The sequence below is a fragment of the Oenanthe melanoleuca genome, chromosome 2 (assembly GCF_029582105.1).
Source record: "Oenanthe melanoleuca isolate GR-GAL-2019-014 chromosome 2, OMel1.0, whole genome shotgun sequence".
In the NCBI taxonomy this organism is placed as follows: Eukaryota; Metazoa; Chordata; class Aves; order Passeriformes; family Muscicapidae; genus Oenanthe; species Oenanthe melanoleuca.
In genome coordinates, this window is record NC_079335.1 from 94,879,927 (window position 1) to 95,024,105 (window position 144,179).

Sequence of the window (144,179 nt, forward strand, 5' to 3'; positions counted from 1 at the left end):
TTTATGCATACTTGTCTATCACTTCAGAGGACCACAACTTACATGCCAAAATGACCACACAAGGATTATTTAAAAGAACAAAACTACATAATTTTCCATCATGGTGGACTTCTATGATGGAATGACTGCAAAGACCAACCAATGTCATCTATCTAGACATCCATAAAGCCTTTGACATGGTCTCATGTGACATCCTTATCTCCAAATTGGAAAGATATGGGTTTGAAGGGTGGACTATTCAATGGATAAGGAAATGGCTGGATGGACACAGCTCAAAAGTTGTGGTCAATGGCTCAGTCCAGACCAAGGTCAGTGATGACAGTTGTCCATTAGGGCCTTTGTCTTGGGACTGGTGCCCTTTAACATCTTTATCATAGTGACACAGACAATGGGATTGAGTGCACCCTCAGCAAGTTTGAAAAACAAAGTGAGTGACAAAACTGAGTGGTGAAGTTTTGCAAAAGGAAGGGATGCCATGCAGGGGCACCTGGACAAACTTGGGAAGTGGGCCCGTAAGAACCTCATGAGATTTAACAAGTCCAAGTGCAAAGTCCTACAACCTTGGTGGGGAGCAGCCTCAGTGAATCCAGACTGGGAGAACATCGGAGAACAACTCATTGAGAACAGTCCTCTGGAGAACAGCTTGGGGGTGCTGGTGAATGAAAAGCTGGTCATGACCTGGCCATGTGCACTCACAGCCCAGAAGGAGTAAGAACAAAACTGGTGTGTCCTTTAAAAGAAAAATAATACAAAGATGTTCTAAAATTATACAGTAAATAAACTTTATTTCATCTCTGCTCTATTCATATTAGTGCTGTCAACAGTCACAGATCAGCTTATGATACAGGTATGTAGTAATTATTTACAATTTACAGGAACACACCTTTTCTCCAGAAAATGTAAGTACAAAAGCTAGGAGTAAACAAACGAGGTACTGCAATTTGGATTTATTGTAGGCAAAAGCATATAAGTGACCTTCTAGCAAACAATCAAGATCAAATCAGGAGAGAATAGTCAACAAGAGTGTCTAGTTCATCAGAAAAATCACCTCAATCGCTATCCATCGAAAATGTATTGCACAATTCAATCAAAAATAAAAATAAAAATAATAAATAGAAGAAACAAATCATTTATTTCAACTTTTAAAAAACACCCAGTAAAACCTGTATAGAGATACAGTAGCAGACAATTCTTTCCTAGGATAAAGTCTTTTCTCTCCTTTAAAAAAATAACCTTTAACACAAAATAGAAGACAGTATTCAGTAGAAGAGAAATAACCAAATAACCCCTGATTAGCATTTCTGCCAAGGCAGTTTTGATTATATTCACAGTCCAAAAGTGGTGCTGAGTTTTGGTTCTTGCTGTTCTGTTTGTGACCTTGAATAATAGCTTTTCTTCTTGTCCCTTCTCAAGGGGGACCAGAGATATAAGCATACTTCTAAGCAGCATTGTCATGAGACATTCTCATCACAAAATCTTCAAGATGGTCGTAGCCACAACTAGAAGAATGGAAAGTTAAAAGAAATTATCAAATGTTACATATTGAGAATCTCTTAATATTAAAATAATTGCATTGTTTATTAATACAATTAGGAGACAGAGGAATTTCAAATAAGTCAAACTGCCAAATTATTTGAGCAAGCAATTCCATTCCGGTACCTGCAAAACAGTTGAGAAACTGATGAAAACAAAATAAGGTGTAGCAAAACAGTCAGCAATCTCACTGGAAATGGTCTACCACATCACTGCATATTAATCCAAAGAAAAATTAAGTTGGACTCTCTTGCATAAGACTTATCATCAAAATTGAAATGATGGTGCAAAATTTTGGACCTAGCAAATCGCTTCCTCTAGAGGAAAATATCAACTGCCTTCACAATAAAGTCGACATCCTCTTAATTTCTCAGTTATATACATGCAAGAATACGTGACAAAAATACTTGGGATGAAGTAGGCAACTACAATCAAATAACGAAGTCTGAACGGTTGACATATACATTAGCTCATGTTACGGAAGTGTAACCAACATTAAGGTCAGTATCAACAAGCCTTTCTGTGGCATGCTTCAAAGGCAGCTCAGAACACCTGAATTTTTTTACACCAGCATTACAGACAGCATGACAAGAATTGTAAATAGCTTTGTTACATCAGTATCAACAATTAATTTTTTTTTTCAACAAAGGGCTAGAGGAAACAGTTGCTGATTTTGTCAGAACTGATGAAGGCTGTTGGCAAGCAGTCCAAACTCTACTGCGTTTTAAGTGCAATAAAGTGCATTCACTAGAGTATTCAAAGATGGAAAAGAACACAAAGTAGTTAGAGGAACTAATTTTTTCTTTGAAAGAAGTATTATTTTGTGTTGAAGGCTGAGTTTGCATGACTGCAAACAGGAGAGGAAGATAACCTGTCAACTGCACTGTGGTAACTGGCAATAGCAATAGCCTAAGTTAATTAATTTTGCTCTGGCAGTGATGCAGGCCAACAACTGCATTTTAGCCAAGAGATAGCAACTGCTTCATATGCATTGAATCAACTCCTGGCAACCGTGCAATGCTTTCCAGTTGCAAAAGAGGAAAAAAATTTGAAATTTGAACCGACCATATCCTATAGAATTCATCTGCAGAGTTTATTAAATATCATGCACCACTAGTGACTCAAATTATAATCTTTATCAGCCAGTGCAGAAAGTTTTTTCTTTTGTACTTCCATATCCCAGTCCTCTCTCAAGCAGTTATTGTGTGTTGCTTGTTTAGCTAGGCTAGTCTGATTTAACCTGCATCTTTAGCCCTAAGTCAGCTGTTCTGTTCTTGTAATGGTACAACTAGCACTGCAGATTCGTATTAAAGTAGTTTAATAAAACTTGAAGAAAGACACAAACTGAGAGCATAAAGCTCCCCTAATTGTTCTCTGTCATCTCTCTGCTTTAGCTTCTCTTATATCAAACCAAAACTGATTCAGAAAGGTACTGACTTTTAAACACAATCATATCCTAATCCTTCTGCAGAGAATGAGTTATCTTAAAAAAGACTGGTACATTTTCATTTTTACAGTATGCAATACTTCATTTCAAACAGTACAGTATGTCTCTCACAAATCTGATTTATTTGCCTGTTCAAAAAAGGAACTCAGAAAATGAATAAATGCAAAACAAAGCCAAGTACAATAAAAATCAATATGACATATTAATTGATTTTAAATCTGATTTTATTTCTACAGCTGAGATTTTTGTGGCTCAATCAACATTTGAAGTTATACTTAGGATTAGGGTCAATCAAAAAGATTGGTTTTGAATCAATAGTTACCATTTTCAAACTCAGCTTTGTAAAGCAAAACATGATTAAGACAAGAATAAAAATTATTATACACATATACAACTAAAATCTGTTTTTTAACAAAGGAAAGCAGGCAGGAAAAAACAGTAGAAGAATCATCAATAGCATAATACATATTTCATTTTACATAAAACAAGAATGTATTAGACTTCACTCACCCACATGCTAGCTAAGCACAGACTGGTGGCATATTCAAAAGATACCACTGCGAGGTGAGGCAAACTACAAAGCCAGGAAGAAAAGAGCTTATTGGACTATTTTGTTAATAGCGTTATGTAGTGTTAACAAATAAGAACTCTGTGGACACCTATGGATGAGATTGCTGCAGTTAGATCACAACAACTACATAGTAAAAGACAGATTACTGAATATTACATTGATCTAGCATATGTTTATTGACCAGGAACTGCTACAAGTTTTTAGAAACTTCTTAAATATATGCCCACTAAGAGGGTATAAAATTACTCACAGACAGTACCACACACTTACTCTAGTAGAACAGTAAGTTAATAATTTACACATTAAAATTATTTAGATATGTTTTAGCACTAAAGTAAAAGCTTTATTTTAAAATGCACATCTATGTTGTAATTCAGAACTTTATTGCTCCTGAGAGCTAAATATTGGATATTTTCATATACCAGCATCAGTCCAATATTAAGCATGGAGAAACACTAGTGCCATGTCAGCCAATAAATAAAAACAAAAAAACCCCAAGCACATTTCTTGACAGAATAATTTATAAAGGCATGTCTAGCTTTTTAGTTCTAAACATAATTATGGAAGACTCATCCCCTGAATAATTTGTGCTTCAGCAAACAAACATATTAACATTGAAAGTGAAAGAAAAAATACTTCTTCCTTCATAATTTGCTCTAATATTTGAGTTTCCATTAGATGTATAACTCAATCTCTTTGTGGATTTGGAAAGGAGAAAATTCATAGGCTAGATATTAGCCAAGAAGGGACTGCTATGTGAAACCCAAGAGCTCTTTGAACAATATCCTTAACAAATCAAAGCCTGCAAAAAAAACCCCACTGTGTGTTTTAGCCAAAATTTAATACCAAGGATAAAAATTTGTTGGATGAATTCAAGTTAAATTTTTATTTTGTATCAGAAGTTGTGAATATCTGTTGTAGGAAGAACAGGTTTAAGTATCAAAAAGCTGAAGACAAGGCCCATCTCTCTGTTCTCAAAATCTTTCCTAAATATTAATCTGGCTTACCAGAACAAAACAAAACAAAACAAAACAAAACAAAACAAAACAAAACAAAACAAAACAAAACAGTCTCAGCTTTCTATTTTAACGTCAGAGAGAGAAAAAATCATGCTTGGGATACATGATACTGGAGGTGCAGTATAATCAATATTTTTATTGTCTAAAAGTATTCAAAATATTTAAGATTTCAAGACTCTCAAACATGCTAAGTATACAGGAAAATGTTGACGTATTTTACACTTTCCTCAGATGTGATACTGCAAGATGAAAGTACAGCCTTTTTAAATTTTTGTTCAGAGAATCAACAGACTTTGATGTATCTACTTCAAGTGAAATGTAAAATCATTCATATTTTAATTCTATTCTGTATTTGCAAGTACTAAATAAGAATATATGCAAGGTCAGTGAGAGAAACAGAATGCAATACTTCCTCTCACTTTAATTCCTAAATATTTCACTACGGTGACCCACAAAGAGTGTGATCACAGTGTTGATTCCAGATACAATATAGAGGAGACAATTACTGCAGTTTTTACTTTAATTAAAAGTAGCTCAAATACATAAAACAGTAACAGTAATACCAAAGAAATGCTTATGCTTAAATAATGTTTTCTCCTTTTGCATCTGCTTCTCAAAACCAATTTCACCTTTCTAGTAAATAGGTCAACTGGTAAATACTAAGCAAATGTCAAAAAAAACTGGGAAAAAAGAAAACACTTTCAAAGTATTGATGACTCTTATATTTGACCTGTCCTGACCCAAAGTGAACTAACATATTTTCGTGTTTTTTCAGTAAAAAATAAAGCAGGCTCACACAAAAAACCCCAAAACCTAATCAAAACCCCAAACTTGTCAGGATACCCACTGAAGATAAAACCATACATATCTCACTTCAAAAACACTTATCTCAGGTGATTCAGATGATTAACTTCCCATTCTATAAGCAAAATGCCTGTTGTTTTTGCCAGAAATTTTATCCCAGGGCTGAAAAAATGTTTTTTAATATATTTTTCGTAAAACTCATATGACTCCAAAAAAACTTCTGAATTTAAGAAGCATGAATTTTATATATTATTTGTATTTTTATATATATTTAATATGTCAGATTACTTTTTTAATTTAGAAAATTCATCCACAGAATAGTAGTGATGCTTGAACTTGCTTTGGTTCTATTATACCCAGAAATATGCGATCAGAAATATGTCTTAACTGAAGAAAAACACTAGTAAAGAAAACATGCTTGCTTTTTTCCTCACTCTTGCTATAAACTCAAACCTAGAGCTGGAATTTGATATTCCACTGAAGAAAAGGGAAGAAGGGAGAAAAGAAGTCCACTTGAATATGGACACAGGGAAAAGAAGACATTAAAAATGTTTCTATTTCCTTATTCTTGAAAGCTAATCCTCTTGCATAAACTTGATTTACTTACATAACTTACCATTGGTCGAGCATCTTCTCGTTCTAGTATCTTCTGAGTCTGATCTGCCGGGAACTTCAGCACTGTTGTTATAACCTTGGCCATTGTCTAAAGAAACATATGTTATCCATACATCCACAAAAATGCTTTATAATATTTTAAAATTAATTTAATAATACTAGATACTATTTTATTAATGTCAATGGAAAACAGCGAAATCAGTAAGACGTAATTATTTGTTTCCCATTGTATATATGAATGATATGAATTATGTGAAAACCATGTTTGCACATAAGTTTTCTGGTACCTACGCTCAAATGATAGAGTCCATTAATAAGACAGAATACTAAATTAAGTACATGCCTAGAAAAAGCAATCTGTCAATCTTGTTGCAGATATCCTGCCAAGCAAGAGGCAAATAATAAAGTTGGACTGGAGGGCAAGATGGTAAAGACACATACACACCTTAGTCAAGCAGTTTGCAAAGAATGTGCTAAGTTACACATTACAAGTCATTACACTAACTCCTGACTCTTAGATCCATATCAACCTCCACATTTCTCTTATGTCTCCAATACCGTAGAACAACTGGTGCATTCATTAATGCCTTGACTGCATTCCAGTATCATTTACTAGGATGCATAATTGGCAATACATCCAAGATAATTTGCACAGAATCTTTTGAACTCTGTTCAAAAAAAAAAGGAAGCATGTGGAGAGATATCAACAATTCCACTGCTGAATCACCTTTGAGACAAGGCATACATATTTGCACTACAAAGGGGCATCATGCACAGGGAAGGGCCACCAGAATGACACAAAACAAAAGAATGACACAAGACAATTACATTTTTTAAAAATTACATTTTTAAAAATGCCACTTCTTGTCCAGGAATATAAAAGTTGAGAGAAAGGAATATCTGTACTGAGAAGATAAATTACAATGTAGGTCTTTTAACTCAAGAAGTGTTGGGGATGCTGGTGGAAAGCACAGTAATACTTTACAAGCATACATAAAACTGTTTTAGAAAGTTTTATCATTTGCATCGTCACTGCTCATGGTTTTCCTGTCCATGTAGCAAGATGAAATCCATAAATATATGGTTATATGATATAATCCTGATGAGAGCAGACACTAAGCTCAGTGTCCTCCAGCAACACATCTAATGACTGAAAGAAAACCAGCAGATGAAATCAAGAAGCTACTGTTCAGCTTTTCACTACTTTGGAGAGTGAATTAATAACATCTAAGGTATACAGACTTGGTAATAATATGAAACAACTTTAAGCAACTATTGAAGAGGCATTTCACCACCTTCAGCTGGTAACATAGCTACTAGCAAACTCTTATTTAATCCAACTGTTACTTACCATGTTTTGCCAAGATTACTTTAAAAGTAATCTTTTTTAAAGTGCTTTTGCTAATATTGTGCATAAGAGTTTTCATTTTACATTAAGTTTGACTGACAACAGGACTTCTTCTGATAAAATCGTATCTACCTATAAAGGTTTTTGTCTTGATGGTGAAAATCCCCTCCACCTACCACTCATCTTGGCAGACTGAAAAAGTTTTGAAGTTATGGATCATGTCTCTTTGGAAAATAATGCAAAAGCCTACTGAATCCTATGTCAGAAATAAACAGCATATAAAAAATCACAAACACAATGTACTTCACATCTATAGAGCAAGGGTGTTAAACTTTACTCTAACCTGAATCACCTGTAAGCATATACAAATTTCCATACCTTTGTCTCACGACCCATCATATATTCAAAGAGCACTTTCCTCAAGTATTCAAACTCAGTGGGTTCCTCAAACAGTGAAACGTCAGTATGGTGAAGGCTTCCATCTGTGTAAACAAAAAGAAGAGAATATTTATACTGAGAGTCACTCATCCGAATCCAAGTTTCACTAATGGCACAAAACCAAAGAAGAACAAATGCTGTATTCTGCACCTGGGATGGAGTAACTGCAGCCCTTCAGAAAGGCATTTGGGGGTGCTGGTTGGCAGGAGGTGCAACAGGAGTCATCAGTGTATGTGCCCTTGGCAGCCACGAGGGCAAACCTCATCCTGGAGTGCATCAAACACAGCATCATCAGTCGGTCAAAAGAGATGATTATCCCACCCTATTCAGCAGTGGTGCACCCTCACCTTGAGTACTGTGTGTGGTTCAGGGCTCCACCACTTAAAAAGGATGTGAAGATACTTGGACACATGCAGAGGGTACCTCTGCTACTCGATAAGGTGCTGGCAGGCATGTCCTCTGAGAAGCAGCTGGGGAGTCTGGGTTTGTCTAATTTGGAGAGATGGAGGCTAAGGGGTGACCACAGTGCTTCTATGGCTTCCTGAGGAGATATTGATAGGCAGGTGCTCCTCTCTTCTCCCTGGTACCCAGTGCCAGGACACATGGAAAATGGCTGAAACCTTTATCTATCATGAGGAGTTCAGACTCAACATGAGGAAACATTTCTTTACCAAGAAGGTGTAAAACTCTGGAACAGACCTCTTGGAGAGGCAGGTGATGCCTCATGTTTGTCACTGTTAAACAGGCATTTGGAGAGTGCCCTTATAGACATACTTTACCTTTTCATCAGCCCTGAAGTGGTCACACAGCTGTGTGGTCACACAAAACTGATGCTGGTCCCTTCCAGCTGAAGTATGCTATGCTATGCTTCCTGCTTCTCTCCCTACCTACCTACCTATGCTGAGGAAATCCTTGATTACATTTCTTCGCAGCCCTGCACTAGCATAAGGCACTGAATACCCACAACCATCTCTCATCCTTGGCTCAGTCACCTTGAGGGAAGGAGACATGGACCTCCTGAGGGGATGAGAGATATAGATCATCCCGAGATAATTTGAGCATTTGCACAAATTTGCAAAAAGCCAGTGTGACATGGTTTTTGAAAGTCTTCTGAGTTCATCCAGTTAAGAATGGGCCTACACAGGACGGCAAAACCCCATATCTCTAACATTAGCAAGGCTCAGTGCTTGAACCCTCAGTCTCATGCAGTCTCCTCAGCTAAACAGCTCAAATCTTTTGGAGGTGAGCAATACCTGTTCATTTCCCTGTGCATTTTTCTATCTTATGGTAAAAGAGTCTGAGCGGAGCAGTATACCACCAGAGAGAAGGTCTATCTGGCCCAATACTCTATCTCCAACCCCCAGTGTCTCAAAGGACAGCACATGAGCAGTGCAAGTCTACTACAGTCTGGGTCCTGGGGCTGCTCACAGGCCTTGGGTGGCTGGGACCAGCCTTCCCTGGGACCCCACCATCTCCTGCCAAGGGCCCAAGGGACGTGTCCCAGCTCAGCCTGCGACCTCCTGTCCTCGCCTGTGCCCATCTCTGCCCCTGCCTACTGGATGCTCTTGGCTCCTGCACTGCAGAGAGCCTGAGAACCCTGATACAGAGCTCTTTTAACTGGATGACATAAAAAAAGAAAACATCAAACAAAATGCTGTGTGATATGGTCATCTGAAATTACACATCAATTCTATTATAATAGACAAGAGAAAACAAGGATGTCATAAGTGTATTACACAAGTGTTTTAAAAAGACTAACATTTTATTTTCTACACCAAACTGTATCTTTTTAACAAATGAAAAACTTATTTGTGATGAAAACTGTATACTTACCTCTATATGGTGTTCCAACTGATGTGACATACATATTTTTCTCATAATGTTTCAGCTGGTCTTCCAGGACGTGAATCTAAATAGAGAACAGTTGATATGATAAACAGTGTTAACTAGCAGCTAAAATAAGCATAACTGAAACAGTTTCCAGCTACGTATCATCTCTTATAAAAGCAAAATACATTTGCTTTTTAAGGAAGGAAAACATTAAAAACTGTGTCATTAAAACAACACAATGTTGTACATGTGCATATACACATAAAAATATCTATAGCAGATGTTATGCATATATAAGATATTCATGTTTCTATTTTATATATAAGCACCGATAAAAAAGCATACAACAAAATTCTACTTAAACACCAAAAAAGTTTTAGTTTTGAAAAAAAATTCCAGAATTTCGTAAAGTGCACTGTTCCCTTTTTCTCTGTGCAATTGGTTTGCTAACCAGTATCACAAGCATGTGGTATTTTTATTCTCAGGGGATAGAGGAATACTTTGAAAAGTACACAGCTCTTCTGAGAGCAAGTATGAGTGAAAACTATTTTTTGTCTATTATATTCATAGCACCTTATATGGAGATGTACCACTTCATCACTTGAAAAGAATAAACCTTTTAATACTGCAAACACAGAGTATAAAAAAAGAATACTTCTTACTCATTCAACGTCACCCTTACCTGCTCTTTCAATTCCTGCTCCTTCAGTTTTGAATCATTGACTAGTGTTGTCTTCTGTGCAAGTTGTGCCTGAAAAGACAGTCACATATGGAAATTGCTGAAAATACATCATAGGTACCTTTGCAATCAACCTATTTATTCTTTTTATAAGCAGTATTTCAGTATTTAAAACTGCTCCACAACAAAAGTATTAGAGAGGAAAATCAGTAACATGTAAGACTTACCTTTAGTTCTGTTATTGTGACCTATAACAACAATAAAAATTTAGATTAAAATGTATGAAAAATACTGATTATATCAAGCACTGGAGAAAGAAATATCAATCATCTACTTCTGATACAATGTGTTAATTGAGGATGACAAAAATTGAAATTATTGAACAGTAACAACAAGTCTCATAAATAGTTAATGTTATTTGTATTGACAGTATGTAAAGCTGATATTTAAACTATCTCATTTGATCCTGTAAGACAATCCTCATAAATATAATTTCAAGAACCCAATGTTTCCAAATCTTTATGAAATGCATGTTGGAGATGAATAATAACTGAATGAGTACGAAATACATCACAGGATACCCTAACTACAATTAATACTATTCAGAATATTTTATGCTTTCCCTTAATCGTTCAAGTAACATTTGGAAATGTGAACATTTACCTGGAAATAGCTTCAGTTAAGAGCTTCATGAGCTCTACATCTTGCAAAGATCTTTATGAAGTACAGAAAAAAAGTCTAAGCTGAAATTTCTATCTTTCAGTGTTTCAACTCTAAGGAAAATAATGCTTCAGTAGAGATGGGTATAACTCAAGATTGCATAAGTATTTCAAGGGGATGCAGAGATCCATCCACAGCCCATGGGGATCCATGGGGGATGCAGAGATCCATCCACAGCCCATGGGGATCCATGGGGGATGCAGAGATCCATCCACAGCCCATGGGGATCCACGGGGGATGCAGAGATCCACCCACAGCCCATGGGGATCCATGGGGGATGCAGAGATCCACCCACAGCCCATGGGATCCATGGGGGATGCAGAGATCCACCCACAGCCCATGGGATCCATGGGGGATGCAGAGATCCACCCACAGCCCATGGGATCCATGGGGGGATGCAGAGATCCACCCACAGTCCATGGGGAGGTGCCCACACTGTATGGATGGATGCCTGGAGGAGGCTGTGATCCAGTGGGAGATCCAGTGGAGAGAGGTGGCCCCTGCTGCCAGGCTGGAGCAGCCTGTCCTGCACCTCATGGAAAAGTAATCCACACCACAGCAGTCTGGGGAGGACTGTGTGCCTGGGGAAGGGACTCACATTGCAGTGGTTTTGGCAGGACTGCTGCTCATGAGATTGGAGCCATGCTGGAGAAGTTCACGGAGAACTGTCTCCCATGGGAAGAGATCCTACGGCATAACAGGGGAAGGACCCCTCTCCCTGGGCATTGGAAGAAAACCCCAGCTGATGAACTGACCAAAACTCTCACACCCCCTGTCTCCCTGCACTGTCACTGGGAAGGAGGGAGAGGCTGGGGGAAAAAAAAAGGTGTTTTTAAGGGCTTATTTTACTTCTCATTATTCTCATCTGATTTTGTTAGTAGTAAGTTCACTTGGTAACTCTAAGTTGAGCCTGTTTTACCCTTGGAGTGTTTTCTCCTGGTCCATAACTCATGAAGCCTTCATTAAATTTTTCTCTCCTCTGCCCAGCTGTGACAGGGGAGGGTGAGAGAGCAGCTTTAATGGCTGCCGTGCCTTTGGCCAGGGTCAAACCATGACAAGTGGCCTCAGGGTCTTCACCCTCGCAGTCCCTGCATCTGCCTTTCTTGACTTGGGTGGCATGGCTAGAGCACTTGCCATTAAAGACAGAGGCACAGCAATCGTTGAGAACCCCAGCCTCCTCTTTGTCCAGGGCAGCCAGGTTTCCCATTTCCTTCCAGAGAGGGCCCCCATTAGCCCTAGCCTTTCTTTAGTTTGCAACATATGTATAGAAGCGCTTCCTGTTTGCCTTAATTTCCCTACTAGAACAATTCTAACTGAGCTTTGGCTTCCCTAACTTTGTCCCTAGCTTCCCGTACAATTTCCCTCTACTACTCTCAGGCCACCTGTCCTTGTCCTTGTTTACACTTCTTAAGAGCTACTTTGTTTTTTACTTTTTTTTTTTTTCAGCTCTGAGTTTGCCCAGCAGGTCCTTATTCATCCATGATGGAGACCTCCTGGAATTTTTGCTTGATTTACTCCTTGTTGGGATGCACTGCTTCTGAGCTGAATACATGAAACACCATTGCCAGTATATAAATTTGATATAACTTTCATGTCATATCAGTAAGCTGGACAATTCATGTATAATACAAAACTAAATTACTGCCTCTATTTATAGCAGACTGCTATAACAAACCAGGAGTGGAACAGTTAAAAAAGAAGTCCTGAGAAACAGTACCCTTCAAACTTTTAATAATCATGTTTTAGAAGTTAAGAGTCTCTTTAAGAATCTTCCTCTAGATAATAAGATTATATAAGACTATCGTAAGTGAACAAGGGTTAATTAAGAATACAAGGAAGTCTTAGACAAATATTTCTGTGCTTTCTGTTATGAAAACACATATCATGGAATAGTTATGAAAAGTAATAAAAAGGGTTTTGTACACAAGTGCAAGGCAGAAGTAAAAAATACTAGGACAGTGAGTTAATCTGTACACTAGGTTTCTAATGCCAAATACATAAATTTACTCTCCTCAGGTCTACCTGTTGTAAAAATGAAAAATTTAAAAGTAAGGTCAATATGAATTCTCATCAATGACTCAACAACTCGTACACTTTTTGTCTCCTCAGTATAATAATGGCAAGTAGTATGTTCACCAAAGAATTCCTCAAATTAAAATGCAATCTCAGAAAGACAAAAGAATGAAGGCAGTTTTCTTTCAATGAAGGCCTCTCTGTCCATAATTGATATATTAAATGTACTACTTCAGACACCTCTGAAATGAGAATTTTTGAAAAATCACTCTAAAAATGACTTAATGGGATTTTCTTTCCTTCTAAAGGGAATAAAATCAGCATAAACACATGTAGAGGACAAAAACGCCCCACCCTAATAATAACAGAAATGGACTTTTCAACATAGCAATTAAAAGTTAGTATCAAATATTGCAGATTCTAAAGAGATTAATTTTGTTTTTGAAAGGCCAGATACATAAATAAAGTCCAATTAGAAATAAACTACAGAATTTCATGTGGACCAAGAATTTCACACTTAGAGATATAAAAACAAATGTCAGTGTCAGCTCACTTTTTCACTGTTGCAATGCTCCTCTTCTGCAATCCTTTGTTTGTATTCCTTCTGCAAGTCTTCCAGCTGTACCTGCAACTCCTGAACTTTTGCTGTCATCTCTTCTTCACGAGACTTCAAAATAAAGGCAAAAAATTACTTTAAAAATTAATCATCTAACTACACAAAATTGTAACTATGGTGGACATAAAGCAATCAACAAATGTTATACTATACACAGAAAGGATATGCTTGATATTTGTGTAAAAGCTACTTACACCAAACTCCTAAAGAACAGATCAAGAAAAAGAATTCGTGCTTAACAAGACTTTGTAGGTCTCCAACAACAAAGATTACATAGCTAGAATTACAATTACATTTTTTTAAATTCGAAAGAAGATCTATTTCTCTTGGGCACTAAAATAGCATTTGAGTATAATCCAGTAAGTGCATGAAGGTCATAACCTTCATGGAAGGGGTAGATGACGACACAGAATTAATTCCTATATTATGGAAGTGACAAGGACCTAAATCCTTTTCTCAGCCACTCTCACAAAGATGTTACTAAAGCAGCTTTAAGGACATTTTCCAAAACAATGACCAACAATTTCCCATTCTTAAGGGTTTGGAAGGCAGTATTCAATGTGGAGGAAAGAAGCAATAACAAGAATGGCAGGGAGGAAATTAACTTTTCCTGTATAGGAAAAAAATACAATGACCTAAATCCTAGGAAGTTAATCCATCTATATGGCATTTTGGAAAAACAAGTATTTTTAAAAATTGTGTCCCCTCTGGCCTTTTTGTGAGAGAAGGGACCTTATAAAACAGCGCTCCAATTCCTAGTGCATGTCTCCATTGCTGAGCAAAACGAAAACTCTAGTTTTACTCATGCTAACCATACAGGGCAGTCAGTCAGCTGATGGCTCTACTAACACAGAAGAGCCAAGTACTTCAAGTCAAATTAGAAGAATTAATTAGACTGATAACAAGTCCAGAACTGCTGATGGAAATTTTATTCTATTCAAAAAAATCCCAGAAGTAAAAATTGCAATTATCTTAATAGACTTAACAGACTTAGAGTATGCCATTTCTAATAAAAGAATTAGTTCCCTCTAAGACCAATTTTTAAGGTGCTCCTTGCACATGACTTAAGAATAAAACACGTTCCCCATTCAGCTCCTCAGTCCAAAATGCATCACCAAAAAGAAACTAAGCAAATCTACCCACAAAAAAATGAGAAGATGCAGTATCTGAGCAATTTTTACACCCTCAACGTTTAAAAAAACCTCATGCTCAAGGGTAACCTTGCTCAAACATCATGACCTCCAAACAATGTCAGCTTCTATTAATTCCCATTATTTTCCTATGCCCTCAGACTGCACCAACAATCATTCATTTCTAAGAATTTTTTGTTTGTTTTTTATAGATGGCTATACTACCCTGGTTACAAATTCTCAATACCCGGCATATTCAGGGATAGCGATAGTTCTTGTTCTGGCTTTCGCAGATTTTTAAATTTTTTTTATCCATCAAGAATCTAAAATTTTACAATTTGTACACAACTGTTCAATTAAATAAATCACAATTGAATGGACTTTATTCTTAGTTATAAAAGGTAGTTTAAAGGCTGAAAAGAAATTAAACTCAAAATGATGAATGACACTTTTGTAAAAGGGCCATACCTGTGAGCAATTATTTGGATAAACCCCTGAAGAGAGATTATTATTTTAAATTTGAAATTATTAGCAATGTAGGGTTCCAACATGCTACTGATCTGTATTTACAATAAGAACTTATTGTTCTATATAGTACCTGGCATACTCTGAAAATAAACTACATGCTATCCCAATAGCATTTAGTCACAGTTATAGATTAAGACTTCAAAAAAGTTACAATTTCTCAAATCTTTATCAGAAAGCCTATCCTGTACTCTCATGGAAGGCATTAAAACAAATGAAAGGATACATAACTGAAGTTATGTATTTTAATTTTAGCTCATAGTTTGGCTTAAAATAAACTAGCTGGAAAACAGCAAGCAATTTTTGCCTAATGATATACTTTAGCTGAAAAAAAAATACTTTGCTCCCAAATTAGAGGCTATGCAGATCTAAAAATCCTTTATTCAGGGAGACTTTCATGAAATCATATGTGATCAAAGTTTTCATGAAAGAAAACAACACATGAAGCGGAAGTGGAGCATCTCACAGTAAATCATATTAAATTTAACAGACGGAATGATTCTTGCTTGTCTAAGAGGATAAAGACTCAATTTTTAGCCTCAACCATGTTTAAAATGCAACAGAGACCAACAAAGTTATATGAGCAAGATTCATTCTTGCAATTGGCTTTATTTTTGCTTCATCTTCTTACCATTAGAGACAAACTTCTCTGCAGGTTTTAAATTTCTCAAACGCACCATAAGCCAAGTCAAGTATAAGTGGAATAATAACTGGTAACTTTAGGCTAAATCTGGTGATGTTCCTACTTCTATCAGAGATGTCAATGAACATGATACACATTCAATTAAATATTTCTCAGCTTTTGAGATGCTTGCAATACTTCTTTCAGGGAAAAAAAAAACCTCTAATTTTTTTTTTTTTAATTCCCTAAAATAACAGGAATATACCTATGAAAGATAGATATACAGAATACCTATGTATTCTGTTACTTAAAATATCAAACTACCATTTATTTCAGCTCCAGGTAACTGTCATTGCCATCATCAATAAGATGCAAAAAATGACAGTTTTCATGTCTTCCAGTTGCATATAAGTCAAATTAGCCTAAACCCTCAAGATCATACTACAAGACTGACTACATGATGCTTGTTTCTGACATTAAGGATGAAAGGAGCAGAAAACACAGAGGATTTGCACCTGCATTACTTGAAATCACGTATCTATCTGCATCTATAAAGTAAGGACCTGAATGGCAACACACTGCACACTAAGGTAAGAAAAATTTAAATCCTCCAGAAATGCAGAATTTAGACCTACATTATTTTTAAAAACGCCTACAAACAAAACAAAATTCATAAACAAAGAAATAAAACACACACACACAAAAAACCCCAAAAACCAAAACAAAAAACCCGATCAAAACCAAAAATAAACCAAAAACCCTCCACAACTCCCCCCAAAAAAACAACCTTTTTTAAAACATCAATCAATTTTTCTAATTAGGAAATAAAAGAACTCCAAATTTAAAACCCTGCTAATGCTATTCATCCTGCTAGAAGTTCAAGAATCAGACTGAAACACATCAGCCTGCTTACATGTTTGAAATTTTTAGTATGAAGCACTCAGTAATGTTAAGTACATAGATCTTTGGACTGGTAACTAATCACAAACAAACAGTCCACTTACGTCTATTACTGCTGACTCTATTAATGGGACAGTCCTTTTTATTACACTATTTGTGCAAAAAGGACTAAGATGAACAAAGTTAAAGCCTGCATTCCAATATGCTGTATTGTATATGTATATGTATATGTATATGTATCAGTCTAGCGCTGAAAACCATTTAATCTTTTCAACACATACAAGCAGGTCTGGGACAATCTACTTAGATAAAAACAGGAGGCATCCTTGGTGAAGTATCTTTAAACTGAAATTGGCTGGTAACTTCTGGTTGAAATGCTACTAGAGACAAATCATGTCTATCTGCAAATATCATGCAGAAAGACTATTCATTACAAGCAAAAAAAATGAAATCTTTATTAGTATAAAAACTATGCAAACATACTGCACCCTGCATGGAACAGAACCTTACTTTAAGGGCTATGGTACCAATCTCAGCAGGGCATCAGAGGAAGGAGATTGAGAGTGAGACTGCCCCATAAACACTGTATTTAAATTCTTACTTAAAAAAATACATCACCACCACAACTCTAGTAAAAGCTTAAATGTTACTTAAATTCCAGTCTGGCACACAAACTGCTCAAGGATGTAAGGACTTAGTCATCCAATTTTTATTGAATGATCAGTTTGGGCTTAATTTCTATGTTCTTTCATGCCCACCACAGGAACAAAAATTTTTTAATTGCAAGCTGGGTCACCAGACATATGAAGTGTAATTCAAGTAGTAAGACCTTTACTAAGATGAACTCCAGTTTTTCTGTCTAGCTATGCAATCAAAAAAGAGTTATTTTGAAATTTATGTAGTCATATTACTTTCCACAAAAGTACCTCAAGGATTTCTTCATATCTTTTCACAGTTCTTTTTAGATCATCATCTTTTTCAGCAATTTTTTTATGCAACTGTGTTGTCTCTATGTGATGATTTTCTATCAATTCATTCTCTACCTCCTGGGCTTTACCTATAAAAAAAAACATTAAGTGGTATTAAAAAAGCATGGTTTTGGTTGTTTTTTTTTTTTTGTTTTTTTTAAATTATGTCATAACAGTATTTTAAAAATGCTTTCAAGTAACTATAAGGAAAACTTGCCAAGAAGATTAATTTTTCCACACCATCAGACAAAGTAGCATTGCAATGGAAACTTACCAATGTAGTTTCACCTTCAAAATTTTACCCTCATTTTCTTTTCTTTTATATGTATAACAGAAAGATAGGTATCTATGGCTATAATGGGTAACTCTTGCCATGGCAGATATAGAGTGCTAGATCAAAGATCCATCCTGAAGAACAGCTACATGTGCATTTTCCTAACTGTACTACAATTAATATTTAAGTTATTTCCTGAGCAAGAGAAGTTCTTTACCCGAGTTCTCTAGACATTGATAAAACACATGTTGTATTTATCACAGTCACAGGTAAAATCCCTCCCCCAAAACAACAACTGAAGATTCAGTTCTCTGACTATTTTATTGATTATGGCTATATTAATATTTCACTTACTGATTGTCTCTTTTACTGCTGTTTCCAATTCTCTCTCTTTTTGAGCCAGCTGAGTATTGAACTCTCTCATTAACTGCTTTAAAGTGGAGTTGTGCTTTAACTCAATGTCTTCTTGTTCACATCTATACAAAAATGTCAAAAGATACAGCAATGAAATATAACACTTAAAAAATGTGCGAAAACTCAGGCAAGGCAAAGCAAGAGATGTGGAAATTCCTTCAAAACTATTTTAGAATGGGATGGTTTTGAATTATATGAATTCTGTGAGATTCAGGGAGGCTTCTTCTTCCTTTCCTATCTAATTCATCTGGTAGGCACAGGTATTTCATTTAAAAACAACCCAGACTTGAATTCTTTCAAAGATATGGAGTTTTTGCTGAGGAAGTCAAAGAACGTCATAAAAAGAATTGTATGTATATAAGAAAAGTATGTATGAACAATTATTGATATCATCTGAACATGAAGCTCTCAGTACTATGTTTTAATAAACTTTGTTTCCTTTTTGAGAAAAGTAGAATTATATGTTTCAGCAGTGCTGAAAATTACCATCACTGAAATAGATCAGAAATGGTATTACTCTGCGAAATGTCAAACCTCTTTTCGTTTCTCTAAGTCTATTTAGAACAATTAAAGAAAAATATCAGTCACTATTTCCTTGTTACAAACTGAGCTTTAGAAAAGTATTCTTGAGGTTTGAGAGACTAGAGATAAAATACAGAAAAGGTAACACAAAGAGGAACAAAGAATTTACCTGATTTTCTGTTCCATTTCCTCTAAGGACTCCTTCTTGACTATGTCAAGCTCTTGCTGATGTTCCTTTCGCAGAGCACGTATATCTTTTTGAAGATTATTCACCTGTTTGCATAGTTTCTGTTTCTCCCCTTCAGTCTCTTCCAGTTTAGTCTGCAAGTCTTTCTGTTGCTTCTGCATATCATCTAGTGACTTCTGCAGCTCCAAAACGGATCTGGCCTTTTGTTCAGCATTTTCCTCAAAAACTTTAAGACTGTCATTTCTTTCACCCAACTGTTCCTGTAGACATTTTAGCTTTTCTTCATATCTTAAACTCATATCTTCCATCTCAACCTTATGCACTTCATTTTTCTTCACTATATTATTTTCTAACTCTTTTACCTTCTGTTCTAAAGACTGACTGACTGCCTCCTTTTCCTGCATTTTTTTCTGTAAATCTCCAATTACATTCTCCATATCAAGATATTTTTGTTCTTTAACCTTCAATTCTTCCTTACTGCTTGCTAAAACACCACCACAACAAGCATGCTCATCCACTAACAATGAATATTTTTTGGTTTGCTCCTCAAGTTCTTCCCTGAGACTTCTGGTCCTAACCTGCTCTTCCTGATGGCTCTTCTCAACACATTCTAGTTTTTTAAGGAGTTCTTTCTGTTTGTTTTGCAGTTCTAGATGGCAGTCATTACTCTCTTGTTGTTCCCTCTCATACTTCTGTAATAATGCATCTTTTTCAGTTAAGCCCTTCTGCAACACTTGCATTTTCTCTTCATATGTCTGTTGGACACTCTCAAGTAAGTTTTTTTTCTCTTGCTCTACAGCAGCTTTTACACTCTCTAGTTTTTCCAGCATCTCCTTCTCTAATTCTGTGGAATCTTTTGTTGACTTAATTTTTTCTTCTAAGGACTCAATTTTGGCTTCTCTCTCCTGCACTTTCTGCTCCAACTTTCTTAACTGATCCTCCCTATCTTGCTTTAATTGCTGTTCCTTTTCTTCCATCTGAGACAATAATTGCTTTCTAATAGAACCTATTTTTTGCTCTGCCTTCTTTTTCAGATCAGCCAGCTTAGTGCTGTTCTCTGCATTCAGTCTATCTTCTAATTCTTTCAGTTCTTCATCTTTCCTTTTAAGTATCACCGACTTCATTTGATCAAATTCCTTCTCCTTTGCTTCAAAATCAGCTTTCAATGAACTTATTTGTTTCTCAAGATTAAGCACTTTTTCTTCAGCCTTCTTAAATCTGTTTTCCTTTTCAAAAGCCACCTTCTCTGCCTGATGGAGTTGACAAGCTATTTCCTCTTTCTCTGTGTTTTTTTGTTCATTACACTTCTTAAGTTCCTCCACCAAGGAATCATTTTCTGAAGTTTTCTGAGCAATGTCTTTTTCTAGTTCAGCAATTTTTGCTGCTTGTTTTTTTAACTTTGAGGTTAACTCACTTTCTTCCTTTTCCTTCCTGTTTTGCTTTTGTTCCAATTCACTTTTTAAACTATCAAGATTCCTGCTTTGTTTAGCCAGCTGTTCCTTCAGTTTATTTAGCTCTTCATCTTTCATATTGGCTTCAGTATTTCTTAATTCAAGTTTGCTCTGCAAATCTTTGATAGTATCATGATTTTGTGTAAACCTGGTTTGTGCTTTCATCTTCCACTCTGACAGCTGGGCCTGGCAATGATCTATCTGATCAAGAGCTGATGCTTTCTCTTGACTCAGCATCTCAACTCGGGATGATAACTCTTCTACTTGATTTAACAACTGCAATCGATCCTCTTGATGTTGTTTGCTTAACAGAGATATGGCTGCTTCTTTCTCTGTTAAACTCACTGTGCTTTCAAGCCTAACATTAAGGTCAGTAACTGTTTTGTTGAGAGCAGACACTTCAGATTGCTTTTCCTGGAGTTCTTCCCTCATTGATGTGACAGCATTGATATTTTCAGATAACTCTTTCCTCAGTTGTGTTATGCAAATTTCTTTCTCTGATGCTGCTTGCTGCTGATGTCCTCCCTCTTTTTGCAATTGTTCCTTTTCTGTTACAAGTCCTGCAATATCAGCTCTCATGGACATAATTAAATTGTCCTTCTCCTGCAATTCTTGCATTGACTTTTGCAAAGAAGTAGTAGCAGCAGAATGATGCTCTGTTATTTCTCTAAGTTGAGCTTCTAGCTCAGTTATCCTACTTGTTTTGATTAATATTGCTTCTTTAACTTGAGCAGATCGGCTCTCACAGTCTGCAATTTTGCATGTTACTATGCCAATTTTTTCTATACATTTTTCAATTAATTCATTGCCTTTAGTTTGCAATGAAGCTTCAGCATTCTTCAAAGCATTTAACTGGGCTGTAAGTTCTCCTGACAACCTTTTGATCTCAGTTTCTTTTAGCCTAATTGCCTCTATTTTTTTCTCATAATTTTCATGATCTTTATACTGAGAAGATTGCACAGTTTGGAGTTTCTCTTCAAGGGTTCTCAGTGTATCAGCCAGCTCAGTAATTGTAGCTTTGTCCTTCTCTTCAATTGCTTTCTGCTTATTGAGTTGTTCCTGAAGCTCTGTCTGCTGATTCAGGGACTGTTTAAAATCACTTTCCAATTTTTTCAATTGTGTTTTCAGATCACTTTCCTTATCTGACAAAGCATTCACCTTAGCCTCTGACTGTGTTAGCTGTTCTTGCAACTCCTTCAGGCACTCCTCCTTTTTCACCTGTTCTTCCTTCAGCTGGTTTATTTCTGTTCTGGAGTCCTCCTTTTCAGCACTGAAGATGAAAAGTTTCTGTTTCAGGTCTCCAATTTCCTTCTCTTTCTCTTGCAGCTCCATATCATGTTCTTCCTTGAGCTCTTCAATCCGCTGATTAAGTTTTTTTTCCCAACTTTGGATTACTTCTTCCAGTTTCCTCCTGTGGTCCTCAGCAAGACTGTCTAGTTGCTCTTTCTGATTAGATTCCAGTTTTGATACTGCATCATTGATTCCAGATGAGCTGGCATGTGCCATTTCCAAAATTTTAGTATTGAATTCACTCTCTTTCTGACTGAATTCCAACTGCTTGTTTTCAAGCTCTTTCTTTAGTTTAGCTTCCTGCTCAGCAAGTTTATTTTTGAAAGTTTCCTGCATATCTTTTGATTTCTGTTTCATTTTCTCCACTTTCTTTTCCTGACATTTTAGTTTACTTTCATACTCTCCTTGTAAAGCACTAATTCTCTCTTCTGTAGCTATCAGTTTCTGTTGAAGCTCTTCCACTTGCTTGTTCTGTAACTTCTTCATGTGCTCCATTTCATTTTCTTTCTCAGTCAGACTTCTCTTCACCTCATCAGCCTTTCTTTGCAGGTCCTCCAGTTGACGTTCATATTGCTGTGTTAGAGTGGTTACTTTCCGTGTATTTTCACTGCTTTGCTCCTCTAGCTTTGCAGACACTTGGGCAAGTTCAGCCTCAGATCTTTCTGCAGATTCCTTCATTTTCTGTTCACATACTTTTAACTCCTTCAAATGTCTGTCCTTTTCCTCCAGTGACTGTTTGAGCTTGTTGAGTTCCTCTTTGAGTACCTTCTCAACACCTTGAATAGATATTTCATGCTCTTTTAGCATTGTTTCAATCACTTCATTGTGCTGTTTTCTCTCTTCTTCCAATTTTCCTTTCAAGTCTTGCTTTGCTTCACACATTTTATTATTTAATTCTGAGAGCTCTTGTTCTAAATCATGACGTATTTTTAGTGCTTCTGATAGCTCAGAAGACAGTGCTTCTAATTCTGTTTGTTTCACATCAAGTTTTTCTAATGTTTTTTCATTCATCTCTTCTATGTGTGCACGGAAAATTGTTTCTTTCTCTTTTAAAACAGTTTGCATCTCTTGTTGTTGTTTCTCTCTTATTTTTTCTATTTCAGTTACATGTTGTTGCTTTAAAATTTCAAGTTTTTCTGTCCAAAGCTTTTCTTGCTGCTGTTTCATGTTCTCCAGTTCCTTATTGTGTTTTTCAACCATATCACTGATTTCCTTACTGTGCTGGTTTTTTTCAGAATCTATGAGAGTATTTAATTCCTCTGACTGCTTTCTGTCATCTTGCGAATACTTTGCAAGAGAGCTTTCGAGTTCAAGAATCCTCTGTTAGAAAACAGTTTTAAAAGAATATGAATATTCAAAAGGTAATAATTTGATTAAATTTTTTAAAATCTTACCAGGTTCACATAACTACAGGTCTCTCCATTATTTCTACTGAATGTCAACCTCTTCTATAAGCCTTTCATTAACCTGGTTTGTTCTTACTTTTGCTTCCATTATGGAGAGTTAGTTAATTAACAAAAAAATTTCTATTTCACTGCAGTAAAAATAAACACAAAAACCTGAACAAAATGTAAGTAATTCAAATAAAGTAAGTCAAGTGATATTTATGAGAGGTACATTCGCATTTTCTTCCTAAACTAAATTATCAACATATAGGATGAAAAATATAGGGAATTTACAATGGTATTATGGAGTTTTGTACCTGCCTACTGATTTATCCTAATACTAGCTCCCATGGCAATGCTACTGGTAAAGCTTTAATGCTTCTATAGGCAAAACTTCCAAACTAATATCTGGGACCAGTGGAATAATGCACAAACTTGCATTAGCAGACAATACAGTCTTACTCATTAAATAAAGCAAATGACACTTCAAAATTTTAAGCAAATAATTTTGCTTACTGTGGTGGTGCATTCCCCCTTCTTTTCAGGCTGCACTGATATCTGAGAAATGCTCGTTAGACCTCAGCCTTGAAAAAACAGCACCCGGACTCAGCACTTCCCAAGCTTATCAGAAACCTTGTGAATTCCCAGGAACTGCTGCAGTCTGACAAGCTTGCATTTTCCTTACAAACAGCACTGGAAACTATTTTTCTTGCCTGAATGGCGTAACATCCCTGTTCTCACACTTTCAGAGAAATTGCCAACATCCTGCCTGTGGCCAGGATGAAACATTGTGAGTAAAGCCCACTCTCTAGCAATCCTGTAAACAGCAGTCCAAAATGGGGCCCTCTGAGCTCTCCTGGACCACAGTGGGCTGCAATCAGCAATCTCCCTCTGAGTGGACCACCTGTCAGAAGTAGCAGACTCTCAAGATCTTTTATTCAGAGGATCGACAAAAAAAAAAAAATGACCAATACTGGGCCAACATCCTCATTCCTCAAGGCTCAACCCTTCACTTGCTGGGGAGATGCAAAGGCATCCAACGTGAGTATTTCACTTTGCTTAGAGGGGAATTTTTCACAGGCACCTTGCTTGAACTGACTCTTTGTGTGCATGCATATGCTATATCAAAGCTGGGAGAAATACTGCTTTCTTAGATTTTTAAGCACCTTAGGTATCTACATAAGTTAGACCTGTAGTAAGGTTAAGTCATTAGGTTACAATCTAAGTGGAATGCTGCTAAGTGTTTTCTTTGCTAAGTTGCTAATTTTAACTTATAGGTTAGGCTAAATGCTATTAAATATTACTGCTCTGTTAAATTGTTAAAGTAAGGTTGTAAGTTGAGTTAGGTATAAGTTAAGTGTTACCCCTTTGTTAAATTGTTAGGCTTAAGGTATTATTTAAGTTAAAGTACTCTTAAGTTTGACTGCTATTAAACTTTTACATTGTATTCCTTTTCATCTGTGCTCTCACTGTCCTTTTGTCACACACACATAACACACACACCCACACACAACCCCTAGACAGTTCTCAGTTTATTTCTATTTGGTTACCTGGATTTTGTTGGCTTTGTTGTTGCTTGTTTTTCCTTAGTGTGCTTTAACTGTCCCATAAGTGGTACAGTGAGTCTTGCAAACAAATTTTGTTGCGCTGTTGCTTAATATTAAATCTGGTTTTTACTGATACCCTTGCTGCTGATTTTTTAAAGCGATCTCAAACACTGATTTGTAGCACTCACTAAAGTATCCTTATGAGCATTTTGTAAGGCAGTAGTACCCAGAAATTAAACAGCCTGAAATTTAACTCATCTTTATAACACATCTAAAAATTAAGTAGATGGATACAAATTCATATCCCACACCATGCTATAAAGTGAATGTATTTCCATATTTTGCCACCTAATCTTATAAAAAACTAGGGGCTGCAGAATTGCATGGCAATATATTAAACTTTTGTCACTTTAATCCCACAAAACCTAATCACAACAAATCACTATCTGTAAACATTTGTCACAGTCAAACACATACTTGTAAATGCTTAGTCTTTTGGAATCTTTACTCACAGTTCTACAAGTCTCTATTTCTTGATGCATCTTCTGAACTTTCTTGTCACACTCAGACTGTATGGCTTTCTTCTGCAGCTCTAATTCTTCTAGAGCTAGGGATTCTTGCTGCTCTCGCTCTTGAAGGGCTTTTAAGCACTCACTCTGATTTTTTTCCTGCATGAAGTAAACAATAAACTATAAATATAGTCATCACACCTTCAAGAATATTATGATACTATATTTTCAAGTCAGCTAATAGGTGTCATACACTAATCACCTTTATTTTCAACACAAAAACACATTTGATCTGTGAAAACATAATTGCAATAAATCACTTTTTTTTTTCTTGGAAACCATTTGTCTTTGCATGAAAAATATACAATAAATACTTCAATTTTGGTTTGTTTATCAATATTAATTGAGAATAACATCTGAGAGGAATAAAGTCTGTTCTCACTTGATTCCACTGCTAATACATTTTTAAGCTTCTGTTTCTTACAATTAAGAAAGTAACTAGTCAAACAGGTAGAAAAATATACTCAGGACAGGACTGTTAAAGTCTCTCAATCCTAGTCACTATCCATCATGGAGGTGCACAAAAACTATTTGTAACAGATACATATAGATGATACATATATACATATATGTTACATATAACATAATTATTTAGGCAAAATTATGTGATTATCTATAGTGGATTACAGCTCATGAAAAAGTGCAAAGAATTCCAACAATTCTTCCCAGTCTGATCTCGAAGAAAATTCTTTTTCTGATGTCAAACATTATGAACAGTTAACAGTTAATAGTTCACATAACACAATACAATCAGACGTAACTATGCAAATATTTTTCAAACAGCCTCATTTTTTGTATTTTTTTTTACTCTAGTTGCTGGGGCTGATTGCCAATGACCCATAGGAAGATATCCAAAAAGGCAAGTCTAAAAAAATTTCAAAAAAATAAATAGTTTCCACAAGATACAGCCATTACCGAGCCATGATAGTGATTCAGTCTGGATCACTGCAGCTGCTTTCTTTTCAGGTTGCTGAAGTCTCTGAGCTATCTGACTTTGGGAGAGCACTCTTATCTTTGAGCACAAAAGGACTGTCACTGTGGAATAGTGCCAACTCAAGACTTCTACTCTCAACTCCCACTTAGAGAAGTGTCTTTCTATGCATTTTAGGTTTACTTACAAGAGCTGCCTTCATCTTCTCCTGGAATACCTTTTCTTGAGCCTGTAATTTCTCATTTAGCTCCTGATCTTTGGTAGCCAGTTCTTTTTTATGGATTTTTTCTAGTTCAGCAACTCGTTCCTCTGAAGACTTCTGTGAATCAAAGTCAGAAAAAAATTATTTCCAAGCTGTAACTAACAAAACACTTTCTACCTTTTCTTCATAAGAAGGTAGTGCAACAAACAAAAGAATCCAGAACCATCTCTTTGCTCCCTCTGAATGTTATGATCACTCAGAGTGCTTAATAGTAAGCCCTGACAGTTCTTATTTTCAAGCTTGAAATTATCCATCTTCCTTCTCAAGTCTTTCATAGTTGTACTAAAGGAACCACCAAAGTTTCTAAAGACTCCTTTTCCAAGGCAAACTTAAGTGTTTTCAGTTCAAACGTGATAATGCATTGGAAAAAGAACTTTTTTGTAGCTTTCCCAGTGTTCTTATTTCATGAGCCTGAAAGGCAAGTGGTGATACTCTGTGTAGACAGTTATCTACAACCTACCTACATGTTTTATTTAAGAATAATGTAAAGCATGTCAATTGTCCCCTTAAAGCATTAGTGCATTATCTTAGAAAAATTAATACCATTATGAATATCAATGCAAGAATGTAACTTAAGGGTGTTCAAATTTACAGCTTCAAAAGGCATGTGAAGTACTACAGCAATTCCTACCTAAATATACCAGATGAAGCAAATTATAGGAACTTTTAACCAGCAAACAACATGGCAACAAGTTTCTTAACATTTACACATACTCAGCTAGGATAATGATTAAAAGCTAAAAGTGATTAAAACTCAAGAACCTGGTGAAGATCTGTTAGCTTCCTGCCATTAATCTCTTCTTCTTGCCTCTGTTTAAAGTCTTAAGTGTAGTTTTAATAAATAATTTTATTAAATACTGTGAAGCAAAGTTTATTTTACAAAGTTTTATTTTTACATGCCATTAATGAACTGATTTAAATTGATGGAGCAAAAAAAATCCATGAGGAGTTTTCTATTTTTCATTAAGTAAGTCTTTGATCACAGAAAATAATTTCTATAGGTTTTATTAACTAGCAAAAGCTTTATAACAGAGTTCTGCCATACTGATGTATTTTACAACAATGGCATAACTGTAATAAAGTTTTTACCTTCATAATCTCAACCACCTCTTGTTTCACTCTGGTTAATTCCCGCTGAAGATTTACTCTCTCTTCTTCACTTGCCTTTTCTACTGCTTTAATTTTTTCATCCATTTCTGTCTGCAGTTTTTTCCGGGCTTCCTCTGTCTTTTGGGCCATACTTAAAGCCTTCTCAAGCTCTTCAAAAGCTGCCAAGAAAAAAGAAGTATATGATAATTGAGAAATATCTATATATTTTAATAGAAGAATTTCACAAAAAGAGAAGAATGAACTTAAGAATTTATCAAGAATTCACATGTTTATTTTCTAGAAAGGGAAGAGAACTGACAAATAGATGTGACTTACTTCCAATACATCCTGTAGCTTCTATTTCTTTGCCTAAAATTACTATAAAATGTATAAACCATATTAATGAACGAACTATAACACTCCTCTTCTGCCTATTTCTGCTGAGTAAACTTGGAAGAAGTGGAAAATAGCTTCACAAAGAGAGGTAGTTCACACTAAAACCAGCAGACAGAAACAAACCGGGAATGACTACTATGCAAGTCAGTTACTAGTGGGTCATGAAGAGTTTCTCCTGAATAGAACATTGATGTATGGAATTTTATATACCTAACCAGGTACTTTATACACCTAAGAGTAATTTCAAACTGTAAAACCTAGAGAATCGTTTCTTTAAACCATGTTTCAGAGAGTCCACAGAGATGGCTTTGCTAATTTAATTATCTCACTATTTACATTTAATGTACACTTCTACTAGTGTAGTAGCTGAGTGTTAAGAGGACTGTCTGGTGCTTCTAACTTCACAAATAAAATGTAAAATTAAGAAAAAATTAAAAGTTAAGATTTATTTCCAAAAAACTTGAATAGCTGTAAGTTGTTTCAAAAGAATACTCATGCTGCAGTGTTGAAATTTATTTACTCTTGCACAGGATGCACAAATCCACTGAAACACATTTTAATTTACAAAATAGAAGCAATAATTCCACAGCTTCATCCTTGCTAAGGAGAAGTATTCTAACATGCTTTATTCACTTCACAGATTATAATTTGCACATAAAAAGAAAGCAAATAAATTCCAGTATTGTGAGCTTATTTATTTATTCAGTATCCCTAAAACTCACTACAACTGATGTCAGAATTTATACAGAATTACACAATACTAGAGTTCAATCATTATTAGGGAAATCTCTTTCCCTGAATGGATCATGAATGTGGAAAACCCCTGCAGCATATTAGAAAAATTCAGTCTCACAACACTCTATTCTATATTCTACTATGTGGTTAGTATTCCACTCTACACTCTACTCTATGGTTAGTACTTTGCATGACAGAATTTTGGCAAATAAAATTCAAAATCACAGTGCCAATATTAAGACTGTAATTTTTAAAACACAACCCCCTAAAATTATATTATTCTATTATACCCTGGACTCTATTTTGCAAGGAAACAGAAACAAAATACTTTTTGAAGTCTCATTTAGTATGCTAAGCTTTCTTCCAATAAATTCTGCCCCCAAAAGAAAATTGTAATAGACTCCCACATCTCCAGTTTTCTGATTCATCATTAGTTTGTAAGCATTCACAGCATTTATTGCAATTTTTGCTTTTTTGAAATTATCTTTAATAACATTCAGACATGTTTGAGAAGTGAGCAATGATTTCCATTCCACATCTTTTGATAACATTAAAAACTGAAGATTTTAACCACATTCTATACTTTTAAGGCAATGCCGCAATTACGTTTTAAAGTAACTTAATCTCATAAAACTGGATTCACCCAAATTCTGACCTTTTACAGAATTTTCTTCTGTTTTTTGAGAAAGCCTTTTCCTGAATATTCACACCAACAATCATGTTTTAAGGCAAAATGGGGCTGTTATTGACTCTGGCTATACCAAAGCAGACCACTTTATCCACTTTTCCACTCCATGTTCTCCTTAAATGCTTAATCTATTACAAAAAATTAAGATCACTAGAGATTATTTCAAGCAGGAAAACAATCTAAAATGTAATACAAGCATGCACGAGGCTTATAGCTCCTTATTTCCTCACAGCTCTTCATAGCCCTATCAAGGCATTTGCCACCTGCAGTCTGCAGGACTCAAGTTCTTCCCCCTTGTCACAAGGCACAAGTTGATTACGGATACAGCCTGCAGAACTGTGTTTGGAGAATGGTAATGACTTCCCTGATGCTCCTCTCAGTCCTAATAAAACCAGACCAAGCAAAACTGGCAAAGTCCTTCAGTATTACAGCATCATCTTTTTCAAAACCAAACAAAAAAACAACCGAACAAGCAAACAAAAATATCAAACCAAAATAACCCCACCCTATGGATCTTTGCAAAGTATAGCTTGACACTATAGCCTGCAAGTAGAACATCAAGTTATTTCACTTCTCCATACACATTTTCTGATTCTTGTTCTCAGCATTATGTACGTTACTTTCATTTGAGACACCTGTTACTTCCCAAAAGGAAAGAGAACACATTTGCCATAGCCCACAGATCAGCCAAAGAGAAAATCCACGTCCACAACAGGATATGGAATTGCTGAGCAACATGCAGTACAAAAGCTGCAGCACATAATCACAAGCAGGATGCCAATACAAAAACTGGACAAAAGCTGATGGTTAAAAAGCCAAGAGGGTATGAAAGCACAAAGAAGCAATACTTCACAGAAACACACTTAGCTCTCTAAAAGTTAAATTATATGCATCTCAGGCACATTTAGCCCTTAAGCAAAACAGAATATTTTCATTCAAAGTAGTTAATTCTAGTGTAGCTGGACACAACCAAGTTCAGCAGAGGGTTAAACTATCATCAAGCAGACAGAATGTGGTCTCTATAATCACTGTTACCTTTAATCTGTGAGAATTTTAATTCTAACATATATCAAAACATGAAATAAAGTCCATGTTTTTATTTAAATATACCTACTCTGAATGCAGAGAGTAAAGGCACTGCCTCTGCATTCTTCTCCAGCCTGCAGAACTTTGCTCAGGGAAGATCTTTCAACTAAGTATTGGTTGAATGAAGTCTCACAAAGACACATGAGCAAGTCAGAAATAGAAACAAGCACACCAGCAGAATCTCAGGTGAGTCTTGCAAAATCCCATTCACGTGACAAAGCCAGACAAACTGAAAACTTTTCTGTGCAGTATGGAAATTACAAAAAATAAGTCTGCGCACAGTTTAAGGAGTGCAAGGTTTGCAAACCTGATTTTTATAAAACATGTGCTGGAGAGCTGACTACTTTACTTATGCCACTCCAAAGTATCAATCTTGGTTTCCTTTGCCTTGCCCCTCCCACCCAGAGTAACATCCAGGTGCACTGCAAAGCCCTCTCGTTTCCTCTGCTGCCACTGCACACCTTTTCTCTTTGCCTACAGTGCCTCCTGGTGCTAAAAACTGTGCAGGAAGCAAACCAGCTTTGTAAACCAGCTCTGTAAATCAGCTGGCAAAGGAAGGATTGCACATTCAGTTTCTGAGGACTGAGAGCAGGCATCATGTCCAAATTTCGAAAAAAAATGTTGAAATCATTCCTACAGCTGATTTGTGCATCTAGGCAGGATTTTAAATGCACAGTCCAAGTCTTTTTTTTCCACTAAAGAAAGGTGCAAAGCATATGTTAATTAAGCTCACAAATGAAATGCTGCCTACAAATAGGATTTGCTTTCTAAAGACTTTGTTTGCCCACAGAATACAAATAGGTCAGTAATCTGCATCCTGAGAAGACATAAAGTACTTATGCTAGGTAATCTCAGGAGAAACAAACTTAAGTTTACCCGGAAATTTACAAATATTAAAAAGATCTTTTTTGAAGAAAGAAAGTAAAAAGGGTCGCAGTTACCTCAAGTAGAAGTGCCTGAGAAGCACAGAATTTACTTTTTAGAACCCAGTTCAAGCACCCAATGTGTGATGTAAAAAAACCAGAGCCCTTACCCCAGTCCTGTTCATACAAGGCTTGGGAAAGGCACCATGATTCACTTATTGGCATGTGTGGATGCACAAAAACAAGATGCTCTGTGAGATTTCAACATAATGTACCTCTAACTACAAAATAAAAAAGAACTTCAACTGGGGAGACCAAGTCACAGTTTACACAACACAACAAAAAATAGGTATACATATCTTTTCACTATTTCATTACAAAAAAATGCATTCACATTAAATCAAACACTGGAGCAATTCACTGAAGTCCTGATTTACAAAGAAAAATGACACAGATGCAACAGTAGGCAAGATGACATAGAAAACTATACCACTTTTTAGTCTCCAGGCAGCACTACAAAAGTAAATTTCAAGTGTATTATGCTTATTCTTATTTTGCTATAACATAAATGAAATTAGCATTTCTGCTCCATTCCATGAATTCACTAAACCATGATGCAGAAAAAGATGTCTAGAATTTAATAGTCTAGATGCAGTTCGTGTGGTCTGTGACAACCATAGCAGAGCAGGGAGGTTAGACCAGATGACACAGTGTGATCCATTCCAATTATCCACTCTGTGGTTCTGTGAAAGTCACCTCATATTAACTATCCAAAACCAGAACTTCAATCGTTGAGCTCAAATACATGAAATTGCTCAACGCACAAAACCATTACAACTCAAAGATTGCAGCCTAAAAACCAATTTCAGGTTCTCTCAGTATACAAGGTGGTTTTCTCAAATAATTTAGTTCAACTGTACTGAACCACACTAACACTGTAGACTACAATATTTTTTTAATGTATTAAGCCAAGGATGTAATAGAAAAACCTAATAAAGGTTGCATTACAATTCTGCCTTAAAAGCAGTGTTAACTAATTTTCCAAAGGATCCAACACACATATATGCATGCTTAAAAGACTATAATAAATAAATGCACTTAAAGGTAAAGTTGATACTTATGCGCTGTAAAATGAACCAAAGTACTTAAAATTTTAGTTTAAAAAAGAGAATATTTAACACACAAATCTCCCCCTAGAAAAGTCTAGTGTATACTCAATATTCATTCAAATTAAATTACTTCTCATTACAACAGAAAGTTTTCTAGTTATCTACAGAATCACCTCTAATCTGACTTCGGCTTCTGGCCCAGCAAACTTGAAGAAATTACTGTATTAATTAGTGTGTGTAGATAACACATTAATCATTCATAATTGTTTCTCCTGCCTTAAAAAACACTATTTCAAACAACTATGACAATAACTTCATATCTACAGAAATAATAACAGATTCTTCATCTTCTTTTTTTAATCATTAAGAGCTTCCTACTCTCCCAGTACCAAAAAAAAACTTTAGGACTGGCTGACTTCTGAAGTATGAATTTCCAGAACTAAAATGACACATGCAGCCTTGAAAAGGTAGGAGAGGAAGGCACATAACCAAAACGTTTGTTACTTTCACAAGATGGATGTTCCAGCTGCTTTTCTGCATTACAGCAGAATGATCTATCCAAATTAATCTTTAAAACAGCAAGTTCTAATCTAAATCTATATAGATTTAAAATAAACCACTATGAACTGTATTGTTTGAACTCCTTGTTTTTCAGAGAAAGAAAATACGTATATTTTATTCAAAGTAAGACCTGAGCTTCTGCTAAAAAAGTGAGCTTCTTTACATGCCCATGAGAACAAATAAAATTACTCTGAAAGAATTCTGATGTAGTACAAAACAATTTCACTGTTTAAATAACAATGGTTTAACTTCATGCAAAAGAACTCCAAGCACACTTAATGTTACCTAATTTCCACAAAAAGCAAACTACATCCTATAACAGTTACAAAATGTTCTTCTGTTACAAGCCTGAAGCAAAAGGAATCATCACTGCTGTTTCACTTAAATCAGAAATGCTTTCATTAAAATAATTGAAAGAAAATGCTTACTATGGTTATAACATTTTTACTTTCATACACTCACTGCTATGTTTTCTATGTGAATTCCTGGTGGTATTATAATGACAATTTATAGGTAGTTGCAAGTTTCTCCTCTTTAGACCAGAAGAAGACTCCATCAATCTTTTCTCCTACAAACATGGAAGTACAGTTGCCTTTCAGAAGTTTCTTTCCTAAATTCCTAAATTTTATTGGTAACAGATAAATCAGTCAAAAGCATCCCTAAACTTTGCTATCCAGAAGTGAAGTTAGTAATGATGGTAGTATGGGTGTTGTGTAGAACAGCAGAAAAATAGCACCTCTTAATATCCATTCCAAACAACAACTCCTTAAAAAAAACCCACACTGAAGCTTTCTGATGTACAAATGTGAAAGCCAGTAATCTACATATATCCTTACCAGCTCTTTCAGATTTTTCTTTCTGTTCTTTTAATTCTTCGCCTTTTGTAGTTATTTGTTTGATTCGAGCACGCAGTTGGGCTACCTCCTCCTCCTTCATTTCCAATGTTTCATGCATTTGCCGCTTTGTCTCCGCAATTACCATGCCCTATGGAAAAGGTCCTTGTGATAAAAAGCTAGCAAATGAATAAGACACATATCTGAAACAATTTCAAGCCAGGGCACAATCCTTGCCAGGAATAAACTATAGTCTGTTATTATGAGACTAGAAATCAGGAGATTTCTCTCTGTCAGAAAACAGAAAATGCTAACAAAAAGAAGATATGAATGAGAATTATTTTTATGAGCATCCAAAATTTATCTAGTGGTGAAAAGAACTCCAGCAAACATTGACCATCCAAAACCTTCCTCCTTCAAGTACAGACATTTTCCTTTGAAACACATATCCTGTAAACAAACCCAAACTAAAAGCATTGTAGAGTCTGTACTTCTCCTTTGAGAATGCACCATACAACATTAGTCATGTCAGTTATGACACCACCAGAAGTTACTCCAATAACTTCTGTAATCTTCCAGTAATCAAGACTGTGATTAAATAACCTTTAAGGAACTAAAACCTGAGAAACTCCTTATAGACAATTGAAACTATAGTTACTTTACTGGTTATTTTTAAATTAATTTAATTGTATCCCATCTTCATGTATGTTTGGGGTTTTTTTGTTTGTTTTAGAGTTGGCATCAAGAAGTGTATTCAGTATATCTGCTTCATCCTAAATAATATCATGCTGCTGTATTACGTACTACCTAACAGACTTATATCTTATGATATATATATATACAATAAAATTATTAAGTAGCTTAAATTACTTGTTTATTAAAACACAGACTAAACCATCAGACCTCTAAAACGAGCTTCTAATACCAAGAGCCAGACATTTTGTGTTTTAAACAATCTTCCTCAAAACCTACAGCTTTGTTTACCTTGTCTTGTTCTAGCTGTTCAATCAAATTCTTTGCATCACGTAGCTGCGTAATCAGTTTAGTCTTCTCAGCCATGTGAAGGTCCTAAAAAAAGATCCCAACCACAAGTTGGTTGACAAACAGCTTAGCTTTAGCTCTTATCCTGCACTATCCCTTGGAGGAAGAACAAAGAACACAATTGAGGAAAACTGAAGTGGGCAGTTTTAAATTACTTTTATATCGCCCAGAGGTAGGCTGCCTTATGGCTTGAAGGCTTTGTTAGAGCCTCCCCACGTGGAGGTCTGAGTTGCTAAAGTAAAGACAAGAAATATGTCTAAGATTTCTGCTCTATTATCTACATCTTGGTTTACAAGAGGATCTCAGCAATGCAACATAAATGATTGTTACTAGCCTTGTTCTAGAAAATGTCATTAAAATACTTGAGTCCTTCAAAGCTTTTTCAAATCAGGCTAGTGGTCAGAGATGAAGACAGATGGGAATCTGATCTCTGTAACTAAAGTTAAGTACAGCTACACTTGACACATTTTCAGGTTTATCATACCTTACTTATGCTCCACACTCAGCATTAATGGTCTTAACAGGAAAATTGAGCAAAGTATCAGTTTTAGTTTTGGGATTGCACTTATGCTCCCTGTATTGTGATCTCCACTGCCCTGCCTTCCTTTTTTTTCTGTTAATTTACATAATTAATGCCTCATTCACTATGTCTTAAAGGTTTAGCTCTGCTTCACTTTGCTCACTTTACCTTCTGTCTTCTGTGCTAAGATAGACTTTTTCTCACCCCAATTTCCCACAACCACTTATTTCTGATACCATTCTGATGGTTATTTATACAGTAAGGTTTGATACACTACTTCACCACTCTAGAATAATTGCTGAGTGTATTAATTACAGGTGGGTTTTGCACATTTATCTCCAAAAAGGTACAGAAACAGTTTGTTTCATGGTCTGCCCTATCAATAAATTTTGGAAATACTGGAGTTGTTACTGTATTTTCACGGTTACCCATAAAGCTAAGAGCATTTTCCATACCTTCATTTTCTCCAGTTCCTGAAGCCTCTCTTCCAGCTGTTCTTGAAGTGCCTCTTTCTCGTTGGTTAATTGGGCACAGCGCTCCTTATGTGACCGAATAGTCTCCTTACAACGTTTTAGCAAATTCTCTTGGCGCTTCACCCTCTGATTAAGAGTTTCCAGTGTTTTCACAGAATCTTCATTACCCTCTATAAAACAATACACCAACATTACATACACACACCATTTTCAAAATGTAGATCTGCATTCGTCATACACAATGCAGTGGACTCATAGGTCTCTAGAGAAAGTTGTGTGAAGTCTGCAAAACCTCCTAGTTCCTACTGTACTCTACACATGCACAGAATAGCAAACACGGTCTTTCAGACTGAGTTAGCTTACCCAGTTACTTTATCAGCCTCAAAACAAAGCTATTAACCAACAAGTCATCATGATTCATAAACCTGCCTGCTGCTACTAAGAGAACATGCACAAGTAGGAAAAAGTGTGAAGCAAAGCAAATCACACCTCTCAAGTGCCATGCACAGATTCTTGCTTTGCCAAGGCTGGGTATGACATTAGTTCTAAAATATTCAGGTTGGCAATAGTACATTCAGCAGGATAAAGGTTATACTTAGTGCCTTTCTAAGTTGTACTCATAGAATGGTTTGGGTTGGAAGAGATGTTAAAGTTCCAACCTCTGCCAAAGGCTGGAACACCTCACAATAGAACAAATTGCTCAGAGCTCCATCCAGCCTGGTCTTTAACTCTTCAAAGGATACGGCAGCCACAACTCTGGGCAACTTGTTCCAGTGCCTCACCACCTTCATAGTAAAGAATTTTTCCTCATGTCTATAATTTAAATCTACTCCCTTTCAGTTTGAATCACTGTATAACTAGCACATTCAGTAGTATTTTACTGAGTGTTTCAGCTCTGATGCTCCGGACGCTGCAAGAATATTTGGCATTGTATTGGATTTGCATGGTCAAGCTTCGCAGTGTAAAGGGAGCTACAGGGGTGGTTTCTGCAAGGAGCTGCCAGAAGCTTTCTTCACGTCCAGCAGAGCCAATCCCTGAAAAAACTCCAAAGACAGATGTGATACTGGTCAAGGCTGGGCCAATTAGAAATGGGGGTAATGCCTCTATGATAAAAAATTTAAGAAGACAAAAAAAAATCATTGTGCAGTAATTGCAGCTAAAGAAAAGCAAAGTGAGAACATTTGAGGGGAAGAACTCTGCAGACATGAAGGTCCATGGAGAAGAAGGAGGTGCTCCAGGCACTGGAGCTGAGATTACCCTGCTGCCTGTAGTGCAGACCATGGAGAAGCAGCTGTGCTCCTGCAGCCCTTGGAGGACCAAGGGGATGCAGAGATCCACCTGCAGCCCATGGAGGAGCCCTTGCCAGAGCAGGTGGATGCCTGAGAGGAGTCTGTGACCCTGTGGGAGACCCATGGAGAGAGAAGCCCACTCTGGAGTAGCCTGTCCTTGAAGAACTGCACCCTGTGGAAGAGTGACCCACACTGCAGCAGTTTGGGGAGGACTGTTGCCTGTGGGATGGGCTCACATGGCAGCAGTTCACAGGGAGCTGCTACCCATGAGATGGACTCATGCTGAAGAAGTTCTTGGAGAACTCTCCTGGGGAAGGGACACCACAGTGGTGCAGGGGAAGGACCTCCCTGAGCAGCAGATGAAAACACAGATGATGAACTGACCATAAACCCACATTCCCTGTCTCCCTACTCCACTGGGGAAGGAGTTAGAGCTGGGAAGGAGCTGGCCTGTTTTGGCCATGACAATATTTAGTGAGGGGTTTCTCCTGGGCCTCATCTCAACTCATGAACCCTTCTTTAAATTTTCTCTCCTCTGTCCAGCTGTGAAGGAGAGTGGTGGATGACTAAACTGTACAGAAACCATGGCACTAGATAAGAACATCTCTCATCTAACACTTCATATCATCTGTACATATAAAAACCAAAGCAGATGCTGAAGAAATATAATTTTACGATGTATGTTTACCTCTGTCTTAACCCTACCTTTTATGAAGAGTACCAATGAAAGGCACTTATTATATATCAGGCATTATAATGTCCCTTGCTCAGTAATCATATACATACAACACTGAGAATCCCACTAATTTAAACGTCCTGACATGAGGAACTTAGGTTACTCAATAGCAGGAATATCAAAATTATCTTTGTTTTTTTTTTCTGATAAAACAAGACAAAGAAAACCCCAATCTCACAAACAAAAAAACAAAGACAGGCAACTAATCTGCTCTCTAAACTTCAGGAATAGGTCCTCACTTACGGGGGACAGAATCTCTTAACAGTATTAAGTTGGGATAAAGCAATAATTACAATGTTATTATCAATATTGACAAAGAAAAGACATACCAGATCTGAATTCTTATGAAAATTTTGTTTCTTAAAAGGGCTATCCTATCCTCTAGCAGCCAGATGGTTTTCAAAAAAGTTGTCTTCTTCTAGAAAATATATCTTTACTATGACATGGTCAGCCCTAAATATTGTTGCTCTATCATAAATAACAGCAGGTTTGTTCCCCATAATATAAGTTCTCTTGAAAAAGCCACAATACCTACCATTGCTTCCTGGTTCCACAGTATTTTCTGCACTGACTTCTTTTGTTGGACTTTGAACTTGTGGTTCTGATTGGATGTTTTCATCAGGCAATTCAGTGCCTATCTGACCATTCTGCAATCTCTGTTTCAGCAACGACACCTAAATAAAATGTTCCTTTTGTTAAAAAAATCCAAGGATTCTAAGCAGATAATTTTTTAACCCTTAAAACTAGAAAGAGTTAAAATAATTTTGATATTATTATATGCATGCAAAAAAAGGAAAAATCTGTCTGAATTTTTTTACCATTTTTTAAAAGTCAGAATTACGCTTTCAATTAACAAAAATAAAATTACTATGGGTAGAGAAACAAAGACCAATTAAGCAAAATAAATGAATTTTGCAAAAGCAATTTTAGGTTATCTGCTAATGTTGATGACTTGATAACAAAAACATCACAAAGGTATTTAAGTGCAAATCAGTCAATCATATTTAAGACAAGCAAGATTTTTAAAAAGGTATCCTGTACCACAAAGACACACTTAATTTCTAGAGAATCCTAAATTCACAAGAAGCTTTACAACTTCAGAGCAATTATAATAAAACATGGATATGCATTATAGGAAATACATAACTAAAATACATAACTTACCTGAGTTTGCAGGACACTAATAAGTTGATCCTTTTCTTCTAAGGAAGCATCAAATTCCTCTTGGAGATGTTTCTTAGCTTGTTGATCCATCTGGAGCTCCTGATAATAAAAACACATCTCAAATGAATACTGAAACATGAACTCAAAAGACCTATGAAAATATTATTAAATAATATCAAAATACCTCTTTCATAGTTGTGATCCCAAAATACAACCATAAAGTGTGTTTTTTTTTTTTTACTATACAACATTCCACACAATATAATAAGAACATAAAATTATAATACCAGCATTAAAACAGCAAGAGTTGAGATTTGATGCAAAATTATCAAGGATTCTTTTTCCTTAAAGTAAGTTTGCATAGGGATCATTTCAAGTCTGCTCCTGAAAAACTGTCTTCCATGCACAGATTTCTCCTGGATGGTGAAGACTGCACTTTCATAGATACTTCATTTAGCCACCAAATTAAGTCAACATAAAGGGCAGAAATGTAAAATTCATTATGCTCATTCAATATGCCACCATTCTAAAATGACAAATGCCATGTATGAGAGAAGAAAATAGGTCTTTTTATTCCACAAATATGCCTCAAATGACAAAGGCAGAGAATGCCAAATAATTTAAATATGTGGCTCTACTTGATACTTACTTACATGCATTTGTTTGGCTGAACACTCTTAAAAACTTGTAGATATTGCCTATATTCTTTAGTAGGATCTACCATCTTGTAACATATTTCCTGAAGGAGATTTCTTCTAATTACTTCCTATGCTTTTAAAGTTTAAACATTTAAATTTCTTTAAATAATTCTCATTCTAACAGAAAATAAATGTACTTAAATTAATTCACACCTAACTGCTTATTGAGAGAACCAGAACCACACATACATCGTGTATGCACTGCAAGTATTTTCAGAAACTTTTAAATCTTTTTTATTTATATATTTATTTCATCCATATATATCTTCCCTATGATTTATCCCAGGAAAAGAACGCATCTGTGACTGTTATTCCGCAAAGACATTTGTATAAAAGCAATCACAATCCATAAACATGAGTTCCATTAGCCAGGCAAAGACAGAGGATGATAGAAAGAATGGATGAAAATGCAAATGAAATAAAACAGAGTACTGGATCCTTCCTGCACTGCTTTCCTCCAACTCTAAATCTTGTTTTGATGTCTATCCCTTACCTCCAACAGTGAATGCCCTGCACAGATGAGGCTGATAGCAGCTTTGAAAACCACAGCTGCATGAGCTGAGTCTGTCCAGCCATGCACAGGCAGGACAGCGAGGGAAAGCAACACTGCAAAAACCATTCTCTTACCAATTACATCCACTTCTTAACATTGCATTGTCATGTTCTCAGCAACTACTGATCACACTTCTGCCCTGTGCTTCTGAGCTTTAGAATAAATTCCTTTCAAGCAAAGCAAAGCAGGCCAGTGTGAGAACAAGTGTCAAAGAGATTTATTGAAACCAACACAGAAATGGTCCTCTTTAGATGTCAGAGTCCCTTCTGATCCTTTTCTGAGAAGAACACTGAAGACTTATTTAAGACTGGTTTTGAGGAATTACTCCTAACAGGAGAAAACTAAGATAAGTAAAACCACATTGATTTCTAGGGACAGTGTCACACTGTCAATTTAGCCTAAAGGATGATTAGTTTACTCTTACATGGCCCTCTTAGAAGAAACTTGCCTGATTCAACATATTTATGGGGGAAATGGACTGTATGATGAAGAAAAGGATTGCTAAAATTTATTTCTGATAACAATTTACTACATCAATGAATTAACTACTTTGGACCATTTTAGCTTCCACATTGGAAACTTACCATTTTATTTGTAATTTTCTTTGCTGTCTGTTTTACCTAATGCTGCAATATTAGGTAAGGCTTCCAAAAGATTAGAAAAACACCTTTTGAAGTGTATCAATTAATGAAAAATAATTTCAGTGTTAGATTTGAAGGAGTCTTTAAATTTACGAGATTGGTAAGAATGACATTAAATTTTGCACAAAATATACATATACAATATATTATATATATACATTAAAAATAAATGTATAACTTATCTACATATATGAGTCACAAAGACTACGACAGAAGTGAAAAATAAAATGCACGTGTCCAACTCTTTGTCATACACCAAAGATTTAACTCTGTTCCACATATGCCTTCCTGACTTTAACAAGTAGCAATAAACTGGAAAACCAGTCCTACAGGAGCATGCAGATACAGACCTAAGACAGAATGAGCTTTTTCATTTGACCTTGTAGAGATCTGGAAAAGATACAACCTTGGCAAGCCAATTCTGATAGTAACTACCTCCTATGCACTGACAGTTTAGCTTAGGACATGGTGACAGTCCAGACACAGGCTACAGCTGAGATGAGCACGGTACTCCCAGCAGTGACACACAGTTCTCAGCTGCTGGGGCAGAAATGAACCAAAATGCTATCCCACTAGCACACACAATTCTCAGCATGCTTACCTGCATTACTCCTGGGTTCACTGAAGTGTACCCAGCAATTTGCCAGTGACCTCCCTTGAAAGGCTGCCACAGGGATAGCTCCTTGTGGGTGGGCTTGAGCCTTCAGAACCCACATGGCCAGACACTCACAGTCACCATCCCTCACTATGAAGGGGACAGGTTTGGGTCCCTGTCTGTGGGGAAAACATCCAACTGCCTGGAGTGAGTCTCCCTTCAGGCAAATGTGGGACCTCACCATGGTCTAACAGCACCTGCAACCTCCATGCCACAACCTCCAAGCCAGTGCTGCTGCTCAGCATGGCACATGCCAGAAGCAGGTGTGCAGTCATAAGACAAAGCCTGTGACTTTGGACTAAATGGTACCCAGCTCTCCAGCAACATAAGAGCAGGGACAGAGGCCTTTGCATGTCCATCTCCAAACCTGCTGTTGCACTAGCTTCCAAGACAATAAAATGGCTTCAGCTTCACATTGTGCTTCACCATGTTTGACAACACAGTGTTTTTGAACTTGCTCTTTTAATCTGTTCTGCCTGTTCATCTATACGTATTTTTTAAGTCCATTGTGTTTATTATCACTACCAAATACACTAGAGCATCTCCTTTTAATTTCACTATAACCTAAGGAGGCAACCCATAACACAACCTACGTGATTTTATGATCGAAACCAAACTATACTAAAACTCATAAAACAACGTAAGTGTTACAACTGATACAAAGATGAATATTTTTTTTTAATTATGCTAATTTTTTTACAGTCATTTAAATCCTTATGAAAACGTGCGTATTGGGTTCACCTGAATTAGTATTTGCCAGTAATAGAAGAGCAACAAATTGCACAGGCACATCTGTGCCTGGGCCCAATAATACTGCAAGAACCACACATACTTCTACCTATTTCACAATGAACAAGACAAGTAGTTCAGTTGGTGATGCACTGCTTTTTCATAAGAGTATAGCAATAAGCTGCAGAATGGAAAGCAAGCCAGAGAAGTAAACCCCATATAAACAAAACAAAAAACAAAACCAACCAAACAAAAAAGGCAGTAAAATACCTTGCTCTATAATAGAAAATATTTTGTGAACAAAAGTCAAAAGCTAGGCAGAAAAAGATCCTATGTAGGTATGATATAAAGTAAACATGCAATCAATACAGGAAATTACCTCTCTCAGTTCTCCAATTCTGCGAAGTGCTTTATCCTGGCTTTGACTCAGAATGCTCTTAAGAAAAAAAGGAAGAATAAAGATCAGGTGTATTGAATGTAATTTTAAAATGGATAAATAAATTTTTAAAATTCACAGATGTAATGATTTGTTTCTCTTTCAAGTCACACTCCATGTGCAAATATTGTCATAAACTGCCAACTGTGGGCTGGCAATCCATTAATCTATCACCTGAAGTCAGCTGATGTAACAGAAAAGACTGGAGTACAATAACTTCACAGTTATTTTGACAAATTAATTTTACCTTGGCTTCCTTAGAAATCCCAGCTAAGAAATCACCTTCTGTTACACACACATAACACATTGAAAATTAAATCTGTATTGTCACTACACATTTTAAGGTTCAAAAAAGCATGCAGGTAAGAGAGGATGAAAAGTAATGCTTACCTGTAGCTTCTTCTTTTCCCGCTGGATAACTTGATAAGCAGACACTAGCTAAAATACACAAATCAGATATAAAGATGATAATACATCTGTGTATAGCCATCAAAATAATTTCCTTAGTTGTATCACTACCTGCATTTTTAAACTCTTTGCTCCACTTGAGAATGCTCTTTTGATAGAAATGTACTTACATTTCCTTAATGTTTTTTCTATCTATAAAATTTCTCCAATGTGTTAAAAAATACCAGCCTACATGACACAATGATGTTACTCAGCATTCATATACAGTTTTCCCTTCTGTGAGACAACATACCACATACCATCCTTCAACACAGGGGGTCAAACCCAACAGTATCAGAAAGTTACACCCCAGACAGCTACCCTACAAGGGTGACCTAAAATACATTTCTAAGTCTAACAAAAAAAGGTGTAATGTTCTCATCCCATATGCTTTGCATATATACAGCAAAGACAGATTAAAAGTCGAGAGTGGTATTTCCTCTCTCATTGTAAGCTTACAAAAGGAGTAACTGCACAGCTTAGTTTACTTAAATTTTTGATTACAACTGCCAAGTAGCATTATGTTGAAGTAGCATAATGGCACTTGGAATTAGAACATTCTGTTTTCAAATTTATAAAAAATTTAAGAAAATCAGATCTAGAACACTGAAAACAGAAATCAGTAAGTAAAAATACACCTTCAAATTCTTACTTCAAGAAAACTAAACATTTTCAGAATTCAAAATTACGTTTAATTTTAAAGTAATATTTATTTTGCTCTTCTAAGAAAATCAAAACTGCTATTGGTGGTTTCCTTTACCATATTTTTGACATGCTAACTTTGTATCCTATTTTAAGAGGGAAAAAAGATTTCTGCCTTAATTACTCATTATATATTGAAACAAGTTTCTTCCAAGCTCCAGCAAAATAATTCTTTTCAATTGAACTAAAGAAACTCACAAAACCAGGGAAAAAACTCAAGCCTTTTTGACAGAGAAAGTTAGGACTTGGTGGACAGATTACACTAATACAAAAAAATCCAAACAAATCCAAAAAAGCACTAAAACAAACCCACAAACTGAAGAATTTTCATTTTAACAACGACTATTTACAAAAACTTAAAAAAAATACTTATTACACTAGCTGGAAGTGAAGGAAAAATTACTGTGAGACAACTGCATTTTCAGGCATATACTGAATACTGCAGTCACTGTATACATATTTTAGATTTCAGGGATTCCAACAAAAGCCTGCACAGAAATTTTTGTATTTAATTTGTATTAAAATAACTGTAAAAAACAGTACAAACATCCAGTTTTAAATACAACACACTCACACTTCAAAAAATAACAAAAAACCCAAACAAACCCCCAAAACTAATTTAAAAACCCAATATCAAAACACCGCCATCAGTTATACAGCTTTATTTTCCCCAGAAACTGGAAAAATGAGCTGTGAAACTACTTATATAATTGGTTTTCACTAAAATATCAAAAAATAAATTGTTTGAATTAATTCCTCCCAGGCAATTATGAAGAAAATTATGGAAAATTATGAAAACAAAATGCTTGCCTATTGCACATGGATGGAATATACACTGTGCATTTCAAGAACAAGTGCAGAAAAAAATAAATTTGGTGTCCTGGGAGTACAAGTCATGCTCATCCCTGTAGTGAACTCCATCCCCTGCTAGACGCTTTCAGCTGAAATCTTAATAGGCCTGCTCTGTGTAACCATTAATTAACCTCTACTGCTGATATCAGGAAATCGTTTATAAACAAAAAAGATGTCAAATGTTTTTCTGGTAATAAAACATGGAAATAGGTATGTCAAAAATAACTAGACTTAGACTTTAAATAATTTAACTTCCATGTTAGTTGAAACATTTGCTCCAAATAGGAAAACAAAAAGACTGTCCACTGCTGCAGTATCTCTTAGCCTAATCCCTTTCCCCCTTCTAGCTTGCTAAACCAGTCACATTGCCTACCTCTGAGTATTTTCCCCTATAGTTGCCCAAACTGCGCTCCATTCTACGCAGACGCTGCAGCAACTGCTCTTTGCTGAAGCTGTCCATATTTCCCAGAGGCTCTTCTGTTTCACTTTCAATGTCAGAAGGTGAATCAAAGGTGGGACTGATGGCTTCCAAGTCTAGTCGATTCAGTGAGTCTCTGGAAGAACTTCGTACTAGGGACTCTTTAGAAGAAGAGCGGAACAGGGTCTCTTTTACTGGGCTCCGGAACAAAGACTCCATGGACGGAACTCGAAGCTGAAGCCTCTGGGCAAAAGACTGACCGTCACTTGGCTGCAAAAATTCAAAGAAAGTAATTATTTCTGCACTGCTTTTAGGCAGACAGACATACTAAAGTCCAGGAAAGAGACCTGACCCATGCAAAGAAACACTGCTGTCTAACATATTCATGACACCAAATAGCTGCCACTCCCTTAAAAGAACCATCTCCTTGGGCAGAAAAATTGCAAGCATGCAACTACCAGATGTGCACAATTTCAGATAGCAACTAAATCTAATAAACTACAGCTCTGGTTTAAACTTTTAGAAGAAAGCATTTCTGTGCAATTCCTCTAAAAAGTGAAGAATGTGTAACTAATATAAATGGTTATTTACTATTGCCTCAAACCTGAAAAATATAACTGATTGATGTTTTACACAGAAGACTGCATTTCTTTCAAAGACACAGATACTTTCCTATGATAAAGGGAACAAATTAATGGTAGAAGTCTTTGTTCTAGCAAGCCATCTTGAACAGTCCTTTTCTTATTTTTATTTTAAATAGCTTTATGATTTTTACATAAAACTGAATTATTGATTTAAATAGCTATATATTTGTTTCATTCTACACCACATGATCTGTGCTGTGGTAATCTATACTACTGGTGCTACAGAAGCGATGCAAAAGCATTACTGCACAATGTTGCCCCTACAATCAAATGTTGGGAGACACGTGCCAGAAGCCACTGCTAATCCCATCTCAGCAAGCTAAATGTTTCCCTGAGACCTACATCTTTATCACTCATGACAATACTTTCAGCCTGTCAGTTCCTTTCCTTCAGCTAGAAGGTAGCTTTCCAGACATGCAATAGACCCTATACTTTTGAAAGTGAGTTGAATGCTCTGTATCCTATGCTGGCTGTGCAGCAAGATGCATCTCAATGCTGGCAGTCTTCTAACCTGTCCTTACCAAAAAAAAAAAAAGCTCCATACAGCAGTGACAATACTTAATACCAGCTAATGGGATTATATACTAACAAAATATCTGAGCATCCTGACAGGCAAGCACTTATCATCCCTACTTCAGCATGAAGATATATACTGGGCAGTTAAGCCAATGTAACACAACCCAGCAGTGAAGGAGGAAACAAACCCCCCAGGCCCTCCATGTACCTGTGGAGAGACAGATTCACTTCCATTGTTTTCTGTGGATCCAGGAAGCGGTTGTTTATTCAAGTTCTACAGGAGATAAAAACAACTGTTAGAAGAAACAGAGTACAAGAACTGTAATTCAATGATTCCTAGAAACAGCATCTGTGCTCTTCTCATTGCCTGTGTTTTTAGTACTTTCTTTAGAAAGCTTATTAAGATGTCTTCATGCAAACAAGCTAGTTTGTTAAATTCAAAACAGATTGCTGCAATATGCAAAACTACAAAGCAGCTATGTGTGCATGGATTAGTATGAGACATCTGCAAATACCGACATCTCCAATCAAGTAATTCATAATGATTATTTATATAACATTTATGGACAAATCAAAGACACACCAAAAAGACAAAATTATAGCAGGAAAAATCCAATTGATGACTAGTATTTACAGCCAATATGAGTAAGACTTGGCTGTAACACCATCTTTCTCTGTTTCGGTGCATTGAGGGGGGCATAAACTGCCTGGAAAGTAAGTGCTGGTAACAAACTGTTTAAACCTCCAACAAGCATGGGAAGAAAATTAGACTTTCAGAAAATATATCTTACACAAAACTTTTGCATACCCAAAGAAAGGAAAACAAAACACGTACACATTAAAAAAATCTCACTGAAAACAACAAAACCAGTACAACAAAAAACAAAAACAATAGTCTTGAGTTGCTTAGCTTGTTTGATTTGGGTTTTGGAGTGTTTTTATTGGTTTGGGGTTTTTTTACAGAGTTTAGACATTTCTGTTCCTAGCCTGTCTATCTTGCTTTTCCTGTGTCCTGTGTTCAGGTTTTTGCTAACCCAGTTCTAATTTTCAAGAAGGATGACCCTAGAAACTACAGGACTCTTAGTCTCACTTCGCTGACTGGTAAAATTATGAAGATTATTTTTCTGGGAGTCATTGAAAAACAACTGCAAGACAGAGAAGTCCTCGGTCACAACCAGTAATGGCTCACAAGAGGACACTCCTAATGTCAAATCTGAATTCCATTTATTAGAAGGTAACCCACTGAGTTGACCAAGGGAAGCCACTTGTTGTAATCTTCCTGGATTTCAGTAAAGCTTTTGATACTGTCTCTCACAGGATCCTTCTGGACAATATTCTTGTGGATAAACACCTCATGCAGTGTGTGAGCTGCTGGCTCATGAGTCAGGCTTAAAGGGTTACAGTCAATGGGGTGACATCAGACTGGTGAGCTGTCATTAGTGGGATTCCACAGGTCTCCATCCTTGGCCCAGTGCTCTTCCTAAATCATAAATTACTTGAATGCAGGACTTGAAGATATACTAGGTTTGACAATGATAATAAATTGGGAGAAGCTGTTTACTTCCTTGAAGGCAGAGAGGCCCTGGAACAGGGGGTCTCAGCAAATTAGAGGGCTAAGTAATCAGCAGCCATAGGAAGTTCAACGAAAACAAGTGCCAAATTCTGCACTTGGGATGGGTCAACTCTGGATGTACAGACAGACTGGGGAACAAGACGCAGGAGAGCAGCACCACAGAAAGGGACCTGGGGATCCTGGTTGATGGAAAGTTGAATGTGAGTCAGCAATGCCCTGGCAGCCAGGAGGGACAACCATGTTCAGGGTACATCAGGCACAGCATCACCACTTGGGCAAGGAGGGGGTTGTCCTGCTCTGCTCTGAGGCAGCCTCACCTCGAGTGCTGGGGGCAGTTTTGGGTGCCACAATATAAGAAAGATACAAAACTATCAGAGAGAATGCCCAAAGAAGGGCTACAAAGATGATGAAGGGCCTCGAGGGGAAGCTGAACAAGGAGCAGATGAGGCCACTTGGCTTGGTCATCCTGGACAAGACAGAGGGGAGACTTCATAGCAGTTTACAACTTCCTCATGAGAGGATGTGGAAGGACAGGAGCTGTGGTGACTAGTCACAGGACCCAAGGGAATGGCATGAAGCTCTGTCAGGGAAGATTATGTTGGATATAAGAATAAGGTTCTTTACCCAGAGGGTGGTTAGGCACTGGAACAGGCTCCTGGGGTAAGTGGTCACAGCAACAAGCCTATCTGAGTTCAAGAAGTGATTGGACAACACTCTCAGGAACATCGCGTAATTCTCTGGGCTGTGCTGTGCAGTGACAGGAGTTGGACTTGGGTCAATCTTGTGGGTCTCTTCCAACCCAGGGTATTCCATGATTCTAACTTACACAAATCCAGATGTTTTTTTTGCTGAAGAAATCCAGTCCAACTGAAATAGCAGAGTATGCTAGACACCATCTTGCAGATGGACTGTTTCAAGAGAAGTGAAACAATTGAGGCATATCAAACAAAATAGGGGTAAATTCACCCAGGAGCAGTGTAACTCTTAATTTTCAAATAAGTTGTACTCTGACAGTTATATGCTAGCTGCAGAATCTCAGGTGTAAATAGAACTGAAATCACAATCACAATCACCCTTGTACATATATCTCTTACATGATCACACTCACAGTTTCTACTCGGGATATGACTATAAGCATATCTAAACATTAATGTGACAGAGGAATGATTCACTGTAAAATGGCTTAAAAAAAGTCTGACATAGAGCAAATTTGAGGTAGTACAGAAATACCACAGAACAAAGAAAAATCCAGATAGTTAAGGAAACCAGAAAACTGAGCAGTTACCCATATGCAGACAAAAGAAAATGAGCCATACAAGTCTGGATTTGGAAACTGCTTCACCTGGCTTGAACAAATTCTGCATTCTGCTTCAGAACACTGTCCTGTGGAAGTCTATTTGCTCCCAGTAGATTAACAGTTTTTATGTGTTTTAAACTGAAGCACTTCTACACCGTATTCTTGGCTCCATTACCCATTCTTGTTTTTTCTCCTAACAGGAAAAGTTAATAATAAGAAAATCCAAATAAAAAATTAACTTCTGCTTTATAATTTACAAAGCATATGCTGTGCTACTATAGGACTGACAACAGAAGAAGATAAACACTTTACCAAGACTTCACAGAAAGAGTGATTGGGCATTGGAATGGGCTTCCCAGGGAGGTGATGGTGTTACCATCTCTGGAGGTACTTAAGAAAAGACTGGATGTGGGACTTAGTGCCATGGTCTAGTTGATAAGGTGGTGTTAGGTCATAGATAGGACTTGATCTCAGAGGTCTTTTCCAACCTACTTAATTCTGTGATTCTGTGACTTACAAACAAAACACACACACCTCTTTCAAAAATCATGTTTTCTGATACACATAAAAAAGAGTTAAAGGAAACTATATAGGATTTGTGCATGTATTAAACATAAGATTAATTAGATTTATTAAATTTAATATGTTTTTTATGAATATAAACCCATGGATGCTGTTTCTGTTTGTGAAGATGCTTAAGAAGCTGTCATTTTAGGAACTATAAAGATCCTCAAAAAAGTAATTTCACAATGAAACTAGTGCTGCCACTTTAAAAACTCATTACATAGGCATCCTTGTATTCAATCTATGGGAACAAAAGAAGAACCTATATTTGGGGTTACGCTTTCTATTGGCATAAATTTCATACAAAAAATGAACCACCATAGGTATCTGGCTGCTGCAAGTCTACATCCCTGTGCTCTAGGGCAAAGGATTGTGTTTGGGTATCCATGCACTGCATGGTAAGCATGAATGGAAGTTCTATATATAAGCATAAATCCAAGAGGCTTAGAAAAGCTTAAAAGCCCCAGCCTTTCATAAGCCTGAAGAGAGCTTTCAGCAAAATTAGACTCACAGAGCACAAACAGCCATTTTCAAAGTCTTAAAACCAGCAGTTACATCACGGTTTCTGGAGACCAATGGAAGTTTTTCCTCCACAAACTCATAACATCCATACCTCTATCCAAAGACAGCTATACTTACAACCTCTAATAAAAAACATTGCTTTTTTATTATGAAGATGTATAAATCAGAGCTCAGTTTCAACTGGAGCACATTAGGGTATTTCAGTAACATTTGTGCCATTTTACTTCCCTATTTCTGAAGTGCAAAATCATACTTAATTCTCAAGCAAGCCTGAGAAGCAAAAGCTTAAATGTCTGTATATAAAAACATTTTACTGTTTTTAATAGTAATCCTTTCTCAAGTATTCCAAAATTGAATAATTATGAAGGGAGAAAGGAAGGAGAACTTAATACATGTTTTCTTCCCTTATTTTCCTTTAATTTTTTCTTTAAAAAAAAAACACTGTGTCCAAGAATATTTTGAACTGTTTCTTCAAGCAATAAAACCTTTGCATCTTAGTTAGTGAAGAGTTTATACTAACTTCATCTATGCCAAAAAATTCATAGTTACAGTCACTTCTCTATGATATTCACTCTCAGATCACATATACAGTTAAAATATTGTTGGAAGAGTTAATATGCATTTGTGTGTGTTGGTGAAATTTTTCTCTCCTGTATTTTTAGTGTATCAAGGTTTTGTAAACATATATAATGAGAGTGTTTCTTTAATATATTTTTTTTAATCAGTCATCCTATTCTCTATGAATCTTCTATCATTTTCTCCCCCTCCCAATTCTTATTGTAAGTACTGCTCTAGAATTTTCAAGAAGTTCAGAGACCAAAATGAGTTTTACAGGTAGCATATTATTAATACACACTGATAACACATTAAGAATAACTGTTACATTACAATTATTTGCATCTATGCAGTCTTGCACATAAATATGCAAGTGAGTAAATATGCCACTAAAGTACTTAAAGATTTATAAATTTGCCACTAAAAATGCTAAAAGAGCATATAGAGATAATATTGGAGCACTCAAACAGGTTACTGGAATTAATTTTTCTTCTGAGATAATTCTGTTGCATAGTGAAAACTATAAAAGTTTACTTAAATTTGTAGAATGTTTAAGTAACAATTGCTGGACCTGGAATATGGTCAGAATACATGCTCCAGGGATCACCATTTTAATCACTGTTTCTGTTCAATCTTGCTTAGCCTGAGAGAGACAAGTCCAACACAATATGGTGTGTTGTGCTATGTCCTGCTTATTGAATTTTGTTATAGCTTTCAGTGACTGAAAAATGGTCATTTTAAACCATGAGCAGGAAAAGAGCACTTACAAAATAATCATGAAGCATCATGATGAGCTGGGATTCTAAAAATTACTGTGCTTTAAATCACTTATGGACTCAGGAATGCCATGCTTCTGAAGCATGTGAAAAATGCCATTCCTGTACTGTGCCAATAATAAAAATACAGCTTTGTATGTGCCTATATCAGAAAGCAAAAGTCTGACTTCCTCCCAATGCCTGCTTCTCTTTTCTTCACTTCTTGCCTCTTCTCACTGAGCTTTTCCACTTATATAGGGTGAAGACAACATTTCCAGGTAAAGAAACATCTATTTGTAGTAAAACCTAATTATTAAAGAAAAGACTTTTCATCCTCACAATAGTAACTGCCAGGTTATCAACTAGATGTAGATCACTTGTGCCTATGTGAAAAAATTATTTCCTGCTACCATTAGTAGTAAATGACACACTACAGTTCACTGTATATGGCAAATAGCATATAAATTTTACACATAACCAATCCCAATTTTAATTCTATCCATTTATCTTGAAATACATACAGACATACATAAATATGCTGAAATATAAAAAGGAAAAAAGAAGAAATTTCTGTGTAACACACATATGAACTTGTGCAACAGTTATTTGAATTTGTGTATTGTTACCTGTATAAGAGAAAATATGTTAATTTTTTAATGTTACAATAAATTCACATCATACAGCAAACCAGCCAGGAGCTATCAGGTACTACACCTGTGAAATTTAGTGCAGGGTTAGCAACAAGGTAGTTAAGACAGAGGTCTTTGTGAGAACAAGCCACAAGCAACTAAGTTTGCCTTCTAGTACATCACTCTCCTCCACCTGCTAAAGGCATCACTAAGAGGGGTGGGGAGGACTCACCACACCGTCACTCTGTGGCTTAGGTTGTTTGGTGGGATCCAAAGCAAAGATAGTATACTCAGAGAGAAAAGCAGGTTCTGCTATCATCCCGGCTAACAGCTGTTATTCAATGCAAAAAGGAGGAAAAGGAAAATAAATCAAGCAATAAAGAACACATTGCAAAATTTTACTCTATTTTTCCATGCTATTAAAAACATAACAAAACAATACAGCAGTTTATGAGACAACAAATATTGATAAAGGGAGGACACAACCAGAAAATATGCACTAGATCTTTTCAGAGCAGCCAAAATACAGTTTTGATCATTTAGAACTAGAGAAGCGTGCTATTTAAAAGATCCTAGTTTAGTCCAAGAAAAACTATGTTTCAGGCATTAGTAGTATAATTTTTTTAAATTTCTGTGGATGAGTTGTCTTCATATACCACTGAGCCCTATTTGCTTTCAGTTATTCATTCACAACTCATTATTCGAAAAATTCTATCACTGTTTCAGTGATATATAAAATGCTTGCTTTTGACTATTTATCATGTAGTACTTTTATACACTAGAATTCTGTCTACATTTTTTAAAATTCCTTACAATTTTTTTAAACTACGAGCAGACTATTTCATTAAAATGCCATCAGTTGAATTTAACCATTTTATCAAGTCAGTATCTAAGAAGAGATGTAAATTCCTAGAGGTGAAAACATGAGGTGAAGAGACTGGAATTCGAATTAAAATTGGACATATACATGTAATGTAATGCAACCTAGTGCATTTGGGATGCTGTAACTGAGAGAGAAAAATACTCCTCTCATGATTATATCCACATACCTAAGTTCAAGGTCCAACTTCCTTACAGCTTGAGATTTCAGAACTGTACTGATTGCTGATTGAATCAAAACACTAAGTATAACAAAATTGTTCTGAAACAAACTCCTTTATCAAGTTACTAAACAGTACTTATAGGAATCAAATACTAATATAAGTTAGGAGTTTAATTTACTTTTTTTTGTGATGATTACCTTGATTGCACTGCTGTAGCAGATTAAATATATAAATTCAAGTTGAGAAAGTAAAATATTTTCACAGGTAAGATCTGAAAGGCTGCATGACTTTGAATTTATGTTAGCCAAACACTTTCAGAAAATACAAGAAGTGGTAAATGTCCTGTGAGAGCCATATACAATAAACAGCCTCAGATTTGCCAATAACCAGTTTTGTCCACCAAACTCAGCTGAAATTTCTCACTTTTAAGTTACAACAAAGACAAGTGACTAATAAAAAAGATGCTCACGTTTCTCAGTCTTCTTCTCTCCCTAGAACCTTAACACACTTGCCCTGCGCATTCACTGTGGTACCAACCACATATTGAGTTTGTTGTCCTCCTCTCTCAGCCTATTAGAAGTATAACTATTAAGAATAAGCTGTGCAAAAGCTCCAGATATGTATATGTGTGTATATGTATGTGTGTGTATATATATATATATATATACACACACATATATGTTTTTTTCTTTCTCTGAGCTCTCAGACAAGACAAAAGTAAGGAAATTGACAAAACTGACAAGTGATAATGGTTCCAGAAAATCTTAATCAAGTGTTGATGGTCTAGAAGCTCTTGCTCCTCTTGGAAAGGACATATGCCAATAAAAGAAAAGGCATACACTATGTACATACAAGTGTAAAAACATACAGCAGCAATACTACAAGCAAGCCTGATGGCCTCATGAATTAGAAGCATGCAAATTCACAAATAAAATTATGAATGTTTTTAAAATAATAATTACTTTATGTGTTTGTAGAAGACCAGTTAAGAAGATGAAACACAGTTTGCAAAGCACTAATAAATGGATTAAGCAAACATTATCAACCAAAAGATTATTAACATTTTCAATATGTAACATACATTATTTTCAGCTTAATTAAATCACTTTTAATGACATGACCATCAAGAACTTCAGTAACCACAGACAATTTCAATTATTATCTCTTCAGAGTAACAGCTTGCTAGTGCTGAAAATACTAAGTTGTGACTTTTCACTATAGCATTACTTTGCTTAATCCTAATTGCATTATTTAGTACACTAAAAGTTTGCATTAAAAGAATTCCTATTTGATCTCTAACAAATTCATCCCCCCCAAAAAAGATGGTCTCTCAGTTTCTTCAGCATCTCTGAATTGTTTGATTTTCAGTCATCCCTGGAAGTCCATGACCACATTACTGCAACCAAGTCCAGGAAGCTCAGACACAATTTCACAAATTTACAAATTCATTCTTTCACAAAATGTTAATTATACAACCAAAAACACACAAGTAAGATGACAGAACTTTAAGCAACAGCACAAGTTCATTTCAAAAATTCACTCAAACTACTTGGCAGAATGATAGGGATATGCAACCCTGTTCTAAGACAGTAAGAAGATCCAAACTATCCACTGCCTAAAATATGTCAATGCATATAACAGTTACGATTTTGAGAAAAAGGAAATCGATGCAGTATTGCTTGAGTTTGCAGCCATACAACTCCAATGTCTCCATCAGAACTAAAAGTTTACACAAACAGTAGAATGTGCTGTTTTCTGTCAGCAGAACACAAACAGTAGAAGGTACAGTGATTCTGTGAGCCAACCTTACAAGTAAAGAAGGCATAACAATACTGAGCATTCTATCAATATGAAATTTCAAAATACTTCCTCTTCAGTTGCCAAGACAAGAGTTTCACACTTCAAACAGCTAGCAAAGACAGAATATACTCAGTCATGGCCCAAGAATGGTATTCCTTTAACACATTTAGAACTGGCTGCATTTGCCCATTAGTGAGTTCACCCTCCACTCTCCAGTACTAGGTGACAAACGACGAAAATATTTACAGACTTGCTTACAGTATTTTTATTACTCTGTGTGTTGATTTGGCATGGCCTGTATTTTAGTAGCAGGGAAGGGCCACATAAGTGGCATCTGTGAGAAACTTCTGGAGGCTTCCACCACATCCAACAGAGCCAATCCCTGATGGCTCTGAAGATGGACATGCTGCTGGCCCAATTAGAGAGGCTGGTAATGCCTCCTTGATGACATATTTAAGAAGAAAATCAAAACAAAGCACGGGCAGACTTTTCCAGGGGTGGCAAGGCACTGCTGTGGGAGGCCATTCCAGCACAGCCCATGGCGCTGTGGCTGCTGCCATCTTGGCATGGCCCACAGTGAGCCTTTGCCTGGCCACCACTAGCCAGCCATGCTGCAGGCAGAAGGGCAGGTGGGGTGGTGGGACGTTAAATAGCACCAGCACCGCAGTGGCTGCCACTGCATGTGGCCCTGGCTGGCGGCAAAAACACGGCGAGCAACTCCCCAACATGGAACCTAGATGAGACTGACCTCCCAGCACTGCAGGATCCTGCAGAAATCTTTGACTTGGTGGAACTTATTGCAATGGTACCTATGGACAACAGTTTTTCTTCTAGTCAGAGAAGAAGAGGAAGTGAGGACATGTGAAGGGAAACAACACGGCGACATCAAGGTGAACAGAAAAAGAAGGGAGGGAACTGCCCCAAGTGTTGTAGCTGACATCCCTCTGCAGGCCGTGGTGAGGACTGTGGTGAAGCAGGCTGCTCCCCTGCAGCCCATGAGGTCCCCAGAAAATACAGAGATTCACTTGCAGCCCATAAGAGAAGTATTCACACTGGAGCAGCTGAATGTCAGAGAAAGCAGCGATCCAGTGGGAAACCCAGCAGAGACAGAGGGCCCCTGCTTCCAGAGATAAGAGACAGAGGACCCTTCTTCCAAACTAGAACAGCCAATCCTCAAAGTACTGCACCTTGTGGATGAATGACCCACACCACAGCAATTTTAGAAAGATTGTTTGCCCATGGGAGGGGACTCACATTGCAGCAATCTTCGCAGGACTGCTGCTCGTAAGATTGGAGCCACACTGAAGGAGTTCACAGAGAACCATCTCCCATGGGAAGGACCCCATGGCATAGCAGAGAAAAGCCTTTTCTCCCTGAGCAAAAAGAAAAAAGATCTCGGGTGATGAACTAACCAAAATCCCCTCCCCCTGTCTCCTTGCACTGTCAGGGCGAAAAAGGGAGGGGGAGAAAGGTGTTTTAAAGGCTTATTTTGCTTCTCATTATCCTTCTCTGACTCTGTTAATAATAAATTTACCTTTTACCCTAAAGTTTGAACCTATTTTGCCCTTAGAGTGTTTTCTCCCAATCCTTATCTCAACTCATGAACCCTTAATTAATTTCATTTCCCTCTCCTCTGCCCAACTGTAACAAGAGAGAGTGAGCGAAAGGCTTTCTTTACTGCCTGGCATCTGGCCAATGTCAAATCATGACACTGCTACATATTTAGTTAAATTACAAGCAGAGCCCTCTAGTGAGTCCTGTAATTACACTACTTAATGCTTTCCAATATTTCCAATCTGTTTTTATCCACATTTTTCTCGACCATGTATTCAATATAACTTTAAGAACTAACTGTCTAGTTAACTGTGTGCCGGGGATGCTAGGGAAAGGATTATTAAAAATCACAAAAAAATATTTACCTCTGCCTGCAAACAGGCAAGAAGCAACCTACTAGTCAGCCAACATTAAGCAGTATTACCATACAGGATTCCTGGATTCATTCTGAAACCCACTCTGAATCATCTTAATAGCTTCAGAAACATTAAATACATCTGGTGCTATAATGTATCACTAGCAGGATATCAGCACTAGGCTGATACTGCGATCAATAAAACCAGACAAGCTAGAATCAAACGAGATGAAGCATTCCGTAAACAGAGAACGCAAAGATGCAGGTCACTCTTTAACCTTCTCTAATCCTAAGAATTCAATCATATCACACTTGAAACTTGCTGTAGAAATCCTACTAAGATCTTTCAACACTGTATTTCAAACATACTCTGGGGGGAGTGACTAATATACCTAAAGGCTGTGCTGCAACTTATCAGGACCTTGATAGGCTGGAGAATTGGCACAGAGAAACCTAATGAAGTTCAACAAGGGGACTGCACTTGGATAAGATCAACCCCAAGTATCAGTACAGCTTAGGGGATAACCTACTAGGGAGCTCCTCTGCAGAGAAGGACCTTGAAATCTTGGTGGAGCCACAAGCTGGCCATGAGCCAGCAGTGTCCTCACAGCTAGGAGGGCCAGTGGTATTCTGGGGTACATCAGGAAGACTGTGCCCAGCAGGTTGAGGGAGGAGATCCTCCCCCTCTATTCATCCCTAAGACAATATCTGGAGCACTGTGTGGAGTTCTGGGCCCCTCATCATAAGAAAGATAAGGAGCTACTAGAGATGATCCAGCAGAAAGCCACTAAGATAATTAGGGGTCTGGAACACTTTTCTCACAAGGAGAGACTGCAGCAGCTGAGTCTATCTAGTCTAAAGAAGAGAAGACAGGGAAGAAATCTAATCAATACATACAAATATCACAAAGAATATGTCAAGAGTATGGTGGCCAGACTCTTTTCAGTGGTGCCCAGCAACATGACAAGGAGTAATGGCCATAAACTAAACCACAGGAAGTTCCACCTCAACATGAGGAAGAACTTCTTTACACTCAAGGTAGCAGAACACTAAAACAGGCTTCCCAGGGAGACCAGAGTGTCCATCTACCTGGACACATTCCTTTCCTGTGCAACCTGCTCTTGGAACAGGATTAGACTACATGATCTCCAGAGGTTTCTTCCAATCCTACCAGTTCTGTGATACTCCAGGGTAAATCATCTCCTTAGCCCACACTGACCTTAATCTCAAGCACCAGATTTACAGGCTGGAAGCTGTTGAGGACTACAAATAGTACAGGTAGCTCAGTGTACAGCTGCACTGCAAGCTACAGGTTGTGCCCTGGGTGGGGGTAAATGGCTCAAACCCCCAGCAATGAGCCCTTTGCCCAATAAAAAGCACAGACTTGCCATGGCAGCTGCATGGTGCCCAGTCACCCAGAGACTTTGTAGAACCCAATGAACAGTGAGAAGACCCCAGATCAAATATCACCATTAAATAGGCACACAGAATTTGTTCAGGGTCCGTACCAGGCAACACCCAACTCCATCTCTCATTATATTGCTGCACCATGATAAAAATTCTTAAAGGAAGCAGAGTCTAGAACTCTATGGGAAACCCTGAGTCAAGGCAGTGAGAGAAACTTGTCTCTGTGTGAGCGTATGGGGAGTCAGGTGGGGCACCCATCAGCTCACTGGAGTTGTTTGTGATGAAGGGGCTTCAGTCCCACAGCAAAAGCCTGGTGTGGTGCAGGTGTGACTGCCAGAGTAGCTCCTGGGTGGCCAAACAAGCAAGTTTCCTTAACAGGCTGTGACACTACTGATCTTCTGTCACAATATTTAACTCTAATTCTGTTTTTCTGCCAGTAAAATCCCACTGAGCAACAAGTGTTTCTACCTTGGATACAAAGTTGCAAATGAGGAAAATAGTTCATTAAACCAAACACCAGATGACATTATCTTCAGTGCTATCAAAGGACATATAAAGTTTCTGTTTGAATAACCTTTGTATTTTCAACATTTTGAACAGTTTTTGTAGCCCTCAAGTTTGGCCTAAGTGAAGTAGCCTTAACTGAGCTTTAAGGACTTTCTGAACTCCAGAAATGAATGTGTTCTTATTATTCTTATTATTCCTCCTCCCGCTGAAGAATTACTATGCTCAAATCTTCTTTCACAAGGATTGTGATGAGTGGGGGTGCAAAGGCCAAAGTACCTGCAATTCCTAGATCAAAGAGCTTCCTTAATATGATGTGAAAGACAATCCAGAATTTAACAGGGATCAGAGTTTGACCCAAGTCTCACTGCTCTGCAGATGGCAGTAGTTGAATATTATACATGTTACATGCATATAATATGTTTGATTGCCAAAGATAATCATTATTCCCTTTCAGAAAAATAAGAGAATCAGTAGCTCTAAATTTTTTATTAGGCTGTTATCAAGCAAATTTGAAAATTCATACATCTTGTAGGCAAAATGCATCACAGCATACATGTATTTGCAGTATGTTAATACTTCTATGTATGCTAATGTTCTATAATGTTAATATTCTAATGTTCTATAATGTTAATATTCTAATGTTCTATAATTGTACACGAGCAGTTTTGCTAAGTTATATATCAGCACAGCAAGACAGAGGAAGAGGATGGGACTACCAAACTTGTCTAAGAGAAAAGCTACCGTTTCCTCATCTACTTCAAGTAGCTAGAAGATGTCAGCTATCAGCCAAAAGGTTTAGTTACAACTCTTTCTTAAAAAGAACTCCTTCCCCAGAATAAAATAAATAAATAAATAAATAAATAAATAAATAAATAAATAAATAAATAAATAAATAAATGCAGTTATTTGTCCAAGGTGACGAGCCAGGAAAAAAATTGTGACTCATTCAGCAATTTATTTATTTACAAAATACTTATTTATAAAAAGCTTTGTGAAATTTGCAACATAATCTTTCATGCCTCATCCCTACAGTGACAAAGAAATCAGAAAAACTGAAGAGCTAAAATTTCAAGGGTTTCTCTCTGCAATTAAACAAGTCCCAGAATCTAGGAGAGCAGATATGCACTTTCAGAAAGCAGTAACACTGAAATCTTCTGGTTTGCATTTTATTTTGATGAGCAATCTAAACATACTAGCTTATGCAGCCTCCAAAATTTAGTCCTAAATATCAGAAAGGAAAAAAATACAGATATGTCTGAACCACTACCATCTTTGCATGGCAACAAATATTTAGAAGTACTTCAAATTAAGTATAAGAATACAGAAAAGACCCAGGAATAAAAAAGGTACTGAAGGAATATTATTACAGCTTCACTTGTCATACTATATTTAATAGCCAATGCTAGAGAAACATTTCAACTAATTTAATAACAGAGTCATTATATACCACTAAAGTGAGACTGGAAAGTACCTTGGCTAAGTATCTTTAGGTCTAAGAGCTATATATATTGTGCTCTGCTGTCACTTCCATAACACTCATTAGGATGTCAGTGACATTTGGATGCATGACTGGTAGGTCACCCACAGCAACCTATCAGCTGCTTGCTGCCAGCTGAAAGTGAAGTAGCACCAGCTTTGTTATCATTTGCAGTTTGGCCTCCTATACTTGTAAACAAGTATATAATAGAACAAAAAGAACATTTTTAACTTACAGGAACTACAGTGAATACTGTTTTTGTGTTTCACCTCAAACTCTGTTCAAAAGCCAACGTAAGTTTAAAAACTGAACACTATTCTTCCTTAGAAAAGACTGAACCCACTAAGTAAGCATATTTTAATAGACTAGGGCTTTTTCAAACAGCAGCATACTAGCTCAGAAAGGATTAGACATGCAAATTGTGTGACAAAATTCTGTGGAAATAGTTTTACCTCACAATGTGATCATATTTTATGAGCTACTTGCAGTAAAGAGAATACAGAACTAGTCAGGTGTCTGCTTTTTCCTACACATGAAAAAAGTTCGAGTTTTTCTATAACACTGCTACTGCAGAATCAGATATCTAATAAAATACAAGCTGAAGAAGAAAGTGGCATGAAAAAGAAACTTACCTGGTATTCCATAAACGGAGCATACCAGTTGTAGGTTTATTTATATATTTATATTTATAGCATCTGGGAGTTTTGAAATACTAAAGTATTTTTTAAATCCTATCATTGTAGACTATAAAGTAAAAATGTTGACACATAAGTTTTATTATAATTCTTTGATCAGACTAATGATGTCATTTACAACTGTAACTAATTATGAAATTGTTTTTATTATAAAAATTTCTGAGAATTAACCAAAGATTCCATGTGTAATACTTGCAATTTTAATACTAGGGAAGTAAAAATACAAAAACCTGATCTATTTAAAGATGCACTAAAGCATAGCTCACAGAGGACACAAAATATACAAAACAATGACGAAACACTAATTTAGCTTAGCTTTCAGTACTAAACTGGTTAGCAATTTTTCATGTACTGCAAAAATGTTTCAGCATACAATACTCTTCAACCAAATATTTTCAGCATATTAAACTGTTGTTCAACAGTTCATGGTAATGCCACTGCCAATGACACTTGCACACAGAGGAACTGCCTGGTCAAATGAGAATACTGAAAAATATGCCCTCCAAAAGACATAAAGCATTCATATAATCAGGGCATGTATTTTCAGTGACAATATGCAATACTTGCAACTTTAAGCATACTACACTGCTGCTGAACTGAATTTTATGAAAATTTCATCCAACAGATTTCAAAAATTATTTGCTTTTAATCATATTGCCAACATTTCTGAGAAATTTTTGGTGAAAATAAATTCCTTGTTTTAATAATTTAAACTTAATTTTTTGTAAAATTTTCCATTTGATGTAAAACCAGTCCTTACCAAAAAAAAAATAGAGGTTTTCATCCTGTTAGGACGTCACTACTTCCTGAATTTCTAATTAAAGGATGCGTTTCACAAGTAAAACTGTTATGGCAGCTCCCCTAAGACCAAGGATAACTGTAAATTTGAGGGTACTTTACTACCTCTGTTTCCACTCTTAATCTTATTCCTTCTTTTGCCTCTCTGCTCATTCCAATCTAAATCCAGTCTATTTAGAGATTAATGTTCTTCCAATGTAACTTGGCATGTGCTATGGGGAATCCTTTGCTTCTCTTGTTTGTCTGGAACTCCACTCAGAAAATGGAGTTTGCTGGGGACAACAAATATCTAATAAAGTAAATGTAGTTCTAATAAAAATGGAAAAAAAACCTTGGCCAAATGAGTTGTTCTGCACATTATACAATAATCTATTTTTTAGAAAAAAGGGAAATCGACACTCAGTACCAACTCATTCTTTCTAGGCCACAGTAGTACTTCTCATGTGGCAATATGCTACTTCTATACCCTATATTAAGATCAGAAAACTCTCCTTACTGAAAAACTTAGTAGTTTATCCTGGGTAATACTCCTTGCTACCATTCATGAGCACCAGTTAACAGAAAAGTCTTTCCCAAGGAGAGAGGGAATTCATTTCAGACAAATATACATACACGTACCCATACATACATATATATCTATCTATCTGTCTGTCTATCTATATATATATATATATATATCTCACAGTAGTGAAAATAAGCTTTTACTAGAAAATACCAAAACACAAAACCATGAGCTACTTTCCCTTCAATTTCTATTATTGCAGGAAGCAAACTGCCAAGCTGTAATCACTGATAGCATTCATAATGAAATCTATTACAAATTTCAGGTATATCCTAAAAAAAACATGACATTAAAAGTGGATTGTTTCTCTGCAAAAAAAATGCATCATATTTTGTGGCAAAACAAAGCAACTGAATTTTCTAACTAGGATACAACATTTCCTCTGAAAAAGTTCACAGAATCACAGAAGCATCTTGTTTTATGCTACCAGCCTATGCCCATGCTTACTAAGTCATGGAAATGCTTTATTTGTATTTGTTGCCTTTTTTTAATAAAGCCACTTCTAAAGAGCTGTAGCACTTAATATGAAACAAGGTAAGTGCAGATTATCTTCTTTGTTTGCTTTATTATGCAAGTCAAGGTTACTCATCATCCTGATAATGAATTCAATGATTTTTTATTACTGATAATTTAGAGTCAGTTTGGTTTGTTACTTAGTTTTTGGGTGGGGTTTTTTTTGGGGGCAGGGGGGGCAAGGAGGGCTGGGTTGGTTTTTAGTTTGGGGACAGGGGAGAGAAGAAGTGGGGTGGGGGAAGTAACTTTGAGTTTGATACTTATAACTGCCATAGCTAGAAACAATCACAAATACACTGTATAATCCTTTTGGATCACCCACTTCAAATTACCTGGATTCACCGAGCTTTTCAGCAAAAAGTGAGACAAAAACAAAGTTAGTCTCTCTAAATGTATCTTCTGTCCAACTACCTCACTGAGTTCAGTTCAGTAGTAAGATTTTTAAGACCTGAAGACTTAAAACGTTTCCTAATCCGGAGGTTAATCACTACAGCTTAAAGATTTGTTTTATTACTACTAAATGCTTTGGTATTTAACCTAAAAAATAGACTATTCATATCTATAAATACACAGAAAATAGTGAAATTGAGAAATAAAAAAAAAAATGCAATTTAGGACATAAAGGTAGACTTTTTTAAGCTGAAAAACAGAGCAAAACAGTTCTCAACTGACCTCTTTGTCTGGTGTTGAAGTGCCTTCCTCATTCTGATCTGTAAATGAAGTCGTCCTGCTTCTGTTGCCAGTTGATGGAGGGGATTTGGAAGGGGCCTACAGAGAGATCATTTATATTAACAAATAATACTACTGACTCCAGAACTAATTATTCTGTATCATAATTTACTTCAATAATTACTAACTATATCATCTCACTAAAGGCCAGTCTAGATCTTTTTAAAGAAAACAACTGTCCGTGACAAGTTCTACCTTACCACAAAGTCCCCAGAGCAAAATGTGTCATGAATCAGCCACAAGAACAAGCAAAAAATTAGGTTATTTGGATTATTTCTGATTATGGTACTCTTAGACCATATCTGAAAAACAAGCTTCCTAATATTTTAGGAACATATTACAGTTGCCTAAGGTTTAAAAGTTTAGTGATTTGAAAGGGATTCAATCATTTACAAGTGGAACAGAATCTGATCAAGAACTTAGAAAATTAGCAACAAAAAATGACACCAAAAAAATTATAAATGTTCAATTTATAACATTTAAAAAACTGAATTAACATCATGAAAAAGGCACAAGAAATTGCTATATTTTCTGATGTCAATATGTACTTGTTGTTCCTGTCAGGACTGAACATCCATTCACAGAAATTTTACAACTTCATTTAAACTGAGGTTCTAAAAAGTCACACCAACACAAACTAACTACCTTTCCTGCCTCATAATGTAAATTTCAAATATAAAATTTTAGTATAAATGTAATGAGTAGTAAAGTATCAACAAGTAGCTCTATACCAAAAAAAGTAATTAGCAAGATTTATCATTAGGTATTTCGAGAGGCTGGAAGGATTGTGGGCTCAAAATATTTCAGGCATGTGGAGGGGGAAAGAGGAAAGTCAGGCCTTGCTTTGATGAGGTGATGCCCTGCTGCACACACCCCATTCCTGTGGACCTGTATCACAACCCTGCAGTGGCTGCCAATACCTGGCACACAGAGGAAATGTGCCACACTCCACCCCTGGAGCCCCAGTCCAGGCCCAGAGTGGTCAGATGATCAGAAGTTCCACCTGGCAGAAGAGCACAGGGGTACTTAACCCAGGATATAAGGCAATGTTCAGCAGAACATCAGAGAAGAGTTCAGCACCTCCCTGTCTGTTTTCCCTCCTCAGGAAGCTGTAGGCAGCAGTGAGGTCACCCCTCAGCTCCTCCTCTCCAAACCAGACCAGCCCAGTGCCCTCAGCTGCTCCCCAGAGCACATTCCTGCCAGCCCCTCCCCTGCTTTGGTGCCCTTCTCAGGACATGTTCAAGCACCTTCACATCCTTTTTAAATGGTGGGCCCAGAACTGCACACAGCACTCGAGGTGAGGCTGCCCCAGTGCTGAACTCAGCAGGATAATCACCACTCCTGGCTGCCTGGTGATGCTGTGTTTGATGCACCCCAGGATGAGGTTTGCTCTCCTGGCTGCCAGGGCACACACACTGCTGATCCCAGTGAGCTTCCTGCCAACCAGCACTCCCAAACCCCTTTCTGCAGGGCTGCTCTCCAGCCACTCCTCTCCCAGTTCAGACTCATGTCTGGGATTACTCCATCCCAGGTGCAGAATCCAGCATCTGGTTGGTCTTGTCCTGTTCCATGCCATTGGTGACTGCTCAATAACTGAGAATAATTGATTGATTGATTGATTGATCCAATCAATCCAGATCTCTCTGCAAGGCAAAGCTTCTTGGAGAGTCAGCAGCACTTCCCAGTTTGGTATCATCACCAAACGCTGAGCATTCAATGCAGCCTCCAGCTCACTGATAAAGATGGAACAGAGCTGCCTCTAGAACTGAGCCCTGAGGATCACCACTGGTAGCTGGTCACCAGCCAGATGTCCTGTTTGATGCAACAGTTTGAGCCCTGCTCTTCTACCAGTTTTTCACCCAGTGCACTGCATACCTGCTCATCCCACTGTTGGAAAACTTGTCTGGAAAAATGCTGGGAAGAGCAGTACCAAAAGCCTTTATATAAAACCCAGAAAAACTACATCCACCACCTTTCCTTCATCTACCAGGCAAGTGAACTTACTAAAGTAAGTTTTTAAAACAGGATTCTCCCTTTGTGAACCCACCCTGACTGTATCTGATGATTGCACTGTTCCTTAAATGTCTTTCATGGAAATGGAAAGTCAGTGCTCCTACAGTCACAGTCCTCTGACTCAGCCCAAGGTCTGCCAGTACTATTAAAGACTGAGGCAAAGCAAGTACTGACTATCTCCATTTTTTCTTCATCCCTATTTGTCAGGTGACAATCTTGGACAAGTAGCAGCTCAATACACCTGTAACTGCAATAGTGTTTTTTTCCTCCCTGCCAGCAGTAAGAAAGGGATGTGTTCCTCAGACTGAGGGCAGGTATTCTCAATCTGACAGGTGGCATCAGTCAGCTAACCACTCATATGAAAGAGGAAGGTCTACAGACACCTCCTCAGAAAAAAGTGTTACACTTGAGAAATTTGGTAGGAAATAATGCATTTTGAGGATCTGAATTACTAAAAGTAAAGGAAAAAAGCATATCCCACACTTTTTGCAAGACTACAGTATATTTTATAAGCCTCAAAACCTCACTCCTTTTTCCTTTACAGAATCTGTTTTCAAATGAGATACAAGAAGTAGAAGACAAACCTATTACTTCTAAGATCAAATTTAACTATTTCCCCCTAGTGTTACTTGAGAGCAACTGAAGAGTAAAAAACATTGCAAGACAACTATTTTACATGAAAATAAAAATATGTTGTAATTTTTTGTTCCTGCCTTTCCATTTATGTCAACCCTTGAGTTACATGATTTGCTCTGTCACAGTACAGCAGACTAGATCTGTAGACCTGGCATAATTTATCATAAGCTCCTGTATCAGGTTTCAGGGTATTTGTCAATGTTAATTCTCCAAGGCCAGATAAAGACTAAAGTATATTACACTGTTGGGTGCATACATGCACAAGCCCATATCTATTCAGTAGGATGACTCTCAGCAAGTACCAGCTCCTGAACACATGCACAGAGTATCCTTGAACTAAGTGGATTACAATACTGTGTGAAAGGTATCATAATTTAGCTGCTGCATATTGAAAACAGTAAACTCTGCAGCTCGATCTCTTTTACACTGCACTGAAAGTTCACCACATATGGCAATTAAGACAGCACTTTAAACTGCAACTAATAAAAATATACTTCACTAACTAGAAAAGGCACAAAAGTAATACTATGGAAGGCCTTTAAGTAAGGCCTCAATAAGCTACATAAGCTATACAAAACTCCACAATAGATCCATTTCCAAAAACCTTACCTCTAATTCACAAGTGAGTGATTCAAAGAATAGAACACAACCATCAGCACTTTTGGAACCATGGTCTAATACTGAGACTATGCAGTGCCAAATCTCCCAGTGGTTCAAATTACACTCAGATCAAGCCCAGGCAACTAATCACCTATTTGTCAAATTAACTAAATTACTTGTCTGTAGTTAAACATCCACAGGATTTGGAGTTTATATCAGTTTTCATACTTTTAGATTCCAAGATACACAGGCTACTTAACCTAGCAATGAGAAACAGGCAGACATTATCAGTTTATTCTGCTTTGACACATGCATGAAATCATCACAACATTTTTTGGCCACTTTCACTTAGACAGATATTCTCTACACACGTCCTATCTACTGTGTACTATTATCATGCAAAAACAGCCTTTTCTGGAATGAATTTGTAATAACGTAGCGAAAGTACATGCAAGAAGAAAATGGCCAATTAAATTATGACTAAAACAAATAAATAAGCGTCTTGTTCTCAGATTTATACTGTACTCTCAATTAATCTACAGTCAAAAAAATGCAATAAGGTTGAGGTAAGCAAATCAGCCCTCTAAAAGATGCTAACAGAAGGGACGTTCAGAACTAAAAACACAAACGTTAAGATGAAAGACAAGGAGCTCAATGCTGGATTGTTATTCAGTGCACGTGAAAGTATCATTACTTTAAATGCTAAAGAAGAAACACATTTCTGTTTCATTCTGTTGGACGTTCAGGCAAGAGCTCGTTTTTACATTCCGCCACAAGACAGCTTTTGTAAAGCGGCCAAAACGAAGCGGGGTCTCTGGCAGGAGGCGGAACGGTAACAACAAACTTAGATGACGAAGTTCCAGCGGAGCCACCCCGCGCTGACAGCGGCCCGGGGAGCGGCTCCGCCAGCCGAACCGAGCCCGGAGCCTCCGGCCGGCCCGGCCAGCGCTGCGACCCTCCCGCGGCTGAGGCGGGGCCGGTCCGCCCGAGCACGGGACGCCGAGGCCTCCCCGGGTGAGGCGCGGCCCGGCCCCGCCGGTGCGAGGCCTCAACCGGCGCCCACAACGGCGCGGCGGACGCGTCCGCCAGCGGCCCCTCCCCGCCGTACCTGCGCCGGGAGCGAGCCCGCACGTCCCCCCGCTCCGCGCGGCAGCACCTGCTCCTCGCTGATCTTCTGCTTCAGCTTCTTGAACATGGTGGCGGGAGGCAGAAGGGGACGAGGGTACGGTCTGCGGGCGGGCCGGCCAGGCGGCGAGGGGCGGCGGAACCGATCTCGCCTCGGCCCGGCCCGCGGAGCCGCCGCCGCTCCGCCCTCGGCCCCCCCTCGGCCGGGCACGGGCAGCCGCGGCCGCTGCGCCTGCGCAGCCAACGTGGAGCCGAGCGCTCCGGCCGGCACGGATCGCGGCGAGGCACAAACTTCCCAAGGCAGCGCCCGCGCTACTCCTCCCGCAGCGCGGGCAGGGGCGAGCCCCGGGCTCCAGCCCTGCGGCGGGGCGGAGCGGCGCTGGCGGCCTCGCTCGCTCCATCTCTCCCGGAGGGCGAGGAGGCGGTGCCGTCCTGGGAATGGAGCGGGCGGAGGAGTGACCGCTCTGTCCGCAGGGAGGAAGAACAGAGCGGTAAAAGCCGCCGCATAGCTGCCCCTTCCCGCCGCGTTAGCCGTGTGATTCCGTACCTTAAACCCGCCACGGAGACGCCGGATCTGTCAGAACGCTGTCCCTGAGGGTCGGTAAAGCTGAGCCTGAGGGTCTGTAATGCTGAGCCTGAGGGTCTGTAATGCTGAGCCTGAGGGTCGGTAAAGCTGTCCGTGAGGGTTGGTAAAGCTGAGCCTGGGGGTCTGTCATGCTGACGCTGAGGGTCTGTAAGCCCTCCCATGAGAGTCCTCCTCAGTCGGGCAGCGACAGTGCCGAGAGCAAGCCGAAAAGCTGGGCAGCAAAGTAACAAAAAGGTGCTCGGTTCCTCGGCTTGTGAAAGCTTCCGACTAAAAAATGCCCAGAAGTTGCTTTTTGGAGCTGCCTGGAAACCTATCTGCTCCTAAGAAAGTCGCGACGTTTTCATTTAGTGCACCCTGAAACCTTCTGTTTGTAAACCTGAGATACACTGTCACTACCAAAGCACCATTGAAGGTGGAAAGGCAGTGTTTGCTACTGTTATTGTTGCTGCTATCTCCACGAAACTAGGGAGAAAAAGTTCTTGGCTGCTTAAGGTTGAAAGCTCTGGCTTTAGATGCCTTGGTGGATGGCGTTTGTGTGATCAGTGCTGCGAGTGTAGATGCAGAGGGCTGCCAGCAGCAACCAGCATTCATCCTCCAACAATGGCACTATTTTGAAACTTACTGTGTAGACAGTGACATTGTACGAAGGCTAAAAAATACGTGGTGCTGTTTGCAAGAAACGATGAACCATGTGGTATTCTGTAAAGCTTCCTACTAAGGAGGCTGTACGCAGTAATGCCCAGAAATGTTTCCACTAAAATACACTCCTGAAATCTCTAAGTATTTTGAGGGGGGGGGAAAGTGGATAGGAAAATATTTTCCAATTTATTGTTACACTGACTAAAAGAAAGAAATCAAGATACATCCACAGAGAAAAAAAAAAAAACAACTGCTGGTTTCCCCAGTTTTGGGTTTTTTTTGCTACATATCTAAACATAAATATTTTTAGCAATCTGTTTAGTTGTACATAAACTATGACTAGTATTGACCCTTTTGTTTGTGTGTTCCTGTTAAGACTACTATGCATATTTCAGATGACAGCTGTGACTTGCACCCTCTACTGATTTTTGGTGAGAACATAGTTGACTTCAAACACCTTCAAAAAAGTTAATCTGAACCTGCAAGCTGTAATAGCTAGGAAAGTATCTTGAAGATTTGTAGGGTATCTTTTCTGTAGGTTGAAACAGAGGTATAGGGAAAAGTCTCCCAGACTAAAAGGACAAAACCATCTGAATAGCAGTCCATGAGGAAATGAGATAAAATGGATAATTAAGTTTATTGCATCCATAAAAATTAAACATTTTCTACTTCAGTGAGGTAGCTTCTGTTTCCTCTAAATATGACATGCAGCAGCATGGTGGTAAAATTCAGAGGTTATCAAGTGAGACAAGCAATGCCTGATGAGTGTTTTGGGAAGCCCTCTAACAACCTTCAGCAACCTAATACTTCCATGACCCTCTCATACCTATGTTCTCTATTACAAATGCTAGCTCATGTTCTCTTTTTTTCTGTTGAGATTAACTTTCTGATTTAAACCTAAGTCACTAGATGTAGTATGTGAATTTGATGGACAGATGCATAATTTAAAGGACATTAGCTCCTGTAGGTATCAAATAGAAAAGCACAGCTTTTTTAATTCATTCCTAATATGTATACAAGTCAAAAGAGAGCTCTGTATTATTTCCTTGGAAAATTTAAAGCTTGAAATTGTATGTTATGTGTGTTTCTTATATACAGATGTTTTGTAGGACTAAAGGCTATGTGGAAGGGAACAATTTTGAGACTAGAAACTGTGATAAAATAAGTCATTTTTTCCGACACTAAATTCTTAGTTACTACAGAAAATGGTAAGGGGATTTATCAGTTGAAACTCTGATAAATGGGTTGCAATAATACTAATCTGGTAGTCATATGATAATTGGATATTTTCTGGGAGACCTTTTTTTCTATGGCAAGGTCTTCTGTTGTGTAAATTTCCAGGTACTTAATCACCTCCTGTTCTTCACAGGAGGTGCCTAACCTTGGTTTTAGAAAGAGATGAAATAATATTTGTATATATGGTTTAATCATATATAGATTGGTGGCATTTAAAAAAATCAATGTAAATTTTAGTGCTTTTGAATTGATATCCTTTGTAATGCATGGCTAGGTGTCTAGTATTGCTCCCATAATACAAAGTGGCATCCCACATTAAGCAGCAGTATCCAAATTCTGAAGATACATATAATAATTCTGCAAAACTCTATCATAAGCCTTCCAAACGGGATTTAAGTGTTTTAGCATCTGAGCAAGTTTGATTGAAACATATTGCGACATAAAAACCGTTTACTCTAAACCCTACAGAGTCCTGGTGAAAATGTCTCAAACTACATTCTTACACATAGAATGTCAAAATCTCATACTTAACTGGAGGATACCTTATTTCTAGAGGGTTGATCTGATCCTAGCAGATTTACTTGTAAAGTTAAAACAAATAGTTGAAAGTGGAGATATGCCCCTCCTTTTTTATATTCCTTTAGTACACCAGTTAACATAGATTTACAAAGATAAATATGACATCATGGTGCTGTCTGCAAAACATACATGTATACTTGCAAAAGGCACTGGTTATGGTAGATAATTAAGACTAAAAGTATGTTCCAAATTCAATCTATAGCAGTCATTAAGGTATTTCTTTGGGAAGGGGTATAGAGCATTAATATGACTGTTCTCTTGCCTAGATTTCTCTTATTGTCAGTAACACCAGTCCACACATGCCTGCCATCTCATTCCCTGCCCTTGTTAGCTTTAGTGCTTGTCAGACCATCTCTTTAGTCATTTCTGCATGTTCAGTCTGCAGAAAACTAACCGGGCAAAAGAGCAAGCATTTTCTGCTGACTTACTGTGCTGAGTTTCCTTGAGAACTAAAACTGCTGCAAAGGAGATAGAGGCAGTCAGGAGCTTGACAGTTTTATATTCAAAGTTATTTCAGATTGCTCACAAACGTATTTTTCGCTGAGCAATTTGCTTAACTTTAAACTCAAGTAATCCCACTGAGTGCTTCTTCAAGTTCAGGCAATTCTGTTACTGGAAGTATTGATACTGTGTCAACAATCTTAGTTCCTACTGATGGCTGAAGTCTTTAGCCTTCAGCCTGCTGATGCGTATAGTCTTTAGCCAATCTAACCCAACTTTTAAAATGCTGTCTAAGATTGTAACTTTCTGGAAGTCACAAAAAAGCCGTGTGCATAAATTATGGATACGGCTTTCAATACACTTTCCTACACATTCAATCCAAATACTTTAGGAAAGACACATTAATTTGCTAGCAGTTAGTTCTTTCAATCCAGTTATCCAACACAAATATTAAAATATATAGAAAAGTGTAACATAACATAAGTAGCATTTCTGATAACTTTTTAATGTTGGTTCATATTTTTTTTGGAAAAGAGGTTTTCCATGTTTCAATTTTTCTTTACTTTATCATCATGCTGTTAAAACACTGTTGAATATTCCTATAATTTCACCTGGATAGTATTTGACATTGAGGGATTTACTTTAAAAATAAATTAACAAGAACTGGCAAAAAAAGCTAAGAAGAAAGGAGCACTGATCATGAAACAGGAGTTACTGTCCAGAGCTTATGTACAAAGCACTGTTCTTTACACAGTTTACAGAATGTTGCATTTTGAAAATTTGCAGTTTCTACTCCTACTCATAAAATTCAAAATACTGTTGTTGATGTTAAAGCAGTCAGGGAGTGTATCATGCACAGTTGCACAGGTAATCAGTTTCAGCTCTGAAGTATTTTGATCTTTACTTTCACAGAAATGTTACAAAACACAGCACATTACCTGACAGTGAAAATTGTGGCAATTCATTATACCTGCAACCTACAGAATGAGAAGTAGTTGTGCAAAGCGAATTCTTTATAGTGCTGTGATTAGAACCCTAAAAGCTTTAATATAAATAAAAGGGATAATCACAGCATTTTTCTAGCCTGCTCCAGTTGCTAATTTTACTTTTATATACAGATGCTGTGACTTAAAATCACCACCAGATGACACTGTTCTAGGAGATTATGCCTTTGCCGAGGTATTGTCAGTATTACAAATGCAAAACTACTAACAAGATGAGAGTTTGACACCATTCATGTCAGGGAACAAACAAAACCCAAAGTTTCTTTGTCAGCTGTATAATCCTTCTCTGTACAAAGTATAGGTTGCTTTAAGTAAATTACTGGATATCAAATACGAAATTTCTTTACCACGAGTTTGAGTTCAAACAATCTAGCAAACAATCTAGAATGTTTATTTGTGCATTCATATATTCACCTGTAGTGCCCAGATATTGGCCTGAAGCCAGTGAAAGTAAAACAGAGGAAAGAGGCTTGTTAATGAATTGAATAAAGAGTGAGAAATCAGATTTGTGAGTGTGCTTAAAATGCACAAGGCTATGAAAAGGGCAAGAGCACTGTCTGAGAATGTTGAAAGGTACTATAAAGGGTGAAGTTGTTCACACTGAGAAGACAAGAGGAATTGAGTCACTTCAAAAAGAAGAAAAGATGATAGGCATTGCTGTTCTGCACCTTGGGAGGGAACAGAACCTCTCTGTTTTAATGAGAAACTTGAGATCACATTTCATGTCATATACCTGTCTCTTCAAAAGTATGAAGTGGAAGATTAGCTGCTGAAGACAAAATACTAAGAACCACTGCAGTAAACTGGCTCACTCAAGACATCTTTTTTATATGATTGGGAATATAAGAGATAAAGAGATTTAAAATTGAGTGGCATGATTTGATCTTGCAAGAGTCTGACTTTCCTAAAACAAAAATCTTAATTTTACCACTTCCTTGTTAAGTGGTATCTCCTTTCTGCTTTCTCTAGCATGTCAGAACCTTTCTCTTATATTCTACTTTAATTGTACTTTAAAAACTATGAATACCATGAAAAGAGAGCAAATGATGCTATAAACCAGCAACCATTATTATCAACAGTAATGCTAGTAATGAGTTTGATTTTAAATTAGTTAGGAGCAGATGCTCACTTGAGCACTTTCATCCTTATTTCTATGATCACAATATAAACAAAAAAATCCCATACATTCCTCTGCCCCCCATCCAACCCCTCTCCTCCAAAAAAAATCTATATGGGCAGAGATCTTGCTCAAAAAAGAGAAATAACTTGCTCCTGAAGACAGAACTGCTTCACAGCAGAGGAATGGGCTGGTTTTGAAGGAGGCCTAGTCTCTATTCCTAGATCTTCCAGTGTCCTGATCACCCACAGTGGGAAAGCTATTTTGCATCTTAGTATTGGTATTTTTATGAAGAACAGTGATAATATCCAGTTTCCTGCAAACACGTGGTCAGTTTTCCTCTTATCATGACCAGTTGCTGATAGAAAGGTCTGTCTTGTTTGAAAGACCAAGGTCAGTCTGCTAAGGAACACAGGAGTCTCCCTTGGAGTGGAAAATATGACCCCCCCTTTCCTTCAAATTATTATAACTTTGAAATTAAGGAGATTTCAGGCAAAGATATGGGAAAAGAAATAACAGTTCTTTATACATGTGTGTGTACATAACATGGCAAACAACCACAACAGCAGCACAACAAACAGAAAGAAACCCCCCAAGAGCAGTGCCAGCCTTCTCTGGGCTGTGGGGCCCTTTCCCCTCTGGTGCAGTTCCGGTCACAGCCGCCAGGGGCGCTGGTGGCTCCCGGCCGGGCAGAGCGGGTGCGATGATTCCCCCGCGCCTGCAGGGGGCGCTGTGGGCAGGCCCAGCCCCTCTCTCCACACGGCAATGGCGGCACAGCCAGGGGAAGGGATGGAGAAGGGGCTTCCCTTACAAAATCACCCAGCCGATCCCAGTGCCCCCTCTGGATAGCAAAAGGAGGTGTAGCAGAGATTTTGTATGCAGCAAGCTGGGAAGGCAGGGATGAGCAAAGTCCCAGAGTGGAGATGAGATGTATCAGAATCTCAGCAGCTGTAGCTGGAGCCATGTGGTGTCCCTGCAGGGCAGGGCGTGCGAGTTTCAGTGCAGCAAAGAAACCTCGGAGCAGTGGCAAAAATCTGTGGTGGCCGGGCAGTGACTGCCCAGCTCCTGAACAGGGATGGGAGAGAGAGGCTCCCTTGGAGGGGAAGGGGGCTCGGGGATCCCAGGGTTTCCCCTGAGGCACCCCAGTGGATGGTGAAAGTCCTTTTTCAGTGAGGTAGGTGCTAACAGGGTCCCAGTTCTGCAGCTGCTCTCACCAGCAGAGGCTCACCCCACGGCAGAAGCAGCAGAAGACAGAATCCTGCAGTGGTGGTGAATTCTTCCCGCAGTGATTGCAGCTTCCTTCCCCTCCAAATGCTGAGAGAGCAAGAAGGACACAGTAGTTGCCCCAGCCACTTATTACTCAGACCAGTCCTTGCTGTATCTCTGCCCCTCCAAGAGAAACCCTCAGATAAGAAGAGTGAAGCCAAGTGCCCTCCTCCCCTGAGCTTGGCAACTTCTTTTGTCTCTCTTAAATACTCGGTCGTTGTTGTCTCCTACCAACACATATGGGAGAAAATTCCCTAAGAGAGAGAAACAAAAGGAAGAATCCTAAACCCCAACAAGGTCAAAGGAATGACTGCTTATTTAGTTGCTTTTTAGTTGTGAGATGTATGTTCATAAAACACAACTAGGACTGCTGCTATTTTTCTTATTCTATGATAATATTTTCCCCTAAACACTGAGAAACAGCAAATGATTTTGCTTAATAATTTCTGGTGAGCAGGGGTAAGAATTCATGCAAATATCTTGAGACACTGAGTTGGGAAGAGCTAAAAAAACCCCTAATATGCAGGATTACTTTAGCTAAAACAGAACATTTAAAATCACAGCACTAGAGATGCTGAAGAACATAGCTGAGAAAAGTCACTAAGTCATAGCATAACAGATTCTCAAAGAAATGTACTGAATAAAATTTGCCACTATCCAAATAAGCAGCTATTTTAAGGTAAATCAGGAAGTATTTTTCCCTATTACAGTACTGTATAATTTGATAGGTCATTAAGGAAAATGCTCACTTTCCTTCTGTGTTAGTTTCCCGTGCTAGGGGAATGGGGTGGATTCACCTGAGGGAAGCAACATGAGGCTGGGGAGTGGGAGGGACTCTCCCATCTCTGTGGGCTTCCCCTGTGAGCTGCTGGAACCATCAGAGAGCTGATTTGGTGATGGACAGCTCGGGAAACCAACTAGAGGTTGTTTCGCTTTCACAAATCACATTGGATCGGGCTGTCTAACTCTCTTTCGGCTTCTGGCTCCCAGGGTGGTGCAGTGGCCTCTGGCCGGGGCACCAGCCCCCCGGTCCAGCTCTGGGCTCAGCAGCGGGGGCCCCTGGCCGGGCCCTGGCCTGGGGGCCCCTGGCTCTGCATGGCCCCGGCACAGCCCCAGCCCTGCTGGCCCCCAGCTCAGCTTGGTTTGGCTCTCCACGTGGCAGAAGAGGCCTCCAGCTCCCCATGTGGCTTCTTCATGATCTGGATACAATTTTAACTTCTTAATGCCTGGATAAGATTCTCGATCTCCTGAGCTCCCCTAAATGAGAAGGAATAAAGCATGGAGTCCACAGAAGTCAGCGGAATGAAGATAAAGTTCCTGATGGCAAGAGATTGAAAAGATGCAACTGATAAGTAGCTGAAAACCTTTTTTTGTGGGGCTATGAGGGGATTGTGACTTCATTAAAATTTTTTTAAACTGTGAAATATACTTGGGGAGGTTTCGGTGATTGAGAAGAAGACTTTTTGCCTTGGGGAAATGGAGCTCTCTGTTTTGGGGCTGGAATATGAATGAGACATTTGATAGAGAAGGAGATGAAGAGAATTCTGTTTTTCAGCAGCCTGCCTTTAAAAGTGGTACCCCAAGTGTGTAACATAACCCATAGCACAGCTCTGGAAGGACTGTGGAGATGGGAGGAGAGTCATAATCTGCAATATTTTCCCAGGTGGATGTAGATTATGAAGGTGAAGACACCCCCTAAGCCATAACTAAAACAAGGAACTTTTTTCTCTAAAGTGAACTGAAATGATTATTTGGGTGGATAACTGGCTGAAGTGTTTTTTTTATGATGTTGTTAAGAAATGTGGAATGAAGGGAGGAGGGAATAATCTAGGAATCTTATTCTGAATTCTTTTTGTGTTATTAATAAATTTCTTCTTGTACCCTTTTAAGTTTTGAGCCTCCCTTGTTTATGCTCCTAAATCCTATCTCTAAAAGAAATTAAATATATTAAAATTGGCAAAACCCAAGTCACACCGTGACACCTTCTATGGCATCAAATGCATGAAACTGACATATGCAGAATACAGAAATTTACAATTTAGGAATAATCAGACTGCTTCTCTGCATCACAGTTTCTGGAATCTATGAAACGGAACTGTTACAGTTCAGTTTTTTCAGGTTATTATAAATGCTTCTGCCTGAATTAAGGTGCAAACAAGACTGTGTTCCAAAGTCAGTAGTATGGGTTTTTTATTTAATAGTAAATGAGAGAGAGAGAAAAAGAGAAAGAAGTAGAAAAGAGGTGGAGGACAGAAAGAGACTGATTAAAGAAATTATCATCACTCGTGGATCCCAAATATATTCTGTTGATCCTCTCCAGCTGGTTTTCTGGGTGGTGAGAGTGCCCTCCAAAAAAGATAGAATCCAATAGATTAAGATACGCTCAGGCTGGGTAGGAATGCCCAGGTACCTCCCTGGGGGAGTGCAGTTTGACACTGCCTCTGGAAGCAAACTCTGTGTCTGTTACATCCCTTTGCATCACGTGCAGTCCTTTGATGAAGGTCTCAGGAATAAGTCTGGGGAGTTCCTTGGGGGTCATTGATGGATTAGACACCCCTCAGCTGCCTTCCAGGTGAGTGTCCTGTGGATGTGACCTGTAGGGCTGGGGGTTTCACAGCTGGGCTGGTTTGTGTATGGGAAGATGGATATTCAGTGCCTCTGACCAGAGGTTACACCACACCCCCAAAGCTCCTCCTTCCCCCTCAGTTGGGGGAATTCTGTGTAAACTTGGCTTCTGGGGGCTGTGGTGTCCCCCACACCAAACCCAGCCAGGGATGATTTTCTACTGTGTTTGGCTTTCTTATGGATGCATTCCTTTTCCTCAGCCTTGTTTGTTTCTCCCTAGACCTGAGATGATTGTCCCCTTTATCTTATCTGGGTGGCTTATCTCACAGTCCAAAGTTCCAGTTAGGAATCTTCAAGGAGGGATGGGCTTCTGTGGTTGTCTTTATACAGGTTTTGCTATAATGGGTAAAACCCCTTCATAGCAATGTTTAAGGCATGAAACATTCCAGTGTCTGACATAGAACAAATACACTTATTTTTTCTGTGTTTTCACAAAGCCATTACAATTTTACACAGAAAGGACAACAATTTTATGTAGCTAGTTCTATCAATTAGTGCTTGCATTCAGGACATAAGGATTATGAAAGTAACATCTCTAAGAACACTTTCAGATTAGAAACTTGTCAGCATTGAGGATAATATCTGGGTACTGCTGTATTGTTGCTTGAGTATTGGCATGCTCAATTTCTTATTCCTTATATTCAATGAAATGTTTTGGAGGGAGCTGTTTCTTACCCTACTTAACTCCCTTACCTAGCTTCCAGGATTAACTACAAATTTTGCCACCCACTGAATAAGGTGGAATATCTGGTTGAAGAGACCAAAGCTTCAGGCTTGAAATTCCTTTCATGTTTGATCTACTTCTCCATAAGAGGCCCATAGGGCACTTCTACATAAGGAAAAGTAACTTGCCTTTCAGCTGAAAATAGAGAATGCTTCCTCATCTCTCCTGAACTGCTACAGAAGCACAGTTATTATACAGCATTGATTTGCACACATGATATCTGGCTTTCTTGAAGTTCTTTAGAAACAGCTATATGGTAGGTGTGTGCTAGGATGGCATGCCCATAAAATAAACAAAAGTCGTTTAACAGGTGAGTAAAGTAAGTTCTGGAAATCTCAAGATACTGCACATCAACTCAATGATGGCAATGGAATTGAAGCATGGGCTATTTGACACTGTTCTCAGATTCATAATTTAAAATATTTTTAATTCTTTAGCTGGAAGACACTTATGTAATTCTGAAAATATATAACAAAAAGAGATTTTTTCCTTGTTGCATTTTCATGCTATTTTATAACTTCTAGGAGCTCACCTGTATATAAGCATGACATGCTGATACGCTTCCTTTTATTGTCCTCCTTGTCTACAAAGAATTACTACGAATGGAGAATCTTGAGATGCGAAAACCTTTGACTTGAAAAATATACTTAAAAGGAAGCAATTACCAAACTGATCAGAATGCTCTAATTATGTGATTCCGTGTCTCGGTTTTAAGACAAATTTCAGGAGAAAACTCCCTGGAATGAGCGTGTTCTCTAAAGGAGACTCTTTAATACCTCCCTTTTATTCTGCCATAGAGAGAAATAGATACCAGCGGGTGAAAACAAAACAAAACAAAACAAAACAAAACAAAACAAAACAAAACAAAACAAAACAAAACACCTAAAACCCAGAACTGTTTATTAACAAAAAAAGAGGGGGGGTACCCGCAAGGTACAGAAAACCTTAATCCCCACCCTCCACCAGACTGCATGGCCATGAGGCAAAGATGGTGTCTGCCCCTCTTTGTCCCAGGGAAGGAGAGAGGAAGGAATTCACGAAGCAGCTGGGAACCTGTCGGATTTCTGGCGTGGGTCTCCTCCTTGCAGTAGGCGAAGTCGGGGGAGTGTAATGTCCTTTTTGTGTTGGTTCAGCTTCTCGGGTCTCGGGTTTGGTGTGAACCTCCCCCCCGGCCAGCTGCCCGAACGGACTGAAAAAAACAAAACCAAAAAACCCAAAAAAAGAACCAAAACCAAAACAAAAGGCCGCTGAGAGGATTTGCTTGTAAAAAGCCCCCCGGCCAGGTTAAGGGAAAATACCAGAAGCTCCTTGCCTGAACTAGGAAAACTAATCCGGCGAAGGCAACGAAGTAACAAACCGAGCCGCCTCCGACCGCAGCGGGGCGTGGAGAGTTTGAGCTCCGGGGTTCCCAGGCTCCGGCCACCGGCACATCTTAAAGCCACAGCAGCCGTGTTCTGGGCATAAAGCGGATGATCGGGGAATAGAGTACCATCATAAAATCACCCCAAGACACCCCCCATCTTCATCTCTTACCATGCATTACTTCAAATTACAATTCTAATAATCAAACTGTTCTCTTTCAGACTTTGCTCACTTTGTCACTTTTGATTCCACACTCCTTTCTCACACATTAAGTCTTTCCCTGCTTGTACAGAAAACGCCAAAGATATTGATCAGGTACAGATCACAGAATAGTTTATTGTTAATATAAAATATAACATTTTGCTTTACTAATATTAAATCTTTATTGATGAGTTCACCTACTGAAATGGAACACATAATTTCTAAGTTGCAAAGTAACTGTTTTCCAACTATTCAGAATAAACTCTGATGGCTGTAATTGAAGTATTGCAATGTTACATTTACATAAGAAAAAGAAACACTTTAAAAAACCACTTATCACCAAAAAACAGTGACAAGTCTTCACACAAGTACTTCCTCTGGTAATTTCCTTCAAACCACTTGAAATTTTCCATGACTTGAAGTGGAAGAGGGTGTAACTTAAGGATTGCATTTATACAGTTACATTTTTAATAAACCAAGTATGAACTCAAATTATTCTATTATAAAGAACTAGGCTGACCGCAACGTGTCCTGCTGCACCTGAAACTTCATTTGGAATAGCATCTCTGGGAGAGAAGACAAACAGATGCTGTGTTGATCTGGATTATTTTAGTATTAAACTGTATTCGGTATATTTGGGTCAGGCAGAGGTCACAAGCAGAAAGTTCAGCTCTAGAAGGATACCAGAAATTTTACAAGTTTGTTTACTACAACATAAAGAAAACTAGCCAGGCATAAAAAGAACAAGACAACTGTGTTTTATTGCTCTGTCTGGCTAAATTAAAGGATTTCAGTTAATTCCTTTTTATACTTCCATTACTGCCAGGTCCTTATGAAACCAGGAACTATATTGGGAGCTTCTCAATTCTGATTTAGCAGCAATTTGCAGGCTGTCAAAGAAACTCAGAATTATGATGGAAGTCACTGCTCACTGGATATTTTTCTGGATATTTTGTTCTTTCTAGTCTAGCAGTCCACTTTTACTAGTCCATTGGGAACAAATAAGAAAATAACATACTGCTTTCCTTCTTGCCAACCTCTGTTAAAACCTGTTAATTTCTTACAGGTATGGACAATGTCAGAAAGTCTTATTGGATCATATACTTTCTACAAACTGTATGGCACTTGGTCTTCTGGTGTAATCCATTTAGCATGTGCTCAAGCAGGAACCATGCAGGAGATTTAGGTATAAGGAGAGAACTGTGAGCATTATGAAGTAACAAAATTCTTAAGTAACATTATGAATACCATGAATGAGACTACTTTAGCTTCTGTGGTGCCAGTAACAGAGTACACAGTGTATACTTTTAAAACATTCTCTTGCTGACATCACTTTAAAGCCTGCAAAACCGCCGTGAAGTTATTGAGCAGGTTCAGAAGTGACTTCGCTTATGTAAGCAGCCTGAAATACTTCAGAACGAAGTATTCAGGATCAAGGGGGTACTTCTCTGGAATTCAAAGGAGAAATTGCCACTTCAGGAGAAGACCTAGTCTCCAAAACAAAAACCTGGAAAAGCAGACATCACACAGGTAAAGGCAGTCATCGTTCAAAAGAAGCCTCAGAGCAAAGCCAACAGAGAGGTGATACTCTACTAACACAATCCAGAGCAGAGAGTCAGGTACATGACAGTCTTCAAATCACTCTTTGTCCAAAAGCAAGTAAAATGTCTTAAGTTCAAAGACTTGCAGTCGAGTGCAGTTTTGTCTTTTTTGCACTGATTTAGAAATAAGAAAATCCAGTTGCATCATTCATTCAGAGATGCCCCAAGAAGACGAAAAAATAAAAGATGAAGTGAAAAGTTTTGTGATATGGTGCAAAGAAAATAATCAAGGGGAACAACTTTCCCTCATGCCTGCTTGAAAGGATTACCACTGCAGAAAGTAGTTTAATATTATGAAATATAATCCACTAATGACAACTGTTAGTTTTACTTTCAGCTAATGAAACTAATTTAATTTCTGCAGTCATGGAAAACTGTTGTTGTTTTTTGTCTAAACAATAAAACTGCTCAAAGGTGAAGGCTGCTTGAAGATAAAAATACTGAGGGCATAGAAAACTGAAGTTTGCCTCCAGTACCTCCAATGTTTCCAGAGAACATGATTTTTTAGGAGAGAAAGGAGTGTAAATACTTAATCGACTTGATGATGGAAATAATGCTTCCTTTAAGAATGAGAAACTTGTCAAGCACATTAGTTAACAGAAAATATTTATAGTCTTGAATTAAAAATCATGAAATATTTACTTTTTAACATAAACTTCTGGCTGGTTTATTTCAAATATTTAAGTATATTTTTGTTTGTTGACAAATTTTAAGATAAGGGAATGTATAATTACTGAAAACATAAACTATGAAGAGAATTCAAACATGGGAGTCAAAATCAGACTTCACAGTGCAAATACAGAAGAGAAAAAGAATCAGAAAATGGCCTCACTGTAGAGATAACAGCACCGTATTGAGGAATGAGAGCAGTAACAACTGCTTAAGGATAGTAAGTATCAGGTTTTCAGTACACCAGTGTAAAAACCTTCACATTTTTGCAATCCTGACCTTCTGAGTACTTTTACTACAGCAGTCTGCAACAAGAGCCTGCCAGCAAGAGGCTGCAAAGAGCAGCAGCTTTCATTAGATGATCAGTGGTAACAGCGTATGCTTTTGCACATACTTCTCTCTTTTCTTACCTCTACTATACTCCTGCACACTCCACTCCCTGGTCCTCTCTATGCAAAACCGAGAGTTTTCAATCCTCAGTTTCAGCCAGCTGCGTGCCCTCCCTGCTGGGGCACCCAAGAGTCCACGGTACATCTGACCAGCTGTTGACTTTATACAGACTTAGCACGGTGCCAGTCACGGGCTGACGTCAGAGCAGCTGGCTGAGCCACTGGCATTACTTTCCAGGGTGGATACTGAGCTATAATCTTTTTTTGTCATGATCAAAGGAATAATTTCAAATTAAGACCTTCTGGATTTTTCACAGAATTTCCAGGCAAGCTTCTCACATTGCTCATCTTGACCTGGCATGGTCAAAGGAAAAAGCAAAATAGCTTCGTTCAATTTTGCACTTTCATCCTGTATTAAGTTGTCCAAAAATAGTCAGTAAGTAAAATAAATGGAACCAAGATAATCTCAGATGAGTGTCTCAGATTCAATGTCTCCTTTACAACTTTTTTCTTGATCTCATTAATTTCTGAGGTAAATTTTTAGAAAATAACTCCTAATAGCCTTTCTGGATGCTACTCCTTTAAATCCGACAAATACAAACAAGTCCAACCCTCAAATACCTACTTTGGAAGAAGACTTTTATTGCTTTTTCTCTTCCAGCATGGAATTTAATTTTTTTCCCCTGGGGCCTTCTTTCTTCTTTTTTTTATCAGTAACAACACATAGATAAGAAGCTACCTTTTTTCCTGTTCTAGGTTATATTGCAGGTAATAGTTCTACACTTATCAACGACAAATTATGAGAAACACAAGAAGTATTATGTAGTTTCAATCAATTAAATTTTAGTTACATTAACCCATATATCTGTTTAGACAGCAGTTTTCATCTTACTGGTTATGCTTGGTACCAAGCAACCCAGCCAAACGTTCTAACATAAAAAGTAGACAAATGCAGATGCAGAACTGGTTTTTCTAAAAATATGCATGGCTGTCTTGCTCACCAGGAATTGAGAATTGTAATATTTCTTTCAGGAAACAGGCAAAGCTTGAAAAGCCAGTACATATCTTACTTATACTGGTCTGGTGTCTATTTGAATTTTTTTCTCAAAAGTTTTGAGGCAAAGCAGACGTGGAGAGTTAGGAGAATACCAAAACATCTTTGGTGAAGGAATAACCTAACAAGAAGAAATGTTTATTTAGTAATTGCTTGTCATTAGACACTGGGACTTGTTTGAGATTCTGTTCAGCCTCAGTTTTAATACTATTAGCATATGATGTTCTAGTTAATATATATTGCACACATCTGTATTTCATATATAAAATCAAAAGTTACCATTTCTGTCGGTGATTTGAAGGACTCCTAAATTGGTGGATTAACCCATTCTATTGTTATTAACAAATCCTAAAATTTTCGTTTTCATTCTTAAGTGATTAAATAAACTGATGTCTGTAACAAAGCAGCAAAGCTAAGTTGTTGCACAAAAGCTTAAGATGTGGTTCAAAGTATAGCTTTGCTCAAAAAACTCCTATAAAAGCAACACGAAAAATATTCCCTATTTGTTTTGCCTTGATTCTGACATCAGATATGCTTTCTGTGGTCATGGAGAGAGATGGAGTTAAATTTTTTTTTTTCTTTGGGTTTTTTGGGTGAGTGGGCAGGTGTTTTGTTGTTTTTTCACAAAGAAAACTGCCAGATGTACAAAACCAATCCTGGCTCCTTTAACCACCCAGCATTATTTCTTGTTCCCATCTCACTTCCTGTAACAAACATCCTCCCTTGCCAAACAGTATCCTCATTACAGCTGTGTAATCCCTTTTTTTAAAAGTATGACTTTAGTGACATCTGTTAAAGTTGAACTCAGCTGCAACCGTCTCTCAAGTGGATGCTTATAAACCAGTCTGCACAAGTAGCTAATAATCCTGTTTGTGTGTGCTCTCCCTCGCTTTTTTTAAAACTAAGCTAGTCAGAACAGTTAATGTTCAAAATATTCAGGCATGAATCATCACAAAAGTCACTCTGACTTTCCTTTCACATTCTACAGAAATGTTGAGCAAGACTGACACATCACTTCTGAGAATTAAATCATGCCTGGAAGTAGAATTGACCAGTATATACTTAGAGTGACATCTGACTTTTATAATGCTTTAATATTTTTTTCAGCCTAGAAAAGGTTGAAGACTGTTTACACTTCCACATGTATAATCTAAATCTTTCTTTACTCTCTTTCAATTGGTTGGACTTTTGCTAATAGAATTAAAGAAGTCTCACAGAACTGCATAAGTATGTCCCTTAACAATGATTATTGCAAGATTACCTTAATAATTCCTGCAAAGGCCAAATAAAATCTCAGAAACTGCAAATAATCTTTTTTTTTTTTGGTCCAGTCATCAAATACAGAATTCTACAATATTAAATTTAATTTTAGATCAGAACTACATATTACATACAGAAACATAAATATTTGCTTTTTACCCCTAGCTCAGATTGAGCTGCCATAACCCTCAGAAAATTCAACACAAAGTACCCATAAAGATGAATTTGATGCAAAAATCTAATTAATCAAATATGTTCAGGCTCTCAAATGTAACATATATTTAAGGAGTACTATCAATTTAATTTAGTTAATTTGTTTAAATGTTTAAATTATTTATTCACTTTTCACTTTGGCCAATATAAATGTTACAACTAGATATTTGGAGTCTTCTGGTAGCTTCACTAATTTCATTGAAGGAAGATCTACATATTGTGATAAGAAAGATTACAGATGGATATGCTGTATTAAAATCTTATATAAAGTAAATGACTAAAGACAAATTTAATCAGGCTATATTTTACAGCCAAGTAAGACATTATTTTAAGTTAATGAACATCTCTGTGAACTTTTAAAACTTTTCTTCTCCCTCATTGATTCCTTGTGTTTTAATTCCATCAGCTCTGCATTTCTCTAAATGTTTTAAATTCTAAATAACCTAAATTCTAAATTCTCTATAATGTTAAGAATATAAACTTACCTTTAGAAAACCCCACAAAAATCCAACGATTAGAATGACAGCTCTAAAATTTCCAGTGTTTTAGCTATTATCTTCTCTAACATGACCTGCAAAGCTTGTTTTACTCTAGATCTGGGGATATTACTTCATTCCCAGCCTTCTGATGTTCAGTTCAGCAAACAAAAATTATTAAACCAAATTGCTTATTTGGAATGGACTGTTTTTCTCAGGAGTGCTAAGCATCCATTGCTTAGCTGCCATTAACTGAAGAAGCAGCAACTGCTCAGGAGCTGTAAAAAAACTGGACCAGGAGCAATGGTGATTAAACGTAAAAAGAAGATACAAGGTTACCACTGACTCTTTCTGTAAGTGATAAACAGATTAGACAATCTCAAAAGTACAGTTCAGACCCTGAGATTTAGAATTTAAATTTCAGTGTCGTTTTGCTTCTCCACTTTAACAGTAATTGTGTGAAGGAAAATCCACTTTCATCTTCAAATGATGACAAATTAATATTAGACATACACCAACAGAGAAGTGCACTGAAGCTGTGAGCAGAAGCATAGTTGCAACACTAATAGAAAAGAAACATCTCTGGCTGGCTGGCTGTCAGTTATTCCACTTGGTTATTTAAAAAGTATATTACACAGCATCAGCTTTGTTGCTGGAGAAAATGAAGGTTTAGAGAAAACTATTTTTGCTATATGAAGAATCTATGCATTTGAGATTTTGAAGAGAATTGTAAAGAAGTGGTTGCTTCAGGCAGGAAGAAGTACAGGAGCATTTCAATTTTTATTATATTTTCTAAAAAATATTTTAAAAATCCATAGTAAATATGCCTTAGTAATAAAGAATTTCTTCACTTCTGCATATGTGGTGGGAATGCTGTAGGTGAAGATAATTTGGGTTGTGGGGACATCAGGCATAGAAGAGCTATGAAAAATGCTCATTAGATTTTAGTGTGTTATAAAAGTCTAAATGTATTGAAAATTCATATTTAAACTTTACATTCTAATGACATTTCTAAATTTAAAAATATAATGGGAGTCAGAGAAGTGACAAAGAAAAATAAGTGAGTAAATACTAAAAGATCCATGTTTACACACACAACACAGTCGCTGATTGTAAGTTTTACAAGCTCAACAAAACTACATAAGAGAAAGTGATTTCCTCTATGTAGCTTGTACTTCATCAGTAAAATCCATTAGCATTAACACAACCTCTCTTCAGGATATATAACACACAAAGAGTAGATAGAATGGACTTCAGATTGAGTTTTCAAGAATTATCTTAGCATAGGAAATTATCAGCATTTCTATATAGATCAAACAGAACATAAAGACATCTACGTCTATCAGGTCTGTAAGGATGGTGATAGATCATTAGCTGGAATGAAAAGCTCTATGTGAAAATTAAATATACTGCTATGTATAGTAGAAACATCTCCAAATTTTAAAATAAAACTTTAATTTAAAAAATATTATTTTAAAATATTTTTTCATATTTATTTTACAGATAAAAAAAAACTTTATCCGCAAACCTTGTTATGATATTTCATAATTCAGCTTCATCTTAATGGCATGATCAAAATAATGCATCTTCTCTTTAATTCTTAATAACAAGCTGATGTTGGGACACTGTTCAGAAATCCAGTGCTTAAAATTTTATTCTATAATCATATTACTTTGCTTCTGAAAGACTTAAAAAATTACCAAAACAGTGAAAATCTAGAATATCGATAACATTCTGTTTTTAATTGTTTGGTCAATCAACTAATCTGTGTTAAAACAGAAGTTTTCTAAAAAAGATTGCATTTATTTTGTTGTCTAGTTTTTTTTTTTTTTTTTAAACATTGGAATACAAATTTTTTATGTAGCTCTATCCACAGCTATTCAAAAGGCAGCCTAATTCTTTTCCTGCTGGGGATGCAATGGATTGGAACTGAATGGAAACTCATGCAGTTCTACTATGGATTTTTCCAGTGCTAAAGTAAATGAGGTAAAGGGAAAAACTAAATCTCACTCATTCTTCAGTACCCAGCACTACTGGAAACTTTGTAGTCTCTAAGAACAGCAGTGAAATGTGCACATACCTGCAAAAAACAGCCGGGAATTTTGAACTGGTTTTTTTCCACTACTTAGGGAGTGTTATATACATGGAAAGTCTGATAACAGTCCCTCCATACTCAAATAAATTCTGTTAAAGTTTTGAAAGATTTTGTAGACATATTCTAAAGATTTCTGAGTTTAAAAATTGGTGGAGAGAAGATCACATGCAAAAGGACACCTAAAAACGCATCTTCTGTGCTTCTTTTCCTGTTGAAATTTTAAAAACCATATCAATGCTGAGATTGAAAACACTTATTTAATATATATTTGTGGCTGCATATGATGACAGAAATGTATCTTTAGTAGAAATTAAACTCTTAATAAAAGGTGGCAGAGGACAAGACTGAAAGGGCCTGACAGAAGCTCCTGTACACACATCCAACAATTGTTTTGAAAAGCAAAACAAACAAAAAAGCAAGACTTGCTTCCCACATTACAAATGTGATTTACACTTATTTTGCAGTGTAGATACAAAAGTTGATTTTCCACCTGTCACAAGGGAGTATTACAACACCCTTTTTGTGGGAAGGGGGAACAAGAAATTACTAACAATACTGGGAATCTCTACAGGAGGATCTACTACAGCTGCAGGGAAAAAAGAAAAAAAAGTACGTTCAATTGTGTCAAACAAATTGCTGAATGATGGTACCTGAACTGAGGAGATGGAAACTACTGGAAAGGAAGGACACAAAATGGAAATGACAGAAACAATTTGATGAGGTTGTCAGAACTTCTTAAAATGCTCTTAAATCAACCAGTAAACCAACCTACCAGTTAAATTAACACCTGGAAATTATTCTTTCAACAAAAGGAGGGTGGCAGGGATGAGAGAGAGAGAGAAGAATAGGGAGGGCACAGAAGGGAAAATATAGGAATCACATCAGGAATTAAGTTACACTATAATCCTAGTGTGGCAACACTATTATATTCTTGATCATAAAGTGCAATGATCATGAAACAAAAGATTCATGGGAAGATTAGAAATGCTAAAGTGTGGGATGAAAAGAACAGATAATCAGAACAGCACAAATAGAAAACATTGCAGAGGTAAATATATCATTTCTCTCATAGGAGTTGTTACAGTGACAAAATCTCTTTAAAATTGTACACATATTCTCGTTGGAAGTTGACGCTGTTCAAAATATTCAATTTAACTGATTTACAGATTCATCCTAGAAATAATTTCTTAGGTGACAGTAATTCCAAAAAGAACTAAGTGTCCACCCATGGAATGCCTTAATTGAGTTAAGAAGTTTTAGAGAGAGATTTCCAGAGAAAAGGGAGACAGTAAATCAGCAAGTTCAATTGCATATGATAAGGGATCTGTACTAACCTATTGTATAAAAAAATAACAGTGAAGAAAAAAATATTCAAAGGCAGATCCAGTGATATTTCATTCATTCATTTACTTATTTTTAGCTGAAACTCATTATTAATAGAGCAAGCTTCATATGAGCTTCAGTAATAATTTAATCAAGGCCTATTAATAAATAATTGTTCATTTTATAGCTGCAGTAATTTCATAGCAAAAGTTCAAACATAACTTTTGTTTTCTGGCTACTAATTGAAGGTTTATAATGAAACTGTATATAACCTGACTATTTAGCAATCCATTAACAATGCTGAACTCAGAATTGCTACTGTGCCATCCTGTACCACTGCCTATTTTAACTGCACTGTACACTGCTTTTCAGTCAAGTAAACAATTGCTCTTTCAAGTGACAAAAATGCATGCCTGCTCTCAAGAAGACATGCGTTTTAGTTCATCATTAAAGGAAAATGTGCACTCTATGATATCAAAAGACTAGCAGTATGAAAATATCAACACTTAATCATAGAAAAATGTACAAATTATAGAAAAAAATCCTCTTTAATAGTAATACATTAATAGAGATCTCATACAGACCTGGGACATGCCGCATTTCAGAAAGTTCTACACAAACTCTCTACTCAAAAATGAATAAAAGACTCCTCCCACTAGCTACGGCAAACAAAAACAGCCCAAGATGTTTTTAATGACAATTCTCCACAAAGTCCAGAAAATCAACAGGTGAGTCGTTCTGCAAGAAAGTCAAATCAAAATGAAGGTTTTAAGACAGTATTTTTTTCAGTCTTTTCTGTAGATGAAGGTCCATGAGAAACTTACTACTTTACCTCCCTCCAGTGAGATCATCCTCTATTACCACAGAAATTAATGTGATGTTAAAAATAAGCATGGTGAGGCTATACTGTATGATCAGCTGAGGAAAGGGACTGAGACAATGTAGGGTTTCTCACACAGAAAATTATAAAATACTAATGAGACACAAGAAATATGTTATACATCTGCTTTAACAGATTTAAATCACTTGCATATCCCTTTTTCTTTACTTTATGCACATCCACTTGAGCTTCTTTTAGTAAGACATTTGAACTCTGGTGCATGTTTTTGAATCTTACCACTATGCCTGTCATTTTAAGAGTGCTTTTTCATTTCCATGTGATTTCCAACATACAAAATGCCATCTCCTCTAATTATCTCTACACTCTTAGAGTCACCCTGCACTTAACTGCAGAGGTGTTGGAAAGCAAATTACTACCAGTGTGATCCCAAGTTTATCTCACAGCAGAATCTCACCAAGTTTCATGACTGTTTTTGTACAAACCGCAATATATGTAATGGCATAGCAATTTTCTTTCCCCCCTGTATTTTATCCTTAGGGATTATGACGGCTGCTTGCATTTAAATTCTGATATTACGGAAGTCTGGTCGTGTTAGGCCGGTCAAACCCAAGGTGCCATCGCCTGCAAACGATTTTTACCCACAAACCTTGTGTGGCACCATCCACGGGGATCCTCCGAGACGCTCCCGCGCCGGGTGCGCACGGACGGGCCCGGCGCAGGCGAGTCCTGCTGCTGCTCCTCCCTCAGCGGCGGCCGCGGTCGCCCGGAGCCGTTCCCCGGGGAACGCCGATCAACAAACCGGGAATGAAGCACAAACAGGCGGTGTCAGACCTACCTCTCCCCACCGCAGCACCGAGCCAGCCGGCCTGCCCGATGATGAGGAGGGGCGAGGCGGAGAGCGAGCACTGCAGTACGACACGCTATAGAGAATGAGCCCCCTCCCTCCGCTGCCTGCCGAGGAAAGGAGAAGCGGGGCGAGAGGAGGGCGCTGCTCCCTCGGATCGCCTCCTCGCTAGGCCGCCACAGGCCGCAGTCACCCACTCCGGCCCGGAGCTCCAGCAGCCCACCAGCTGCCGGTGAGGCGGCGGGTCCCTGGCAGCGGAGCCGAAGGACGCAGAGCGGAGCCGAAGGAAGCAGCGCCGCGCAGAGCGCAGCCGGCCCCGCCCCGCCCCGCCCCGCTCCGCTCCCCCGGCCCCGCAGCCGCGCCCGCCGTGCGCACGCGGCCGTTCCGCCCTCGCGGCCTCCCTTCCGCGGCGCCTGCGCGCTGCGCCCCCGGCCTGCGCGGGGCCGGGCGGTGTGGCGGCTGTCGCTGCCGGCGTGGGTCGCCGTGCCTCCTGCGCTTCGGCTGTCGGGCGCTCGTTCCCTCTCCCTGTGCTCAGCGCCGGCCCCTTCTTCCTTCCGCAGGGCCCTGCAGGCGGTTTGAAATTTACCGCAGTCTCTCACTCGGGGTCTCGATGTGGCCGTAAGCGCCCGGCGCTGAAGGGGAGGAGGCAAGAGCGCGGGGCGGGGAGAAGGAGGGCGGCCTGGAGCGGGGCGGCTCGTCTGCCTGCGGCTCCGGTTCCCCCAACCCCTCTCGGGAAGAGGTGGGAGGGGACGGTGGAGAGGGTTAAGTGAGGTAGCAGTTCCCTTTGCCGCGGCCCGTGCGCGACGGGCACTGCGGTTGCCCTGGGGCGGCTTTTGCCACGGTTCCCCTATCTCTGGGCGTAGGGAGTGAGGGAAGGAAGTGATTCCGGGATCCACAAACCCCTCGCACCCCTGGAAGCGGTGGAGGGAAGAGTGAAACAATTTCCCCCTCCCTCCTGAGGCGTCCCGGTGCTGCGGCAGGCTGGCCCGCAGGTAAGGCTCCCTGGGGCCCAGGCAGGGTAAGGGCGAGGGCCGGGAGGAGGAAGGGTGTCAGACACAAAACTCGGCCGACGAAGCGGGGCGGGAGCCCGGTTCTTCAGGTTTGTAGGAGCGGCTCAGCCGGAACTCGTCGGCCGGGCCGGCGAGCAGAAGGAGAAGCTCGGGGCGGTGGTGTGCGGCCCCGTCCGTGTGGCCGCGGCAGGCTCGGCGCGGGCGGACCGGGGGAAGCGAGCCCGGCCTGGCCCGAGCCCTTCCGGCGGCTGCTGCCGCTGCCCGGGCGCGATCCCTCCTCCCGGGAGCCGGGAGCTCCGTGCGCCCCTCGGGGCTGAGGGGAAGCGCCGGAACGAGGGAGGAAGGAGGGTGTGCTGAAATCACAGCTGTGTGCTTTTCGGTGCCTTTCTCTCTCCCACTTCCTCGGAGCACGTTACCGCGGCTTCGCTGTTCCCAGCAGCAGGGCGTGCCCCCTCTGCAGCGAGCTGGGAGTCGGGCACTCTTGCTGATGCTTGGTCGTTTGGTTTCTTTTTTTTTTTTTAATTTGTTTTGGACCACGCTCTTTTATTTTTAGTATGGTCGGTTGCTGTAATTGTAAAGACGTTGTTGAGGATGATAAGAGAGATGAGCACATTCATGAGTTTGGAAGGAGCCTGGAAACAGCTGCAGACTGTGATCTGTTCCATGTGTTTTAAGTGATTTTCAGTTTGAATCCTAGCATGACTCTTTGAAGGGCAGTGTTATGTATTTCACTGATAATAAAAATATTTTGTCGATGAGGTAGTACTGTGTTGACTTTATGTGATATACTCGGTGGTTTCCTTATTTTAGAGAGACCTACAGGCATTTTTTTGCTTGAAGTGAGGAAGGTCTAGGATCAATTTTCTCCCTTTAAAGTATCATTAGGGTAAAACATCTTTGGAGATGTGAGGCAGGAGGTTACAAAGTGTAATATTAAATCAATGTTTGTCTGAGCGCCTTAAACGTTCATTGTGTCTTCGCTTTGAATTGATGTAATTAAATGTATTGCAGCGCAGAAACAGTTACCCTCTTAATATACATCTGCTTCCCTGGTTAATGTAATTGCTTAGTGATGATGTGAGAATAGATAAAAGGTGCTTTAGCAGTTTGATGTACATTACATCATTTTGCTGTTGTTTCTTGTTACTTGGGTTTGGAGGTATTTAACTTACTGTCAAGTCAGTCTTACCTGAAGTGAATTCTTGGCTAAAAGTGGAAACCCGTGAATACAGGACGGTTTTGTGAAATGTGTCAGTTGTAGCTTGTTGACCTAAATGCCAGTATTTCTTGTGAATTGACTCCAGAGGAGCTTTTTTTAAAGTCTCGTTCTCTCAGAAGATGGCATAGTACTTTCATACATGTGAACTTTCAGAAAGTGCTGTTTAGACTCTGTGTAGTGGTGATCTGTAGAGCTTATTAAGGTCTAGATTTTCACATAGCACACAAGTTGGCATATGCATATACCAAAAAACCTAGAACAGTATCATATATAATTGAATAGCTTTGGTATATAATAGCTTTGATACTGTGTTGTTGTTTTTAAGACCCTAGTGTGAAGATGTGTGGTGATAGTAATGAATTAGTGCAGTTCAGTAGCATTACAAAAATGATTAGAATTGCTTTCTGAGAAAGTAATTTTATTTTATTATCTTTGTATCTGGAAACTAGGTAACGTGCAGTTGTAGGTAAGGGGCAGTTTCTGTTTATACATTACATGCCCTGGAAAATAGTTTATGTAAGTAATGCTGCCTGCTTGTAAGGGTGATGTAAAAGTTCACGTTTCCTTGAGCTAAGCTAGCAGTGTTAGATCTGCTTTAAGGGAAGAAGTGAAGGGGTATTTACCAAAGAAAGGGCAGGTGGACATAAGTGTTTCTAAGCCTACCAACTTCACTACCACAGCAGGGAACTTGTCAGCAGGAATGATGTCAGATGATAGTTTCTCCAACTGCTGTTCCTTCTAAGGGGTACCCAGGACAATTTCTTTCCATTGCTGCAGTAGCTTTTCTTCATTGTACTGTAACTGTAGCATGAGTAGGAAAGAGTGTAGGAGTGTATTAAATTGGTGAGGGAAAAATATTTTAAATAGTTGCAGCTTGTTACAGAATGTGGGTTGTTACCATGGGGCTCTCCATTTCATTAAAAGTGGAGCCTCAATATAGCAGCAGTGTTTGGTTTTTTAATGAGCAATGAATCATTTTTTTGCAAAATAACAGAAAGGATACTCATTTTGCAAAAGCTGACAGTATAAAAATGGTGATTGCTCCATTTTAGAATAAACACTTCTGGAAGATCCTTGTGTTTGGGTTTTTTTTTAATTTTATTATGCATTTTCATAATTTTTATAGTGCTCATTTTAATACTGTCATCCCCTTATGTTTTAAAGTTCCCTTTGAATTCTTAGTTTATTCCTGGATCTTCAGCATTTATAGTAGCACTGATTCTAGAAAAGCCAATCTGTGTTACACTGTTTCTCTGAAAGTTATATATGCTTTATATTGTGCCCCAAGAGATTCTCTGGTGAGTCACTATTATAAGAGCTTTCCAGATGCTGCATGTAACTGGTGATAATATCATGTATGTAATGTGCAGTAATGGAATCTCCAGTTGCAGCTGTTGGCAACTGGCTGGCGGGGAACTCCTACTTCATAGAGCAAGTTGCCACCGCTTGAAATTGGAAGATATTTTGGAATTTTGGTAATTTGCGAAGACTGCTGGAGGTCACCAAAGATAGCTTGGGAGGTCTGGAGGTGCTAGCCAGGCGCTGTTACACTTCATGGATTCATCAGGCACTTGCAGACTCTTGCAAGCTGCATAATGGCTTTTTGATTGTCTTAACTGGAAACTTTCTGTTGGTCTCTAACTTCATCACACCAATGGACTGAGGGATTTCAACTCCCTCTAAGGAATTGTAATTTTATTGCTAAATTCATAAGAAATTGTGTTTCTCAGATTTTAAAATGGCAAGTAAACTGCAAATATACTGCATAAATAAACTGCACTGTGCAGTTGTCTAAAGAGTAAGGGTTTTTTTTTCCCTGAAAAAGCTGACATAAACTTGTCTACTCAGAACAGAAACTTTGTGCTATCGGTTTTTGAAGTGGGCCATGATTAGAGATGAACAGCTTCTTAAAACAGAAACACTATTCATCTGCTGGAATAAGTTTGCCTCCAATACAGTGGTAAGCACTGGAATCTTTTAGCAGATTGTAATTATATGCTTTTCTCAGTCTTTGTATTTTCCCTTTAATGTTGGGCTCTTTCAGTCATAGTAGCAGCTCTTTTTTGGCAATAGTTCTTGTTTCGGTTAATATTCTGAACTAAGGTATTAATTGGAATGAAAATTTCAAATGAGTCCTTAAAATGATTGCATTAAAGCTCAGTCTATTTGTCAGTGAATTAAAACCTAATGTATTTCTCTCTCTTCCTGTGTGCCCCTTTGTTGGGTCATGGCCACCCTGTGGTCATGCAGCCCTTTTCCTTGTATAGGTGGTTTTGGACTTACGGTATTAATTGCATTATGGGGTCTTTCTTTTGAGGAAGACTCTTGTGTCTGTCTTGCATAATTTTAGATTTTTCTATGTCTGTTTGCTTTGTCTCCTGTAAAGTTTGCTTGGACAAAGCACTAAAGGTCAAGCAAACAAAACTGCGGTTTCCAATACGATCGTGCTCCTTCTCAATTATGAATGCAGCTGTCACAGTACTAATACTTTTGCATTCAGATTCTGTTTCTAAATGATATTAATTCTAGAGCAGTGCTGTTCCTCTCTGTTGTTGAATCAAGTATACAGAGATGGTGTCTGCTCAGGTGAATTTTAGTGATCTTGTAGTCTTGCTCGAAAGAGAAGGGGAGTTTTGGTCTGTTATTTATAGCCTGTTCACACTAAGGTATCTGGATCCTATGTATGTAATGCCAAGTATGCTGGCGTACACCCAGGCGTTTAGAACAGGTGGTGCCATTGAAGGTGGTGAGTGATAGGCCCTGAACTGGTAGTGTAGCTTTTTTTTTTCCTCTGAGACAAATCAGACCTTTTTTTTCTAGGAAGCAAAGAAGAAACAAGGAGAACGTTTAGTCAGAAGGTAATGTGAAGAAGACTAGACAGCAAAGACTTGTGGAAGAGATAAAATGTGTATATGCCTGAAGACAAATGAGAGGGCATTTGAAGGATTTCATCACAGGTCTTCTGGTTTGTTTGGGGACTTCAGACACTTCATTGTTTTGGAATGAAATGCAACAGGATGTCACATCATCAGTTATGTAATACAATGTGTAACCATGCCTATAGAATTAGGCACGTGATACACGTGACTCAGGAATTTTGAACAGTAAATGCAACAGATATTATAATGTTCTTTCCTTTTGTATTAATCTTTCTAAACCATAAAAGACAATAGCAAACTGCTATTTGTCTGTTTTTGTTGTGGTGTTCTCTTTAGTTATTTTTTATTAAAATTCTAATATGACAGCATGTATTAAATTCTTTATTGCATGCAGCAGCAAAATTCATTATCCCATGCTGCAAAATAACTTTTTGTGTAATCAGAAAGTTTTTGAAATGGAACATCTTGGAAGTATTTCTGCATGCATGTGAAGCATTGACATCTTATATTTTCCTGAGAAGTAGTATAATGATATTTATAGTATTAGGGTAGTTAGCATAATAGCAATATATCTAGGTTTCTGTAACACCAAACAATATAACAAGAAATTAAATACTCTAGCATATATCAGCCTAATTAAAAGTTAAATGGAATGGAAGAAATTGAGACAAGACCCTTGAAGAAATATTAAAACATCTAATTAAATAAAGCTTAAATTGAGGTTTAGTTTCAAAGTTGAGAGCAATAATAAAAAAAGAACTGTGTATTTTCTTTTAGAAGGATTCTAAGGTGGTCATCCTTTGCCCAAATTATTGTCAATTAGAAAAGGTTTTTCAGAGCCTTGTCTAGTTCAGTTTTTACCATCTTTAGGGATGGACATTTCACAGTCTCTCTAGCCTGGTATTTAACTGTTCTTGTTGTTCAGCTGCAGGGTCCACTATTTGCACATGATTTCTGCTGGAGACGTGGACACTCTAGATATTTGTGTACCTGTGCTGTTCTCTAATATGTGCTGTGCTATGTCCTAGTGCACATGGCACTGAGAGCATACCTAACAAGGTCACATTCACACCCTCCCTGTACTGACCACCTGCTAGCTGGAGCTCAGGATCTTGCACCCACTGGGAGGGATGCTGTATTGGTTGGACAGATATCATGCAGTCAGTGGGTGACTTCTGACAGCATCCAACTGGGGTTTGACTGATGCTGTTAGCCCTCCAAATCACTGCTACTGTCACTGTATAGACTTCCAATTTGGTTTTGGTTTTAGTTTCAAGAGGACTCCTTTATTTCAAACAGTTTCTGTTTACTGTAACTGACAATTCTCTTGTTCTTCAACATGGCTAGTTTTGGGCCCATACCCTGTCAGACAATTTTGCTTATTTGATTCACACACACAAAGATTCCTATCTTCATGTTTGTTATTATCCAGACCATTCTGCCAAGGGTGGGGCTTGGCAAGTGCCCACTACTCTCACCTGAGTCATTAAACAGTGGCCCTGCAGTTTTCTTAGTCTTTCTTGTGTTCCTGATGTCCTTAGAGTTGCCTTCTTCTTTGTCCTTATCAGCCTTTGTTAGTTTTGGCTTCAACTGAGCTTTGACTTTCTTAATTCCTCCTTGTAGGCAAAGGCTGCACCTCTGTATACCTTCTGGGTAATCTATCCTGTTCCCTCTTGTGTTTGGGCTCAGTCAGGAGTTCTGTGCTCATTCTAGGTGAGAAGCATGGCAGAGAGCTGGCAGGAATGACACTCTTGCCTTCTTCCACAGTGACTGAGATGGAGTGTGTTTTCCTCATTTAAAGCATCAGCATCTAATTTTTATGAAATTACCACTCTGCAAATAACTACAGTTCACAACTGAACATAGCTATACTAAAATTATCTATATTTGCACTATAACCCATTACATTTCCCAGATCTGTCTGCCAGCTAAGAGCATTTCACTCGGTTAACAAACCAAAGTTTGTTGTCTATTAGAAATGGTACATTGTTTAAAGGAAGACAACAAATGCAGTTCAAGTCTATGGTATGTGCAGTTATTCTGCAGTTTTTACTTATGTGGTAAATACTGTTAAAAGAAATATTACCTTTAATGTGTCAATTAAAATAATTTCATGGTTAGTGACTTTTAGTAGATAGATTTGATTTCTTTTCTTACATGAATACCATTTATTGTAGTGAACATTTAATGATTTTTTTCTTGTGGCTAGTATATAACATTGTTAAAGCCTTCTGTACTAGTGGTAATATTTTGTGTTCATGTAACTTCTAGTTTGGGCCCTATCTGCTTTTAATATTTGAAGTCAGCCAATAAGAATTACTGAAGAGAGATGCAGATTTTTTGAGATATTCAGAATGCAGACAGCAACCTCTAGCTCTGAGATGAAACCTTTGCCATGGAGATATCCAGACTGTTTGTGCATGTATTTATCTAAATTTGCCTGAGTACAAGACATAAGTTTACTTGCTTGTTTTTAAGACTAAAAATACAGACTCTTACCAAATAGATTAGCAGTGACAATACTGAGCAGATGAAGAATAGTAAAATACCTGTAAAATTTGAAGCAGAGTTAAAAATCGTCTTGCTTGCAAGGAAAAGAAAGGAGTAGTGGTATAAAGTTATTAAGGGAAGAGTGGTAAAAAGGTGTAAAAGCTACAAAATAAGAATAAAAGTTCTGTGATGCTACTTGGTGCCTTTGAGTACCAGAAAATACCCCAATATATTTTGGCTTTGTGATTGCTGTGTAAAAGTAATAAAGTAAAAACTCTGCTTGTACAAATACTTGGGTTTTTTTTTCCTTCTTCCCCTTTGACTAAACTATAATCAATTACTGAGTGTCTTCTAGTTAGATCCAGTAAGAAAGGTAGTTCAGTTTCAAAATAATAACCAATACTAGTTACTGTTTAGATCTCTTCTTCCTGCAAATAGAAATATTTGTTATAACTAAGGTGTTTTCTCAAACCCCTTGTAGGATACTTACTTTGTCAAATAGCTTGTCTACCACAAATTTTAGTCTGACATTTGGGAGGACCTGGATGTCTGGAAGTAGGATTTCTTTAGGACATTTGAAAAAAGCTAATATGGTTGTGGTTTTTTGAGGTTTGTTGTTTGTTTGTTTGTTTGTTGTTTTGTTTTGTTTGTTTTTTAGGGTTTTTTGGTAACATTTTTCTGATTGTAGCTAAATGGGCTGTGTTTTATTTTGTTGGTCATTTTTATATGCTTGCAATTCATAAGCAGTTTCTGGAGGAAAAGTAAGAGGGTATCTTATGTATTTTGGGTATATGTTGGTAGTATCTTTCTCTCTTCATTTCCCAATATGAAAATCTTGTTCTTGTAGGCAAAAGAGTAGCTTTTTTGTATAAAGATGTCTTTATTTCTGCTGTAGTAAAACTTCTGCTTTAGAAGTTCAGTTCTAATTCATGTGGCTGCGTGAGAACAGCTGTGTCAAAATGTAAATAAGGCACATCTAACTACTTGGATGCTCAGTAAAGTTTGTCTGTTGAGCCTTTTCTGTTTTGAGGAGAACTCTAATGATCATGTAAATTTAATTCTTGAACACTTTGTTGTCTATTAGGTGTTTTTTTTCACATCCATAACTTAATAGTTTATATCTTTTTTGGAGTTATGTAAATTGACAGACAACAGAAGTATCTTTTTTGAGCCAGGAGCAGTTTACAGTTGTGCCTGACTTTGAAGCTGTAGGTAAACTGATGGGTTCTGTTCAGTAGAAAAATACTACGTGTGCACCTTGAAGGATGCAGTGGTGTTCTGTAAAGCTGCCACAAGCTTTTGTGATAAAGTTTTACCATTACATGCCAATTGCATGTAGATTTCTTGAGTATTACATAGCTGAAGGTGGGAAAACTTAGGACATTGTTAGATTGGTTGATTCTTTTTATTTCCAGATCTTAATTAAAACTGAACTTTTTCCTGTCTGTGTTTTCACATACAGATTCAGAGGATAAAAATGGGAACTCCTGGATCAGGACGGAAGAGAACTCCAGTGAAAGACAGGTTTTCTGCAGAAGATGAAGCTCTAAGCAGCATTGCCAGAGAGGTTTGCAAATTTTAAAGTGTCTTGAATTCAAAAATAGTGATGGAAGTAATCTCATTATCCAGGGAAAGTTAATTTTTTAAGATGTGCTTTAAAAAGTATAGTTAGCAAAAAAAAAAAAAATTACAATTAATATAAGCTGAGAGAATTTTTGATCAAAAAAATCACATTAACTGAAATGTCAGCTAACTATATGATTAGTGTACCTTCACAGATTTACACTTAAGCCTAGAAACTATTTCTACAGATACTTACATGCTTGAAGATAAATGAAAAGGTGCTATCTCAAGTGTAAAATTAAAAAAATACACACACTTATCCTATTACAGTGTGTAATGTTCTTAAGATGGTAAGTATAGTGGATTAGTGTTGAATGTGTAGTAGTTGTTATTAAAATATATTTGTAATAGAATCTATTTCAAATGTGAAAAGTCACATTTCTTTCCAAAGAATCCTAATATGTACACTGTACCAGGAATTTCACAACCAAAAAAAAAAAAAAAAAAAAAAAAGAGGGCTGGAGACAACCAGTGAACATTGCAATTAACAGGAAGTTGATACAAAGGGGAATTTTATCCCACCAGATATAGGCAGTTAGAATTTAAAGTCTTAGAGATGTCTGTTTGGTCCAGAGTATTTCTAGGTGAAAATGGTGTGACTAGGGAACAAAAGCCTTAATACTGTTTCTATAGAAGTGGATCCAAGTTCTTTGGGGCTACATTATCTACAAAGCTGCTTGCCCTAGTTAACCTAAACAAGTGCAAAATGTGGATTTTAATTTGCTTTGTAAAGTAAATACTTGTTTGTATATGTGTATGTAAGACAAAATAGGTAGGTAATAGGTCTCTGAAGAGAAAGCTGCTTAGACATTTTCAGGTGTATCTATCATAGACTATAGGCAAAAGATAAGCTTTTTCAGTAAAAAAACCCCAAACTTTAGTTGATAACTTTACAGAAAGTCATGTTCATAGTCATGTTCTATTTCTGAGGGAAGGTCTCACTCTGTCAGCCAAGTTCTGTGTGGGACTCTGCATCATATATGATCTCACTCATCAAGGTCTGTCTCTCATTTTTTTGGGAAAACAGTGAATAAGAAAGAAAGAATATGGCCTTAAATTTCTTTGAGTATATGCATGCTTCCATAACATCTTGTCGTTTAACCTAGAAAATGATCTCAATAGCAATATGTAATACATATTATCCTAGTTAAAATTACTGTTGGGCTTTGTTCTCTTGTATCCCATTTTTTAGAAGACATTACTTACTAGAATTGAATTGAATCCTGTAGTCCCTGTGTCTTCTCTGGAAAATCTTCCTAAAGGTGTTCTAGGTATTAAGAGATGGTAAACAGAGTATGTAGAAACAAAAGGCTGCACTCAGGATGATCTGTATGGTGAAACTGCGCAAAAGTGCTCTGTGATTCAGAACAGTCACAAAATGGCACTAGGAAGTATTGGAATTTGTAGTACAAAGAACTCTAGTAAAGTGACTCTAATGTAGTGTATGACAATTCAGGGTGGTTTTTCTCTAAAAGTTCAGATTTCAGAAAATGAAACTTTTAATTTGACAAAATTGTAATTTCCTTGTTCTGTGGCATGTGTCAAAAAGAAAAGGTATCTTCCTTTAAGTAGCAGTAACATTGATTTCTAGGAAATTTGGTTTAAAGAATTCTTTGTCACTGATCAACTAAGTTATTTTCCATATAGTCTTTTTTCTGCACTGGTTGAATCTGATGTCATTTTATATGAAAATATTTAATGGAAGATAAGGGCACTATTTTAGGATCTGAGGTGCCTGGTCAGATGGTTCCTCTTTGATATTTCTTAAATTTTTTTCCATCTTTCCTCCACATCAGAAAACGTTTTTCTTCTGTTGGTTGTTCCCTCCCCTTTATTTCTTGTACTTAACTTCTGTTATGTAGAGACCTCTTCCACATTTTTTCCTTGGTGTGGGACTAGCATTGAGACAAGCATTTTTAAAATGCACAATACAATACACAGAAATATACTAAAACATTAACACTGGAGTGAATTTTTGCCTTATTCCAAGAACTTTTGAGTTACTAAACCTCTTTCTTAGGGGCCTACTTTTTTATACTATGGTGGGGTTTTTTTTGTTATTTTTTTTTGCTTTTTTTCCCCCAGCATTGAATTTCCTTGCTCACTGGAACTGAGGAAGAGTAAAGGTGATATCCAGGGACAGGGATATATCTGTGCTTTCTTTCCTGGAAGTAATCTCTCCCTATTTCACAGTGTCTGAAGTGAAATTACTTGCAGTTGATCAGTTTGGCATCTTATCTTGGTACAACACTTTATCATGCTTTTTTCAAAAGCTGCAGGAGCAGGTGTAGATATATTGTTCCATGTGTTCCTTTCAAGGAAATAAAAGAACTGTGGGTGTAAAAGCATTCAACTACATTAAAATGTCGTGCTGAGTGTATTCTAATTATAGCAAGGTTAATTTGAAGTCAGCTTATCTCTTAAGAGGAAAAAAATGCCTGTCTCCTGAAAGTATAGAGTTCCTTTATATGACCTTTTTGTTCTTTCTCTAGCTTTCATAATGGATTCTGAAACTGTTAGCTTTCTCAGATTGATGAAGAATAAATCACCTGGTGTAGAAGACAGTTTCATATATCTTGTGCAAAGTTCGAGCTTCCCAAAGTACAGGTGATGATTGTCTAGTGTAATTTCAGGCTCTTGGCAACATTATATTCTTATTTGTTAAACAAAAAGGATTCCCATGTAACTAGGTGAATGAAAATTGAGGTTCATATTCTCAAGATTATGTTCACAGTCTACATTGAATACAGCTGATATGATCTCAAGATGTTTTCCCTGTGTGTTTGTTGTGGGGATTCTCTGCTTATTAAATTCTTTTGTGGACAGAATATCTTTGGCTGAGTTGTGCATCACTGCTTCACTTGTCTTTGTAGTTTGCAGACAAATTATTCATTTAAAATACTTAGCAGTAACCTGTCATCACCATCTTCTAGGATTGCCAGTCCAAAAGCAGTCTGATTATGTGAGAATGGAGGTTTCAGTCACCTCCGTGTCCTTGCACTGCCTGTGGCTCATGCTCAGATACAATGAATATCATGACGGGGAGTGAGAAGAGTCTGACGCGTGTCATCTCACCATCCTCAACCTGCTAAACAGGAGTTTGAATGCACAATCAGGATTTACCATTCATAGCCTTTTCTTGGGTGTTGCCATCAGCAACCCTTCCATTCTTTAGGGATGTGTAACTAGATGACAGGGAACTAGACCTTGTGGAGAAGCAACATTGCAGCAGTGTTCACTGGATTTCTGCCTTGTGGAATGTTGTCTCCGTGTTTTGGTTGGGTGGGTTTTTCTCAGGAACTGTTCTTATGACTATTTTCACTATATAGCAAGAGCATGAAAAACTCTTAAGGTGTTTTCTCATGGCTGAGAATAAAGATTCATTTTGATTTAAAATTCACTTTCTAATTGCTCAACTTTGAGTAGAGGGCGGTTGTTCCTACTTTGATAAAGATATGATGTTATGGAATTGGCACAGTACAAGAAGCTGAGTTGAGTATTTTTACATGTTTAAATGTTTTAAATGAGGGCTATATTATGAATTTAGGAACAGTTAACAACAGTCTTTGTCATATGAATCTGTTTAAAGTTTAGTACATGTTTTTATCTTCATGGTTCAGCTTCTGTTAAGAACACAAGCAAAGTCCCAAAGAATTCCATCCTTGTGGATATTGTCTTTGTAGATGCTAGGTGATTTTTTGTTTTGTTTTAGTAAGAGGTCACTAAATATTTTTAAATTGGCTATTTTAACCTTAGTATTAATTCAAAGTCTTATTTGCTTTCATTTTTAATAGTGGTTAAGGATATATATATAGGATATATAAGATACTCTAGAGATTTTTAATATATATATGAATCTGTGCAATAAATGGAAAAAGAATGAGATATCAGAAACAAAAACTCGTAATAAGTCATGATAAAACATAAGATTTTGTTGTTTGTAGCTGGGGCAGAGACATCAGAAGTAGAAAACAGTTTTCTGAGGAGCCATAAGAAATACGTTTAGCACATGAGTGATAGTGTTGCCTTGATTTCATGAGACAGTATGGAGATAAAGGCAAAAAGCATGGAAATGAGAATACAGAAGAATTGAGCAGCAGAAGGAATCATAGAATAGTTTGGATTGAAAGGGACCTTACAGATCATCTAATTCCAACCCCCTGCAATGAGCACAGAATCCTTTAATGAGACAAGATGAAATTAAGTTGCTCTACGCAGTTATCTATTAAGAATTACGGTGAGCATCTTTTAAACGCTCACCGTGGTGCTCAGCCGGAGCTGGCAGTGTGTCCTGGTGCCGTTCCATGCGCCCGTGGCCGGCAGGAGCAGCGGTCCCGCCGCAGGGACACTCGTGTCCTCAGCGCTGCCATCTGCTGGAGGAAGTAAGTGCTCCTTAACCGGGCCTCCTGCACTGGAAACTGCAGGACTGCATATCCCTTGGCAGAGAGAGAAACGAGTTCTGTGTTATATCAGCCCATGAGGACAAAATAATCCTAATCTTTTCAGAGGTGAATAACATTTTAGGATAGTCTGTATTTTAACTTTATGAAGCTTTTATGCTCAATCTGAGCTAATTAGAGTCACCTTCTCTGGAGTATAAAAATTAAAAATAAAATACTGTTGCTTTCTAGTGAATTCCTTTATGCAGGCAAGGGAAGGAAAAGATGCCTATTTACCCTATGGAGATAGATATTGTGCTTCTTCTTGCTCAACATTGAGGGAAGCCTCTACCATATTGATTCTGTGTTATTGTCATACTGCTAACCTGGATAAAAACAACCGTGATTGTTGCTATGAAGAGGCTAAGAAAAGTACATCAGAAAGGAGGGTCTCCAGACTCAATCTTTACAAAGGCATTCACGTTAAAGTCTCCTCTTCTTTCTTTTCTTTTTTCTTTCTTGCCAAAAATATTTTTGATTTTAACGGGATAACATGCTATCCTTGAAAGTTGAGAGAAGTTTTCAAAAGATTGTGATAGAATATATGTTTAAAAACAAAGATGAAAAAATTGAAGAAGTAGAGATGGCTTTCCGAATGACTATAAATAGTTTATAATAATTGGTTTTGAGGTTAAAATCAGGAAACCGATTGTGTGACTTCCTGGAAGGAGAACATTGTCTTGCTACCTCTAGATTTACTAAACCTATGCAATTAAATGAACCAGTCAAAGTGAATACTGCTGTAAGGTACTGCTTAACTGCTTGAAAACAGCCAGGATAATAATCTTCTAGAATGAAATGGTTTTTATGCGGGTACAAGGAAACATGCCCATTTTTTTGTTCATGCAATGGTTTTTGGTATCTATTTTGAAATGAGGAATTTCAGAATTCAGTGGTGAACAGATTGCTTTGTTTTGTTACTTAGACCAGAGTTAATACCCAAAGAAATGCAGGATTGGTTTAAAAAGACAAATTTGTCCTAGATTAGAAGGTAAATATGGATTGTATGTGTGTTCATATGTGAAAGCTAATTTGAAGATTTAGTTCTAAAATAATAATTTTTTAATTAGTCCTTTTTTTTTTTTGCCCAAGTCTCAAGGACCTCTTCTGTGTTTTTCTATCCAATTTCTTTTGCTACAAAGATCTCCTCTGTAGTCTTCTATGTCCTTTTTTGATCAATTCTCTGAATAAATTATACGCTGAATTAATGTATCTTTACCTAATGGCTGTTTGCCCTGCAGATTTTTTAACATTCTTTCCACCAGCATAAGAGTACCAGGTTTTAATACCTCATCTCTTATTTGCAGTTAAAATCTTCAAGAAAATTCAGCTATTCCATTTCTTTTTATCAGTTCAAAGTTTCTTTAGGAAGCTTCTGAAGTAGTGTCAGAGTTGCTAGATCTTGGACAATACACAGTTGAATTTTTACTTCAGCAAAACAGAAACTTGGTATATCACTTTTTAATAAGCTGTACTACAATTAGATAATATTACAATGGATATTTATAATAAAATATATTATTAATGTGTGTCTGGTCTAAAGACTACATAGAGAATAATGACCAGTGAAACTGAAATCAGGACTGTAGTGGCCAGTCTGTCCTTTTCTAAGACTGGACTTGGTTCAATGCAAATGCTATAGGAAGTAATCTGTATTGGCTCCCAAGCTACTATGAGCAAGGAATAGTGATGTATTTGGTATGCTCTCTCAAATCAAACACTAGTTGAATTGGAAAGCATGATAGCACTTTATTTCAATGCAGCCAATGAAATTTTTTGATAAGGATTTGTTGGTAATAATTTGTTTTACAACTTTTATGGGCTTTTTCAGTATAACAATAGAGTAAATTGCAGCACCCGGGAAGAAACTATGTCCTTTTGAATTATGGTTGTTTCTCTATTATTGTTAATTTTGAACTTCAATGACATAGCTGTGAAGACTTGAGTGACTGCTACATCAATGGCATGAGGCCTCTGCTCTAACAGATATGCTGAGAATTAAGAATTACTTGGTATTATGGCCTTTCTAATGGCACTGTAATTTGTCTCTTGCTCTGAAGTATGGTGGAGGAAGCCTGAGAGCTGTCCTTTTTGTTAACTTGCCAAATTTTGTCTTTTTTGTGATTGTGTGCTTTTTAGAGGAATCTAGTTGCCCAGGTTAAAAATTAATGTAATATTAACCTACTTGTTAAAAAAATCTCTAAAAACATAAGATTTTCTTTTTCTTTAATTTCAGGCACCTCTTTTATAATAAATATTTGACATAAAATTCACTTGTGTTTTATCAAAGGTTTAGTAAATTAGTAGAAATGGAGCTGCCCTTTTACTGTAGGAATTTAAAGTTAGGTCTCTGGGTGTAGGACTAGGAGAGAGTGTTAAATGTGAATTGATTTTCAGCATGAATCAGTGAACCAATTAACTTTGTATCTTTAATAGTAAAGTCTTGCCAGAGCATAAAGGCCAATTGCATATATCTGCTATTTTCTAGACAAAACTAAACACAAACATATCAGCTCTGAGTCCTTTTTCTGTGTTGCATACCTATGTGACTGTTTCTATGTGACAGAGTGATAACAGGATACAAATGGAAGTATTTCCTGTTGCATGGTAATTTCCTTGCTTTGCTTGTGTGTTGTCATCAGGTAGAAAGAAGAGTAGCTTTATGCTGCTTTGAAAAAAATTACATTATGTCAGGAGTATTGACACCTTGAGCCTTGGAATTGTTTTATCTGCATATGCAAAATACAGAAAAAATAGTCTTCATGAGTCATTTGGAATTAAGACAAACTATTATGAGTAAAAAAGCTGTAGTGAATCTACCTTCTATTTTGTTTGACAGAAATATCTTATTTGATAAGATATTTTTGTGCCTGGAGTTTAATCATAATTTGAAGTTAAACTCCCAAGTTATATACCTGTTTAGTTTTCCTTAAGCACAGTAAAATAGTTTTATAGGTTTCCAATGTTTTACATAAACATTTGCTGTGACAATGACAAAAGCCAAAATCCATTGGATTTTACATTTTAAGAACTTCTATAATTTGAATTAGGAATTCTGAATTTTTAGCTGCTGGTGAGTTTCAAAAGTTTTTAATTAGCATTACATAGACAACTGGAACCTTTGGTAGAAGACCTGTCTTCAGTGGTTTAATATTTAAAGAATTTGAGAGAATATTTTGGCAATTTATTATTCAAACATGAAAAAACTGGGCTTTTACTTTACTCAGACTTTGGCTATATGGCAAAATTTATTCCATGATATTCCCAGGTCTCTTTAATACCTTTGTCAATGACACCATGAGTGGGATTGAGTGTACCCTCAGTAAGTTTGCAGATCTGTGAAGCAGAGTGCTGCAGTTGGCATAGTAGAAGGATAGGATGCCATCCAGGGCCATCTGGATAAACTTGGGCCCATGAGAACCTCTTGAAATTCAGCAAGTCCAAGTACAACGTATTGCACGTCAGTCAGCAATCTCAGATGTGAGTTCAGACTGGGAAAAGAACTTGTTGGTGGCCACAAAGATGCTCAGAGTCCTGGAGCACCTCACCTATGAAGACAGGCTGAGAGAGCTGGGCTTGTTCAGCCTGAAGAAGAGATGGATTTAAGGAGACCTCACTGCAACCTTCCAATACCTGAAAGGGGCATATGAAAAACAGGGAGAATGATCTTTTTTTAATGTGGGCAGATAGCATTAGGACATAGGGAATGTATGGTTTTAAATTAAAAGAGAGTAGATTTAGATGAGATGTTAGGAGGAAATTCTTATTAGGAGAATGGTGAGGCACTAGAACAGGTTGGGCAGAGAAGTTGTGGATATCCCATCCCTGGAACCTGTTCAATGCCAGATTGGATGGGGTGCTGAGTGACCTGGTTTAGTTGATGGTGCCTGATCTGGGGGTTGGAACTAGATGCTCTTTGAGTTCCCTTCACACTCAAGCCATTCTATGACTTTTTTAATGAACATCTAAGTCCTTTGACTAGCAATGCTGTCTTTAAAGAGTTAGGTACGTATTCTTTTTGAAATTTCATTCTTTATTACTTCTGTATTATGATGTTAAAATTTTAATGTGTACTTGTGAAGATTGAGTACTCAAACCATTATTCAAAAACCTTTTTTTTAAACTTTGATTGTTTTCCATATGCTTGTAGGCAGAAGCCAGACTTGCAGCAAAACGGGCAGCTCGAGCAGAGGCAAGAGATATACGTATGAGAGAGCTGGAGCGACAGCAAAAAGAGGTAGTGTAACTCACCAGGAATTACTGCAAAGCTTTACAAAAATTCATAATGTATTTTATTTCTCCATTTCCCTAAGATTTTGTCTTTTAGTGTAATTCACTTTTGTGTGAGTATTTTCAGCATTAGTATTGGATTATACTGAAAGAATTCACAGTAAATAGCTGTTGTCAGTATCTTTATTTTTAAAAAATTATTTAAATGGGGTAATATTTACACATACAGTTGTGTGTTGCTCTATGCATTTCTCTTAAAGTTTGCATTTCTTGAGGAAAAAAAATCCTAGAAACTAGGTTTTCAGCAACCTGGTTATTGCATAGTTGATGCATTTAATTCAGGTTTGGACATTGCATGTAAAACATTCAGAATTTATTATTTATCATAATTACACTCAAATCCATGTAATGCTCTTACTTGGTTGTTGTGGGGTTTTTTTTCCTGTGGTAATGAGCAAAAGATACGAAACATTTTTTGCCTCAATTTTATATGATTCTCATTGTGCCACAGTTTCAGTTTTTGAGCTGCTGTAGATATCTGGTATTATTCTGAAGATTACATGGTAATTAATATAGATCTTTCTGAGTTTTCAATTTAGGAATCCAATCCTGCGTGGTGACTATAATTTATACCGTAAATGTTTTGTTTGGTTTTCTTTTTACATTCTGTAGTTTTCTCAGCATTCATATGATAGAAAATGGGCTCATATCCAGAAATGGATGGTAGGCTAAAATCACCTGTTGTGCATGTTTTTGCCACTCAGAGATCTAACATAGGATTTTGGAAGAAGTAATTTACTAATGGTTTGTTGTGTGTAATTTCAAAGTGTCTAATTATATATAATATATATATATATATACACACACACACACATTAAACTATAAATGTATGTTTCAATTATATATGTACATAGTCTAACCCTCCCCTGAGTCACTGTTCCCTTGGGTCACCGGTCACTACAGAAGAGATCAGTCCCTGCATCTCTACTTTCCTTTATAAGGATGTGCAATACCACTTCCCCTCCAGCCCTTTCACCATCTTTGTAGCCCTTTTTTGGATGTTCTCTGATAGTTTTGTACCTTTCTTACATTGTGGCACTCAAAACTGCCCCCAGCACTCGAGGTGAGGCTGCCTCAGAGCAGAGCAGGACAATCCCTTCCCTTGCCCAAGTGGTGATGCTGTGCCTGATGTACCCTGAGCATGGTTGTCCCTCCTGGCTGCCAGAGCACTGCTGACTCACATTCAACTTTCCATCAACCGGGATCCCCAGGTCCCTTTCTGTGGTGCTGCTCTCCTGTGTCTTGATCCCCAGTCTGTCTGTACATCCAGGGTTGACCCATCCCAAGTGCAGAATCTAGCTCTTGCCCTTGTTATAACAACTTTATATGTGTTTGAGGTTAGGATTTGTTCCATTTTTTTCTTTCTTAGGGAATTTCTTTCCCATTTGTTGCCTAAGGGACCGGAACAGTGGGTACTTGAGAGAAGCAAAGGATGTGGCCAAGATGGGGGGAAGGGGTGCTGCTGGCTGCAGTCTCTTAGCTGTGGGGCTTTTTCTTTGGAAGTGCTGGGGAGAGTTTGGCTGGGGGTCCAGGAGCTTGTCCCTTGCTCCCCCTCACTCTTGGGATCAGAGGGGAGGCAGTTGGGCTGTTGCTGTGGGGAGAATTTGCTGTCAATGCAGAGTTTTGTGGTGCACTGCTTTTCTCCTTACCATGGGTGAGCCTTTGCTTGTAAGAGCAGCCGTTGAATTGGGACCTTTCCAACATCTGATCTCACTGGGAAGGACTCACACCATCTACTTGGTGCCCCAGGGGAAAACCCTGACCTCTTCCCACCTCTGGAGAGAGCGTCTTCTGGGTGCTTGTGGCAGCTGCTTGCAGAAGGCCATCTGCTGCTGCCCAGTGCGGTTTTCTGCTGCTGCTTCAGGCTTTTTGCTTCAGTAACCTGGCATCCTGTGCCTGCAGAGATAACCCACAGCACAGCTCCTGGCACAGCTCTGGAGTTTTTGCTACACTTTTTACCACTCCAGGTGTGCCTGCCTCTGCTGTTCCAGCCTATTGTTCCAAGGTCCTGCTACAGTCCATTTCACTATCCAGAGGGGCACCGGGACCAGCTGCCCCCCGTGGGTTTGTAAAGGAATCCCCTTTCCATCCCTTCCCCCGGCTGTGCCGCCCTTGCTGTGTGGTGAGAGGGGCTGGGCCCGCCCACAGCGCCCCCTGCAGGCGCGGGGGAATCATCGCACCCGCCCTGCCCGGCCGGGAGCCACCAGCGCCCCTGGCGGCTGTGACCGGAACTGCAGCAGAGGGGAAAGGGCCCCACAGCCCAGAGAAGGCTGGCACTGCACTTGGGGGGCTTCTTTCTGTTTGTTGTGCTGCTGTTTGTTTGTTTGTCTTGTTTTACATGTATATGCACACACATTTATATGTACACACACACACACACACACACACATGAAGAACTGGTATTCCTTTTCCCATATCTTTGCCTGACAGCCCTGTAATGTCAGAGTTATAATTTGGAGGGAAGAGAGTCACGTTTTCCATTCCAAGGGAGGTTCACACCTTCCTTGGCATGTAGCTGTCTTTCAAACCAAGACACTATGGTTGGTGCATGTCCATCTCTCTGATTTGCCAAGGTCTTGCTATGGGGCCTCCCTGCCCTTGAGCTCCTCCCATTTGGTGTCAGCAAACTTACTATTCCTGACTTCTGCATCCAAGTCATTTATGAGGAGACCTGGGCCTAAGATGAACCTGTGGAACCCTACCAGTGACCTGATGCCAGTTTGACATCACCCCATTCACTACAACCCTTTGTGCCCAACCTTTGAGCCAGTTGCACATTCATCGCATAACATGCTTATACAGCTATGTGCAGGCCACTTTGTCCGGAAGGATCCTGTGAGAGACAGTATCAAAAGCTTTGCTGAAGTCAGAAAGGATACAGTCTACTGACGTTTCTAGGTCACCTAGGTAGATTACTCTGTTGTATAACAAAATGAAGTTCATCAAGCAGGAGTTTCCCCTCATGAAGCCATACTGACTGTGACTAGTGTCTGAGTTGTCCCCAGGTGTTTTTCAGTACCTCCCAAAATATGATTTTCTATGATTTTACCCAGCACTGGAGTGAGACTGACTTAATTGCAAAGTTTCTTTAGAGGGTTCCTTTCACAAACTTCGTGTGCCTCTTAAAAGGGTGTATGGGGGATGTCAGGGGTTTTTCTGGCTTTTAGGAAAGTGTTCACTGTGAGAATGCTTAAATCTTGGTGATTCAAAACAATACATGCTGAGACTAGCTATTATTTCAAATAGTTGAAACTACAATGACAGTTAATCTCTATTGAGAAATCCTAGGACTGTCATTATAATTTTATTTACAAAGTTGTATTGATTCTTCATTGTCTCTTTGCCTATCTGATATTTGTGTATACATTAGTTCTCATATTCTCAAGATCAACATAGTTCTGTATTTCTTGACAGAATGTACCTTCGAAGGTTTTTTGCTTGAGTTCAAGGGTTTCCAAAACATGGAACATAGATTGTATTTGTGAGGAATCTCACTCAAAATTAATGCCATTCAAATGAATGCCACCTTCTTTTGTAGTTCTAAGAGGTACATCTGCTGCAGGAGTATTCTGAACAGATGTACACTCCTTTCCTGGATTGGGAGATGTAACCTCTGTATTAGATAGCATGCATAATTGAAAATTGAGCTTTTAGAAATCAAGCTTGATAGGCACCAGCAGCAGCTATCTGTTTGCAATATGTACTGTAGTACATAATCCTTTGATCTGAGTATGCTGAGCACTTAACACAGGCTTTCTATTTCCTACCAATTAAGAGGAATCGTATATAATTAGCAAAGTCTCTTCTTTCCTGCTGCAGATATAACTAAGAAATACTTGTCCATTCAGACCAGTGATACAAAGAATATTTAAAATTGGCAATGATCTAACTATATTGTGTTGAAAAGTTAAATAGCATGAGCATTCATGTTAAACCTCAAACAGTGTAGAGAGGAAGACTAAAATGTCATTATGAAATGAACCTACCCTCCCTCCATGGCAATTCTGTGGCAGAGTTTTAAAAAGGCGTGTTGAATACTGAATAGTTGTAAAATAGTTTGAAACAAATTAATGTATCCAGTGAAAATGCAGATGATAACCATGTGGCCATAAGCAATATCAAAGCTAGTTTTAGTCTTTAGATACTCATCTATGGTCTGGAGGCAAAGCCTTTAATCCCATAAATAATGGGCTTATGATCTTTAGAATAGTTCAACATATTTCCTACAACCGAGGGAAATAGATTAAGGAAGAATTCCTACTTTCAGAATGGTGTTATAGCCTCCAAGTGGGATAATTTTAAAATTAAGGTGATTCTTAAAATGTTTTCATACTGTGACAATTTGAGATGCTTATGGCATGTGAAATATGTTTAAATTATAAATTAGTCTCATCTTTCAACAGAATAAAAGATACTAAGGTGCCTTAGCTAGTTGTCATCACTCAGATTTTGTGAGTTGGGTTTATTATTTTCACTGCCACTGTAGAGCAAAACTAAGCTATAGAACTTAAAACTGATCAATTTACTTAAGAAGATTTGTTCCTCTAATAGAGAAGAAAATATAAAATATGTATGAGGCAACTGAGAATAATAATTTCCATTAGGGCTAAAATAACTTTGTAAATGACTTAAAATCCGAATGTAGTAATTATATGGTACATTTCTTACTAGTGTACTTGTAAATTGGTGAAACTTTATTTTCCCTTTAATTTCTTAATTTAAACAATTTTGTGCTTTTTTTCTGCATTAATATATTATTGTAAGAAAGACTGACTACTGAACACTAATTACTAATTATACTAACCTGCCTTATTTACATCCCCTGATGTAATATTTTGGCACACTTACCCAAATCAGGTGAAATGAGATCTTCTGACTTGAATGAGTTTACTTGCCACCATGGATTATTCAAAATGGCACATAGCATTAAAAGTGCTAACAGCATGTTGCTCACTTTGGCTTCCTCGTATTGTGTCAGGTTGTTTTTTTTTTTTTTCCCATCCTTATGAAATAACTCTGCATTTCTTCTTTCTCAGGAAGATTCAGAGAGGGCCAGATACTCTCACCAGTCCAGTCGACATTCACATTTGGTTTGTGTTCAAACTGTATACTTTTTCTTTTTGATCATGGCCTTCAGAAACCAAACCCAAGGAAAAAAGGGTTTGGGTTCTGGAGGATGAAGCTTCCAGTCTCCTAAGTATTTGCAGTTTTAGTCACTTTGCATCACATATAATGTTTAAGTTCATCTGGTATTCGATTTCCATCAATGTTAAAAAGGTAGTTTATTTTTATATATTTCAATCTTAAGGCCTTTTCTTGCACTTTGAGTATTAGTGTGTTTCTGAAGTGTTTGTGGAAGAAGAGGTCTCAGGACCTTAAGATACAATTTGAAGAAGAGTTTGGTATGATACAAGGTTCTCTTTCTTTGAGAAGATGGGTGTATATTATTCATTAATGGCAAAATATTCAGACAAATGTTGTAAGGTATCCTAAAAACTACTAACAGAAATATTTATTGTATAGGTTCCTTTTTATCATCTTCTGGCCATATATATATTGCTGAAGAACAGTTTTATTGAGGTTAGGTTAACATTTTCCTGGTTTTAGATCGGCCTAGAAATCAGCTGGTCATTGATCTGGGAATATAGGCCAGGAAAGGGACAAATTACTAAAATAACTGGGTTGATTTTATGTGTTTTGAAAGTGGGAAGGAGCTTTTTCTTTTAAAAAAGGTGATTGTCACTTGCTAAGAAGTCTTTGCAATTAAATGTAGTTTTTGATTAACTGAATTCTGTGTAATGTCATGCAAGTCCTAGTGGTGTTTCAGCAATTTGTTGCACACACAAATAATTTTGAACAGTATATACTTTATCAAGAAAACAGGTAAAATATGCTATGTGCAACTCTTAGGAACTTGTGAGCTGGTATAGATTTGCCCAGATCTGCTCTTGTCTTGGCTGACATAGCAAATATGCTAAAATGGAGATTAAGTAATTGGTCATTGTCTAAACAAGGGCAGATAACTAAGCTAATTTTTGGGGGGCTTATTTAGAATTTCTTTTTCTTTAGAATTTCTTTGGTTATTTTCTGTCATTCAGTGATGAGTAATAGAATTGAATTAAAATATTTATTTTATATCTTGATGTATTTTTTATAATTTCATTCTCAAGAGTTCCTCAGATATCAGTGCATCTCACAGGAGAAGGGCAAGTACCTCCAAAAGGAGAGATCTTTTGGTGTGTAACCAGGAATGGGCATGCTTTTTATTTAGAGTGTGATGTGTTCACATTGTAACATTTTCTGTGTCTACTTACCAAAGCAATAGTTTGGTGAAAGCATGCTTATGGAAAATGGTATTAATGGGACTGCTGCAATGATTTATGTAATCAAGTACTTTGTGACAGCAAATGTGAGAGCTGAAAGAAAGTGCTAAGTGAGGTTATCTTCAAGACAGAACACTTATTAAATGGAAGGGAATTCATCTCTTCAGTTGCTCTCTTCTAATGTCCCCAGTAGAGAACTAAAAAAAAATGGAAAAAGGTTGTTCATCAGTGTCGATAAGTACAAACATGATGTTGAAAGTTACAACAGGAAACACTTTTACAGCAGGTAACACTTTTTTTTTGAGTAGACTGTTAAACTGTTAGTAGTTATAAAAGTATATTAGATTATATTTTGTATTGCATATTGCCTACAGTCAAAATACCTGTGAAATTTTTAAATGAACTGGAAAAAAACCAAGTTTGCTGTGAAAATTTAAGTTTTCTCAGTTGAAGAAAAGAAGTATAAACTTCACAAATTTTGATGTTACTGAGTGACAAGAAACATGGGACACTGGCTAAACTATTATTACAAAGCTGTTTTTATTTGTATTCTTAAGACTTGCCAAATCTGGTAGACTCCCTTTCTCTTTACACACAAGTGGCCCTTTCATCACACTCTTCCTTCTTTTTCACATACTTGTTCCTCCTGAGAATACTTAATCCCTCTATCCCCAGCTTTAATTCCTCCCTGATCACAAAATGCTATTTCCCCTTCTACCTGTAAAGTCTTTCATGCCCTGTACCCTGTAGGCAGTGACCTTCCTGAGCCTGTAAGGTGGAAGGTCATTGCATCATGATGAGTTGCACAGCTCAACAAGGGGGCTGATGATCCTTTAGTGTGTGGAGATGTAACCTTGTAAATGCTGTCTCAGTTTAATGAAATCTACCACATGAGACTTGGCTTAGTTATTTAAAACTCTGCTACTAAAATCTCATTAAATATTTCACATAGCATAGTGCTGTCCAAAATTATGTTACTTTTCAAAAATTTGGATGCTATTGGGGAAAAAATAGTTTTTGTTAAGTTATCCAGCCTCAGAAAGCACTTCAGAGCTGGATAAAAGGATATTCCTTAATGTTTGAATTTTCATAATTAGTGGAATATGTTTTCTTGTAATTTTCCTGTATTTTAGTCATTCTTTAGAAGGCAATTTAACATTTTTAACATTGTGATTTTTCACTATATTTAATTTTTTTACCTTAGTATGACAACACTGAGGATATATTTGCAAGATATTTGATCCCTGTATATTAATATTTTGCATGTCTTTGAGTGAAGACTGTTTTTGTACTTTGTTTCTAAGGTGTAATGGTCCTAACTAGTGACTTTAAATTTTTGACTTTAAAAAGTATGTAAATTTATACTATCACACGTTCAGACCTAGAGTAGTTTTATAATTCTAACACTTTCTGTTACTCGTATAAGTTTTTTTTCAGAGAGAAAAGAGAACTGTTTTACAGTAAGCACTTTCTAGTATTTACTTGTTATTTCTAAACTTTGTAGTGAAGTGACATACAGATTAGACTTGGAGGACATCCTTAGGGAAAAACAGTGTGTATGCATCTATTTGTATTCTCCATTACCACACAGAAACTTTAACTTAATCTGATGGAAAGTTATTTCAGTCCAGAGAAAAAGCAGCTTTGTGTATCTTTATTTAAAAGACTTCTTTCATATTTTTATGAAGTGATAGTAGATTGCACCACATTCTCAGTGGTATTATGCAACCAAAATTATTTACTGTTTTGTTTGAGCATGGCATTAGAAATACAGAGTATGTAGTAGTTTTTGGGCTTTTATTCTTTATTTTCTTAAAAAAGTTACATGGATTTGGCAACAACAGTAGGGAAAACATTACAGCATTCTGCACAAGGTCTAGCTTGGGAACTCTTGGGAAATGTTAAGATAAAACTTTTGTTTGCAAGATCTACAGGTGCAATTTTTGTTTTCTCTCTTCTTTCCTTCCTCACCCCTCAGAGTGGAATTTACTATGATCAAAGAAATTATAGCAGCCTTGGATATAGTAGACCAGTTCCTTCCTACCATGTTCGGGTCTGTTTCCTCTTTCTATATTAATTTAATTATTTATATAAAATGCGTATAAGTGGTTTTGCTTAACTTATGCCATATGACACTAACTTATCTCTCTATGACACTTGCAATTATTACAGTTAAAAGTGGTAGCAGTTGTGTTTTTTGTTTGCGAAGGTTGTGTTTTATAAAATTAATGTACGACATGCAGGTTACTTTGGCATGTGAGGTTTTATGTTTAAAATATCTTCCGTTTCATGATTCTCTATGATATATGGAAAACAACCAGCAGCTGTGACAGTTGATGTTCTAAATTCCTGTCTTTAAAAAAAAACAAAAAATGACTTAAATGTTTAGCACCATTGCAGTACTTTTTTTCCATCTTAATATAAATGATAAAACATTGATATGTCATGAGGTGGGTTATATCTTCCAGTACCTGAAGCTGTGGTCATGGCCAGATTTCAATTACTAGCTAGAGGAAGCTGACATGTTATTTGAGAACTACTCTTCCACAAATCTACTTGCAATAATACTAGATTGGTTTAATAATGTTTAAATTGATTTCAAAGATAATGGCTTTACCTGGAGGCTCTTCCACTCTTTTCTAGAAGTTTCTGTCTACTATAGATAGATTAAAATTTAGTATTTAAATCTTTAGGATGTTTGTGGAATATAGAGCATAAATAAAAAAAAACTATGTGTGCAGAAAAAATATTTCTGACTTATTTTGTTCTTCACATTATAGTCATCTTCCCTATACAGTGATCCAGTGGCACCAACTAGGAATTACAGGGTTAGTACAATGCAAAACAATATCTAACTTATCTTTAGATATTTGAATGGCCCAATATGAATATAAATTTACACTTTTCTTCATAGGTGTCTCCTTTAAACACTGCTTTGATAAGAAGTATCAGTTTGTTTTGTAATCACTCTTTGCATGGTTGCCTTAAATTTGTATGATATGGCCGTGAGGCTTGGCAGTATTACATGTGCATTTTTTGGATCATTTTAGAGTTGCATTTTCTGTGTATAATTTTCTGGAGGCATTCAGTTTAATTTTTTTAACATTGTTAACTTGCCTCTTTAAAGTATTTTAGTAGTTGATGTTTTACTGCTCTTTTTGCAGACAAGCATAAAGTTGGTGAATGCAACAATGATGTTGAAGAACACTGGGTTACAACAAGTTAATTCAAGCAAACTAAACAACAACTGCATGCATAATACTGAAAACATATTTTAAAAAGTTAAGCATTTGAATGGAAATCAGACGATTACTGAAGTTTGTGGTGAATACACCTTGAATACTTTTAAATAAGATGCCATATTTAAATTTAACAGACATAAAAATGCAATAGCATGAAAGCCTAATCTGCATCTTTACAGAATAAAGAGTAGTTAGTAGTGCCATAAGAATGGCAAAGAAGCTTTACAAAAAAATTATCATTAAAAAGTGGCATGAACATCTGAAAATTTATGCCTTTTGCTGCTATATTAGTTCAAATTCATCTTACACTGCCATTTAGAGATTTAGGTGCTAAATGTATGTGAAAAATCATCAATATTATGTAGTATTTTTAATTCGTGAGATCTTCCTTTGCACTTGGGTTAAAAACAGATGATTTCCCTTTTTGGCTTTGTGTATGTTCTCAAGAAAACATTAGAAGATTCAGTGAGAGAACAATACCGTAAACCTTTACAACTCTGTTATACATATAATTCTAATTTCTGCTAGAGGTTCCTTCACAGGAAGGGGCAAAGCAGCATGAAATTGTTTTTCTTTTATATTCCATTTCTCAGAGCTGTTTTTATTACCCATGGCATAAATAGATTTCTGTCTTACACCTTTAAACATAACTTTCAGAAGAATGTGCATGGGTGATCGTTAAAGAGAACCACTAAAGTGTACAGCCTATCTTCAGATCCCAGGGTGTGTTAAAATTTCTGCAGGCTTTAGAACAATTAAAGCCAAATTGCAATTTAAATGTTTAACTTAGTTATGCAAATATTTAAGATTTGATTTTTAAAAACTATTTGGCTGTTTTTCAAGGGAATTCTTAGTGACACATGAAAATAGACATGCCTAGTATATTGCTGAGAATCTTAAAAAAATTTTTTTTTGCACAAAAAGTATGCTACTAACTGGAAACAGGTTGAGTACGTGACTGTGCATAGGGATTACAGTGCATGAGTGTGGCCTGATAATGGCTGAGACTGGATATACATGGTGCTTCATTCCTTCTTTCTCAGGCCTCTGTTTGTGGTGATGGATGGTGTAACTCAAATAGTTCTTGCATTCTTAGTGAAATAGGCCTTTGGTTGTTTCTTTCATTATTTTTGTTTTCTGCAGACAAAAAATCTATGAAAGTTGTGAAAATGTCCTTCATAACTTTTCTTTAGCCATCTGAATACAGTTACTCTTCGAGAGCAAGCTCAGTCCGAAGTAGTCCTGTGGTGAGCATTCCTGTGCACGATTTGCTGAATGCTTTGGTATTAACACATCAGCAGTTATGAGTATATCCACTTGGGAATGTTTCACTGACCAACACACAGATCTGATTTTTCCATTCCACATGAGAAATTTTCATTTGTCACAGGTGTGGTTTTTAGCAAGATGTAAATTTTTAGCAGTAAGATGGTAAATTGTACGAGGAATTTGTTTTTCTAAATATCTTTTTAATTTTATAATAAACAACTAGTAACTAAAGTATAGTACATTGTTGGGGTTACCACCCTATGTCATAGATGGGCAAGCACATGAAACATACTATAGTACATGTAGAAAAGTCTTTCTTTTTGGGAAGACAATTAATGGAAACTGTTATATCATACAGTAAGTTTGCTCCTTTTTATGGTAACCGGTGTCCAACATGAGAGAAATTTGTTTCTGGATCTATATTGTATTAAAAGTATCATTCTAAAGTTGGCCTTTTGCTCTGCAAAGTGATTTTAAAGAGTTTTACTTTGCATCTGCCACAGAACAATCGTCTAAGTTTCATTGATACAGCTGATCATTTGTCATGCTACACGAAACAAAAAAGTGATCAGTGTTCTAGTATGGGCCAAAGTGAAATGTTCAGTCCTTTTTAAAATTTCTCACGTATTATAGGTACTCACAGTGTTATGGTACTAAACAAATAAAACCACATTTGTCAGAAACTAATGTTTTTAGCTACAAGAGATATCAGAGTGAATTTTTGAGGATGTAGGAAAAAGATAATTTTGCTATTGCTTTATGAAGTTCTAAAACCTAACACGTATTGACATACATATGTAGTCTCTTGCACTTTGAAACCACTATTTGTCTTCTTAGTTTTTCTTAACACTGAGATTAATTTCTTAAAAGTATATACTTTGAGATGTATAGGAATATCTATATATATATGTGTATATATCAGATCTCACTATGTATACGTTATACCAATAATGCCAAGGTACATTCACTCACACTAGTGAATGCTTAAAAGAGTTCAAAGTGTTAGTTTAATGAAATAATCCTGAAGAGCAGGTGAGATAAAAGTCTTATGAATAATTTAACATTCATTTCCTACTGTTTCTGTGGCTTCTATTTTGGTTTTACTCTTGATAATGCGTTTGAAGTCAGCTTAGAACACTGGAAATCAGAAGAGCAAGTAGGAAATGGAAAAGGTAGAAAACATTTGTGAGAAACTGTACTGTACTCCTCCATCTTAAAATGTATCAGTTTTGATGAATCCGTTGGGAAAGATACTAGGAGTACAAAAAGTATAGAAGTATAGAAGGAGGTACAGAAGGAGTATAGAAGGAGGGACAGCAAGGTTTATCAGGTATATGGACTTCCCAACAGCAAGGAGAAGTGGATTTTGAATGAAAGACCAGTATTGTCATAGATTGTAGCCCAAGTTGTTTGTTCTTTTGCTGTAATCATAATAAATAAGAAGAATTGTCTTCAATATCTTTATACTTTGTGAAATGCAAGTGCAATGGGAAAGTTTTACCAAACTTCCATCTATCAAAATTTACTTACCTAGCTACATTTAATGAAACTACTATGAAGAACTATTAACTACTAATGAAGACTACTTTAAATACAGATGAAGCTGGAAAATTTTCAGAGAAATAGAACATAACATAGCAGTGACAACAAACACAAATTCTGTAGTCCAATAATAGCATAGTCTGAGCCAGGTGTTCATCAGTAAACTGTTTCGTTCATGTGAACTGTTGTATACCAGTTACATATGTAGCTTTTAGACATCTCTCTGTCTTTTAATCAGAATGAGGCTACACACACCTCAAGTATAAAGACTTTTTTTTAAAATGGTGAGAATTGGATAAGGGCAATATATTTTCAAACTGTTCATGTAAGCATTTTTTTCTCCTATAATCACTTTCACTGGGAACATTGTATTTAGTTTTAACTTTCTGCCTTTTGAAGTAGAATGTTGTCAATAAGGTTATGATAAACCCACTCTTCCCATTAAATACTGTGGTTTACATGCATAATTCTCAGGTAAGTATTTCACTTGAATACCCATGGTAGATGCAGTTGCTGTAATGCACTTAGACTATTTTGCCTTTTTTAACAAGAAATGTGTAGCGCTAGCATTTTTTCCCCGCCCTTTTAGGTGCCTGTCTGACATACATCTTTGGACAGTAACTTTGCCTTCTAGTATAAGATGTCTTAAAATTGGGAATGAGAAGGAGCCCAGATTATAATTAGCATTGTTTGATTTTTGTTGATTTGAAAAAAAACATTTGTAGAGAAAAATAATTATTTTTATTTATCAATTTATATAATCTGCAAACTTTTAAGTTCTTTTGTAGTTGGTGTTTGACCCTAAATTAGTACTTAAACCCCTTGGTATCTGACTGTTATGATTTTTTGTATTAGTCTAATTGAGCAAAATGAATCAATAATAGATGTTCATTGTTTGTGGTGCAATAATAGAGATTTAAGGTAGGATTTTTTTGGTTTTTAATAAACTTTTGTTCATTCAGTGGTGTCATCTTCAGTTTTCTTTCACCTTCTCCTTATCTTTTGAAGTCCTCTGATTTTTCTGATCAAAGTGAAACTATTGCTGACTATTTTAGTCGTTCCAACCGCAGGGGAAGCGTTGTTTCCGATGCAGATGATGGCCAAGTTTTGAATAGTGTGAGTGTAATGCTTTTATTTCCACTGTAGTGAATACAGCAAAATAATGGATTTTCTTTTCTTACTCTAAAAGAGTAAATACTGTAAAAGCATGCTAAATTACTTAATTGCAAATAGGTTTATTGTGGGGTTGGGGCATGTTTTCACATAAAAATGCACTGAGTGAATTTTTAAAAAGCATGCTGCTTTATTTTGAAGGAGATTTTTCCTGTTGCTAGAAGCATGTGACAAGTGTAACACTTCACATTTGTGTGTGTGTGTGTGTGTGCGAGATAAGCTTAACCATCACTTCAAGACCTGCCACGATCCTATAAACCAAATCATTGAAATACAACAAAGACCCAAACATTTTACTTTTTTTTCTTATGGAAATTAACAATGCTAGGGAGGTTTAATGTACTTTTTGAATATTATTAATTCTTCTAGTGACAAAAATACTTAGAGCTGTGCCCATGTTAGTGTATTTTAGTGTTCCTTCATCCCCTATGAGATTTTGTCAAAATCCATTGCTGAAGCACTCCTTGTTGGCAGTGCACTTGTACGGAATCCTGTGCCAATCAACATACCATGTTACAGGAAAATTATTGTGATGATATTCCTGTGCAGTTCCCTTTAGGCTGAACATGGTTTATACCAAACCTAGCCACGTTCTCTTTCTTCCTGCTGTAAGTTCTAAAAATTCTTGTTACTTGCTGGCAAAACTTTTGTGTTTAATAGCATGGAGAAAAAAGGCAGATTTCTGTTCTTAGGTATATCTTTTGAAATAGCATTTAGAGTTAGCATATGCAGTAGGTAGGCAGAGAGGCTGATAGCACTGTGTGTATTTAGTTTAGCAAAAGGAATGCTGTGTGGTGATCAGCAGTGTGTAAGTGCTTGCTTAGGTGAAAGCCAAAGTCTTCGTTCCCTTGCCAAGCAGTGCAACAAGGGCCAACAGCCTCGTGCTTCAGTTTAGGAGTTGAGGCACTCCAAGAAGCTCCACTAGGATGTTATTGTTGCAGTCTGTCAGGTTACAGCAAGGCTGGAGAGCCTCTGTGTTCAGGAGCTGGTGAGACCACTAGATCAAGCCACAGCTGTCCTGGACTGTTTGCTGTGATTCTGCTTTGCGTGGAAGACTGAGACCTAGAGTATTCTTTCTGTGACTTAGCATTTAGATGATATTTTAATACTGTTGCAGTGCTGTATAAGTTGTAATAATTAATGTCATTTATCATCTGTACATTCTGAAATCATGAGAGACTGATCAGACTAATTATTTATCCAGCTTGAACTTCAGCGCTTTTTTTTCTCATAATAAAAGCTGACTTTCTGAAATTAATGTTCTGCTAAAAGAAGTGTGGAGACTGAGACTGGTAGTTATGCTGCCTTCTCAGTTGCTTGTGTTATCATCATATTTATTATTAGATTCAAAATTTATTTTTTATTTAGGTTACTCTCAAGGTATCCTTCCGATCAATTGGATTCTTCACATCATTCTATCATCATACTGGTGACAAGTATTTGCAATCTGTAATTTCAATACATCATGGGAGGTGGTGAATTTGTCATGAAGAAGCAATGTTGCTTTTATAGAAACCACAATAGGAGGAAAAAGAAAAATAAAGTAGTGTTTGTTTCTTCTGTGATTGCAATAGACTTCCAAAGCTGTTTTCCCTAGCATAAAGAAAAACAGTTGTTCTTTGAGAAGCAATATATGTGAGATACCATATCAAATATGTGTCTAATCACACCTATTTTGTTTCACAGAAATGTAGAAAATGTGGACACCTACAATATAATTTTGCAATAGCAGTTTCCTAAGTAAGAAGGGAGTGTGGTAGTTCTTTTGCTTAGTCTTCAGTACATAAAATATGAATTAAAATTATTTAATAGATTGTTTTTACTTAGTACTCTTGAGTTATAGGCTGTTACCTGAACCAGTTTTATTGTGATGTAATCACAGGTGACACTAAAGAGATTGAAAGTACAGATGTGTTTTCTATTAACTAGGGCATTTGCACTGCTGTCACTGACTGCCTTAAGTGTACCTGCATGAAGCTTTGCATCTGTTATGCCACCAACAATTGTAGTGATTACTCTGTTGAAATTTAAAATAGTAAAACATGTTTTGTTGCTTAGTACTGGTAAGGACATTTTAAAATCTTTAAAGAAAAGTTTCTGGCTTTTTTCTTTACAACCAGTCATTTATTTTGCAATTGAGGTAAAAACAACTTTTTTAGGCTGAATATTCTTTTTTCTGTCTTGTTCTATGCTAACATCTGGAATTTTAAAAATTGTTTAATTTTTAAGTATTTCTCATCTCTTCGAACAAAAGATGCTGATTCGGTAGTCTCTTATTACACAAGGTAATCATGTTCCCTATTCTCTTTCAGCTGGAAGAAAAGAGTGAAAAATCACATTCAGAAATATTTTCAAGGGTAAGAGTTTTAAATTTTAAAATTATTTAAAGTCAGTGTTCATTCACAAATTTGCAAGTGTTGAAATAGTTTAAAATGTATAAATTCTGTGTATTTTTCATCAGGGATAGCTTGCAAAGATATTTTTAGATATACCTTTTTATTGCCCAAAATTAATGCTTAGTGTTTTTTATTTCTTAAGGAAAAAATTTATTCTTCAGTTTACTTTTGACAAGTAATAATTTTCTATACAGTTTATTTTTCACGTGAGAAATACTTACCAGGAAAGGCTAAAATTTAGGAGGCTAAGACTATAAAAATCCATATGGTAGATTCTCATTGTAGGCTTTCTTCTGAATCCTGGTTGGCAGAAATGATAATATTTAGAAATATTGTAAATGTCTACAGTATTTCAGCACTATTAAGCCATCTTATGAATGTCTTCTGGACAGATGACTCAGAATTCTAATGTTCTGATACACTAAGTCATCAATGAGAAACCAAGAAGAAACACAAGTGCAGGGAAGTAATCAATGGAAAATACTGTTTGTAAGCTAATATTAAGAAAAATGAGAAAAAGCTGTTCTGTGAATTTGAAGAAATTTATAAAGAGTATTATCAAGCATACGAGAAATAACCATATAATTCCTGATACAATGTTTTCCTCTTTTTTAAGCCCTCATCTCGCAATTCAGTAAGCACAACTCCTCTGAGTGGCAGCTCATCTAGGAGAGGAAGTGGAGATGCAAGCAGTTTGTTGGATCCTGATGCCTCCCTCAGTGAATTAAGGGTGAATTGCATTTTCAGAAAATTTGGAGCTAATTTAAATAGGAAGATTGTTCTATAATATGGAACTCCTGTAATAATAAGAAAATGCTATGAGGATGTAATTTTCAATCATGAAGTATTTTTTTACTTTCTTGATAGTTTATCTTAGTAATTTTGTGTTTATAATTAGGGTTTAAAAGTTTAGCTTATTAAGATAAGACTTTGTTTATGTTGACATTTCAAACAATTTTTTTTTATTTGAGATGTCTTGGAGTTAGGGTTATAAACAAAACCTTAATTTCCACAAGTTGTTGTGAATTAATTATAATTTATGACGGGCTTTGTGATATGACAGAAGTATATGTAAACCTTTTAATGCTTTTTCAACTTTAAATTATTTCCCCATACTTCTTATGCAATGGTTCATTCCTATGTCCTGCAGGATATCTATGATCTTAAGGACCAGATACATGATGTAGAAGGGAGATACATGCAGGGACTTAAAGAATTAAAGGTATCAGGGCTACTCCCAAGCATGCATTCTGAATGGGTGTTTTTGCATAATGGAGTTATCACCGGTTTCACTAACGTATAGTGGCTTCGCTAACAAATTTTTAAATTTCTTTAAAGCATGTATCTAACTTTTAATGCATGAAGAGCATCAACTTAAAATGTACATAAGATTGCATGTTTATTATATGACTACCATTAGAAGAGTATTAAATTTTGATGTTTTTATATATATATATAGATGTTTTCTGATAAGATCATGAGGTATTCAGTTTATATTTTTAGAGGCTTGTTAGCAAATGAATGGATATACAAAATAATTGTGAGGTATCAAATAGGGAACAAAGAAATGGGAGATAATTATGACAACTTAAGAATTAGTCTTCCAAGTTTCAGCAAATAGTTCATATTATAAAGCAAAACCAAAATAATACTTTTGAAATATGTACTGCAATTAATTTGGGCAGGCTTATTGCTTGCATGAGAAAATTAGTTTTGCTCTAATTCTTTGCCATTAAAAAAATATTACTTATGCTGGTTTATATTCCCATTATTTTCTCTAAATCACAGGTTGGCTTTTTCAGCATTAGGCCAATGGGTGCTAAGGAAACTTTCCTGTCTGGCAATCCAGCATCCATTGTGGTAGTTACATTCCCACCACCCCAGACTTGCACTGGGGAGCAAAACCCCCCAGTGAGTCACCAAGTGAGTCAATGGACGCTGCACACTCCATTCTCACACTGTCAGTCAAGGTTTCATTGCAGGCTCGGCCACAGGTTTCCCATAACAGTCTCAGAGATCTGGTATCTCTAAGTAGTTTAATCATGGCAGAGTTACACAAAACTAGCTTGAGATCAAGCTGGGTGCTGCCAAGGAGGGATCCTGAACCAAGCAATCCGTTGTATCCACAGTCCCTGCACACTGGGGGTCTGGAGTCTTCTGCTGAGCCATTGGCTCTGGTCCTATCTCTGAGTGGCCCTTACCTGGCTGCTGCCACAGGTGCCCCTGCCCCTTGTTGTGCAAAGGGTCAGTGCCAGATCAGTGCTCTTGCTGGAATCTCCAGCCATTTCTCCCTATTGAGGATACAATCTGCAGTTTGCACTGCAGCACACTGAACTAACGACCTGCACTAGGTGCAGTCTTCCACAGGAGATTTGTCTGCATTTTGACTTGTTTAAACTAGTATGTATGCCTTTCTTTTATACATTTTCACACAATTAACAGTGCAGTAAATTTAAAATAATAATACTTTTCATTGTTTTATATTGAAGGGAAACAGATTACAACAAATTATGGGGCTTACAAATCTTTTCCAGGGTATTTGTTCTGTTTACTTTTCCGCTGTCAGATTATGAACAGTTTCATGTAAAAGTAAAGAGAACTTTTCATATGTTTTTATCAATATAGAGACTGAACTAGATGAATGCTTCTTGTGTTAGAGCATGTAAGAGTGATGTGTTTATCAACTTCCTTGAATTTCTTCAATTTAACATTATATTAGATGATATAGTAATGGGAAAATATGTAATATGAGCTGTTTAGTGTAGCAAAAATTATTTCCTCTTTGAAGGATAACTTTATAGTTATATTGCTATATGAATATTAACAGGACTTCAAAGAGTAGTAGATGACAAGATCATTAGACACAGACATGAGAGTGGGTGAGTTGAGTGTAGTGTAGATTGAGTGTAATGTGAGACTGCTTCATATTGTCAGATTGTATCTAGCTCTTACATCTCTATGTGTTTGCCAGCATCTCATGATTACTATTCTGACTCATGGCTAATGGATGTTATTTATTGTAATCCATTACAGTTACCAAAGAGCACGTTGTGCAATAGTAAGATTTTAATCTATGCTCAGCTTTCAGAATTGAACTGCATTTTATGTTACTGCTAATACTGAATAATATGTTCCTTAGTTCACATTCCATAGAGATTCTTTTGGGAATCTTTTTTTTTTTAATTAGAAAGATACTGCCTCTTTCTCAACTTGTACTTGATCAATTTTGTCTTGTGTATGTTATAGAAGAGTTAACAGGATACTTGCATTTATACTACATTTAAATGTTGGGATTTTTGTTTGGTTCATTGATTGGTTGGGTTTTTCCCAGTGGTGGACTAATGGGGATTTGTAGTCACACTACCTTCTGAACTCCCTGGTTGCCCTTACGCTGCTAAAAGTGTGGGTTTTACCTGGCTACAAATATATTGGATGTCAGCAGAATAAACTCTAATGTGACTAGATCTGGTTTCATTAGGTCTTCAAATCTTTTCCTGTCTCATTTTGATTAAGTTTTGTTGCTTTTCTTATACATTTCTTTGCATCAACGGGAAAGGAATCCTGTGTCTTTCCTCAAAATTTTTTTAATGCTATTAGCAGTGCACTCTCTTGATGTCTGTTGGCTTGAATCATCTTGTTCTAGCCAAGCAAGCTAATTTTTATAGCACTTTGACTTTACTGATAAAGTTGTGGGTGGTATTTCTTCATAGCGTTAGGTTATATGCAGAGCCTCATGTATTTTCATTCCATTCCATTCCTACTGCTTCATCCTTAAAAATCCTACAGCCTCCTTCAAGTGTTTCAGAAATTATTTCAAATCAAACTGGAAGACTTTGTGAAACTGTATGGAATTATTGAAGTATGGGGAGCACGTGTAATACGTGAAGAGAAGACAGTTGCAAAGAAGTCTTTGCAATGTTTAACTCAATAGGGACTTAGACATAACTTAGCTTCTCTCTCAGAAGCAATTTTCACTCTTTAGTATCAAAATCAATCTATCCCTCTTCTGTAGCTGTAGATTCACCCTCCCTTGTCATTATTTTTTTTCCATTAATGACATTCTAATACAGGGTTTTAAGCCCCAGTCAGTCTTGTCTTTTAAGGCTGGAGTCCTGGAACACCTGGCATACAGTAAGAGGCTGAGACAATGGACTTTAAGTCTTGGAGTAGTGGTTGGCAATATTGTTGCTGTTTTCAGTGTGTCTGATAGGAGGCTGTGGAGAATAGAGGGCAGACTTCTTTGCAAGAGAAACATACAACCAAAGTATAGACAAAAGTTGAGTTGTAAGAGCAGAAATTCCAATTAGAAATCAAGAAAAAGGAGTTTTCACAAGGAAAGCAAACACTAGTGCAGGTCATTCAGCAAGTTTGACCATCTGTAGTCTAGATATCTGGAGATACTTAAAATGGAGATGAGCTGAGTGCAGCCTGATCTTAGTTGTTCCTCTTTAATTAGGAGATTGGACCAGATGGCATTCAGAGATCTCTGCTGAACTAAATTACTACATGACCCCAGTCACCACATTCAGAGAAATAATCCAATTGGACTTTTTCCCTAGTTGCATTTTTTTTGGGTTAAATTTCATACCTCCCTGTGAAATTACTGTAGCATTCATTATAATCCTAATATTTTTCTTTTTTTTTTACACTCAATTGGATTATTCTTTCAAAGTCTTAGGTTTGCTGTCTCTAGGATTTTGTTTTGCCAATCTTTACAAGATTTGTCATATTTACAGCATCACAAAAAGAAATGTTTTCTCTGGTTTTAATCTTCAGAATTACTTGCATGCACTTACATTTTTTTCTTTTTTCTTATTCTGAGTCATCTTTGCTCTTTGCTACTACTTCCTAGATGATAATGATGATAATATTTTTGCAACTTATACTGTTTTGTCTCTTCTGATCTGTAATTATTTTTTCTGGGGTTTCAAAAAACTGTATTTCTCTAGCAGAAAATTCCAGAATTCAGTGAGTGGAATAGAAATGTATATATATGTGATTATGATAAAATTATAAAAGGTAAAATACATACTCTAAGGACAGCTTTCCCAGACTGGAGATTTACCACATGGAATAGTGTTTGGGGATAAAGATTTTTTTTTTTTACTTTCTTATAGCAGAATATTGAACTGTGACTTGGTATTTCTAAAGAGAAGACATGACTAATAATTCCAAAACAAAAATGATCGCATAATTTTACTGTTTAATAGATAGCAGTCTTCAGTATTTTCTTAGAAAACTTAGATTGTTGCCACCTTCTTTCTTAATACATTAGTTTTAGTGTTTTCTGTTTTCTGGAAACTCAAGCTTCATGCCCTTCCTGTGCTAGTGCTTCTACTGTCATAATACAAATAATTAAAAATGGAGATAATACTACTTATGCCTTCAAGGAACAGATTACATGAAGTACAAGGAGATTTGTAGTAGGGCATGGATCTACTTTGTCCAGGGATTGGTGTAGTAGTTCTTTTTCCATTCTAAAATTAAGACTCTGAAAATAATTTTTTATTATTTTGAATCATAAAATGTTAAAGGATTGGAATGGACTTAAAGATCATGTAGTCCCAACCCCTGTATAATGCATGTTGAAATAATGGCATGCTTGAAAGTGCCTGGAGCGATAGTTGTTCTAAGTATTTAAATGGTTGACATTTGTTACAGCTCAGAAAAAAATCCCAAATATAACTAAATCCAGGATAAAATGGTAGATGGGGGAGATCTGTGTAAGAGGTTATATAGTAAGGCATACATCTTTAGGTAGAGAGTCAAGTGTGTGAATCTTTACATGCTTTAAAAAAAAAATAAATTAGTAAATGAACTAAAGACAAAATATGTTTAAATAATGAATCCTTATTACTGGAATAATGTGGCTATCTTAAAATTTTTAATCTAAAGTCATAGGACACTACTTAAATAATGAGTATTAAGGTAAAGCTACTCTTGGAGTTATTTTTGTGATCTCTTTTACTGATTTAATTGTCCACATTCTCTCTGTTAGATTTGTTGCCTCAGTCTGAACTGTGTTCTCATGCATGCCTTGAGAATAGTGATATTACTACTTGATTCATGGTATTCACTAGAATATGAAACTGTGATGTTACTACTGTGTCCCTGTCAGTTGCTGTGAATGTGGCAGAGTAGAAAATTCAAGTGGAACATTATCTTATATTTTTCATGCTTTTGTAATGATAACTTCTCATTGTTGTGTATGACCTAAGTTGAATAATGGAACTAAACTGTTATTTGTATCTCTAATGAATATATTTCAGAAACAAAAATGATTGCATAATTTTAATGTCTAACATCTCATAACTTCACATTATGGTGGTATTTTAACATAACAATTAATCAAAAAGTTTGACTCATGCAAACTTTTCTGCTCTCTGTAGGATTCACTAGCTGAAGTTGAAGAGAAGTACAAGAAAGCTATGGTTTCCAATGCTCAACTAGACAATGAGAAAAACAACTTGATTTACCAAGTGGATACTTTAAAGGACGTTATTGAGGAGAAAGAAGAACAGATAGCAGAGTTCTATAGGGAGAATGAAGAGAAGTCAAAGGTATTTTTTTTCCTAATTATAAAGTACAGAAATCTGGACTACTTAGTAAGAACAGTTGAAAACATTCTGAGTAGCTTTATTTGTTAGTATTGAGCTTAAGTCTTTATGGCATATTTTCTCTCTACAGTTTTATTTAATAAAATTTTCTGTGTAGTAAGTGTCTGGATAACTTATTTTGACCACTTCAGTGATTCAGTGGGTTTTTTTAACTGCTTGGTAGGTATAATTTCTGAAATCCTTGAAGTTGTGATAATTTCTTACATAACTCAAAATAAATAATTGATTTATTTAATACAGGAATTGGAAAGACAGAAACACACCTGCAGTGTTCTGCAGCATAAATTGGATGAACTTAAAGAGGGCCTTCGACAGAGAGATGAATTGATAGAGGTATGCTCATATGATTGTCTGATAGAACCTATGCAAATAGATATGGTGTAAGATTTGAACGGGATACATAAAGCAGGATTAAATACTATCTTGCATTTTTAAGAAATAATTTATCTTGATTCAGTGGGTAGAATTTAAGCTTCTGATCCTCCTAAATTTATGAAGCTGAGAATGTCCCTGTAAGGTTTTCAAATGTATTACATCTTCCAAAACCTTTAATTCCTGTGAGAATTGTGGTTTTATCATGAATGTTCCCTGTGTCTTTTCTTTGCTGTGAGGGCGGAACTAATATTTGTGTGGCCAAAATAATTTTCCATAGCTAAAAGTTGTGATGCATGGATAATACTGAATGTTATTCTTTGCCTTTCCCAAAAGTTTCCATTTCACTTATTTCAGATTTTTGTGAGTTATCACAATTGAAGTTTGCCATACTGAATATTTGTTTGCATATCAGTCAAGCATAGTACACAGAAACACTAGTCAGCATGTTATTGGGTCACAACCATATTGCTGTGTGTGCAGTGTGTTCTTTTCCCCTCTCACTGTTCTTTTTCCACTTTTCCCTTTTGTTTCTGGAAACAAACCCACCCACCCTGAAATCCCAGAGCTATTATCAGTCTTCAAAATGGTCCACAAAGAAATATATATATGTATATATATGTATATTGTCAACAGTATGTAGGTATCCATTTCCCAATACTTTTAGTTGGGAATTGCAGTTCAATTATTACATAATTTTCCCCACTGTCTCTTCATTGCAGTAAAAATTGACTATCTTTAAGTCTATAGACCAAAGTCTCCACTGCCATTTTTAAAAGCTGTGTAATAGTTCATTGATCCTTTATTTCTTCACTATATTCTTGTATTCTACACTATGTTCTCTAGGGGGTAGTATTGTAACTCCAAATAGTTTCTGAAAAGTTCCAGTTCTGTTGTGGAAGTATTATGCTTCGTGAACTGGAGATGATATGACTGACTAGCAGAAGAAAAGGATTAAGATTATCCTAAGTATCAGCATTTTGAGTTAGATAAATGCCGACAAGCAAGAAACTCTAAAAAATTGTTGTGGCTCTGTTGCTTGCTCTAAGTTATCTTTGACTTCACTGAGAATTAAAGAACAACTTTACATGTTCTTGTTTGGAGTTTTGGTAGGGTTTATGTGTATGAACCAAGAATATACAGTAGATTTGTCTGGTGTGTTTGCTTTGGTAGAATGTAGCATGTGTCAAATAGTCACAAATACGTCCAGTCCCTTTGAGTATTTGTCTTGTGTTTACCACTTATTTGTGTCTTTCCCCCATCTATTAACACTAACAGAAAATCTAGCTGTAAGCCATGTAGCTTTTTTGCAGAAAGACATTGTCTTATGTTCCCAAATGTAAAATGAAGTTCCCCCCCTTAAGAGGGAAAAAAATTGTCTCTAGCCCTTAAAATTCTTATGTCATCTTCATAGTTAAGCATTTATTTATGTTTGCAGGGTGAGCAGCAAAGTGCAGTGATAGCTAAAAAAGTAGGACTGCTCTTGATACGTAGTCATATAGTATCGGAAAGCAGTCAGCAGTTGTCTTTTGCTTCCTGGATGTTTCATTCAAATTCTCTTCTTTATAGTTTCAAGAAGATTATTTTATTTTGTAAAAAAATTAATAAAACTAATTGTTAACATTAATATTCACTTCCAGAGGAGACTTAAAGATATCTGGAAAGTACAGCAGGGTAATTTGTTCTCTCCACAGACTGCGGTGAGGATAGTCACTAAAGAAAAGTAACTCTAGCTGCAATAAGTTTTCCCAACAGCATTGATCAAATAGAATTAAATATCATTCTCTTGCATGAATTAATGAAAAATATATTACATTAAACTGAACACTGTTTCTGTAACTTCACACTCATAAACTCTTTGGTTGACTTTTATTACTTTGTTTCCTTTATCTTTTTTAATGTTTGGGAATTTTTTTTTTCCATTTCCTTACTTCTCTTTCCTCTTTTATTCTTCCCTCATCCTATTTACCACAGGCGAATCAACGTATGCAGGAGAATATAGACTCCATAACCAAAGAAGTGTTTGATCTCCAGGAGACAATTAATTGGAAAGATAAAAAAATAGGGGTATGAATCAAATATGGGAGGAAAGGTATTCTTTTAATTTAGAAGTAGATGGATGCCCTCTGCACCCCAAAGAATGCTGTGTACTCCAGAGAAATTAAGGCCACCCTCAACTTAAATGAATAAAATGTTTTGCATTCTTTCTCTTCTTCAGAAAATGAGCCACACTTTGTCTTTACTTGCATAATGATAAGTAGTACTAATTAAATCTGTAACATGAACTTCTACACATAGTTTTCCAATTTTTTGCAAAAGTTTTGATGGCATGCCTAGTGGTAAAAAAATGATCTTGAATTGACTTTGCAACCAACTTGTGCATTCCAGTATTACACTTCTGATCCTTGCAGGATTGGCTAGCTTGGATGCAGCACTGAACCAAGCTGGTTTTGTGATATTACATATGAAATACTTAGGGTATTGAGAGTCATAATTGAAACAATGGTAGGAAACAATTGTAGGTGACCGTTTGAGGAGCATCCATAAGGTTCCTGTATAGGAAGGAAGAACTGTGCTGATACTGTGAAGCTGATGTAGGGCAGGCAGGGTTTGTCAGCTTTGCTTCTGGGTAGCACAGAAGTCATAGAACTGAGTCAGCTTGACCGTCAGTGATCACTAAGCTCTGAACTTGTGGCTGTTCTGGGACACAAATAGATTACCTGGTGATAATAGGGAGTTAATTGGAAAGTCTTTATAAAGGAATTGTCTACCTCTTAACAGCTCAGGGGTCATTTCTCTCCAGCTGAATTTTACCTCATATTTCAATATATGCAGATATCTTTGAAAATTATTTTATTTGCTGGAGTTCAAGTCACCTTTGAAAAGTTGCCTTTTAACTGATGGTGCCCAGTTCACAAGCTATGCTGTCTTACATTTTTTTTCCATGCTTCAGTCTTTCTCTTCCCTCATAAAAAAATTTCAGCATTCTAAAATTTTCTGAATATTCTTCTGAAAGCTTTATGTCTTTAATTTACTGTATTATTTCCATACTTATTTATCACATTTGTATATCAGACTGTCTCAATTTGTGCAATATTTTGTGCTCTTTCAAATACGTTGCCAGAGCAAGCATATCCCATATTCAAATACAGCCAGAATGACAAGAAAGATGGATATGTTTTCTTTTAGCCAAAATTGCCCTGCCAGTTTGTGTTCTTGTAAACACCATAACTGGTTATTTTTCTAGTTAGTTTTTTTTAACTCTCAGAATTGAACTCTCTTAGATAAGAAAAGGTAAAAATTCTGCTATTTTCTTTCCTATATCTATATTGATATACTTTTCTTAGTTCACAGCTCTTGAGCCTTTCTCCCTCCTACTGAGCAGCTTTGCTGATTTTTACTACGGTCCAGCTTCAGAAGTCTCTGCGAAGCTTCTCAATGTAGTTTATAACTAAAATTGTAACCTATTTTTACAATGTATACAAGACTTTTTAGCTGTTTCAGGAAAAGAGAGGGAGGGAAACAGAACAAAAATAGCACAAGTTTGTTTTGCACCTGCCTTCTTATATTGCACTGTTTCTACAGTGCTTGAAATTTGTGGTTATATTTGATCTTAAATTAGATCAGTTTGAGGACACTGAGTTACAGTTTTGAGTTATATTCCTGAGATACACAGTTATTCTACGGTTTAGTTGTTTCAAATTTTCAACTAGTAATGGCAACTCTGAGTTTGGTATAAATGTCATGAAGGCTTTTGGAATATTTATTAAACAGGACTCCAAATGTCTCTGCATTCTGGCATATAATTAGATTTTGCTCATATCAGTGTGGTAAAACCTGTCTGCCAAACTTTGTTGTCTTGATTTCTGTTTCCTGCCCCAATAGAAGAATTGCAGAGGTAGATTTTGTGCAAAATCCATGTCATATTAAATTCTGAGCATACAAATAGCAGGATTTTTACTGGTTTTAAATAATGATTACTTAGACCTACGTAGGTAGAAATACATAGTTGTATCAGTTTCACTTCCTTCTCAATCGAATTTTCTAATTTCCAACACTTGTGTTATTAAGGGGTGAGGATAGAAAATATGTTTGGGGAAGGTCAGCATTGTCACAGGACACTGTAAGTACACACAATCTGTCTGTGATTCTGGGCTGCTGTGTCCATTCTCTCAAGTGGTGAGCTTAGTTCCCCTTCCATCTCTGCCACTTTTCTTCAGAAATTAAAAAGATGTATGTGTCTTTTAAGTAGAGCACAAAATTATGTAATGATTAAAGTTCTTCATGCTATTTATAATGTAGTTAGAGATCTAGTGTGTGCTAGGAAATAAAAGGACATCTTACCAATTTTAAAATTAAGACATCAGCTAATGTTTTCACACTTTGAATTGCCTTTATTTTAAATATTACATTTACATACTAGCGAATCAAGTGCAACAGCACTTGTCAAAATTTTCTGTTGAAACTGAGTAATGCTTTAAAATATTTCTCTAGTATACGGATTCTATACTGCACTCATGTGGGGCAAGTACAGTACAAATGTATACACCTTAATTTCTTTCTTGGTATCAGTCCATTCCTACACATTCATACATAGCATAAGGTTTAGTTGGAATATTTTTCTTGGCAAAAATGTGTGTATACTTTTGTAATTGTTGTATGGTGAGGATTACTTTTAATGCATACAGTATTGAATGCTGCCCAGTCAAGTAAAGGTGTCTGACTCACTGCAAGGTAATCTCTCCAGCACAGGTAGACAAACCTATCTACACCTATATTGCATTTCTAGCTGCCATAGTTTTTTGTGCTAAAATACTGCTACTAGTGTTTGCTACCTTTTTTTTTTCCTCTCAAACTGATTGCTTTGGGTTTAGTAAATGGCATTTTAATCCTTAAACAACTAGTAAATAAACTAGTATTCGTGAGTGGATAATTTCAAGGTCTTTTATGATGTATGATTTCTACTTCTGTACCTTATAAAAGGCAGAGAAATAAGTTCAATAGATGTAATGTTTTAGGATCTTTGCCACTTGTGTTTCAGCAAGTTTGGTTTCTTGCTGCAGAGTGCCTGTATAAAGAAGAATCACTCTTTTGGTACTCACTTTAGTTTATCAAAATTTACCAAAAAATAGAATTCACTGAGTAAAAATCTGTCAAAAAATCTAAGACTTGTCTAAGACTTGAAAAAGAAATCATAATAAATGCAGTATGAAGTTAGATATGCAGTTTGTAGAAGGCAGTTTTCAGAGATTTAGGTTACTACCTATTTAAAAAGCACTTTTAATTTCTTTACTTGTATTGAGATCTTTGTATTTACTTGTAGAAAATCTTTCTGCTGTCTGTCATATGCTTTTTCTCTGTGCCATTCTTTTTCTTGCTATCTGCCTGAGCCCAGGCCCTAGAAAGACAGAAAGATTACTTTGACTGCATTAAGAATGAGCGAGATGAGCTCAGAGAGGAGTTGGCTGACCTGAAGGAAACAATGAAGAGAGGACAGGTATGTTGGTAGTAGTAACTTTACAGTAAGAGAAATCCAGGAATGGGGCATGAAATGAAGGTCAGTAAAATAGAGGAAGAATCGTTGCTGTTCTTATGCAGTCTGAAAACCTGACCTTAGGGTAGGATAAATGGTTCATATCATTGTAACTGTTTCAATGAACTTGAAAAGCTCTTTAAAAACTTACCTGTTGATTTGTATTTTAGCACTTCTATTGTATGACTAATTTATTCTTTGTTTTGCATTTTCAGAAACATGGATTAGTTATAATTCCGGATGGCACACCAAATGGTGATGTAAACCATGAATCAGTGGTTGGTACAATAACAGTCGTATCACAAGAAGCTGCTCAGGTCTTGGAATCTGCAGGAGAAGGACCACTAGGTAAAAATATCCTAGCATACTTTATCGAGTTTTTGAGGGCTTTGTTTCTTTCTTCTCATTCACACTGGGTGTGACTTACAGTTGCAGATCAAACACCTGTGATGCTTCTGGAATATATACTTTCACAGCTTCCAGGATTGATTTTAATTTTTTGTTTGCTCTGAGTAAAAAAGAGAAATATATCTTTTGAGTAAGAAAAAAATATGTGCTTAGATGTTTGAAGTTGATTAGTTCTCTTGGTCCAGTTCCTGTATTAATACTGACAGAAAACATCTTGCTTAAAAATTTTCCATTGTGTTTCATGAAAATAATTATTTAGAATTATACGTAATCAATGAAAGAACATCAAGTGCAGTCTTCCATCGCATTCATTAGAAAAAGAAGTTTTAAAGACATTAAAAAAATTACAGGGGCAACAGAGACACTAATTGGGGGTTTCAGGGTTAAGTTAATTTAACTTGCTTTTATCCTTAGGTTGAGCAAGTTATTGTATGCAATGTCAATCCACAGTAAGACTCTATTAAATTGTAGAAAAAAAAATTCTCTATATAATTGATTTGTACTTGTACATAATATATAATAGTTACATATTTTTGTATTGACAGAAATTAGACTTGTTATATATTTCTGCTATGGCTCCCTCACGGGAAATACAAATGCCATTATTCTTAATTTCTGTCAAAGTTACAATTTCTAAGGGAGCTGCTCTAGTATTAGCACAGTGTTGTTTGATGGACTGTTTTGTAGCCACTAATGCTCTTCTGACTAAGTAGAGATACTGCTGTGTTCCTGTGGGTCCTTGTCATTTGGGAACACTTTTTGCAAACTTTCTAAACATATGGGGAAGCTTAGTGGCTTCCCTGAAGAGACAACAACTTTCAAATAAGACAGGGAAAAGAATACACAATCAGAAGAAAGTTTTATTGGAAATGGCTGTTTTAGATGTTGGGACAAAAAATCGTCAGTTGTTAATTTGCTATAAAGATTTACTAAACTCTGAGGTCTTGCTTTTAGAATTGTTATACTAATAAACAGTGTGATTTAAGTATTTTTTCTGTTTTTTCTGCTATTAACTGAAGGTTGTTGTGTTATTAGTGAGATATCAAAGTTTTGTGGTCCCAGTGCTATTAGCTTTAATGAGCCTTTCATTTAGAATGGAACAAAAAGTTATGAAAAATGTATTCTTACAGATTTTTCTGATTTTTAATTGGATTCTTTGTTTTTAGATATCAGGCTACGAAAACTGGCTGGAGAAAAGGAAGAATTACTGTCCCAGGTAAAATAAGTTATTAATTTCAGAAGTAGATCTTTGTGTATCATTTTGCAGACTATTTATATATAAGTAATAAACAAATGTTAAGCACAAAGGTGCTTAATCAAATACTTAAGCACTATAGCAAAATAAAATACTCAAATATTTACCTCACTGACTGTCAGGAATTAGCAGTTCCTTTTGCTAGTGTCCTTATCCATGAGACTTTGATCTTGATTGGTAAAGAAATGTCATTTCACTTAGATTTCACTAACTGGTTAGCTGAAATCTAACTTGTTCCTGAATTTACTTTTCATGCACATCTCTAAAGTTCTTTCTTTTATTTTGTCTTATGCAGAAATATTAAAGTCAGTAAAATTACACTCTCATATGTTTAAGTGGCATTTTCTTCAAAATTGCTGAGTGATACTATTTCACTGATCATTTTGGTAACTCAGAGAGAAAATTAATATTAATAAAGTAATTGTGTTCAAATACAGCTGTTTTGAGAAGAAGGAACTCAAATACACTGAGCAATTGTTAAGAATAGTACAGTTTTTGCTCTTTTAGTTGAAGACATTGCAAATTTAAACCATTGTTGTCAACATTTGGGTTTGCTGTGAATGAACTTTAATTATAGTGCAGATACTTCTTTGGAATGCCAATAAATTATGGTATTAAATATATATAGATATGTATGCACATATTTATCACTGTACAATTTAAAAATCACTAATCATATATTTTATTTGAATCATGAATGGGGATTTTGCAAGTTAACTCACATACTGCTTATCAATAGAACAATATTTTTATAAGAATGCCCAAAAAGTAGTTCCTACTTTCATATGTCCATACACGGGGCACATAGCTGAGAAATCTATGTTCCCTGGCTACTGGAAAAACTGAAAGACAGCTGCTGTAGCATGAAATTGAACTATTAAAGATTAATGTGCACTACAGACTTGCCTAGCACCAATATTTCCAGGTGGAGTATGAGAGAGGACCCCCTAAAAAAGCCATGGATTATTGTCTGTAAACTCACTAGGATAGTGTTCGATATCAGTTTTTAGCATGTAAAAGATACACAGTAGAAGAAATCCATAAACAGAGTTTTATGCCATCTCCTCTTCTGAAAAGTGAGCTGTGTTAGTTACTAGGTGCTCCAGCACTATCCAGACATCCCTGCAGCACTGACCAAACTGTGGGCTTGGGTTGTGCATTTATATGCAGAGGGTACTCACCCAGAGATGGGGATGGGGGCCTACAACCACAGGACTGATTCCCCTACATGGCTCTGCTCTTCTTGTTTACAGAAACTTCTCAGCCCATGGCATCTCAGGACTACTCTGTCCTTTTACCACTGAACATTTAAATACACAGCTACTGAACTTCTGGGAGTCTCTTTCATAAAGAAACACTTCCTTTTTCAGGTTAGAAAACTGAAGATGCAGTTGGAAGAAGAACGACAGAAATATTCTAAAAGTGATGGCATGAACCCAGATACAATAGGCTTGGAGAATGGCTCTGACTTGCAGCTAATTGAAATGCAAAGTAGGTATATGGTTACTGTTCAAAGTTATTCTTGCAGAGAGGACTTCCAACTCCTTTTGTTGTGCACTAGTAGTATTGTGAGTGACTGTATTGTTGAGCAGATAGGTTTTTTTGTTGGTATATGTCCTTGCATGGCATTCTCACTGCAGAATAGCTTAAAAATCTGCCTCTTTCATGTTGAAGAACAGCATTCTGGGAAGCTATTTTTCAGTTGATAACCTTGCCTAGAATGAGTGCCACTACTTGAATACAATCTTTAGGCAATATAATTTCAGCTAAGATTTTAAAAATATATATTCTACAGGATGATTTTTGTTCAATCTTTGATATAGAAACCTAATCTAGAAGACAATTGTCCTGAAGCAAAACCTGAAAATTCATTTAACATAATATTTAGTGTTGCTTTATAGAAGCATTAAGGTGCTCTTCATTTCAAGCAAGCTATCCAGCTGAAAACTTATTTGTTTGACAGACTGTCATTTAATATGCTTGTGTTAATGAACATGAACAAAGCACTGGCAATGTGAAGGCTCCAATGTAACACCAAAATAATTTGCCAAGCTCCTTGGAGTTCATCAGTCAGGTTCAAGTCTTGTGCTCCTTATTCAGATATTATTACAGATGTCTAAGCTGAATGCTGCTGGTATTATGTTTATTGTGGTCTGACATTTTGCAGTGTGTGTTATTATGTTGATTCTGTTCTCTAAGGAATTAGCTTGCTGATCTAAACATGTGTTTTAAAAGGCATGTATCTCATTGGTGCCCCTGAGATTTAATGCACACTTTTATAGAGACAGTAGTTGTGTTCCCTAAATAAAGGAAAATTATTTCCTTTCAATACTCTTGTAGGTTACTGAAAGAACATTAACTACTTTGTGATCCTGAGTATGGGCTTCTCAATAAAATTGTCTTTTTAATGAATTTTAATTAAAAGGGAAACTGCTAGCTTAGAGAGTTGCTTTGACTAACATATTCATATCAATTTTTGTCTAGGAGATGCCAACAGACAAATTAGTGAATATAAATTTAAGCTTTCAAAAGCTGAACAAGATATAACTACTTTGGAACAAAATGTAAGTGCCTTTCTTCATGTTTGTTATTACACTGCACACTTTTACTTTTTTCAACAAGAACTGTGAAAGCATATTGCATCATTTGATTCACTGTTTGATATTTAGTTTGCATAGAATGACACCACATTTTTTCATAGTTCCTGCAAGTAAATACCTGTACACATCCTAATCATAAGAGAAAATCTGCAGAAAAGCTGAGCTATAAAACCATGTTACTGACTTACAAAGTGTGATTTTTTTCATAGATATATACCTCTCAACTTTAGAGAGTAAATTCTGTGCCTTCCACAGTATTTACAACTTTGTTAAGAGTAATAAGTTACATATAAATTGACTTCCTTGAGATTCAGTTCTTCTTTATAATCTGCTGTACTTTTGCATTTTAGGAATTTAACTACATCTTATTTCCTAAAAATTAAATGAAGTATTATCATTTAAATCACAGATGCATATCTTTTCTTTTTTGCATAGATTCAGTCTAGTAGCCTATCCTGTGGATTTAGGGGTAGCAGGGAGCTGTGCATAGAACAATCCAGACTGTGGGTTTAAAAAAATACATTTAACATTTGCAGGTTGCAGTCAGGATTTGTCTCAAGTCCTCTCCTTACTGCTGAACTCTGTGCTTGGGCTCAAGACCTCTTTCATCACATCCTGATGGCAGTTCACAGTCTCCTTTCTACTTTGCACCTTTTCATACAGTTTCTGCTTTTCAACTTTTCACTTTTATTTTTAATCCCATGTGTTTCCCAGTCCTTGATTTATTGTATTCCAACTCTTCTCTCTCTGCTTGTTCTTTAACCATCTGTATCTTCTTAGCTGTGTCCTTGGAAGAACAGCTGGTGACAGGTGAATTCCATGTGGAACACCTGTGTATGTTCCTTTTGTCTTGTTTGGGTTTACAGATTGGACGACTTGAGGGACAGGTTGCAAGGTATAAAAATGCAGCAGAAAATGCAGAAAAAGTAGAAGATGAACTCAAAGCTGAAAAAAGGAAGCTTCAGCGAGAGGTAACTGATTTGGTTTCCTTTCCAGCTGTATTTTCCTTTCTGTCTTGAGCTGCTCTGTCTTTTGCCTCCACGCTCTGGGTTTTTTGTAATTTTTGGTTACAGCTTTTAATTGTTTTTTGAGATGACCTTCAAGTCTCAATATGCCATTAAAAAGACATCTAGGACATTAAAGTAAGACTAACTATAATTCAATGTTGTACTTCCTTGAAAGGAAGCATCTAAGTGGTATTTTTTTCTAAATGTGATTAATTTGTAATATTTTAAAGTTATCCTTTTACAAAAAATGCTAGAGAGGTGAATGGTCCCTATGTCAAGTGACAGCCTGGGAATTTTCCAACTTTCACCTCACAGGATTCTGAGAAGGAGCTGTATTTAACTGAGCTGTTGATCTTACTTAAGAGCTGCTGCATCACTAGCATGGTGCCTGCTACCTGTGATGGGAATGTGTATCTGTGTGCAAGTAATAGTGGTGGAGAGTACCTTGTTCTAGGTAAATTGCTTTTGTGTAATGGGAGGTTGCAGGCACCTAATTCTTTCAAAATGAATACACTTCATATTTCAGTTGCTTTGCAATTATTTTTAACAGCTTAATTCTGTTTCATATGCCTGCCATATGAAAGTGTTGTATCTTAATTTCTGTGGCATTCTTATGAAATGTAATACTTTTATTTGACTTATCAAGCTTGAGAACAGCACAAAGTCTGAATAAACTAAAGTGATCATAATTTTTTTTTTTCGTTTTATAGTTAAGAACAGCACTGGATAAGATAGAAGAGATGGAGATGACCAATAGCCATTTAATGAAAAGGCTGGAGAAGATGAAGGCAAATAGGACTGCGCTTTTATCTCAACAGTGAAATGGAAATTGAAAATACGATGCACTGCTCCTTGAATAACTAGTCCCTAGCTTGTTTATACATACAGACTTTCAGTGGCACAAACTATTTGAACACTGAGCTGTTCACTGGTGGTTTAGTTTCATAATTAAATGACATACTTTTTGTAATTTATGAGAGAATGAAATGTAGTTTGAATTCCCATGTGAATGACAACAATTTTTTAGTAGTGTTTGATTCTAGAGTCAAAGATGGAGCACAATGCTGTATGTTTTTACAACTGTGGAATCAAGTTTACTCACGATCCTTTTGGCTGCTTTAATGATGCTTGATGCTCAGAGACAGCTGCATGAATTCAAGACACTGTATTATGAAACTAACATATACTTGCTTAAGACATCACACAGCACAAGTGCCTTTTATCTGGTGCAATTTAGTCTTCATTGTTGAAATAACCTTTGAAACCAGAAAGCATTTTATTTTAAGATACATTTGGGGTTTTCCCTAAACTTTATACATTTTGAAAATACATTTTTTAAAATATTTAAATTTATAAGAAAAAATAGGGACTGTATATAAAGATCTGCTTCTTTTGCATGGGCACATCTGACTTCTATGTAATTTTGTCAATACAAGCCCCTGATACTCTTAGCATTAAGAGTGCAGATTTAAAAACGGAAGTTGTACACCATCAAATTGTGTCATCTGCTTAAGTGCAAATTGAAATTTTATGGGGGGAGGAACAGGGTGAGAAATGTGGCTAAGGACACATTTATTAAATGGACACTTTACTGACCAAAACTGGATGTTTTGTGTTTTCTTTTGCTTACTGAGATGATAACAGGACAGAGCAAAATCTGTAGAAGAATCTGATCTTCATATTCTTAACAAGTATCTTTCTGCCTCTGGAAGAGTGAGTTTGAATTTTTTTTCTTAAACTAGTCTGCTGCTGTT

General features: G+C 37.0%; 2 protein-coding genes across 16 annotated transcripts; one reads left to right on the plus strand and one right to left on the minus strand.

The window, feature by feature from the left end:
* Nucleotides 1-765: 765 nt before the first annotated feature.
* GOLGA4 (golgin A4) lies at nucleotides 766-68,417 on the minus strand. 8 transcript variants are annotated; one of them, XM_056485703.1, is made up of 26 exons: nucleotides 68,225-68,417; nucleotides 63,763-63,858; nucleotides 52,612-52,710; nucleotides 46,693-46,758; nucleotides 45,280-45,594; nucleotides 43,296-43,343; nucleotides 42,849-42,905; nucleotides 39,194-39,292; nucleotides 38,565-38,703; nucleotides 35,987-36,174; nucleotides 34,955-35,038; nucleotides 33,974-34,121; nucleotides 27,700-27,878; nucleotides 26,536-26,667; nucleotides 25,361-25,516; nucleotides 19,158-23,236; nucleotides 18,407-18,528; nucleotides 17,737-17,867; nucleotides 13,571-13,684; nucleotides 10,512-10,532; nucleotides 10,288-10,356; nucleotides 9,609-9,684; nucleotides 7,716-7,819; nucleotides 5,991-6,077; nucleotides 3,491-3,554; nucleotides 1,465-1,499 (listed from the first exon to the last, which is right to left on the minus strand). In XM_056485703.1, the coding sequence occupies exons 1-25, from the start codon at nucleotides 68,261-68,263 to the stop codon at nucleotides 3,525-3,527; spliced, it is 6,678 nt and encodes a 2,225-aa protein (XP_056341678.1). In that variant the 5' UTR covers nucleotides 68,264-68,417; the 3' UTR covers nucleotides 1,465-1,499; nucleotides 3,491-3,524. The 8 variants fall into 8 exon arrangements, with proteins under 8 accessions (XP_056341675.1, XP_056341674.1, XP_056341677.1 ...); XM_056485698.1 differs by having other exon boundaries at nucleotides 68,177-68,404; XM_056485700.1 differs by lacking the exon at nucleotides 3,491-3,554 and having other exon boundaries at nucleotides 766-1,499; nucleotides 68,177-68,404.
* Nucleotides 68,418-91,138: 22,721 nt separating this feature from the next.
* On the plus strand, nucleotides 91,139-144,044 carry LRRFIP2 (LRR binding FLII interacting protein 2). 8 transcript variants are annotated; one of them, XM_056485714.1, is made up of 17 exons: nucleotides 94,816-94,927; nucleotides 95,788-95,825; nucleotides 99,799-99,903; nucleotides 108,549-108,635; nucleotides 124,550-124,594; nucleotides 125,250-125,363; nucleotides 125,784-125,855; nucleotides 131,023-131,193; nucleotides 131,491-131,583; nucleotides 133,597-133,689; nucleotides 137,018-137,119; nucleotides 137,371-137,503; nucleotides 138,730-138,779; nucleotides 140,189-140,309; nucleotides 141,303-141,382; nucleotides 142,285-142,389; nucleotides 143,136-144,044. In XM_056485714.1, exons 3-17 carry the CDS (start codon nucleotides 99,814-99,816, stop codon nucleotides 143,244-143,246), a joined length of 1,467 nt encoding a protein of 488 aa, XP_056341689.1. In that variant the 5' UTR covers nucleotides 94,816-94,927; nucleotides 95,788-95,825; nucleotides 99,799-99,813; the 3' UTR covers nucleotides 143,247-144,044. The 8 variants fall into 8 exon arrangements, with proteins under 8 accessions (XP_056341688.1, XP_056341686.1, XP_056341682.1 ...); XM_056485707.1 differs by lacking the exons at nucleotides 94,816-94,927; nucleotides 95,788-95,825; nucleotides 137,018-137,119 and adding exons at nucleotides 91,147-91,730; nucleotides 122,073-122,180 and having other exon boundaries at nucleotides 108,549-108,638; XM_056485708.1 differs by lacking the exons at nucleotides 94,816-94,927; nucleotides 95,788-95,825; nucleotides 137,018-137,119 and adding an exon at nucleotides 91,147-91,730.
* The last annotated feature ends 135 nt before the right edge of the window (nucleotides 144,045-144,179 follow it).

Bases quoted from the DNA above. Each gene is read 5' to 3' on its own strand.
- GOLGA4 (XM_056485699.1), bottom strand. From the start codon at position 68,263: ATGTTCAAGAAGCTGAAGCAGAAGATCAGCGAGGAGCAGGTGCTGCCG. The intron at 26,668-27,699 runs GTAAAAACTTTA...TTTGATTCACAG, and splicing joins AGGTGGTTGAGATTATGAAG to AAGTCTTCAGAGGAACGAGT. The intron at 7,820-9,608 runs GTAAGTATACAG...TTGTTTACACAG, and splicing joins AGTTGGAACACCATATAGAG to ATGGAAGCCTTCACCATACT.
- LRRFIP2 (XM_056485707.1), top strand. From the start codon at position 99,814: ATGGGAACTCCTGGATCAGGACGGAAGAGAACTCCAGTGAAAGACAGG. The intron at 122,181-124,549 runs GTGAGTGTAATG...ATTCTCTTTCAG, and splicing joins ATGGCCAAGTTTTGAATAGT to CTGGAAGAAAAGAGTGAAAA. The intron at 125,856-131,022 runs GTATCAGGGCTA...TGCTCTCTGTAG, and splicing joins AGGGACTTAAAGAATTAAAG to GATTCACTAGCTGAAGTTGA.